We start from the raw sequence: 121,896 nt of genomic DNA, 5'->3' as shown, positions 1-121,896 counted from the left end.
ACACATAGACTAGTATACACCCATGGACCACTATGAACCTACTGGACACTGAGGGATTACACAGATATAAGACACATGAGAATATAGAAGACAGTACTACCATTTAATGTTGAAAATCACATTCTGTTGTCTAAAGAAAGAGTGTTTTTTATTATTATTGTTGTATTGGAATTAGAGTATCAAGTCTACTGTTTAGTATCGAAATCAAGTTTAAAGTTTTAGCTTCATACATACAGTAAATGTAAATGATCAGGTTTGAGATGTGTTACTATGTACCTTCTAAATTCAAAAATAACACTTCCTCAGTGGGTCACTCTGAAAACAAAAGGCCTTTCATTCTCAATACAAATTTTATTCAAACATATTTTTGATTTTGAACAAACGCCATATTCATTTGAACAGCATAAACAGTTCATATTTTCATTTAAAAACAGTACAAAAGATTATTCAGGAATGAAAAATACTGCATAGCCTTTTAATGCCTGCAACACTTTAGGCCCCAGACATAAATGTAGACCAACCATTGTTACCGAGACGTATTTAAAAATGCTACACTGTCAAAAATAAGTAACATCCAAATAAGATAATTGGCTTAAATTCAGGATTTGAAGTTAGTTTTGGCTGATTAAGATTTATTATTTATGTAAACAATTATTTTGTCCATCCATTTTTCTTCCACTTTTCCAGGGTCGAGTCACGGAGGCAGCAGTCTAAGCAGGGACTACCAGACTTCCCTCACCCCAGACAAACTAAAATATTACAGATAGATCGATATATATGAGCTGTTGGCCTTTAATCTACAAGAGGCCAATGTTTTATTTGGGTCGATCCGCTGCCTGAAGATTATAGCTTTACTTGAACACAAGACGCTACTGCACAAAATGTGACAACACTACTCTCATGTCCAGTTTGTATTAAAATAAAGAGCTGTGAATGACGTTAGTAAATTCAAAATGATATAATCTGGGGAAAACTATCTAAATTGGTCTTACATATTGCCCAAAAGGTTTCTCTGGATTCTAATTAACTGATATCAGCATCGGCCAGGAAACATTTAATATCAGTCGATATCTAAAAAATATACTATCCAGGGTCCCAGAATGATAAGACATTAGGATGTTGCCATAGCAATTAACAATCTGAAACAAAATATGTATATTTGAATGGGTGAAAACTACTCAAACTGTTACAGAAAACAGAAAACTGAAACCCATCAGTAATGGAAGAAGAAGTACTCAATTGTGTTACTTAAGTAAAAGTACAGATACCTGAGCAAAAAAAATACTCAAGTAAAAGTAAAAGAATCACATGGGAAAATCTACATAAGTAAAGTATTACAGTATCTGTTTAAAAATGTTCTTTTAGGTACATTTTTAGGTCTAATAAAGCTTCAAATGTAGTGATTTTGATAAAGGTTTGTGCTGAATTTTGTTCAGAACTCGTTGCATTTCTCTGTTTTTATTTGTATATTTTTGTTTTGCTCAAACTATGAACATGTAAAAAATAAACCCTCAGACTTTTCTGCAGGTCTCAATAATAAAAAATACTTTTACTTTTCAGTCCAGTTCAAAAATGTAGTCGTGCAGAAAATGCAGATACTTGCTCTCAAATGTAGTGAAGTAAAAAGTACAGATACCATTTTTTTTTTTTAGTCAAGTACAGTACTTTACTACTTTTACTTCGATAAGTTCCACCACTGAAACCCATGAAAAATTTGCTAGAAATGAGTGTGCTAGTGACTTTGATCCAGGTTAAACACATAAATAATAGATGTAGAAATACTTCTCGTGGATGGTATTTTTCCACAGTGTACCCCGTCATTACAGGAAAAATTGAAGAAATAGGTTCAAATTATTATTATATTTTTTTCTCCGTACCTTAAACCAACAGGCTTTACCGTTTATTGTCAGTCACAAAATGTACAACCAAACGTCAACATTAGAAAAATACAGTAGGCCGATACACTCCAGAAATCAAACTTGAACTGTCGTACTTTAAACTAGCAAAAATATGATCTCACCCATAAACGAACCAGAGGAAAGCATTGGTGACGGTGAAGCTGGAAATAAAATAAACTTTTGTGTGGAATAAATTATAAAATCATATTTACAAGAATAATAAAACAATTTGTATTTACAGTGTTTCAGGACTGTCCCTGCACTGCCCTCTACTGGTACCACTTGTATCTTGCACGCTTCCACAGCTACTATACTGCAAAACAATTCAATTTCAATTACTTGGATTCAGGATTTGATTGTTGATTTGAGCTGTTCTGACCAGCCTTGTTTACTTTAGTTACTTAGACATAGATTTGCAGACTTTCTATGTTTTCTTTAATAATCTAGTAATGAAAACCACGTATAAACTTTTAAGGACACATAATGCTACCATACTCACAGTTAGGTTTCAGGTACTTTTGTCCTTGTACATGTGCTCTCTACATTTGACCCATCCACCAGGAGCTTCTGGGGACCCATCTCCAGATCTTGTCGGGACTGTACCTCAGCTGGAGTATCTGACATATTGTGCACGTTTTGGGTTGATGGGCGTAACCAGAGTGCCCTGAGGAACCACACCCAGACACAGAGAGAGCACGCAAACCCCAGACAATTGGAGTTGTTGTTTTAGATCAGTGTTGTCAAATAATTATTCATGTGTGGTATGTCATAAACGCTCACTGAACACGTATCATGGTTTCTTACAGAAGCCTAAATAAATAAAAACCAGTCAGAACAGCTCAAGTCCAAATACCAAATTCAAATAATTAAAAATAAAATGCTTTTTCCTTGTTGCAGTGTCCATCTCCAGTGTATGACGACGCCCAAAGAAGCATTTAAAATAAAACAGCAACAATTATTATAGCCCAGACACAATTATTAATAAAATCATGATACAAACGACAGGATGTTTACGTGTTCCTGATTTAGCACCAGAAGCTGATGCCGATGAGCCAAAAGGAAGAACACAAAAGTGAGTTATATTTGTTAAAAGATTGTCTTAATGTTAATAAGTCGTACCAAAATACACTTTTAATTACACAGTGCACTGGCACAAAAGAGCAGGTTTCATTGGCACAAAAGTCCATGCAGCAGAAAGATGTCTCCTCCACCTGAGATCACTTTTACACGGCAAAAAACAATCAGAAAATCACTCCAATTATGAACAATTTACCCTGATTTTAGAAGCGTTGACTAGTTTAGGTTTATTTTTACCTACTAAGAGTTAAAGATACATTGTGTAATTTTCTGGAAGTGATACGTCACCTGCATGATTCCCTACTTAGGAACATTCACATAAGAGTCGGGTTTGTGGAGATGCAAGCCCGCTCAGAGCATGTTTTTGATTGCAATAAACACAACTCAAAATGAAAAAACAAAACAAAACATGCTTTCATTTTAGTATTTTTTTTCACTAAAATGTTACATACTGTGGCATTACGTTGTTTCAATACTTGGGTGATGCAACTTAGGCAAAGTTACCAGTCAGATCTGTGGAAAAGCAAACACAAATGCGTGTTTGCTTAGCCCCGAAAAAGCTTGAATCAATGCAAGAGTGCCAAGTTTAATGCCATATTGTGAAACATTCCAGGTAAAGCAATAACATCTCCATAGCAACAAGCAGGTGGCCGTTCCTCCAGCAGAAAAGTTACATATTGCACCTTTAAAAACTATAAATATAAGCAAATTAATCTTGACCTAATGAAATAAAAAACAAGCTTCTTAATGTTAGTTCAGATCATTTCAATGTTTCTGCAGTTTACTGATCAGTAGACATTAGCTTTATGTCAAAAATGCCACTTGTATCCTCTTCTTTCTTTTTGCGTCAAGTCCACAAATGAAAAAAAAAAAGTATAAAAACATTATTAGCCCAAAATACAGAGCCTGCCATTTAAAAGGAAGCAATATAGGGAAGTTGTACACGTCAAACGATCCAGTTAATCCCAAAATTCAAAAATAAAAACAAATTTGTAGCGATTTCCAAAACGTTGTTCATTGAGAAAAAATTGCATCAGTTATTAAGTTTGAAGTGAAGACATCCCAAGCTAATTTATTTACATTTTAGCAGAATCGTGATATTCCATCAACAATTCACCTGCTTTTGTTAAGTCCATTTTTTAAAATCTTTAGTTCGTTGTTGCCGTAGTTACAAAGCACATTTTCAACATGATAAAAATATATTATAATGATGTCTCCGTAGGAAGGTTGTTGGTTATTCTTGGACAACGTTCTTTTCCTTTACTTTTTTTTTTGCTTGTGGAAAGTATCGTAATTCCTGTAAAAATCGTGCAGTCGTCCTCGGTGCCACAGATGTCCATGTTAGTGATTCTACTCAACATTAGCATTTTAATCGTTATAATCAAGTCCTATTTGTGGCAGAAAAAGAAAGTTTAAGTTGAAATTAGTTGAATTCAGAATCTTGAGTTGTTCCAGTCGTTCTGACTAGTTTGTACCTTAGGTTTATTTTTGACTGGGTTATATATATATTTTTTCTAATGAGATATTCACATCATGTCACAACATTGTAGAACAGACTGTGCACTGTTAGCGTCACTACTTCCTGTCTGATTGTATGCGTATGGAGATTTTGCCGAGTTATGCTAAAATAAATAAATATTTGAAGATCAGGCAGTGGACATGGAGCTGGCAACATGTTAAAAACTACACAAATAAAACAAACACTTCACCGGAGCATTGTTGAGAGAGATGGTTGTGCCTCTAATGCCAACTTTGAAGTATAATAAATATTAAAACAACACCACAAACTGAAGTATTCAACATATAAAATTAATTGAGTCGTTTTTATTTTCATTAATTCGAATTTTAACAGGTTGTTTAGGCTATTTTATGTTTTCTGATTTTAATAAAAGCGACTGCTACATCTTCTCTGTTAGTATAAATAAACAAAAGTGTTATTTTTTTATTTTTTTGTTTTTTTTTACAATAGCTTCAAAAAGTGGTGCCATTATTCAACCCCAAAGACGAGATTGTTGTCAAACATTAAACCATAAGATTAATGTGGCGAATTTGTTGAGCCAAATCCCAAAAATGATCAGAAGGTTCAACATTTGTGGATCATAATTTTGAATATTTCTTCCAAAAACTCCCATATGAATCTCCCATAGAGTTATACAAGCCCCTGCCCTCCATCTGAAATTATGAAGTGTCATGAACGCACTAAAGCAAAAGAAAAATCAAATCTGTCAGTTGTAGGAGTGAAGATGCTTCGCTGCTGATCCAAGCCGCTTCTTCAGTTCTGCCTTATATCTGTCTGAAGGGACGATGCAACTACACTGAAATTTAAAACACCGATTGTTCGCAGTTTCTGTAATAAACACAATAGGTGTTTTGAGTTTCAGTGTCGTTAGCTTCTCTCTTCAAAAAGAAAGATATAAGGAAGTGTCCCCCAGTAAACTGACCAGAACTAAAGAAGTGACTTGGATGAGAAGCAAAACGTCTTCACTCCTACAACGATTTGTCCAGTTGACAGATTTTATTTTTCTTTTGCTCTGGATCAGACCTGGATGACAGAGGGATTACACACATATCAAAAAAGCTCTATATGACTTGAATCAAGGAGAAGAAACAGATCCCAGTAAATATATTTAAACTCGTCAGGACTAGTTTGACTCAAGATTCTGAATTTTTGTAATTTAACGTTCATATTTCCCTCTTTCTGCAGTGTACATGTGCATAGATCATGTGTGTTTTTAGAGGTTTTCTCCCGGCTGGTATTGGGGCTCTGTGGAGGTGAAGTAGTCCTCTAAGAAGCCCTGCAGGTACTCAAAAGTAGGCCGCTCCTCTGGCTCCTTCCTCCAGCAGGTTAGCATTAGCTCGTGCATAGATTCTGGGCACTCCGCGGGGCAGGGCATCCGGTACCCACGCTCTACTTGGTCCAAAACCTCACGATTTACCATCCCTGAAAAACAGAAATGTGAAATAATGATTAGAAAACTAGAGGGGAGTTATAGAGACTCCTGCAGTTTAAAACCAGGGACTAAACTAGATCTAAACAGGAACTAAACCTGGACTAAACTAGGTCTAAACAAGATTAAACAAGGACAAAATCAGGGAGTAAACCAGGACTGAACCGGGTCTAAATCAGGGACTAAACCAAGTCTAAACAGGATGAAACCAAACCTGAACCAGGACTGGACCAGGATTAAACCAGAACTAAACTAGGGCTAAACCAGGGACAAAACAAGGACAAATGGAGGACTAAACAATGGTTGAAGAAGAACTGAACCGGACTAAACCAATTTGGTCTAAATCAGGACTAAACCAGTAGTAATTTAGGATTATGCCTGAATTAACGTAGAACTGAACCAGGATTAAAGACCAAGACTAAACCAGGACTATCAGTGATTAGTGAGAATGGTTCCACTGGATCCAAAACTCTACATAAGACTGAAACATTCCCTTTTTCATGAAACAAGAAAATAAAACATCATTTGGAATACATCAAAACTATATGCAGCTATAATTTCAATGTTTTCTAAGACAATGACAATAAAATGCTGATTCTTGTAAATGTTTTTGTCAATGATAGTATGTTTTTGAGTGAAGTCAAATCTATACAAATCGACCATAAGAGCAAATGTATCAGTACTACTGACTGCACTCTTCTGCACGCGTCACTGTAATAACCATATGCACTGGTTGTTATGGTTACAGACTTTGCTCCTGACCTGGATACGGCACTCTCCCCTTGGTAGCAAGTTCAGTGAGGAGGATCCCGAAGCTCCACACGTCCGACTTTATGGTGAAACGCCCGTACAACGCCGCTTCAGGGGCCGTCCACTTTATAGGAAACTTTGCTCCTGAAACAAAACAGTGAGTTAATGTACGGAGCACTCAACAGAAAGAATAACACAGCACAGAGATTTATTATAATATATTTATTTTATAGGAGGTGTTTGTTTAATGACTGAAGGTCCTTTAGAGTAGAGATATTAAAGACAAAATCCTCCATTTTAGTTGTGAGAAGGAAAGAGCCTTGGCACGAGCATGCGCCAAAATAATATAAAGAGCCATGGAACGACTCCAACTCCTGTGTCATGACTGAGAAATACATTTATCACATTGTTTGAATAAACCCTGACTCCTGTAGTCAGTATCTTAAAATAAGTAATTAATGTTATATAGCACTTTTCCAGGCGCTCAAAGCTCCTTTACAGTTTTGTGCATTATTCATTCATTCCATGTTTGGTGGTGCTAAGATACTATTGTAGCCACAGCTGCCCTGGGGCAGACGTGAGTGACAGAGGAGAGGCTGCTAATCTGCCATTGGCCCCTTTGACTACAGCCAACACACATACCACTTTTATACAAGACATGGTGGAGTGTCATGCCTAGGAACACAACAACAGTTTTGCCATTGACGCCCCACTGTGGCACCTGGTATACAACGGTCTCCCATCCAAGTACTAACCAGGCCTGGCTGTGTTTAGTGTGTGAGATGAGACGAGATCAGACATTAACAGGGTTTAGCCACATCAACGCCTTTATACGTGACTAAATTAGAATTCATTGAGGAGTGAAGATACAATCTCGATCTCAGTGCTAAAATGCTATAAGAATAATATTGCTTTCACTGTAAAACTAAGCACCTTCCCTTCATTCTCCTGTAGTTAATAGCCTTATACTGACATGAAGTAAATCCCCTTTGTGTCTCTCACCTTGTCTTGCAGTGTACTCGTTGTCCTCTATGAGCCGAGCCAGGCCGAAGTCTGCCACTTTACAAACCAGGTTATCTCCCACCAGGATGTTAGCGGCTCGGAGGTCTCTGTGCACGTAGTTCATTCTCTCCACGTACGCCATCCCTGAAGCAATCTGCAGCAAACCAGTGGGTTTTACAATGCTTTTAAATATAAGGTCAGTTTGACAGTTAAAGTGATGCAGACCTGTGAAGCCATGTCCACCAGCTGAGGCAGACGCAGCATTTTACCCATGTCTCCTTTCAAGAAGTCCAGTAAGCTCCCTACAAAGATCAGAACAGAACAGCACATTAAAGGGCCAATATTACACTGTTTTATGATCTATGTTATAATGCTGTTTCCTCATCACAAACAGACCTGGAGTTGTTTCATTCACATGTTTAACACACAAACTCTGCATATTTAGGCTGAGTTCTTCTCTCAAACAGAAAACATTCTGTTCCACCTTGTGATGTGGTAATACAGGAAGTGCTCCACTGTGTTTTTAAACTCCATTTACCTTCATGAGAATCATTTGGATTTTTCAGCCCTGGAACTACCGAGCTTTACTGAACTAAAGGTAAAGGGAGCTGTTAATGTGAAAACTACCACTTTATGACATCACAAGGTGGAGCAGAGCATTTTCAGCTTTGGAGACAGACTAATAATAAAGTGTTACTCAAACATGTGTTGATGAAACAAAACACAACTCCAGGTCTGTTTTTGAGGAGGTAACAACGTTATAACATGGCTTAAAGTTCACAAGAGTCATTTACACGTAATATAGGACCTTTACAAACGGGAGGATTAGTTTAAATTTGATTTTTTTGCGCATATTTGTGTGTTTCAGCTGTTTTCTTGTTATATGTAACATTCCAATTTCTCATAATTTTAAAGCCCACTGAGTGACAGACATATTTTGGTTTTGATGTTTTTGCTCTTCTGTCAATTGGATTTAACCAAAGTTTGAGTTCTCCCCTTGTTCTGCTGTTGTGAAGCTTCGACCAATCAGATTCAAATATTCATCTGACCCCCGTCCTCCTGACCTTTAGTCATATACTCTGTGACGATGTAGATCGGCTCCTCTGACACCACTGCGTACAGCTGCACCAATTTCTCATGTCGGAGCTTCTTCATGACTTGCGCCTCCTGCAGAAAAGCCTCAGGAGACATGGTGCCCGGCTTCAGTGTCTTTATGGCCACCCGCGTTGTGCCGTTCCAAGTGCCTGGGATATAAAGACAGAAATCAGTATTACTATGGAATAACTTTAGAGGAGGGTAATTTACTATGAGTATGGCTCCCTCTTAACTAAACAACATTTATTCTCTCATTTGGCTCCTCTCTTTTTGTCACTAGTTGTAAAGCTGTACCATTAATCAAAATTAATCCATGGCCGGCTTGTTAATGCTTGATCTCGTCAGATCTCTAAAGCTAATCAAGGCCAGGCCTGGTCAGTACTTGGATAGGAGTCTACTGGGAATATCAGGTGCCAGAGTGAGGCAGCAATGGCTCTAGTGCAAAATGTTGTTGTGTCTTAAAGCAAGACACCCACATTGCCTAGTATGAAAGTGAGGTGTGCAAAGAATGTTAATGGTAGATGAAGGGACCAATGGCAGAGATTGGTAGTCCTGCTTCTGACAGTCTGTCCCAGGGCAGCTGTGGCTATACCATACTATACCATCGAGTATGAAGTGAGTGAATAATGCAATGTAAAGCTCTGCATGTGCAAAAAGATGCTATATGAATCAATAAATCGATTAAAAAGGGGCAATGGCAAAATCTCTCAAAACTATTTAGTATATCTTTGCATCTGAGCAAACTGCACTCACAACACTACACCTGCAGGGGGAGCTCATGCAAAAAAGTACCAGGAAACAATGGCCTATTTATTTATGTAAAAACACAAATTAAACTCATAATTCACAAATCGTTAGCCAAATTTACTCCATACCTTCATCCTATTGTTGCTGTCCTCTATAAATAATCGTAATCTAAAAACCTACTTCACACACTGAATGTGACTGTTGTTCTGTTGTGTTTGTGTGTTAAAGCAGTGATCAGGACTCACCCATCCAGACCTCCCCGAAGCAGCCCTGCCCCAGTTTGAGGTCCAGACGGAGGGACTCTCGGGGGATCTCCCAGGCGTCTTTGGACAAGCCCTGAGTCTGAGGCTTGAGTACAGGACAGATCTCTGTGAGACTGTGGCACAGGCCGTCTGCGTGCTCTGAGACGAGAGAGGGACGGAGAGAGAGGGAGGGAGAGGGAGAGAGGGGGAGAGAGAGAGAGGAGGGTGAATGGGAGAGAAGGAGGGAGAGGGAGAGAAAGAAAGAGAGGAGGGGTGAGTGGGAGAGAGGGAGGGAGAGAGAAAGAGGAGGAGAGAGAGGCAGTGAGAGAGAAAGAAAAGAGAGGAGTTAGGGAAGGAGGGAGAGAGGGGGAGGATGGAAGATAAGGAGGGAGAGAGAGGGTGAGAAGGAAAGAGGAAGAGGGAAAGAGTGGCAGAGAGAAAAAGGAGAGAGAGAGGGGGGGTAAAGAGGGGAGGGGGAGGGGGAGATGAGAGAGGGAGAGTTGAAGGGAGAGAGAGAGAAAGACAGAGGTTAGGAAAATGGTTTAGGCATTGAAATCAGGAGTGACAAACCTGAGGCTCGTGGGCCACATGCAGTTTCATATGATCAGATTTGATCCATGTTTTCCTCACTCAAAAACACTTGCAGCTGCATGGCCTTCTTCTTCTGCATCTACAAAACTGAAGCTTCTTATTTTATGGAAATTTGTCTGACTGAGGTGGATCTGAGATTTGGGACTTCAGACTTAGATCCCCAAAGGAGACCTGGTTCAAACTTTTGAATTTAGAAACACTTTTTTACAATTGGGGCATGTTTTAAAATTAATACAGTTTGGGACTTCGTATTTCTTCTTTTTCCTTTTTAAAAGTAAAATAATCTTACTCAGAAAAAAAAACATAAAATGGATTCAAGTTGTTACTGAAGGTAGCAATATTACATCTAAAATTCACCAGAATACAAATAGTTGAATTAGGATTTAAGGTATTTTTCCTGGGTGACACCACCAGAGCCTCCTTATGTACACAACCCCCATTTAATCAAAATGTAGGACTAACCCTGTGTTGCACATTAAATTAATCAAACGTCATTAAAAACACTTTCCCTAGCCCCTGGCGTTTCGGCTCTTGGTCTTTCACCAGTAAACCAGGCCTGTTTTAATCCAACAGACTATAGACTGTATAAAGTCTACGTGGACTAGGTGAGTGTGACGTCACCCACAGCGTTCAGCTCTAGTCAAATGGAGCTCATTGAGGCTAGAGCAGTTATAGGGGTGAATCTGGAGCCGACTTCTGACCGCAAGTATCATAGCAACCAAAGAGCCAATCCAGAGCAAGGCTGTTGAAGGTAATGCCCCTTCCCGCCAGGTCACACATTTTTATATAGCGCTTTTCCACCTTCAAGGCACTCAAAGCCAGCATCTCTGGTTTAGCAGGGAGTGGGCACTGAGCAACGCTGTCAATCAAACCTGTTGCTGACGCTAGAGGGAGCGACATCGGGGAAAGAAGGCGCCTGATTTGTCTGTTATTAATGTTCATATCTTGATTTACAGACAAAATGGTGAAAAATATCAGGACCATGTTGAGCGGGTTAATACGAACATGTTAAGGCCAAAATAACGAGGCTCACTGCAGCAGTTACAGAGAGACGGGCGACAATTTTCCAATGTAAAATGAATTGGAGCCGAGTCGATGAAGCTGGAAACATGGCCTATAATCACTTCCTATTCGGAATGTGGCAGCTTGCAGGTTAGTAATGTCAATTTACATATACAGTCTAGGCAACAGAGAGAAGAGGGACACACTCACTGCGGTAGTGGTTGACGAGCTGCTGCAGAGTAAGGAACTGTGTGCGAGAGGTGATGTAAAATCCTCCTGAGTCCAGTTTCCTGATTTTGTAATGCTTCACGTTTAGTCCTTTGGTGTTGTCATAGTCCAGCACAGACAGACAGTAGGCACCTGGACAGGGACAACATAGAGACAAAGAAGTTACATAGACTTTACGGCACCCAAAATCCTTTACATTTCCTTCAGTAGAGCTCAACTTCGGGTGAGAATCCCAATGTAAATTCCCAGATATCCTGAGCAGACATTTTAAAATACACTGCAAAATATATAAATGTAAATAAAGTTATGATGTAAATGAATGAAAAGGTGCTGTTGTTAAGCCTCATCTCCACCAGAGGGAGACATTCATTCATAAATCTGCTCCTCTTTTTAGGGGGCAGCCTGGGGTACACCTCCTCCTTCTCTTGCCCCCCTCCTCCTACCCCTCTGCTCTTCCCCCTTTCCTCCTCCTCTTACCCCACTCTTCTACCCCCCCCTCCTCTGCCCCCACATCTCCTTTCTTACTGTCCCCCTCCTTTTACCCCACTCCTCTACCCCCCTCCTCTTACCCCACTCCTCTGCCCCCCTCTCCTCGGTCTGAATGGGATGATGATGGCTGGATTCATGTACTATTCCCCCATTGACCTAATTCTGTCTCCCTCTGATACCTCTGCTCTTTGTCTCCTGTGCTCTTTCACTTTCACTTCTTCCTGTTTACAGATAATAGATACGGACAGGCCCGCAGCCAAAAATATAGTATTGCATCTGATTTAAAAAAAAAAATATATATATATATATATATATAGTTTAAATATATTTAGTAAAAGTGATGAGTTATGAATGTGACTCCAGTTCTACATAATAATTCTCACTAGTGCAGGTTTCGGTTATTGCCATGTACTGAACATAGTAATGTAACTAAAATTACAGTTTCAATACTCAATACCAAGTCGTCCAGGTAGGTTCCATAGTGGTCCATGGGTGTGTACTAGTCTATATGTCTTATACTTTCTTATACTTGTTCTGATACAGCTCAAGATCAGTCTAAATCTATTCTAAAGGTTCATTTCTGTCCTGTGAATGTGACTTGTTTAGTATCAATATCTGCCAGTTTCGGTTTTATTATCGATTAGTATCTGATTTTCAATACTTTTAATAACCACATATAAGGCTTTTGGTCATGACTTACCTTTGGTGGTCTCGCTCTCTCTCACTAAAAACGTCCCTCGTCTGTTCTCCAGATTGAGCAGCAGTCTTTCTGAATCGCGACGAGTTATTTTGCCAAAGTACCATCTATGGAAGCACACAGACACACAGAGTTATAATGAGCAGAGGTGGCAATAAATAAAGTATTTAATGAGGAAACAACATTAAAACTAAAAGCTATGATAGTGTATATATCTTTAGCATTAGCACACCACACAGCAGCTTACCTGGACTCTAGGATTAGTCTGAGGTGACTGAAGGCAAAGCAGAGGATAGAAAAGAAAAAAAGTGTGTTTTGGTTAGTTTGTGCAGTGAGAGAGAGTTAGCATCAGAGGAGGGTAGAATTGGAGTACTGTCACTTTAAAACAGGGTTGTCCAATCTATGGTCCAGGGCCCAAATGTGGACTTCAGATACATTTTTGTGGCCCTATTTGAAAGACACTTTATTAATGTGTAAAGGTCCTATATCACGCAAAACTGACTCTTTAAGCTATGTTAAAATGTTGTCACCTCCTGTAGTTGTGTTTTGTTTCATTCACACATGTTTGAGTAACTCTTTATTATTGGTCTGTTTACATCTCTGAAGCTTAAATGCTCTGTTCCACTTTGTGATGTCATGAAGTGGTAGTTTTCAAGTTAACAGCTCCTTTTACCTTTTGTTAACTGCAGATTCCAAATCATTCTAGTGAAGGTGTATACAATTTTTTCCTTTCTATTTCCTAAAAATAAGGCTGCTCTATACTGTCTGAATCTAATTAGAAAGCATGTTATTGTCCGATAATCAGAAAGTGCACATTAAACATGCTAGTTGTCGTTAGCTTTAAAGCCTCAGCGACTCTCTGCTCCGGTCTTAAGAGTTGTGAAAACCCCTTATAAACTCATCGTGGTGAATAATTACGATGCATAAGGTAAGTGAGGAATAACTTTGGACCGTTTAAAATGAACTAGTTCTGTTTTTCAGTTTAAAAAAAATCTGGGTTGAAAATGAATATATATTATATTGTATTAAAATCTATGCTTTTTATTATCATTGTGGTAGTAGCTCAGCTCTACCCTCCTCTGATTTGCATGAACACATTTGATACACTAACCCATTTGACAGAAACAAGGCTTTAGCATGCAAGATTTAAAAGAAAAGAAACACAACTCCCAGATGTGGAAAAGTGCTGTCCTTCATGAGTATTGGATGTTTTCAGATTTGAGATTTGTGATGATGTCATACTCCCAGATGGGGGCAAGAGACTGTTCTCTATTGATAACATCACCATGAAATAAGCTAAATCAAAAGGTAAATAAACAAAATGTTGAATCTGATCATTTCTATTAGTGACTCGACCCAAGAACTCACCAACAAAAATCTGCACTTAAGCAATATTCATGTTAACTGTCCCCATCTGTATTAAATAATAACGGCCTATAGAACGTTGTGACGTCATCTGAAACACAACAGTTTTCTTTGGGGTTGAAAAATGGCACCACTCTCTAAAACTATATGAAAAAAATAATGCCACTTTTGTTTCTTTATACTGTTAGAGAACACGTTGAACTTTGTGCCACATTTTGTTTCATGTGGATAATTAGAGATATTAACCATGAACCAGGTCGACACATCTGCTCGGCTCAGTTTAAACCATAGACTGTATATATAAATGGACATAGCTAACCTGCTAGCTGCTACGTTCCAAATAGTAAGTGCTCATGGGCGCACTTCCAGCTCCATCAACTCTGGCTCCAATTCATGTCTCCCCTCTCTCTGTAACTGCTGCTGTGAGCCTCGTCATTTTGATCTTAAAATGTTCGTATTAACCTGTTCTACATGATCCTGGTATTTTTATTTCGCTATTGTATCCGTTAGTTAAGCTATGAACATTAATAACAGACAAATCAGGCGGTGTCTTTCCCCGAGGTTGCTCCCACTAGATAGGTAGAAAGATAACTGTCTCTAGTTTAATAAACAAAAGGAACAAAAACAAAGCTAGAACCGGACCCGGAAGTGACATCATCACTTAACAAGTCTACAGGGAGTCTACAGTGTTTTGATGTCTCTTGAATCCAGTCCATTTAAAGTGTAAACTTCAATGTCACGTCATGTAATAATCTTTCACTATAGACTACGGAGTTTAGATTCAGATCCCGCTCTGGCTTATACACTGACAGAGACACAGACAAAGACAGGACAATAACAAAGATAGGATAATGAAGACAGAAACTTTACTCTTCTGCTTGGATGGAGTCCGATGGAGCCACATAATTACTGGGGATGTATCCGCTCTCTCCAGTGGTGAGGGACCGCGCCAGCCACCAGTCTCCCTCTCTGTGAACACAACACAACATCTGTCACATACAAGGAAAACGGGGAGAATATGGGGTTTACCAGCAGCAGTTTATCAAGTCAGAATACAGGGCAAACACGAGGGGGCATTTTAACTCTCTCACAAATGTCAACGCATCTTTTGTAGAGAGTTAAAGTGGGACTAAACGCCCAAACTTCACCCACAAATACATTTCAAATAGAGCTGCTAAACTGAAGGGCGAAAGGGGAAAGTGAGCGGGGGAGGGGCGGGGTCTGGAGGACTAAAGGGGAGACTGAGGGGGGAGGAGGGGTAGAGTATGGAGGGCTAAAGGGGAAAGTGAGGGGGAGGAGGGGCGGGGTCTCTGACTACAAAAAACAGTGTTTTTAATAGGTCTAAAAAGGTATCTACATCTCAGACACTGCCTCTTTTTTGTAATCTGAAACACTTGGCTGCAATCAGGGCAGTCTTGAGTTATGTCACCAACTACTTTTTTTGAAATTGCTACTAGAGGCAGCACATTCACAGATTTACAAGGTTTTTTTTTTTGTTTTGATTTGTTGTTGTTTTTTTTTTGTTTTTTTACCAAAAATCTGCAAATTTACCTAGTTTGCACCAAAAATTACCAAAAATGACTATGAACAGTAGATAACGCTATTAAAACATCAAATACACAGTTGGATTTAACGGATTTAGGGTTTAGTTTAATTGCATTTAAGGGCTATACACCAGGGACATGGGGTCATACACAGAGGTGGGTAGAGTATCCAAAAATGTTACTAAGAGTAAGAGTAACTTAAAGGGTAACTGTCAGGACAAAACATCTGATTTAAAAGTTCTGGTATACACTGTACAATATATTACAACTATATATTAATGTAGAATAATTAGAAGTAAAAGTATTATTACTCAGAAAAAGTGAAACATATATTTAAAGGGTTACTGAAGTGTATACCTCTTTGAGTACTACCCACCTCTGTATTATATTGCAAACTAAAATCACAACACTGAATAAATGATACAGGTATGAAATAAGGACCACAAACCTGCAGTTGACCTTCCTCCTGATTAAAAGTGAGGAAACCGAAAAGGGAAATGGACAGAGAAAGGAGAGAGTTAAACCAGGTTACAGATACAGAACAGAATGCCCAAAGAACAGCACAAGCACAGGACACTGAGAGGGCACCATGCATTTCATAAAACTCTGGAATATTTGGCGCTGCATTACACTATAGAAATTCTGGAGGGACTAAAGACACCGAGTCCTGCTGATCGATTAGCTGACTAAAAATCTGTAGGCTACGATACATGAGCACTCTCCCCTGAACATTTTTTACACAGCGTTCTGTTGACTTCTGTAGAGACGTACACCGGTTTAACTGGTTGTAAAAGCAGAGAAACAACCTGAAAACGAACGTGAAATACTTTTACTTTTTACTCTTTAAGTTTGTTTTTAAAGAGGTCCTTTAATACTTTTATTAAGTAGATTTTTTCATGTGATACTTTTACTTGAGTAGATAAATAACACAATTGAGTACTTCTTCAGCCACTGGTAGTATTGGATAAACTACACCCCTTTGAATCCAAAGGTCACTGGTTCAAGTCTCAACTCTGGCGCTTTTAAATAACTAACAGTTCAGACATTACTGTGTATCTAGTTTTATTGATTAAACTAAAAACGGGCATTTTTAGAGATGAAGTTGCATTTCTATACTGGTCCTCCCCATTTACATTAACATTAAGGACAAATTTTAAAGGTTTTATGTTACACAAAATTGACTCTTGTGAGCTTCAAACCATGTTATAATGTCACCACCCCAAAAACACACCCTGAGTTGTGTTTTGTTTCACTCACACATTTCACTAACAGTTTATTATTAGTCTGTCTACATCTCCAAAGTGAAAAATGTTCTGTTCCACCTTGTGATGTCATGTAGTGGTAGTTTTCAAGTTAACAGCTCCTTTCACCTTTTATTCAGTAGAGGTCGGCAATTCCAGGGCTGAAATCTTCCAAAATCCAAATGTGTATGAAATTTAAAAACACAGTGGAGCACTTCCTGTATTACCACATGACATCACAAGGTGGAACAGAGTTTTCTGTCTGAGAGAAGAACTCAGCCTAAATATGAAGTGTTTGTGTATGAAACACAAGTCTGGGTATGTTTTTGATGAGGAAACACAATTATAGCATAGATCAGAAAATAGTGTAATACGGGCCCTTTAAGAGAAACAAAAAAAATCTGTTAAGAAAATATATTTTAAGTGTAATTTTCAGAATAATATAATTTAAATGTTCAAATGGTCTTAAATATATTCAAAAATAAATATTCAAACTGAAATCAATATTAAACTTTAAAAACATTTACCAGTATATTTTGTCTTTTAACATTGACTCAGATAAAACACTGACTGCCCTGGGCTCTGGCTGGTGCCTTATTACTCGGTAAAGTTGGTTGTGTGAACAGGACTGACCCAGAAATGATCCTGCTCTGTGGCTCAGGGGCAGATGCTGTTATAATCCACTATTGTGCTGCTCTAGGCTCTGTTCTGGGCCTTCTAGGTCAGGGACTGGGGGGCAGGTCTGTAGTACACATGCTCCACTGCTCCCCCATAGACCCAGAGCAAAAACACGACTATGAAACAACCAAACTAACCTCTTACCCTCTACAGGAGACGTTTTCTGGGTGAAATTTTAAGGCGTTGTTGATATTTTTTATGGTCAAATTAGCCATTGGATTTTCATTTAACACAAGAGTTGAACTTTGCATTTAGTTTTGTATTTGTGGTGGTGGGGACTTGCAATATTATACAGTAGAGATGAATGAAATACAGGGAGAGCCCATGAGAGCACTTGGACTCTGTTTCATAGACACCCTGTTCAAAATGCAGAAAAAATATTAACAAAAATAACAAAAACAAGTCCATATAAAAACATTAAAAACAGGAGCAGGTGTGAGTTTAAAAGTTTGTTACCAGATTATTAAACTGTGATTCTGTCACCAAAGTCTCCAGTTTTGCTTTTTCTTGGAGTGTATTCCATTTTTGTGAAGTAAAACAGCTAAAAGCCTCTTTCCTGTCTCAGTTCTAGTGCGGCCAGCCCTTAGCCTATACAGTCATGTGATCTGGTATTAAATGTTCCCGTAACAATGATTAACAAGCAGGTGAGGTATTCCGGCAGTCTATGAAATATTCTCTCATAAATACATGTCAAACAGCGTTAATGACATATTGTAAGTAACTGACTATTAAAATAATTGTTCCCTGCACGAAACAGACCCTAAAACACAAAAGACATTTTAGAATAAACACAGCGCCATTGCCAAGCCAATTATAGTAATAATAATTGTGATTTTTTTGTCAATAGATATTTTATTTTGTAAATACTTTTCTTGAGCCAGCACATTTTCACTCAAAGAAAACCTACTGTGCTTGTGTCTGTTCTATAGTTATAATCTATGACACCCGCGGATAATTATGTTATAATTTACACATTTTAAATCGCAATATTCATAAAACAACTTAATATCTGCTGACTTTAAATGTTAGAAAACTGCGGTGCCCATTGGGAGCTGACGTCGCCGTAAACATCATCACAACAAAGAGCCGTGGAGCCGTCGGCGCCCCCTACGGAGAGCTGCACATCACACGAGCAAGCGGCGGATGTTTTTACATTTGTACTAAAATGACTATGCGATGTTGCTGAATCCTGTGTGTGCCATCAATTAAGAAAATAAAATAGAAGAACAAAGTAAGTACGTCACAGTGGGCGTGTACCAGTGGAGCTGAAAATGGGGATTGATCGTCTTGAAAATAAGCAAATAATGATTGCTCCAACATGAACGAATCACTCAAAAAACAACTTTCACAGTAAGTGAGAAGGAAACAACTACAACACAGTTAAAAGCTCTGAAAAGTCGATTTTGCAGTATAGGTCTGCTTTAAACAAGTGTCACATCAGGACTAAAAAGGACTATAGTCGGACTAAAGTCTGAGAAGACTGAAGAGGTAGAAGAAGTAGAAATAGATACTATAGTGTTTTTCTCACATGTTATTGACGATCTGCAGCCGCTCTCCTTTTCTGAAGGACAAGTCTGAGGCCGTCCTGGACTCATAATCGTACAGAGCCACGAACGTCGTCACTCCTCCTGAAATGAAGAAGTAAAAAAAAACAATTAAAAAACTCACAGTCAATCGGTGAATCACAATTTCATGTGTGGAGGTTACAAAAACACGTGTGGTTTGTAATAATTCTGATAAAAAATCATGATGAGAAATGTGGTCTTCAAATTAAAGATGCACTTTGTAACTTTTCTGGTGGGATTTGGTTCACCGTCTACCTGTCTCCATTGAGATACATTTTTTTTGCCTGGAAGGTTCTACAGTATGGGATAAATTGTTATATTGTTATGATGATACCAAAAAACAAGTAAGGTGCACTAGGTAACATTTCTGGTGGGTGTGCAGCTTATCTCCATGGAGATGTCATTTCTTTGCATGGCATGTCTCACAGTATGGCATTAAAACAATCTTGCATTTATTAAATTCCAGGTGTTTTTATTGCCAAAAAATAAAAATGAATGGAAAAGCATGCATTCTTAGTGTGAATGGACACACTTCTCCACAGATCTGACCTGTAACTTGGCCTAGAGGCATTTTCAGCTTGTCTCCGTGTAAATAGATCTGTTTAATAATCTACTGTGGAACATTCCAGAAAAAGCAATAAGATTTCCATGGCAACAAGCAGGTAGCAGACCCTCCACGAAAAAAGTTACATATTGCACCTTTAAACCTGCCTGTACAGCGCCCCCTCACCTGCTATAGTGCTCCGGTTGGGGGAGGTCATGTTGTTGGTGTCCACTCCTCCAAAGAGCTTGATTTCTGGGGTGCCGCTGTGGTGTTGTGAGCTCAGACCTCCGTCCATGGTGGGGCTGCGGTTCGGGACAGTGGAGGTTTGGGTGGAGCTCAGGGAGTGCCCGCCCGCCCCCACCCCAGAGCCGAGGGTTCCATCCAGGCTACGCGTCCTCGGGCCCACGTCCTTAGACTTACTCTTGGATCCCCCCATCTCCTAAACCTGCAACACGGAAAGAAAGAGAGAATTCAGATCTGTACCAACATGTTCTGAACTGTCATTGTGTCAGTCGGTTCATAAGCCTTTACACTGAACTGAAACTCAAATGTTAGATTATTGGAAGCAACAACAGTTTATTTCCAGATCTTGAACCAACTCCAATCCAACCCATTCCAGGAATCAAACAGCAATCATGCCGCAGTGTCTTGCTCAAGGGCACAGCGTGTTCTACGTGTGTGTTCTACAAAGACTTAAACCAGCTTTAATATAGCAAATGTATAAGATCATCCTCAAGTTAAAGTCATTAAAAACAAAACACAACATTTAAAAAAGAAGATAAAAGTACCACTGATAAATGAATGGAGTCACATGTAGGATTTAATTTTCAGGAATTAATCGTGTCCCCAGATACACGGTAACTCTACTCAACTTTATTTCTACAGCATTTTAAAAACAACATAGTGTGTACAACAAGTGCAGCACACAAACTAAACAGAACACAGAACACGCCTCAGTGAGTGAAATCTGGAGGCTCTGAGCTTTTACATGAGGCCCGTCCATGTACTGAGAATGAGACAAGTTGTCCTAAGGACACATACTCCGTACTCATGCACTAAGGACACATGGACAAACCGTGATGGATAATTAACCTGAAGATATAGCTGATCACATGTTAGAGACTCGGCTGCAACTTTACAACAAGACGATTTACAGAGTGGATTTGTTATGATGTGGAGGCTCCTGGAGTTCTGCCTTTCATTTAGTGGTGAGTGACACACTGGACGCACACACGCATACACACCCTGTGAGTGACACACTGCCATGCACACACACACATCCAGTGAGTGACACGCTGGACACACACACACACACGCATACACACGCTGTGAGTGACACACTAGACACACACACCCTTGAATGACACGCTAGACGCACACACGCATACATACCCTGTGAGTGAGACGCTGGGCACGGCACACAGACACATCCAGTGTGTGACACGCTGGACCAGACATGGGCAAACTATGACCCGGGGGCCACATACGGCCCTTTAGGCTTATTAATCCGGCCCGGCGACTGTGACCAAATTATATTACAATGGGTAATGGCAAACCTAGTTCAAAAAGTTTTTATGTGGTGTTTATTGAACTGATATTTAATAAATTAATTATTAATTTAATTATTGCATTTCAAAAACAGTTTGTACAATGAGCCTTGCATATTCAAATCTCTAATGTCATATATATACATATATATCTTGGGCCGGCCCCATTCTGGGTTACAGCCGGTGAGTGACACACTGGGCTCCGGGCACTTCCCTAGCGTTCTCCATCTGCAGGTTAAGGCACTGGCAACTCAGGTTCAGTTGTGATTGTAGTTCCTTTTTTAAACTGTAAAATTGTTCAAGATAACTGTGTAGTGAACTAGAGACCGAACGTTTGGGGTCACGTTTTTTTATGAATGTTTTTAAAACCAAGAATGTAACTACAGCCAAGTGTCATTGGATCAGTCTCAGTTTGTCACAGTGAAACATTCTTGTGTCGTGTCCAGATGGACCAGAGGAGCCCAGCCCTCTCCCCTCTATAAGCCCAGAGAGAGGCCTCGTCATCGGGCAACAAGAACCACAAGCCCCCTGGATCTGTGCAGCTGTCTCTCCATATTTCACAGGGATCATCCTTGTACCACCCGCGATCACACACAAATGCACACTGTAAAAATGGTCAAATTGCTTGAAATCACAGTGTTTTTTGATTTGAGTAGTTCTGATTTCAGATTAAAATTTTCTCAATAATTTTATGTTTTGTCCTTTCATTCACATCAACTTCAAAATCAAACTCAAATGTTATGTCCACACAGTTACTTTTACTCGTGTAGTATTTTGTCCATATATTTACATATTTACAGGTGTATACGTTTTCTTGTTTCAATCCAAAATTATCGGAACGCTCCACGATTTTGGAAAAAAAAAAATCTCATTCCATTGTTTCTGAAGTATTATGATTACAATTAGATTTGCAGTCCACGTTTAAAGCAGGACTCTGCTCAAAATGCACATTATAAATAGACCGCTTCATTAAAAGACATGAGCTGCAACAAATAATAGGCGGAACGTACCAATAATTAGCCATAAAAGGGGCTTATTGACCCCTCCATAGCTCAAATCTTATCATATTACAACAAAAATAACACAAATCTCCCCAATCTCAAGTCGCTATAGTGATTATAGTGACAAGCCTATTTCTACATCACTCCAGAAGAATTCATATTTGAGAGAACACTGAAATTTCAATGGCTAAACTAATACGAGAATCACATGAATTTCAGAGCGAGATTTTGTGCGTAATTTCAAGTCAAAAATCAAATCAATTTAAAGATTTACAGAAAGAAACTAGACAGAACGTGAAGTGATTTGAAAGGTTCTGTTTTTGCAGTGCACACGGGGGACACACACAGGGGGCAGACAGGGAGGCGGCCATGTTGGAGGCCTGTTGCACATGTGCTGTCACAGATGTGCTCAGACACGGAGGGAGCAGTGGGTCAGGGGGATTTAAACGGCACAACTCGCATGATTTACAAGGGCTGGCTCAAGAACCATGTCAACAGTGTTTTTTCTGCTTAAATTACATGTTTTTTCCTGCTTAAATTCACACTATGTAACATTTCTGGTTTGGGTTGGTTACGTGCTGTCTCCATAATGTTATTGCTTTGCCTGGGATGTTCCGCAGCATGGCATTAAACTCATATATATTACATTTATTTCGCTACATGTTTCCTTAGACCTGAAAATGCATTGATTTTAATGGGTGATGTGTCCTGCCCCATCACAGAACACGCTCCATAGGCTTAGAACACTTCACTTCAACTAGCATGCTAACACACACACCTCCATATTTCGACCTTTGCTTATACCATATGTCTGTACTGGAGCAAATCACTGGGTGCTCAAATGCATGGTGCTTTAATGCCATGCTGTGTAATATTACAAGCAAAGCCGTAACACAAACTATGGAGACAAGTAGCTAATGGACCCTCTATTAGTAAAAGTACATCGGGAAGCTTTAATATTTCACATTTATTTGACACATTGAGGACTGAAGGGGACAGTTTTGAATTGTTCTGGCTCCTCTCCACATCTCTTCATTTCCGAAGCGTCTCCGCCCACTCACATCCAGTATCTCTGTAATCGCAGCTTAGGACGGGGAAAAGCATTACGCTAAGAACAGGGTCATTTAAGAGGCTCGGCTCTGCAATCGCACACAGGAACCACAGGGGGCAGCGCAGAAATGCTAATTAACAGGAAAGCACCCGGGTCTGCTGGGCTTGCACATTTAACTAGAGTCAATATAAAGAGAACGTACTTATGCTAATATGGACACACTGCTAACGTCTTACTATGGGGACGTGCGGAACTTTGTGTTGGACTTTTGGAGACTTTCTTAACCCAAGAATCAACTAAGTACTGCAGGGATTCACAGACTAAACCAGGTCTAAACCAGGACTAAACCAGGTCTAAACGAGGACTAAACCAGGTCTGAACGAGGGCTAAACCAGGACTAAACCAGGTCTAAACCAGGACTAAACCAGGTCTAAACCAGGTCTAACCCAGGTCTAAACCAGGTCTAAGCCAGGTCTAAAACTAGGTCTAAAACTAGGTCTAAAACTAGGTCTAAACCAGGTCTAAACCAGGTCTAAACCAGGTCTAAACCAGGTCTAAACAAGGTCTAAACCAGGTCTACACTGGGGAGTGAACCAAGGGTAAAGCAGGACTAAAAGAAAGACTAAACCAGGACCGAACAGGGGACTAGACCAGGACTAAGGAAGTCATTATTAAAGCAGGGACTGAATGAGGACTAAACCAGGACTAAACCAGAACTAAACCAGGAATTTACCATGAAATTAATAAGGACTTATCTGTGGTGAAAACAGAAAGGTTTTTTTTTTGTTTTGTCTGTATTTATAACTAATTATTATAATCAAAAACAGTTTGAGACAATAGAATAAAGGCTGAAGAGGAAGTAGGGTCACTGGGGGCAGATAGTCGATGACCCCCCCCTCACTTCTGCCCCTCCCTCCTGCCCCTCCTTTCTGCCCTGGGGCATGTCTGCATTAAAGGGGGCATCAGTTGTGTAATAGAGCATAAAGTCACCACACACACGCCAAACACCACTGCTCCAGACACAAAGATGGACGACCTTTGTTTGGGAAATAACAGTAAAAATGGAGCAACGCAACTGTTGTTTTGGAACTATGCAAAAATACAGAATATTGTCTAAAGAACATTGAATATAATACTTAAAAATGCTGCAAAAAGAGCTGATAAAACATATTGTGGAGATTAGGCAAAAAATAAGTAAAATGATATTTATGCACTTTGATTGAACAAGGGACTAGGCTAGGACTAAACCAGGACTAAAAAAAGGACTAAACCAGGACTAAACCAGGACTAAACCAGGACTAAACCAGGACTAAACCAGGACTAAACCAGGACTAAACCAGGACTAAACCAGGACTAAACCAGGACTAAACCAGGACTAAACCAGGACTAAACCAGGACTTTTCTGGTTAATTTGTCTGATTGATGTACAAGTTGTCTGGCCAGACCACAATCAACACATTTAAATGCACATTTTCGAAAGATTACAAAATATAAATCTGAATAACATCATTTGGATAAAAAAAAAAAAAAAAAAAAAAAAAAACATAAACTAAAACAAAACCAAAAAAAAAAAAAAAAAAAAAAAAACTGATCATGTTGACATTTTGGGGAAACACTGTTATTTCTGCAATCCAAGAAATGTGCTCAAATGTGCCTCAAAATGTTGGATGGATGCAATATATGATTAAGGTTCATATATTGCATCCTCTTGTTTGGAAGAATACACAATACAGAACGCATTTTTTCAGGGTTAGTTCAATCTGCTTTGTAAAAAAAGGCCTTTCTATTTGGAGCTGTGGATTTTGTGAATGGCTAATCAGCTGTAGTCACTGATCCTTCTTATCCCCATGCAGTCCTAAGCCGTGTAATCGGAAGATGCTACGTCCAATTAAATGAAGACCATTTAAAAACAAATGTGAGCTGCTTAGACATGTCATAGGGATCAGTTTGTGTTTGTAAACAACAAGGGGAATGGAAAATTATCACATTAATGGATTTTTATTAGTAACTTAAAGAAGACATTGTGTTTGTGTCCGCTGTATAGTTATAATCTGACAACTATGGATCATTATGCTGTAATCTGCACATTTGTTCCACTGACTACCATGTTAGAAAACTACAGTGCCCAATGGGAGCTGACGTCACTATAAACATCAAAACAAAGAGCCATGGAGCTGTTGGCGCCCCCTATGGACAGCTGCACATCACACTAGTGAGCGGCGTTTTTTTTTTTTCATCTGTTCGAAAATGACTACATGATGCTGCCAAATCCAACGTGTATCACAGATTAAAAAAATAAAATGTAAGAACAATGTAAGTACGTCACAGTGGGCGTGTAAAAGTAGAGGTGAAAACGGGGATTGATCGGCAAAATGAGAGTCTTGAAAATAAGCAATTCAAAAACAACTTCAAGAGGGAAGTAAAGTAAAGGTAAAGTAGGAGAAGGAAACTGTAATATGGTTAAAAGTTCTGAAAAGTCCATTTTGCAGAATAAGTCTGATTTAACATAAGAATAACAAGGGCTTTATACATCCTAATTATTCACCATGATGAGTTTATAAGTGTTTTTTCACAACTTTCAGAGACCAGAGCGGAGTTTCGCCATCACGGTAAAGCCAACAACAACTAGCATGCACACTTGCTGATTCTCGGACAATAAAATGCATTATAAGTAGATGCAGACAGAACAGAGCTGAAGAGCTGCTTATACAATATATCTGTACTGAGACAATGGTAAATGGTAAATCATCATGTTTTTATATAGAACTCTTTTCCACCTTCAAGGCACTCAAAACACTTTACTGAATACAAGTCATTATTAACTCAAATAGTCTGGGTATTTTTTTTACAGTGCACTCAGTCGTTAGTGTATTGGGAAACAGCACTAGGTCTAATTGTTTATTTCTCACACTGTAGAACAGAGAAAGCTGCAAAAACACAGCCTAAGTTGCCATATTAACAAACCATTCCCATTCAGCCAAAGCCCAGGAGATGAGACGATCTGGAATTCATTGGCTGATCTTATGCATAATTAAACCAACTACACCCACACCTCCTCCCTCCAGACCCCCTCATTACTGCAGGGAAATCTCTCTCTCTCTTCATCTCCCTCCCCTTTTCTCTGTCTCCATCTCTCTCTCCCTTTCTCTTTCTCTCTCCCCCACTCTCTCCCTGTACCTTTCTGTATCTCCCTATAACCCCCTATTTTCTCTTTCTTTCTCTTTTACCTCTCCTTCCCTCCTCCCGCCGCTTTTCTCTTTTTCTCTCCATCTATATCTCTCCCTACCTCTCTCTCCCTTTCTCTTTCTCTCTTCGCCCATCTCTTCTTCACACTCTCCCTATGCCCCGTCTACCTTTCTGCAGCTCCCTATAACCCTTTCTTTCTCTCTTTTACCTCTCCTTCTCTCTCTCTCTCATGCTTCTCTCTTTCTATACCTCTCTCTCACCCTTGCTCTTTTTCTCTCCCCGTCTCTTGTCCACACTCTTCGTATGCCTCCCTCTATTTCTGCACCTCCCTATAACCCCCTTTTCTGTTCCTCCTTCTCTCCCTCCTTTCCTCTCATTGTCTTTCACTTCCTTTATCTCAAACTCTCTCTTATCTCTTTTCATCTCTCTCTCTCTCCCCTACACCTTCTCTGTCCCTCCTTCTTTCTGTATCTCTCCATCTCCCTGTACCCCCTTCCATTTCTCTCCCACCCTCTTCTCTTTCTTCATCCCTTTCACCCTCTCTATACCCCCTCCTTCTAACCCTCTGGCTCCTCCCTCCCCTTCTTTATTTCCATCTTCCTTCCTCCCTCCCTCTCTCTCCATCTTTCTCTCCCTCTCGTTCTCAGTCTCTGTTCTTGTTTCATTTCAGACCCAAAATTAGCCTTTAGATATGATTAAAGATCTTTTATTATGTGTGAACAGTCCATGCATTTATAAAGTGCTTTTTTGGGACACTTTTGGACATTAATTCACACAGTCCCTGCATTATTCATTCATTCTACTTGGTGGAAAATTACTACTGTAGCCACAGCTGCCCTGGGACAGGCTTGTCACGGTAACACATTTTGAAGCACAATATATTGCTACAGAGAAATATAACAAACGATGATACTGAAACAACTTAATGTCACTGACACAATAACAATAAAGCAGGATATTACCAGTAAACTGAGCTCCATATTCCAGCTGCGAGTATCATAGCAACCAAAGAACCAATCCAGAGCGAGGCTGTTGAAGGTACCCGCCCACACCGCTGGTTTAACAGGGAACAGGCACTTAGCAACGCTGTCAATCAAAACTGTTGCTAATGCTAGTGGGACTGTTATTAATATTCATATCCTGAGTCCAAGTCCATTTATCTATAAAACACAGTGAAGCACTTCCTGTATTACCACATGACATCACAAGGTGGAACACAGCCTTTTCTGTTTGAGAGAAGAACTCGTGAACTTGTGTGTTAAACATGTGAATGAAACAAAACACAACTCCAGGTCTGTTTGTGATGAGGAAACAACATTACAACATAGATAAAAAAATAGCACGATATGACCCCTTTAAACTGTGTCTGAGCTATTCATCATCTGACAATGACAAAACTGATAAACTTCCTCTCCAACGAGTGAAAAAAATCTGTGAGTCAAATCTATTTTTCTAAACGTGACCAGACGACAGAAATAAACGATGTTTGTGTGAGTGCATGCAAAACTCCACTCCGACCAGCTCGCTCACATTGGAACAACAGGTGCAGCCGCAGTTAGCCGTTAGCTGTTAGCATGCTGGATTTGCATAAGCTAACGTCAAAACAAGACAATGACGTACGATATCAGAGGCTAAAGAAATCAGTGCTTAAGGGGGGGAGATGTTGCTATAGCCGTAGTAAACATAGACAAACAGAGATAAGGAGGAAAAGAAAGTGTCCTAGTGGAAACTGGATTAAAAATACATCAATACCTCCAATTCAGCATATTTCTGAAGCCGGTAGTCTACCCTGTGTTTATCCTGCAGTACATTATGTATTGTTTAAATGTTGGTAGAAAGGAGTGTCACGATACTATGGAATAGACTTGATATGCAATACTGATTTTGATACCACAATATTAATAAAAAAAACTTCTGACTCTTAAACTTTCAACATAAAATCATAGTACTTTTTATGTGTCTTATATCTGTGTAATCCCTCAGTTGTCCAGTAGGTTCCATAGTGATCCATGGGTGTATATTAGTCTATGTTTCTTATACTTGATCTCAAAATCTGCATGAAATACTTTTACTTTTTGCTCTTTAAGTACATTTTCAAACTAGCTTCAATACTTTTTCATGTGTTGTATTGTTTTTGCTCCAGTATCTACACATTTATTTATGTAACAAAACCGAGCACTTCTTCCACCAGTGTTTTTTTTTGTTATATCATCTCCATAGCTCCATTACAAAATATATCGTCCACTAATCGTTGTAGTAAAAAACGTTTGCGATATCCTTTGTCACTATCACTCAAAGCTAATCCAAACCCCGTAATCCTCATGTTTAAACCAGTACTATATACTTTCTTTGAGACAGTTACACAGTCCAGCCCCTCATGATCTGATCAGTCTCATCTCTGCTCTTGTGTTTGTCATATATGGTTACAGAGTCTGGTGTTAGCGTCAGCAGAGCCGCAGCTTGGTTAGCTCTGGTACATCTCAGATACGTCTATGAAAACACATTAAAGCGGCGAAACAGAGCTGACCTGCAGAGCTTAAAGGGGCAGACGGAGAATACGCACGTGTCCAGGGAGACATGTGCGGTCATGTGGGTCAGCGGTCGCTTTTTACACTGCAAAAAAATCACATCTGTTATGACATGAAACCAGTGTGACCAGTGTATTAATGCTAAAGCAGGCCGACTCTGCAAAATAGATTTTTTTTTTAGAGTTTTTACCCATGTTATAGTCATTTCCCTTCACCACTTACTCACCCGAAACTGTATGTGGAGTGATTTGTGAATGTTTGAGCAATCTTTAATCACTTATTTTCAAGACGTCATACAATTCCCGTTCTCACCACCACCGGGACACGCCCACTGTGACGTAATTACTCTGTTCTCCAGTTTTATTTTCTTAATCAGTGATACTCGGCAGCGTCGCATAGTAATTTTGGTACAAATGAAAGAAAATCCGCTGCTCGCAAGTGTGATGTGCAGCTATCCAAAGGAGGCGCCGACTCTTTGTTGTGATGACGTTTACGCCGATGTCAGCTCCCATTGGGTGCCATGGTTTTCCAACACAGACGTCAGTAGATGTGTTTCTTTTATTAACTTGTTTCAGATGAATATTGTGATTTAAAATGTGCAAATTATAATCTATGGCACCCGCGAATCTCTCTGGAGGTAGCACATCACCTGCATGATTCCACAGAAATGCAAAGTTAACTTAAAGCCATACTACAGAACGCTCTTCATGGCAATAGTAAAGTTTTTAATGACATAACTACTACTAACTTCCTAATTTGTTGTTAATTGTTAATGTTATTAATGCACAAGACCAGGTCGGTAGTTAGTTTCTTGCCAAAGTCACATCAATCTTTAAAAAAGCTGCACTTAAAATGACAAAAATAAAACTGGTTAAACAATCTCTGCCTGGTAAATCCATAAATCTAACTATGGAAATTGATCTGGATTCAAGTCAGTTTAACTCATTTGCATATTTCCTTTTCTTTTTTTCTTTTTTTTTTAACAGTGTATGCTTCAATCTCTGTATAAACCAGGTCCTTGCTCTTCCTGTAGATTATCGTCATCTCGTCTGTGTAATCTCATTCACAAACCGCAGGATGACGCTCCATCTGGGATGCTCGTGAAACCACACCCACTGACCGAGGCTGGAGAACCGGTCTAACTACCGCTTCTGCTCCTGGGACTATCTGGACCTGCCTCAACACATCAACATGAGGCAAACGCACAAGTGACAGGAAGAATTCAGAAAGCATGGGTTAGTCCTGGTGTAGATCTGGTGTAGACCTGGTTTATAACTAGTTTAGATCTGGTTTAGGCTCATTAGAAGATGGTTTGGAAAAGTCTTGATACAGACCTTGTTAAGTCCTGGTTTAAAACTAGTTTGGACCTAGTTCATAGGCCGGTAACCTCATTTGGACCTATTTCAGGCCTAGTTTAGACCTGGTTTGGACCTACTTAAGACCTGGTTTAATCCTAAGACCTAGTTTTGGATGTGCTTCAGACCTAGCTGGTTCTGACCCAACAGTTGGTTTGCTCCTGGTTTAGTCCTGGTTTAGACCTGGTTTAGACCTGGTTTAGACCTGGTTTTAGACCTGGTTTTAGACCTGGTTTTAGACCTGGTTTTAGACCTGGTTTAGACCTGGTTTAGACCTGGTTTAGACCTGGTTTAGTCCTGGTTTAGTCCTGGTTTAGTCCTGGTTTAGTCCTGGTTTAGGCCTAGTTTAGACCTGGTTTCGTCCTGGTTTCGTCCTGGTTTAGTCCTGGTTTAGACCTGGTTTAGTCCTCGTTTAGACCTGGTTTAGACCTGGTTTAGTCCTGGTTTAGCCCTCGTTCAGACCTGGTTTAGACCTGGTTTAGTCCTGGTTTAGTCCTGGTTTAGACCTGGTTTAGTCCTGGTTTAGTCCTGGTTTAGACCTGGTTCAGACCTGGTTCAGACCTGGTTCAGACCTGGTTTAGACCTGGTTTAGACCTGGTTTAGTCCTGGTGTAGCTGACCTAGTTAACACATGGTTCAGACCTCATTTTGAGCCAGTATACAGATTTATAACACTTTTAGATTATAGACCTGCACATTTATAACACAATAGACCTCTGGCTCCTGACAGAGGGAGAACACGTTGCACTTTGGTTAGATTTTAGTTTCATTAAGCACGGTATTTATACTCAGCAGGCGTGTCCGACGTCACAGTGTAGGAGAGGTGCCGATTTCAAAACACAATTACTCACTATCGGATAAGTATATGTGTCAGCTCTTTGACATAATGAGCAAACATCACGGGTTCCCATGGGTTCATATTTAGAACAAGGCAAAATATGAAATTTAGTGAATAGAATTTTGTGGAGTTTGGAGTCTCATAGTGTAATGTTTTCAGCTTTCTAGTATATGAAAGGACCTATATTATGTAAAATTGACTATTGTGAACTTTAAGCCATTTTATAATCTCATCAAAAACAGACCTGCAGTTGCGTTTTGTTTCACTCACAGAGGTTGAAGTGACCCTTTATTATTAGTCTGTCTATGTCTCCAAACCTCAAAATGGTCTGTTCCACCTTGTGATGTCGTGAAGTGGTAGTTCTTAAGTTAACCGCTCCTTTTTCCAGTAGAGATGGGTAATTCCACAGCTGAAATCATCCAAGTGATTCTAGTGAAGGTGTATGGAGTTTAAAAACACAGTGGAGCACTTCCTGTATTACTGCATGACATCACAAGGTGGAACAGAGTGTTTTCTGTTTGAGAGAAGAACTGAGCTTAAATATGCAGGTTTGTGTGTTAAACGTGTGAATGAAACAAAACACAACTCCAGGTCTGTTTGTGACGAAGAAACAACATATAACATAGATCAGAAAATAGTGTAACTTTTAAATCAAACACGTAGGACTGTAATCAGATCAAAACTTTTCAGATTTTAGATGGTTTCCCCCAAAAAATCTCATTATTATCCCTCTAAAACACATTAAAAACAAAACATATATTGGATAATTATTAACTGTAAAATCAATTCTCAGTTTGAATAAAAACCACCAAAGAGGAACCAAAGCTCTGATCCTGGTGATGTATTGTGTAAACACGAGTTAGCTAAACCGTCAGTGTGTAAATGTCAGAGCAGTTTGTCTGTTTAAACATAAATAGAGGAAATGTGACTGAACGCCCACTCTCTCTGCAGACACACTTCCCATTCTCTCTACAGAGCTCCCAGGACCAGTGTACGGACCAGTGCTGTGGAGATGCTAAAACTTCAAACTTCTCTGATGTGATTCCTGGAAGATTACTGTCCTCCTGATATTTGCGTCTCATTGGTAAACACACTCCCCTCTCGCTGTTGGACTTTGCTGAGTCTCACTATGTTTACAGACCCTCCTCCACCCTGTGCGCCTGTGTTTTATAATGAAGCAGCCCATACAATGCAAATTAATCAATAAGTATATAGGAAAATACCATTAAAGATTTACATGAAACCAGTGGTGGAACATAACAAAGTAAAAGTAGTTAAGTATAAAGTATAAAGTATAGTCTGAGACCTGCTGAAAAGGCCAAAGGATTTATTTTTAACATGTTCATAATTTGAGTAAAGAAAATATACAAATAAAAGCGGCTATGAATGTTTCAATTGTTTCTGTAGAATAAAAGTCAGCAAAATCTTTATCAAAATCACTACACTTGAAGCTTTATTAGATCTCAAAATGTGCACAAAACACAGAGTGGTATCATGCAGAGGTGGTAGAGTAATGGACTGTACTTCTTGAGATACTTTTACTCCTACAAACTTCAGTAATATTTTAAAAGCAACTGGTCTCTTGAATTCAATTACTTTCTACCATTGCCACAGACCCCCCCACACACACAGAGAGGAGAAAAGGGTGAGGAGAAGAGAAAGAGAGGAGAAGGAGAAGTGAGACAGCAGCTCCAGTGAAGTCAATATTTACCACGTGCATACATCTGTGCACGAAAACATGCCTGTTACTATGGCGACGACTCTAGGCATCCCAAACAGACTGCAGAGCCCACGTGAACCTGACACTGAACTTTAGTCTGTCTATGAGAAACACATATGGACCGTTTTGCTGCTGTAGAGGAGGGTTGTCAAAAGTATCGAAACTAGATACTCATTTCGGCAGGTATCGATACTAAAAAAAGTCACATTCACAGATACGAGGGATTCTTGTGAGTTTGTGATCTGGGGCTGGGAGCTACGCTAAAAAAATCATATCACACTTTTAAAGCTACAGTATTTAAAGCTACCATCTGTACTTACACTGGCCGACCTGCCTCTGTTGTATTTTCACACTTCACCACTAGATGCAGTCTACGTTACTGCTGTCTGATAGTGCGCCAGCTTTGGCCTGACAGAAGAAGACCAAAGAGCACAGGAGATGAGGGTCGAGGGGACAGACGAGGGGGAGGGGCCAGGTGAGGGGGGAGGGGCCAGGTGAGGGGAGGGAGGAGAGAAGAGGCTTTACCGACATCCACTGGAAAAAAAAATAATCAATTAAACAGGTAGCTTTAAAAGAGAAATAAAGCTATGTGCTGTCTCTTAAATTACTCTTCACTGTGATTGGTTAAATCCAGCTGTCATTCACTCTGACCAGTCGGCTCTGTGCAAAACAGCGCCGGGCAACCTCACTGTTAGCGTCACTACTTTCTGTCTATTTTTTTCTCTATGGGATTTTTCCTGAGCCACGCTAAAATGACTAAATATTTAAAAATCAGGAAGTGGACAGGAAGCTGTGGGTGGATGTCACTGACAACATGTTTAACACGACACAAATAAAATTAATACTTCACTGAAAGACAAAGAAAGAGATGTTTGTGTCTCAATGCTAACGCTAATGCTAATTTTGATTAAAACAACAGCACAAACTGAAATATTCTACATTTATAACAACCGGTAGTCTTTATTTGAATTTAATAGGTTGTTTATTTTATTCTGTTTTTATTACCACATCACCCATCCCTATTGACCTCAGAAACATTATGAGAACAGGACTCTGCAGTACCAAGCTTTGCCCTCACCTTCTGTTTAGCTAACCCGACCATTCCTCCATCCCAACATCTGGCCCGTTCTGATGCTAACCGCTAACCCTGATGCTAACACGGAGCAATTTACATGTCCCAAAATCCAAAACAACACAGATCTGGCAACCGCTCCCGGGTGGAGGATTTTCTCTTATCCCTCGGGCCTAATCTGAGTTTGACATGCACCAAATAATTTTAGGATTGAAACTACAAAACTGGGCCATTTGGACGAGATAAACTAAAAGAGGAGAGGTGAAGGGAGGCAGGTTACAGCATGTTTTTATTTCACACTGAGAATGAGAACAGATGATGATAAATGCGCGAGTAAAACAAGGCCGTGTTGAGACTTGATGTTGAATTCTGGGTTGTAACTTTTGTTTTATAGATTAAACTTGAAACTGGTCTAAACTCACCGCCATGTGCACCTGGATCTGGGATTAAAAGTGAAACTAAAACGAAGGGTTGTCCACATTAACACATTCGGATTCGGAAAGTAAGGATACTTCTAAAGGGGACAAACATTTCAGATGTTTGTACAGATCTAAACTACAGGGTGAGCAGTTTTATGCAGAAGACCTTTACTTTACTACATTTGAGAGCAGGATCTGTACTTTCTACTCCACTACATTTTTCAACAGGACTGAGAAGTAAAAAGTACTTTTCAGATTATTTGAGAGGTTATTTTTACCAGGTTCGTGGTAACATCCTGACTTAAGTTTTGAGTTCAAGCTTCAGCGGAAAAAAAACAAAACAGAAAATTCATAAGAAAAATGACCAAAATATGTCCTTTTTCCCCCAATATCATTACACTTAACATTTTAACAGATTAACAACACCTTATACAAATCTGAAATACTTCTACTTTTTACTCTTAAAGTACATTTTTAAATGGGTACTTAAATACTTTTACTTAAGCAACAAAACCGAGTACTTCATCCACTACTGAAAACAGGTTTGTGGATGAATATGTTTAGAAACTTCAGAAACAAATTTAAATTAGTACAATCTCTAATTTTGTTTACACTCTTATCACTTTTTGTTGGGTCAAAAACTAAAACATATTTTAGACATCCCTGTACGGAGCAGCAGGTGACCGCAGTGTTCAGACTGGGTGTAGCTCCGGTGGCTTAAACAGGGAGACTCGAGACAGAAGCAATTTCCTCCTCTCCTCCTCTCCGCTCCTCTCCTCCTCTCTGCTCTGCTCAAATCTGTCTGTTTGTTGCAAAACATCCAATGAATTCCAGCTCCTAATCCAATAGACAGCATTACATAAGCATTATAAGATCACAGTGTATAGGGCTGAGAACACGGAAGAAGAAATGTGCAAAACTAAAAGTCTCAATATATGACCTTTCCATAACTGCATCTTTTTGTAACAATTTAATGCTGATAAAGGTGCACTGTGGACTTTTTGGGGGGTTTAGACACCTGCTTGCCTTGTTTCTACAGAAATGTTATAACTTTGACTAAAATGTTCAATAGTATCGCATTTAAAGGTCTTATATTACGCAAATTTAGGAGTTTAGGAGTTTTAATCCATGTTAGGATGTTGTTGCCTCATTTGATGTTTTATTAAAGATTACCGATTGAGATGCATCTTCTCTCTCGAGTGGATCCTCCTCAAAAACATCCCTGGACTTGTGTTTTGTTTCATTCACACACGTTTGAGTAACCTCTTGTGCAAATCTCCAAAGCTCAAAATGCCTTGTTCCACCTTGTGATGTCATGAAGTGGTAGTTTTCAAGTTAACAGCTCCTTTTACCTTTAGTGCAGTAGAGATAGGAAATTCCAGGGCTCAAATTCTCCAAATGGTTCTAGTGAAGGTGTATGGAGTTTAGAAACACTGTGGAGCACTTCCTGTTTGACTGCATGACATCACAAGGTGGAACAGAGTGTTTTCAGTTTGAGAAAAAGCATAAATATACAGACTTTGTGCTAAACATGTTTGAATGAAACAAAACACAACTCCAGGTATGTTTTTGACGAGAAAATATTATAACAGGAATCATAAAATAGCGTAAAATAGGCCCTTTACCTAATCTATCTCTATAAAGACAAGCAGGTGACACCACTAGTCCAAGTTACAGGTCAGATCTGTGGAGAGGCGACCTTACTCAGAACAGGAATGCATGTTTTTCAAGCTATTTTCTTAGCAATAAAAACAGGAGTAGCTGAATCAACGCAATATGATTAATGCCAAACAGTGGAGCATTTTACACTCCTCCATTGCATGATACTCAAAATTCAAACAGGAACATTTGTGACAGATTATCAAAATACTGCCTAAAAGTATCGGATATGTGATCATCCAAAAAAGAAAAAAAATGTATAAAGAATTTCACGAAAAGCCCAACAATGGAACCCTGGTCATTATCCTCGTTCTTGTGGGTCATATTTCAGAGACGCACACAACAACAGCTGTATGTTATCACCTGGGAGGTATTTGAGGCATGTACAAGAATCACTGGAGGAGTCACTGTAGCAGAGCACACGAAAGCAGCACAGTGTAAAACAGACTCGATATAAAACACAAGAAAAGAAGTAAGGCGATAAAACAACACTAAAGTCACAGCTCAACAAGGCCGTCACCATAATCACCACATCCACTTATCAACTTATAGTTTTGATTTGCTCAAAGTTCACATTTTAAAACACATCCAGGAGAATTCATAAAAAGACTGAAATATGAAATGAAAAACTAAGACAAGAGAGGAGACAGGAGAGAGGACAGGAGACAGAAGACAGGACAGGAGAGGAGACAGGAGACAGAAGACAGGAGAGAGGACAGGAGACAGAAGACAGGAGACAGGAGAGGGGACAGGAGACAAGACAAGAGAGGAGACAGGAGACAAGACAAGAGAGGAGACAGGAGACAGGACAGAAGACAGGAGAGGAGACAGGAGAGGAGACAGCAGACTAGACAGGACAGGAGGCAGGACAGGAGACAGGACAAGAGACAGGACAGGAGATAGGACAGGAGACAAGACAGGAGACAGGGCAGGAGACAAAAACGAAACAAAAAGAGAGACAAGACAAGAGAGGAGACAGGAGACAGGACAGAAGACAGGAGAGGAGACAGGAGGGGAGACAGGAGAGGAGACAGGAGAGGAGACAGGACAGGAGACAGGGCAGTAGGCAGTAGACAGGAGAGGAGACAGGAGAGTACACAGGACAGTAGACAGGACAAGAGACAGGACAGGAGATAGGACAGGAGACGAGACAGGACAGGAGACAGGGCAGGAGACAAAAACGAAACAAAAAGAATAAAAGACACTTATAACACTAGTGTCTGTCACATCTCTGTGTTTCCATGATGTGAACTGATGAGCAGAGGTCATGAGAAAGAGAGAGGGAGAGAGGGATGGAGGAGGGGCAGAAAAGGCTTAATCCTCACGGGCTCTGAATACACCCCAATCCCCCCTGCCTCATCTCTCTCTTTCTATCCCCTCTCTCTTCTCTCCACTCCCCTCTCACACTTCCCCCCCATCCACCTCTCTCCTCCCCCTCTCTTCCCCTGCACTCCTTCACCTTTCTCTCAACCCTCTTTCTCTTTCCTCACCATTCCACTCGCTCTGTCTCCTCATCCCTCTCTCCTCTCCTGCCCTCCTTCGTCTTTCTTTCTTCTCTCTCACCCCCTCTCGCTTTCACCCCCCCGCTTTCTTTCCTCCTCCCCCTCTCCTGCCCTTCCTCACCTCTCTCTCTTTCTCTCTCTCTCTTTCTGTTCAGTATATTCCCGATGGAGGGATGACTGCACAGTCCTATATGCATCTTCTATCTTCCCTGGTTGTATGACAGAAGTAAAGCTGCAGCTGCCTTCTCTCCTCCCTCCCCTCTAATCTCTCTCTCTCTCCCTCGCTTTCTAGTCCCCCTCTCTCTCCCTCTCTCCTGTAAGTATTCCTCCTCCCTCTCTTTCTTTCTCCCCCTCTCTGTCCCTCTGTCACAGGAGTGATACTGCAGCTGCTTTGGGGAGTTCTGAGGGACATTCTTTACACTGAAAAAAACCATAGACTACAATGACATGAGCTGCGGCCTCTCAAGAGTCATGTTCAAAGACACGATACGAGGAGAGGAAAACGTGTCTATCTGCAGGTTCAAGGGCTCATATTACGCCTTTTTCTGATCTTTATAATTCTGTTTCCTGATCAAAAATGTATCCAGAGTTGTGTTTTGTTTCATTGTCACATGTTTAATGCACAGGCCCTGGTTCTCCCTCTGTACATCATTACGATTTTACAGCGTTACACTTCAAACACACTGATCTGATCATGTCCAGAGAGACGTACTGCAGCAGGCCTCATTATGACCTCCTCAGGCCCGCACGTTTGACCTGTGATCTGCTGCTCCAAACCAGTGAAGTGGAAACTAATTAAAAACTCTACCCCTGGAGAACATGTACTAGAAACCCACCTCTTCTCCCTGGCATTTAACACGAGCTAAACAGGATGTATTGGTGTTTAAACGATTTGAAGCAGGTGTGCTCACTCCTAATCTCTCCCATCACAAACACAATCAGCACGCATTCCACTAACGAACATACTGCACGTCAGGTTTGTGAAGTTTTAGTGAATCGTTTTGTATCCTGTTTTTGTATAATAACGGGAAAAGGCGATGAAAGAGCATGGGTGATATAGACTTGTGGGTGGAGCCTTGGACAGAATCTTACAGCTCGCCATAAGGAGGAGGCCCGGGGGAGATCACTAGATGTGCATGCAAAGAACATGCAAAGATGACAGAAATATAAAACCACTTCAGGCATGTTTTGATGAGGGAACAAGGTTATGACATGGTAAAAAGCTCCAAAAAGTAGATTTTGCATAATACCTTCTCTTTAATGGAAAATGTATGAGTTATGGTACAGTACTTAAGTGTGTGTGTGTATGTGCTTGTGTATGTACAGTACTCAAGTATGTGTGTATGTGTGTATGTACAGTACTCAGGTGTGTGTCTGCAGTGACAGGACGATGGCTCATGGCTCAGGAATGTGTGAACACGACGAGGCAAGTTTAAACTGAACCCAGAGCAAAAGCAGGCTCAGGTACAGAGACGGAGACAGGTAAAGACACGGGACAAGATGACAAGTACTGTGAGAGAGAGGGAAGAGGGAGAAGGGATGGGAGGGGGGTGAGAGAGAGAGACAGAGGAGAAGGAGGAGGGGGGTGAAAGAGAGTTGTAGTACTCCTACTATTAAAACAACTACTTTAACTCCTCCTCCTCCTCCTACTACTACTATCATCCCAAGCATCTTCTTAGTATAGAGCCCACAGAGTATTATTGTGTTACCATCCTTTTGGCCGACTTGAACTTAACACTTAGCTTTAGATGGCGACGCAATAACAACACAGCAGGTGGCGTCCACTAGAAAAGTCACACAGTGCAGCTTAAAAAAAAAAAAAAAAAAAGAATACTGCCAACATATTATATGAACTGAAACATGACATCATTTCACTTTCCAACACTGACTGTGAAACTATAGTGTTTGTTGAGGAACTGGGTTAAACAGTAACGGCTCCATCTGCGATCGCTGATTCCATTCATGTTTTCTGGATCTTACAGCGGCTCTGCTCGTCACAAAGGCAGTGTCATAGTGTTATAGTATTATAGTGTCATAGTGTTATAGTGTTATAGTAGTATAGTATCATAATGTTATAGTATTATAGTGTCATAGTGTCATAGTATTATAGTATTACAGTGTTATAGTGTTATACTGTTATAGTAGTATAGTGTTATACTGTTATAGTAGTATAGTGTTATACTGTTATAGTAGTATAGTATCATAATGTTATAGTATCATAATGTGAAAGTATTATAGTGTTATGAATGAAGGAGAAGAAACATTTGAACATGGAACAGAATTAACCCTGAGCTTAGTCCAAACACATAGGGGTTAATTCATCAACATTACAGCTGCTACAGAGGCTTAACCGGAAAGAGAATAAATATAAAACATTACAACAATTTAGGGAGAAATATAATAAAACCTGTAATCTGAGAATTCCTCAGTAGACAGTAAAAATATTTGTTGTATAGCTTTAAAATGAATCTTCTGACAGTGCAGATCTTAAAAGACGTCAAGGAGCCTCTCATTCATTTCAGAATATGTTTGTAGTACGATTAGGGTTAAGTTGGTTTGTCACAAGTATCGAAATCCGATGCTAATTTATATTAAAACAAGTACTGAAACTATATACTCATTTGAGCTGGTATTGATACTAAAAAAAGTCACATCAGCAGGACAAAAATGAATAGGGATGCACTGATACCGGATCTCGTACTCGTCGATGCGCTGCCGATATCAAGACCTGGTACCACTATAACTGCATCTCATTCGACACTCGCAGCTCGCCTCTCAGCTCAGCGATTAACATATTTAGGTCTCGTAAAGGTTTTTAATAGCGCAGTGCTTGTGTTTAAATAGGAACAGGTAATGTGGCTAAGTAGCGCAGGCCATTCTTTACACGTGGGGTTTTACAGGTTCAGAGCTTTTAAAAGAGGCAGAGCGTGTACATAATGGTCAAGGTGTGGCCGTGGTCAAGGAAAAAAAACAAAAAAACAACACAAAACACAGTGTTATGCTAAAAGTGGCTCTTTAGCAGTTAGCACGGGGCGCAGTCTGCAATGGTGAAACAGCAGGAGCGTGAAGTGACTTTTATAAAGGCTGGCAGACTGGAGAAGGGCATCGATATTTAGACGGTAATAATTAATAACACCACTTTTATACAAAATACATGGCAAATTAGTAGATTTATTTTTCCTGACATATACTACTTCAGTATTATTGTGACATATGACAGCTCTACAGATGTGTAATCACTGCACAGGTCAGACAGGTGTTGAAAATATATCGTGACACTAACAGATGTGTTTATAAATGTTCAGATGAAGTCTTTGTTGAGCTCATCCTGATTTCAATATTCAAATGACCTCATGGAGTCCTGCACCTTTGTTCAGTCCATGTGCTTCAATGATATTCACCTGCTTATATCCACAGAGACGTTAATGTGTCGGGGGAAATGTTAGCTTTGAGACACTTTGAGCTAGCTAGCATGATGCTGTGCACAGAGATGATTATTTGTTTTTATTGCCAGAAAGAAATGCATTGAAAAACAGAATTCTTAAAGAGAGCAGTAACTTGGCCTGGCGGTGTCACAGACTAGTTGCCATGGAGAAAGACTGAAGTCAAGTTTAATGCCATACTGTGGAACAATCAAAGAAAAAAAATCTGTGTAATCCCTCGGTCGTCCAGGTGTGATCCATAGCAAAAAAAAAAAAAAAAAAAAAATCAATTCTACCAACTGGACAAAAATTTTAAAGTTTGAAGTTTGTAGGAAAACAATAACATCTCCACGGAGACAAGCAGATAGTGGACCTCAACGGAAAAGTCACATAGTGCATCTTTAATGTCTATTCAGATGATTTTAGTTGAAGTAATGTAAACTGTGGACTCATGCACGACAGGTGAAGTATGTTTTAATTACTGCACCAATGTTGTGAGACTAAAATACATTTTAGAGGGTGTTTAAAGTGAGAATTGTTTTTGCAAAAGAATATTCTGAGTCAGTCCAGTCGCCCACTGATCCTCAGAGCCTTAAATTAGAGCCAGAAAATGAGATGTTTTTCACAAATACATTTTCATTCAAACCTCAAATCGTGACTGTACGAATCTCGCTTCAGACAACTGCAGCAGTGCGGTAACAACAGAACAGACAAACCTGGACTTGATCGTTTCGTAAACAGCGCAGGTCAAAAGGTCAACACACCGTCTCATTTAATGGTTTTACATCTTTACACATTTAGATACAAACTGAAGACTTTAAATATATAAAGCGAGGATGGAATTATAGCAAAGAATAAACATGTTTCATACTTTACATTCAAATCCTCAAAGTATCCACCCTTTGCAAACCCTTGTCCTTCTCTCAGTGAGTTTCATGTTGAAGTCTCCTGAAACGGTTTTCACTTCGCCGCTGTGCCACGTCGGGTTTTAGCAGAGGAATGCCAAGTGTCCAACGCAGTGATCAAAGCAAAGGGTAAAGGCTTTGTCGAGGTATTTCACACGTCTTTGTTTAGTACCTCCCATGTGTGTTTATTCATAGTTTTGATGCTTTCGGTGAAGATTCGCAACGTAAATAGTCATGAAAATCAAGAAAAATGATACAAGAAGAATGATACAGTTCAAAAACAGTGAATTTCCCATAGCGTTATCTCAATTTCTAGGACGTGAACGCAACCTATTGATACTTAAAGTTCAGATTAAAAACTCAAGAGAAAAACACAAAATTGTACCAGTTACTTTTCAGCAATCCAAGCGTTCATGGTCCCATTAGGTGTTTCAACAAAAAGTATGACAATGACTAACTGAAAACTGTTGGCTAATGTTAGCTAGCTTGTGACTGTAAAGAGGGACATATTTAGCAGCACCAAATCAGCTCACCTCTTGTAGTTTCAGTCAAGTCAGTTCTTTGTGGTCAGATTGTGTTAAAACTAAAATCAGATTAAAGTAACATGAGTAACAGAGCTTCAGACAGAGCAGTGCCTCTGGTTAGCTTCACCCCTGTCAAAGAATTATGACATCAGCTGAAAATGTATCAATAAGTTATGACCAGAATGCATTTTTAACAATATTGCTCAGAGTTAGGGTTGTCAACGGTATCAAAAATTAGATGCTAATCGATACTAAAACAAATATCGAAACTAGATACTCATTTGAACATGTATTGATACTTCAAAAAAAAAAAAAATAAATAAATAAAAATCACATCAACAGAACAATTATAAGACCTCATGATAACAAAAATAAAGTTTATTTTGTTTTGAAATTTAGATTCTATTATAAGGAGCATTTTTTAATCTTCACTGTGGTATCGTAATCGGTATCGAGTACTGAGTCAACTGCTCAGCGTCGACATTGAGTTAATTCCATCCAAACTGATGAATAACTTCCTGTATCTTCTCCATAAAGCATTTTTTCCAGATCTGTACCCTGCCTCCCCTCTCTCTCCTCCCCCTCTCTCCTCCCTCTCATCCTCCCATCCACAGCTGCACCCACACAAAGCATCTCTCATTCAAAATACCACAGACTCTTTTCCTGTCACAAGGACCCAAGGGTGCTGGCGAGAAGGCACCCAGAGTCGCGGCCCTCTGCCCCGAACAGAGGGGGGATTCAGGGGGACATGGGTGCTCCGTGTCACCCGTGGACCCTCCCAGAGCTCGGAGACCGGAAGCACCCATGGGCCCTGCGTATCGAGACAAACGCTCCTCTGTTAGACTGTATCAAACCATCTGAAGCAGTATTCAAATGAACACAGCACAAAGAGACACACACAACTGATGCTTATTATTCACTCACTCCATTAAAAGTCCTGTATCTGCTTTTTCTCCGTGTATTTGAGAATGATTTGTCTTCCCCAGTACAGATATATTGTATAACCAGCTCTTGAGGTCAAAATAAGTCCACTGTGCGCCGTCTCCCTCCAATTAGAAAGCATTTTATTGTCCAATAATCAGGAAGTGTGTGTTACCATGCCAGTTGTTGTGAGCTTAACCGTCGCAGCAAACTCCACACTTGTCTCTGAGAGTTATTTTATTGTGTGATAAACAGGAAGTGTGCGTTAGCATGCTAGCTATTGTAAGCTTTACTGTCACAGCAAACTCCGCACCTGTGTCGGAGTTATTTTATTCTTCGATAATCAGGAAGTGTGTGTGTTAGCATGCCAGCTGTTGAGAGCTTTAACGTCGCAGCAAACTCCACACTTGTCTCAGAGTGATTTTACTGTGCGATAATCAGGAAGTGTGTGTTAGCATACTAGTTGTTGCGAATGTCACAGCAAATCCGCACTTGTCTCAGAGCATTATTTTACTGTCCGATAATCAGGAAGTGCGTGTTAGCGTGCTAGTTGTTGTAAGCTTCACCGTTACGGAAAACGCCGCACTTGTCTCTGAGTTATTTTATCCTTCGATAATGAGGAAGTGTGTGGTTAGCATGCCAGTTGTGAGCTTAACCATGGCAGCAAACTCCACACTTGTCTCAGAGTTATTTTATTGTGCGATAATCAGGAAGTGCACGTTAGCATGCTAGTTGTTGTAAGCTTTACCGTCGCAGCAAACTCTGCACTTGTCTCTGGGAGTTATTTTATTGTCTGATAATCACATTACACAGATAAGTACATGAGGAATAACTTTGGACGACTGCAAACCATTTAAAATGACCAGTTCTATTCTTCAAATGTCGAACGAGAGACAAAAACACAAACTGAATCTGAGACACAGAGCAGGTGGCAGACACATATGTCCTTCAACACAACAGAATCAGGAACTAATTGGCACCAAATGTGGGCCAAACGACACAAGTCCAGTATGACATGAAATATTAAGAGGCTGAGAGCACAAACGTCCGATCCCTCTTTACTGTATCACACGAGTCTGGATGAAAGAAGGAATGAGATGATGAGAAAGTGTTGGTGAAATGCTCCGAAGGCCAAAAGACGAGTGCGTTTAGACCAGGGGTGTCCAAACCTTTTTCACTGTTGGAGAGATGTCAAACCTTTAGACCTTTGGACCAGACCTATTCTGCAAAATGGACTTTTCAGAGCTTTTAACTATGTTATAGTTGTTTTCTTAGGTTTTCTTTTAGGCTTAGTTGTGAAGACGTTTACGCCGACGTCAGCTCCCACTGGGCACCTCAGTTTTCTAAAGTGGAAGTTAGCGGACTTGTTTCTTTCAGTACGTCATTTTAGATGAATATCGTGACTTAAAATGTACAAATTATAACATAATGATCCATGAGTGTCATAGATTATAACTATATGGCAGACACAAGCACAATATGTCTGCTTTAATAAAGCTTGGAACATTGATTTTAGGCCTTCATCATCATGGTATGTTTGATATTGAGGTTATAGTGGCAGAATTACTCACATTTGCAGTAAAAAGTACTGCCTTTGATCATTTGGGCCAATTCAGCAGGATGCCTGAGGGCCAGCAAAAATTGTTGTGAGGGCGGCATACAGCCCCCGGGCCACACTGCCTCCATTTCAGAATCAAAAAGTCTTTGCTGTCATTGCGATGCAAAACAAATATATGATGTGTTCATAAAAGAAGCAAAGAGTGAGGTGGCGTTTGAGGTAACGTCTTAGTCAGTTTGGTTTTACTCTATGGGGTAAATCAGACAGTGAGGAGGCACTTATAGTCTCGCTCCTTTACACCACACACACACGTTCTCATTCATCATTTGCGCTGACATAAATAACTCTCGAGTCAGCCTTGTTTCAAAAACAGAGTCTGTCTTTTCTCAGGCCAAAAACCTACGTCTTTACATGGAAACATCAGCGTTATAATATGCATCATTGTAGTAGAGCCAATTCATCCCGATCTGACCCAAAGAAAGTGGGACACAGGAGATCAAATGATGTCACCAAAGCCCTGGAAACAGCTGTTTAATGCACAGGAGAAATACAGGGTCATGTCCAAGCACAGGGCCGAACGGGGAACAGCATCCAAGTGTGATTTTTCTGCCAGGTTTTGCAATTGTGAGTTCAAATTTTTTTCAAAGTTCATATTTTAAACGTGCCTATGAGCGTTAACATTTGCAGCAGACTGAAATATGAACTATCCAATAATCTAAAGACAGTTCTGAACATGTTCGTGGAGGTCTCAAGTACAGAGCTGTCAGTCCAACGAGGCTCATCTGGTCTTCTGTTAATTCACTTTAATAGTAACAATAATCATGTAGAGCGGGTTAATACGAACATTTTAAGACCAACATGACGAGGCTCACAGCAGCAGTTACAGAGACAGGGGCGATGGTTTTTCAATAGAAAGTGAATTGGAGCCAGAGTCGATGGAGCTGGAAGCACAGCCACATCCTATGATCACTTCCTATTTGGAACATGGCAGCTAGCAGGTTAGCTATGTCCATTTATGTATACAGTCTATGGTTGTGACACTGGAATTTCCCCACTGTGGGACAAATAAAGTTATCTTTCATTACATTTTAGCATTTTATTTGATAGATTGCAAAAAATATTACACTAATTATTGATGTATAGAGAAAACCATACATACAAAAACATACAAAATCCCACCGTGTGTATGTTTTGTGCAACTATCTCATCTTAAAGTGATAATATGAAGCCTTGTGGGTGGCGACAGTAGCTCAGTTGGTAGCGTTTGTCCACTGATCCACAGGTTGGAGGTGCAATTCCAGCTCCCACAGATGAATACTGCCGTTGTGTCCTTGGGCAAGACACTTAACCCACTTCGCCCGCAGTGTCTGTGTACACTGGTGTACGAATGTGCGTGTGAATGAGTGAGTGGTTTCTTGATGTAAAGCGCTATATAAAAATGAGAGCGTTTACCATTTATTTTTAGGCAGCAGATTGACCAAAACAAAATATCGGCCTGTGCTAGAGATTTAAGGCCGATGTCTGATACGCTAAAAAGTCCAAATATCGGCTTTATGAATCGACCAACTGATATATCTATCTAGAAAAGTTTGGTTATTTTTTGTTCAAGCTGTAGAAGGTTGAACCCATTAACAGATGCAAACTAACTTCAACAATATGGTACATTAAGAATACTTTTTGTGAATAATTCTACTTTACGGTTTGGCTTCAACATGATCGTTTATCGTCTATATTTACTTCAGCAATATATCGCACTTCAGGCCTGGTCGTAAACATAAAACACTGAAGCAAAAGAGTCCAAAAACTGTTCAAAAATGCACAAAACATCCTCTTAAATGTCTCCATACTCTCCTAAACTCCCTCAGAGAGTTTGTGACGAAGTATACAAAGACTATTCTCAAAGTGGAAGTGGCTCATTTAAAGTCTCTCTCTCTCTCTAAAAGGACCTCTGCTCTGAAGGAAACAAGAGCTGCATTGATGTGAGTGGCAGACCACAAAGCACCAGCCCTCACAACACTTTGGGCCAATTAGGAGGAATTTGGGTCCTGAGAGCGTTCCTTAGCCGACGTAAACATGCAGGAGGCTTTAATGCAGCATTCACAACATTCCAGCCAGTATTAGGTCCCTCTGTGGGGTCGGGAGTATGGCCGAGTCCAAATGACCCCTGTATAGTGTCACGATATGAGCACTTCAAGCTTCATTTCGATACTGAGGAACAGACTTGATACTCGATACAGATTTATTTAGACAACAGAATATGATTTTCAACCTCCTTTCTTTTCTATTCCCATGTTTCCTTATATCTGTGTAATCTGTGTCCAGTAGGTTCACAGTGGTCCATGAGTGTGTACTAGTCCATGTGCAAAGTGTCATACCTTAAACTCACCGATAAAAACAATGTCACACGAACGAAACACGTAAAAACCCACTCTCGGTCATGTATTTGAACTTCACAGGGGAAATCTACACCAGGTACTAAACCACTTCTACTTCCTCATGATAACAAAAGATTTTTTTTTTCTAGTGTGGGTCTCGTCAAGGTTCTCGCTTTACCCGGAATGTTCCACAGTATGACATCAAACCTATGAAGACAAACGGGGGACGCAGCCAGGCCGAGTTACAGGTCAGATCTGTGGAGAAGCGACCCCACTCACAGTAAGAATGCGTGTTTGGTAAGGAATTTTAAGGATTAGAAACACCTGGAATTGAGGAAATGCAAAAGCTTTTTAATGGCACAATATGGAACATTCCAGGCAAAGCATCTGACCCACAACTGAACAATACAATAAAAAAACACACATTACAACTGTTATTATAAGGCTTTCATAAGAGATGGACTGACACGCGTAGAGAGGAGGAGCTACCTGCTGTAATAAGTCAGAATTAAACTCTTCATAAGCTGGTCACTGTAACACGTTTTGAAATTTGATATATCGCTTAAGTAAACATAGACGATAAACGATAATACTGAAACTAATTTATGCCACTGAACTAACCTGAGAGCAGATTTTAACCACAAAAACTATTCTAAATCTACAATACTGCTGAAAAACCATGAGCTGCAATAAATAAACAGCAGAATGAAACACTTCAGTCGTTAGTTTACATTTGTCATGAGTCATACAAGTTATTAATTCAAACTTTTTACAGCTTAAATCTTACCAAGCAGCCAAAAATAACCAAAGATTTTCCAGTAGTGCGAAGAAAAAGTGCACTTGACTAGGGATGGGACACTAAACAATGTGTATGCATGTAAAAAGGGTTGACAATAATCGTTTGTGGGAAATTTTATATAATCGTGATCATCGCCAATAAAGAATCGTCATTGTATCACCAGAATGTGCAAAAAAACCAAACAAAGACAAAGTAAAAGACTATAACAGTTCTTTAAACATGCAACTTATTCATAAGATTAAAATTATAACGTGCATATCCAGAACATTTTAAACTATCAGCAACTTTAATAATTATTGTGATATTATTGTTAATCGCAATTATTTTGGCCATGATAATCGCAACACTAAATTTCAATATCGCAAGTACTGACGCCAAAAGTATTTTACTCCATCTTCCATGTATTGAAGTGGATATAGTCTTTATCGTGACAGGTCTAACTCTTCAAATGTCACGTAACCAAGTACATTTTCTGAACAGTGAACTCCACAAGACATTCTCCAAAGAGCGAGCGAAGCCGAAATCTCACGGTAAAGCAAAATGCCCACCCTCAAATAATAACCACTTACTGAGTTACTTCTAATTCTACACACACTTACTTCTGTCTAATAATAGAACCGGTACAATATTGTGGTTTTGCCGAGTGGGAGAGGGACTAATCCTAAACATATGACAGTAGTGAGCAAGAGTGGGGAAATATGGGAGGAAAAATCTCAGGTATTTGACCCAAGCGAGTCAAAACATGTATTTACACCTCACCTGCTGGAAACTCAAAACTGTCAAGTGTCTTTGCCTCATTGACACTAGTACAGTAAGAAAAAAACTAAAACTCAACATAAAAATGAAAAGAACCTATTTAAAGAGGCACTATGCAGCTTTTCTATGGAGCGTCAACCAGCTGCTTGTCTCTACGGAGATGCTACTAGCCCATGTTACAGGTCAGATCTGTGGACAGGCGCTTATGCATGTTTTTCAAATCTTTTCTTTTGGCAATTAAAGCACTTGCAACTGGCCATGTGCAAGAGATAAGTTTAATGTCAGACTGTGTAACATTCCAGGTAAAGTGATAACATCTCCATGGAAACAAGCAGGTAATAATGTCGCTCTACCAGAAAAAGTTACATAGTGCACCTTTAAAGTAAGGGTGAAGATAGGGAAAACTTTTGTAATGCATTTGGGAGTTTTCAGCACCAATAAAAAATAAAAATAAAATTGATAGAGTAAATACAATAAATAAGTTACCCAATCCTCCCTTTAAACGCAGCAGTGCCAAAACGCAGCTAAAGTCACACTAAAACCACAAGAAAAACGCAAATCTATAGATCTAAAGCTAAACGAGGTGTTACGATGATCAGTTTGTCTCATTTCTAACCATTTTTCCTAAAACCAAATCTCAAACACGAGCAGGAGAGCCAAAAAATGACTGTACAGAATTGAAGTACTTACGCTGTAGTTCGCGCTATGGGAGATCTGCTGGCGTCGTGGTGGCTGTCTCCTCTTTTGCACCTCCTCAGACAGAAGAAGAAGGATTTTTTCGGGTTTAAACCATTAATAAAAGCGCTTACAAAGACCTCCACGGGATTTAAAAGTCCTGCGTGATAGTTCGGAGCAGTAGCAGCGACGAGCAGAGGCGACACTGTGCCAAAAGCGAGCGACGCAAGCGACGTAGGGTCCCATTCAACTAAAAAAGAAGGCGGTTTTGGGGAAAGTCATGACGCCGATTGACCAAGGAAGCGGCTATTTTTCGTTAACACAAAATCTCGTTTGAAGAAGACGGATTTAAAGTGGTAAAAATATATAAAAACGCCAGAATGTAACAGCGAGTTGGAGCGGGTACGTCCCTATGCGCAACGGTACATTCCCTGCTTGCCACGCTGCGCAAAAGAACCAGGAATCCAGACCAAAACATTGGGCTGTGATGTTGGAGGATTGGAGGGGAGAAAGGGGCGGGTCCCCGGGATAAATTCGTGATCTGATTGGTTGTTGGCTTAATAAATAATTGACCCAGGATTTGGTTGATTGGCGTTAAATTGAAGCCCCACCTCAAACCTACTGTAACATTTGTACAGGTCAGAACGTGCGCACTGGAGCTCGTGTTGATACTCATTTAGTCCTGATTTAGTCCTGGTTTAGTTCTTTTCATGTGGACTTGTTTTATTTCTTGGATTAGTCCTGGTTTAGACCCAATTTAGTCCTGGTTTTGGCCCATTTTAGACCTGGTTTACTCCTGATTTGGACTTTGTTTGCTCCTGTTTCCTAATATTAGGTCATAGTTTAGACCTGGTTTAGTTCTGGTGCAGTCCATTTGTAGTTCTATGCAATCAAATGTGTATGGAGAAGAGTAGGCAACAAAATCCCTTGAATGTTTAAATTTATTTTTGATTCAGTCTTGGTTTAGTCCTGGTTTAGTCTTGATTTAGTCATGGTTTAGTTTTTATTTAGTTCTGATTTGGTCTTGGTTTAGTCCTGCTTTAGTCCTGGTTTAGTCCTGCTTTAGTCCTGGTTTAGTCATACTTTAGTCCTGATTTAGTCCTGCTTTAGTCCTGGTGTAGTCCTACTTTAATCCTGGTTTAGTCCTGCTTTAGTCCTGGTTTAGTCCCGGTTTAGTCCTGCTTTAGTCCTGGTTTAGTCCCGGTTTAGTCCTGCTTTAGTCCTGGTTTAGTCCTTCTTTAATCCTGGTTTAGTCCTGCTTAATTCCTGCTTTAGTCCTGGTTTAGTCCTGCTTAATTCCTGCTTTAGTCCTGGTTTAGTCCTGGTTTAGTCCTGCTTTAGTCCTGGTTTAGTCCTGGTTTAGTCCTTCTTTAATCCTGGTTTAGTCCTGGTTTAGTCCTGCTTAATTCCTGCTTTAGTCCTGGTTTAGTCCTGGTTTAGTCCTGCTTTAGTCCTGGTTTAGTCCTGCTTAATTCCTGCTTTAGTCCTGCTTTAGTCCTGGTTTAGTCCTGGTTTAGTCCTGGTTTAGTCCTGCTTTAGTCCTGGTTTAGTCCTGCTTTAGTCCTGGTTTAGTCCTGGTTTAATCCTCATCTTTACACTAAACACATAAATGACACACTGCTCTGTGAGTTGTATTATTTACATATAAAACACAGGCAGATCTCACCCTGTGTTTAAGTGACACGATGCTGCCCCCTCGTGTTCATATAAGAGAAGACAACACAAAAAACACCAGATCAACATGTTCAGCTTAATCCACTTTAAATAAATCAAAACACGAAATAGAAACACAATTAGTATAACAATATAAACAAAACAGCTTGGACAGTTAAACAAAATTCAGCAATTTACAAAAAGAAACACATTTGAGGCTTGTAGACCAAGAGTGCAGGTCTGTGAATGCCTGAGTGAGCAAAAGATTCACTTTAGTTGAAATAAACCCAGAGGACAAAGGCAGAAGCAGGTTCCATTAAAGTCGGGCGAGTTGTAGGTTGTGTCCACAGATATATTTATGTCTGAGGAGGATTCAAAACATCAGCGTTTACTGACAAAAGATACATGCTTTTGTGTCAACAGGGTTAAAACAGATGGTGTTAAATATCATTGGCCTATAGAATACTGCGGTGTCATCTGAAATACAGTAATTACTTTGAGTTTTAAAATATTCTGAATATCACCAAATGGAAAGTAACTGTTCCAGAAGTATCACAATTCTGAATAAGTAGTATAGAAAATGTATTTTGTAGTCCACAGCCCTGTATGTTGGCTGTATGTAGGACCAGATCACTCATTATGTGACATTTTGAACTTGGTTTGTCTTTAAATTGGAACTAAACACTAAATCATCCTTTTTTTTTGCTACCAAACTGTGTACATAGTGTCGGTCTTACAGTATGTCCTTCTGTTTCGAGTTATTTTAATAGCAATGTTAGTGCACACTAGCTAAAGTTTGTGCTGCCGTCAGTGGTCTGTGCAATTTCCAGTAGTTGGTGACATCACTCAAGACTCCCCTGATTACAACCAGGTGTTTCTGATTACAAACACCTCCTCTTTTGTCCCCCCAGGCACCGCCCAGTTTAACAGAGCCATGTCCCAATTCGCTAAAGTGCCCTTAAATGCGCCGTTTGCGTTTATAAGGAACAGTGTGATTGGTCTAACAGGTAGACACACTTAAAACTCCGCCCCTGCAGCCAGGTGTTTGTAAACAGAAACACCTGGCTGTAATCCGAGCAGTTCTGGGTGATGTCACATAGTACTTGACTAGTTTTTTTTGACTCACAAAGCTGCAAATTCCTGGTTTTCACTAAAACTGCAAAAAAGGACTAGGAATAGTAGACAATATTACAAAAACATCACACAGTTTAGTCGCAAAATAGTAGATTCAGTGTTTAGTTCCACTTTCAAATGTGGATGGGCGGAGTTTAGGTGTTCAGTCCCACTTTAACTGATTCAGATTTGAACAATAACATTTTCATAAAGCTACACATCATGGCTTTATCCCTGGACATTTTAAACAGGTCCTTTCTGTGCCCTGTTTAAGTCCCTCCCTGTATAATCTCTTTTGTCGTCGTGTTTTGGTCACATGTGTTTACTCTCCGCGGGCCGCAGAGGAAACAACACGTCGCTCTCCAGAGACAAGTCACTCCCGAGTCCCGCCATGTGCCCACGCAAGAGGAACCGCGCCCGCCTCTGCAGCGCCCTCTGCTGTTCCTGCTTCAACTCCAGATACGAGCGCGAGAAGGTGTGGAAGATGGAGGTAACCGGGAACGCCATGAGAAGAATCCCACTGAGAATGCTACTGAGCGCCACCACCTGCCCCGGGATACTGCGCGGCACCATGTCCCCGTACCCCACCGTCGTCATGGTGATCACAGCCCACCAGTACGTAGCCGGAATGCTGCTGAATTCCTGCGTGGATGTCATTTCGTTTTCAATGAGGAACAGGAGAGGGGAGTAGAGAGCTATCGCCACGCACAGGAACAGGAGAAGTAAACCGAATTCCCTCGTACAACGGCGAGCGGTAAGTCCCAAAGTTTGAAGTCCGAGGGAGTGACGTGCCAAACGCATCACGTACAAGATCCGGAGAGCTCGGAGAACCCGGAGGACTAGACCGACCTTGTCCAGATACGAGTTCCCGGAGCTGCCCGCGCCCTGCGAGCTGTCGACCAGGAGGGAGATGTAGTACGGCAGGATGGCCACGAGGTCGATGAGGTTCAGGGGCTGTCGCAGGAAAGACAGTTTGTTCCGGTCCTGAATGAAACGCAGAGAGAATTCCAGGGAAAACCAGGCGACGCACACGGTCTCTATGATGAAGATGTTATAACAGCGACGTGAACATGTGCCCTGAGAAAGACAGAGAGAGAGTTGGACAGGATTAAAACACTTAAAGCCATAGTATGTAACTTTTTAGCCAAAGATTAGACCAAAAAACGTTTAAATGTTTTGTTTTTAGTTAATTTTAGTTGTTTTTATTGCGCTAAAAACGAGCGTCCTTACTCCGAGCAGACTTGCATCTCCACAAACCTGACTCTGCCTTGTTTGCATGGAAATGTTGTTCATATTGTATGTTTAAAGCAACACTGTGTAACTTTCTGGAGGTGGCTTGTCACTGCATGGTTCATGAGCAAAGAAATTTAAAACTAGAGATGGAGATACGTTTTATGACAAACTGTGGAATATTATAGCCAAAAGAGCAACGTTTCCATGGAGACAAGCAGGTGCAGGCCAATTGTTTGATATTATCTGTTCAGCATAAATCAAATGAAAATATAAATGATCACTATAAAATCAGAACGTGCAAAAAGATAATTCAAACTGTACTTGAAATTCTGGTATCATAACACATTTTCACTGAGACATTGGAAATAAATGTTAATGGTTTGAAGTGTAAACTAATAAACAAAATAAGCCATAATTTGGAATATTTGAGGTAGAAATGTCAGTTAGTTTGCTTCTCTGTTACGAAGGATTCAAAAATAGCCTTGTTTCTGTCCTCAGATTTGTGATTGAGCTTCATAAAACGTATAATCTGTGGCAAAGTGTGTAAATGTAATATGAATAACATCTAAAGCAAATTCATTATAAGTGATATTTAAGTAAACATAATAGCATAACCTGCTAATTCGCAACGTTAGTGATGTGAGTCGGCTCTTTGGAACGGTTCCTTAACGTGAACCGTTGGATCCAGGTCTCATCAAGAGCTCAAGAGCGTATCAGATTTTTCTAATCTGTATGCATTTTTACACTGAACGGACACAAGAAGCATCACAGAAGCAGAACAGGCAACACGAGTGAGAGCTCTGTGCACAGAAAAACAGGTCTGATAACATCATAATGGTTAGTTTTTAAAATTCTTACTATTGTAGTGCAACATTTCATTTAGAATTTCATCATTCCAAAGAATAATCTCACTCCCACTCTCAGTTTGAACCATTTTAAACACATCTGAGTCTTGGTTGATTCTCTGTGATTATTTTACAATGAATTAGTACAGAGTTCTCACATCAGTGTCTGTCATATGAAGAAATAGTAGCGATTCAAAAGAGTCGGATCCTGTGAAAGAGCCGAGAGTTCTATAACTTACAACTGCCGCAACTGATACTTTCTTTGAGTTATCAACGTTCCTTAATGAACATTGTTCCTAGAATTTACTTTTCACCAGCAGAGGGGGTGCACCGTTCCTGGAGGTACTGCAATACCAGGTCGATGCGTGGAGTGGACGGAGCAAGCCCCTATTCCATCTCCCTGTTCCAAAAATCAATTTAATATATGGTCCCCGGGTAGGGGACGTATCAGATATTAAACTGATAAGAACAGATACTACACTTGATCTTAGCCAAAAGGCCGAGAAGCGATAACTCTGACCACTCCGAGTGTCTGAAGCCTTTCTCCACCACACCGTGCTCAGCAACGGTGTCAAATAAGTACAAATTAAAATATTAAATCTAGTCGTTGCCGTAAAGGAATGAACATAACATTGCGGATGCGTCGCTTTAAAATCAATGAACTGACCGAAAAAAGCGCTATTTTTGAATTTTAAGGCAACTTTAATAGAGCGTGGTAGCATTTCCGGGTCACATGGTACTGCTTCGTCCAATCACATTCAAGAGCCTTAGATGAGACGGTAAAACTAAAGAATATTGGACAAAACTGCAAATTTTAGAGTATTCGCCGAGTTATTCTTAGGGTAGTGTTGTTGGTGTCGTTACTGGTTTATAAAATTAAGATAAAAGCGCGGTTTGAAACTTTTTAACGCGACCGTCTTTCTCCCCCGTGAACACCACATGCGCGACAAGACGAGCCCCTGCAGGTTTAATTGGAGCTTTTCAAGTCAGTTCGCCTTTTGTATTTAGACAGTTTCATTTCATTTGTCGATGTAAACACATTATAGACAGAAATTATATAATCTTTTAGCGCACAATGCCATTGTAATATGCCATAATGACTTATTTGTTCTTCGTACTTTTGAAATGCAAATTACATTCATGTTGGTTGAAAGGATCGTCCCACTCTTATTATAAGCAGACAGTTTGACACAACTTGCTGAACCACTGAATATAAAGAGATATGCTATGAATTAACAAAACAAAAATGTACTGTTGGCGTGTGTCAGACTGTTTTTGATAAGTTTAGAATGAATTGTCTCATTTCAAGTGACAAAAGAAAAGAAAACGTCTTAATCATGTAGTATCGTCGTCTAAAACATACCTGGACTTGTGTTTTCTTAATTGGCACGTGCTTCAGAAGGTCTAATTAGATGAATAATTAAGTTCCTTGTCTTTTTATAGTCGGTTCTTCTTACTGACCCAGGTCTCTCCGTGAATCAGCGCAGAAGTGGAGCGTTAATAAGATGTTTTTTAGCTCACTTTTGGATTTCAGTACTGAGGCCTAGTGTCGCCCTCTGGTGGTGATGTGCATAAACAGAACACTACATGTGATGGACAGAGGGCTGGAGGTATATTATTCTCTACATGTACATTTAAAGCTCCTGTATTACACTAAATCCTTGCGGACTCTTGTGAGCTTTCAGTCATGTTATAATGTTGTTACCTCCTTGAAAACAGACCTGGAATTGTGTTTTGTTTCATTCACACATGTTTGACTATTCCTGCAGTATTTATTATGTCTACATCTCCAAAGCTCTGTTCCACCTTGTGATGTCATGTAATGGTAGTTTTCAAGTTACCTTTAAATAATATGCAGGGTTTTTGTGTTAAACGTGTGAATGTTTATGTTTTTCACGAGGAAACAACATTAAAACAAAGATCAGAAAATAGTTTAACATGGGCCCTTTATGTTGTACTAAAGAAAATACCTAAAATTTGGTGTACAAAGTAATTTACAATGTCCAAACTAAATGTAGAAAGGTCTTTCAAGAATGCAATGTAACAAGAAATTAAAACCGCAAGCAGGGATGATGCCTTCAAACCCTCATTTTGGTATATGACCACTGTAATGTGTTCCTTATGTGTTCCACTAGTAGAAAATCTGATATCAAGAAAAATAATTGCTACAGCCCTTTTGTGTAACTGTTTGTAACCTTTCTGTAGGAGCGTCCACCATCTGTTTGTCTCTATGGAGATGTTGCTTTGCCTGGAATGTATCACAGTATGGCATTAAAGTTAACTATCTATGGAGAGGAGCATGTGACGCCACAGACCACGTTACAGGTTAGATCTGTAGAGAGGTGGACAGTAAGCACGTTTTCAAGGTTTATTTGATTTTGGTTCTGGTTTTAAGCAACAAAACACCTGAATTGAAGAAGTTTAATGCTATACCTCCAGGCAAAGAAAGAACATCTCCATGGAAACAAGCAGGTGGCAGACTGTCCACCTGAAATGTTTCATAGTGCACTTTCAGCTCATGAAGATGTTTGTTTTTCCCACTCTTCCTCTGCACTCACCTCCTCCTCTTCCTCCCTCAGTGCGGGCATGGTGCTAATGGACAGTGTTACCGCGGTGATCGTCACAAACAGCACCGACAAACAGGCGAAGATCTTCCCCGGCAGCCCCGAATGCGGCCGCTCCACCATGTCCCTCAGCTGTCCCATGCACCTGTTCACCCTCGTCTCCTTTGGAGCCTCTCTGCTGTCCGTGTCCAACATCTCCTCCAGCATCTCCTCCTCCTCCGCCCTCTCCAAAGCTTCAAACTCCTCCACCCGTTGCACCACTCTACGCCTACAGCACCACTCCAGGTTGTCTTCGGGAACGCCCCAGTACAGCAGCTCCTCCCTGAACGAGAGCGCGCACATGTCCCGTACCGCGCGCAGTTTTCCCGCCCGTAGGAACGCCAGGATGGTTCTGAAGGCACACGGGCTGCGGTCGAAGAAGAATTCGTTGTGAGTGACATCGTAGTCGTCGCAGATCTGCATGATGTCATCGAAGCTGCTGCAGAGACGGAGCTGGCCCAGGCGAGATAGGGGGAAGTCCTCCAGAGTGGTCCAGGGCAGCTGGTACCGCAGTCCGCCCACGTTTATGATGGCGTAGAGCCGGCGAGCACTGGAGAGAGGGAGGTCTGCGAGGAAAGAGAGGAGGATTGTAGTTTGTTATTAGTTTAAAAAGTATTTGACCACATCAGCGAGCAGATAGGTAAAGGATTATACAAAATCTGTTGTGTTAGCTTGGTCGACCTTAGCACTGAATGTAAAAGACGTATTCAACAAACCGCAAAGAAGGATCTGATCTGTGGAGTGGCACACTAGCTTAAAGTAAGAATTGGAGTGTTATGCTTTGTTATAGTTTAGGAACATTAAAAACACAGAGGAGGTTCACTGATAAGAACAAGACGGCACCGAGACAACCTGAAGAGTGAGTCTAAACATGCCCGTTTCCTCAGACTGTACCTGTGCAGAGCTGGGGAGCGAGCCGGGCCCGTCTGTAGTACACTCCCTTCTGAGGCTCGAGCTCATGGAGAGGGGGCGGGTCTGACGCACAGCTCACAGCACTGAAGTCATACTCAGAGCCCTCTCCAGCCAGCAGAGTCATCTTCACTGCATCTTCACTGGGCCATGTTCACTGGACTGTGGTCACTGCTCCATGTTCACTGCATCTTCTACGGATGGGACAATAAACAATAACGTCATTTATCGTGATATAAAGGGTTGACAATAATCGAATAACTTCACATAGACTTATTTACAGGGGAGTCAAGAGGGGGGGGACAAAGGGGTCTGTTGTCCAGGGCCCCAGGGTCTTAGGGGCCCAGACTCTCTCTCTCTCTTATCTCTTTTTCTATCTATCTACTCTATGAATCAGACTTTTCTTTTCAGTTTATTAACTCACAAAAATATCAAGACATTTAGACGTATTTTTAGTCTTAAACCATTGCTTTTATCTTGTACTCTATCTTTAGATTTGATCCAGGAAACTATTCATGTGTGACATTGAAAACTCAGGCTTAAGCTGTTACGTCGTCTTCTGTTGCTACAAATGTGAAATGTCTCTCATCGTCGCTGCATGTGGTGGAGTTCGTTATAACGCCCACATGTCCCCAGCCCTCTGCTCGCTCCCTCCACCAAAAACTACTCTCTCTTTCAATTTCACCATTTATGTTTCCTATAGGGTCATGCCTCTGCTTCTTGCTCTTTATCTCTCTCTTCTTATCTCTCTTCTCTTCTGATACCACGACGATAATCAAAAACACTCTTTTTTCAGACAATAGAATGTGGTTTTCAACATTAAATCGTAGTACTTTCATTTATATTCCCATGTGGCTAATGAATGTCTCTCTGTCTCTCTCCCTTTCTCTCTCTTTCTCTCTGTCTCTCTTCTTCCTGTGCAGAGAGAGTCTATCAGGAATCTGAATGGTGACATATGCTAGTGCCATCACAGTTCATCCCCCTCTCACCTCGTCCTCTCTCTCTCGCCATCCCTTTCTCATCACAGTCTTCCCCACAGTTTATCTCTCTCTCTTTCTATCTCTCCATTCTATTCTTTCTCTCTCATTCCTTCTCTCTTTTTGTTCAGAGTTTTGGCCACGGTATCCGATGTGCCCTCAGCTCAGACCCTTTGTTCCCTGTCTCTCCTCTGCCTCTTTCCTCCGTCCTTCTTTTTTCTTTTTTCTCTGTCCCTCCTTCCCTCTTTTTATCGCAGCTCATCCCTCTCTCTCCTCCCTCCGCTTCTCTCCCTCTCTCTCTTCCTTTCTCTCCTCTCTCCTCTGTCCTTCTCTTCTAACTTCCCTCTTTTTTGACCATGGTTTCTGGTGCAATCTCAGCTCCGCTCTTTGACCTCTCCTTCTTTCTTCTCTCTTTCTTCCTCCCCTCTCCTCCCTCTCTTTTTCGGCATGGTTGCAGGTGCGATCACAGCTCAGCCCACTCTCCTCCCTCTCTCTCCTCTCTCTCTCTCTCCCTCCCTCTCTTCTTCTTCCCTCTCTTTTTTGGCGTCCGTTGCTGGTGCCGTCTCAGCTCAGCCCCTTCTTCCTCCCTCTCTCTCCTCTCCCTCTCTCCTCCCTCCCTCTCTTTTTTGGCGTTGGTTGCTGGTGCCATCGCAGATCAGCCGTGGGGCATGTGTTGCAGATTGCCTCGTGACTCATGCTTCAGTCTGGAGCTGCTCTGGTTCAGTTCTGGAGTTGTGTGTTGTTTTTTTTTTCAACAGAACCAAGACTCCCATCGATCCGGGACAGATCTGTGCAAAGTGCGAGCTAAAAACAGCACTTTAAAAGCACGTTAAGAGACACTGTTGTTCGTGTTAGTCATAATGATGATGGATTCTCTTTCCTCAGTTCCATTATTCACCGTAGAGGTAAGATACTGTCGTCATTCTGCGACATCAGCCTCTACAAACATCAACATCACGTACAGAGAGGTGGGTTAAGTGAGTTGCCCAAGGACACTACAGCAGCAGGAACCTGGCCCCTCATACAGTAATTAGTGACATATTAGCATAGACTGTATGTATAAATGGACATAGCTAACCTGCCGACTCCATCGACTCCAATTCACTTTACATTTGAAAACTTGTGTAACTCAAGATATGAACATTAATAAGAGAAAAATCAGCTGCCTTCTTTCCCCGAGGTCACTCCTTCTAGCGTTAACAACAGGTTTTATTGACACAGTTGCTAAACGCCCGCCCCCTACCAAACCAGTCATGTGGGGAGGAACAGGCATTACCTTCAACAACCTTACTCCGGATTGGCTCTTTGGTTGCTATGATACTGTGAAGGAAATTAAAATATCGCGTGATTATTTTACTTTTTAGAAATCACTTGCAACTAAAAGTCATTTGGTTTGGTAGTCAAAGAGAGTGTTAGAAAACTTTTCATGTAAACCCTTTTGTTCCCTTTTGATTGCTAATCTTGTCAAGCTATCAGCACATATATTACTATTGATAATGTATGTGCTGATAGATGCAATCAAACCAAACAGTTGGCTTTGAGATCTCTCTCCTTTGAAATGTATCACACCTTGTATTGTTTTGACTCCACATGTTACATCCTGAGGTGATCCAGCTCATGAACGCCTCCAGGAGCTCGTCTGACCACACCTCAGTAGGAGTGTCACATCTTTACTTTGAAATGTATGTCCTCTGCTCATCTCAAACTATATAAACCTGGTGATTTCTAGCATTTGGTGTCTGACATTAGACATAAACTCTTGTCTTTGCTTCAACATTCATGAGAGCCTGCAAAAGGAGTCTTATTTTGACAACAATACTCGTGGTCAGAATTCCAAATATAGAACTCGGCTCCAAATTTGCCCCTGTAACTGTTAGCCTCGATGCTATGGGCGATGTCACTCTCCCTTAATCCACTTCTTTATACAGTCTATGCATAGTATACATATTATGTCTCGTGTCTCACAGCAAGAAGGTTCCAGGTTTGACTCCTGAGTTGCCTGGGCCTTTCTCTGTGGAGTTTGTATGTTCTCCTTGTGTCTGGGTGGGTTTCCTCAGGGCACTTTTGTCTCTCCCAAGAACCCAAAACATGCACAATAGGGCAAATGCTCCAGCTAAGGTAGTCCTCCTGACCAAGACAGGTTGCCCCAGGATGGGTCAAATCAAGGATAACCCAGCTTTTATCTTTTATATCAAGGCAAAAGAATTTTAAAATAAGACGCTTTATCTCTCATTCAAGAAGCTTCAGCCTTTCTGTTGACATAAAACAAAACGTGCAAAGAAACTGGTCCAATCTGAGATGTGAACGAGTCCCCCGAGAGCCAAAGAATCACAAACAGAACTGATGGGGAACTAAATGCCTTCACAGAACATTTTGCCTGCTTTTAATATTCTTTTTACCTGAAACCCTACAATAAAAACAACACATATGCCTGAAAATCCCACTGGTTTTCTGAATCTGGATGTCAGACTCAGACATATGAAAGAGGTGGGACTTTTACCACAAGACTTCACAATGCAAGACTGATCTGACAGCTCTATTTTTGCTGTTTTCTTCTGCTGGGATTAAGATGGCACCACAACATCCTATTGTATTTTATTATAGGAGCAGGTTCAAACACCACATTTGCAGTTAAATAATAGACATTTTTTTTACCTGTCCCCATCTAACTCAAAACACTATATATAATTTTGTGATTTTATCTAAAACCCAGCAAAGCCATAACAAAAACTGCAGCCCTGCCTTTGTTTTCAATGATTTATTCAGTGGATACAATGAACCTTACCCTCCTCCTCTCCCCCCCCCTTTCTCCTCTTTCCCTCCATCTCACCCTCCATCTCTCCATTGACTAAACACTTCTAAATGCACCATAAGAGGCGGTTTCCATGGATCGACACAAACCACAAAAGCTGTTAAAATCTCCAGCTCTGCTCCGTCTTAGCTCTGTTCTCCCTCAAAGCTGGTTCAATATTGAGACAGACAGACAGGGCTTAAGCAGTCCAAAGACGCCTTAAACTGTGAATATATATGTGTTTAAAGGTCTTATATTGCACAAAACTGACTCTTGTGAAAGTTTGTTTTAGTCCCAGATTAGACCTGGAATAGTCCTGTTATAGACCTGGTTTAGTCCTGTTATGGACCTGGTTTAGTCCTAGATTAGACCTGGAATAGCCCTGTTATAGACCTGGAATAGTCCTGTTACAGACCTAGTTTAGTCCCAGATTAGACCTGGAATAGCCTTGTTATAGACCTGGTGTAGTCCTGAATTAGACCTGGTTTAGTCCTGTTATAGACCTGGTTTAGCCCTAGATTAGACCTGGAATAGTCCTGTTATAGACCTGGTTTAGTCCTGAATTAAAACTGGTTTAGTCCTGTTATAGACCTGGTTTAGCCCTAGATTAGACCTGGAATAGTCCTGTTATAGACCTGGTTTAGTCCTGAATTAAACCTGGTTTAGTCCTGAATTAAACCTGGTTTAGTCCTGAATTAGACATGGTTTAGTCCTGAATTAGACATGGTTTAGTCCTGTTATAGACCTGGTTTAGTCCTGAATCAGACCTGGTTTAGTCCTGTTATAGACCTGGACTAGTCCTGTTATAGACCTGGTTTAGCCCTAGATTAGACCTGGAATAGTCCTGTTATAGACCTGGTTTAGTCCTGAATTAAACCTGGTTTAGTCCTGAATTAAACCTGGTTTAGTCCTGAATTAGACATGGTTTAGTCCTGAATTAGACATGGTTTAGTCCTGTTATAGACCTGGTTTAGTCCTGAATCAGACCTGGTTTAGTCCTGTTATAGACCTGGACTAGTCCTGTTATAGACCTGGTTTAGCCCTAGATTAGACCTGGAATAGTCCTGTTATAGACCTGGTTTAGTCCTGAATCAGACCTGGTTTAGTCCTGTTATAGACCTGGACTAGTCCTGTTATAGACCTGGTTTAGCCCTAGATTAGACCTGGAATAGTCCTGTTATAGACCTGGTTTAGTCCTGAATTAAACCTGGTTTAGTCCTGAATTAAACCTGGTTTAGTCCTGAATTAGACATGGTTTAGTCCTGAATTAGACATGGTTTAGTCCTGTTATAGACCTGGTTTAGTCCTGAATCAGACCTGGTTTAGTCCTGTTATAGACCTGGACTAGTCCTGTTATAGACCTGGTTTAGCCCTAGATTAGACCTGGAATAGTCCTGTTATAGACCTGGTTTAGTCCTGAATCAGACCTGGTTTAGTCCTGTTATAGACCTGGAATAGTCCTGTTAAAGACAAAAAAAAATTCTAAATTTTTTTATTAAAATTTTTTCTGTGGTTTATTTCTGCCCTTAAGACATATTTCAAATCTTTTTATTTTATTTATTTATTTATTTTTTATTAAAGTTAGAACTGCATTTGAAAACATGCTAGAGCTAGTGTAAATCAGTGGAAAATATACTGAAATAAATGTAATAATCTTTGAACTCATCATATCAAGGTTCAGATTTCAAAACTTTATGGCTCTAGATGTAGTTTTGCTGTGTGAGTTGTGCACTTAATATTTAAGACTTTCTGCGAGTACTTCATGGTTAAAACATGAACATGCGCTTTTGTCTGCTGTACCGTTATAATCAACACCCATGTGGATCATTATGTTATAATTTGGACATTTCAAATCGCAATATAGATTTAATATCTAATCCTGACTGACTGCCCCTCCTGTGGATAACTGCAGGTCAAACTAGCAAGGATTTTTTTTCATCTGTGCAAAAATAGAATAAATTGAGAATAAAGATTACTCTCTATGACCGCTCATAATTTGAACAATAAAATCACTCATAATCAAATAGTCACTCAAAACACATTATTATGAACAACTGTATGAATGGATTAAATGCTAAATGTGTGTGTCTTGCCCAACGACACAACATTGTTATTATAAAATCAATATGTCTGAGGCCATTTTGTAATTGTAATGCTATGACAAATAAAGAATAAACAAAACTAAGCTATTTGTGGAACATTCTAGACAGCAATAACATCGTCATGTAATCCGAAAAGTGACATAGTACACCTTTACATCAAAATAAATACTTCTTAACTCATGTAATGTTAACTTATATTAGATCGTGGTTTTTCCAGTGCATGTTCTATCAGTGGACCCAGTACCAAGGTTTGAGAATCCTCCGTTTTAAATCAGAACCTAATGTTCTGAGCAGGTCTCAGTGGGAAGAGGAGATGGAGGGAGTGAAATCAGGTGATGAAAAATAAGTGAAGAAAAAGAAATAATTAACTCTTTTCTTTCTGACACGATTTCACCTGCAGCGATTTGAGCTGACGAAGAGGAGAGGCAGCAGAGAACACAGCAAGGAAATACAAGGCTTCAGGGCTAAACCAGAACTAAACCAGGTCTAAACCAGAACTAAACCAGGACTAAAACAGATCTAAGGCTGGTCTGAACTGGGACTGAACCAGAACTAAACAAGGACTAAACCAGGACTTAACAAGAACTGCACAAGATCTGCATCATGACTAAACCACATCTAAACCAGGACTAACAAGGTCTAAACCAGGACTAAACCAGGACTGAACCAGAACTAAACCAGGACTGAACCAGCACTGAACCAGGACTAAAACTGGTCTAAATCAGGTCTAATCTGAGGTCCTTTCTTTGACTGTCTTAAATGTTGACATCATGGCTCCAGTCTGTGGCTGTATGTGTCAGTACAAAAACACTTCCATTGCTGTAGTGCTGTATATTATTCTGTTTGTTTTTTTTATATTTGTATCCAAACTGTACATAGTGTCAATATATTCAGCTGTGACAAACTACTAAACCACTTTAATAACATTAGTAAACACCTTTTATATTTGTCATCCATTGAATAATTGCAATTTTGTAACGTATTTCCTGTCACATGATTGGTCAGGTGTTCATCAGATGTACATGTCTTTACCTATCAGTTCTGAATCAGGTCGAAACTAGGACTAATCAAGAACTAAACCAGGTCTAAAACATGTATTGTCTTGCACTTGATGGAAATGTACCAATACAAAATGTGATATTAAAGTCACAGTGTGTAATTTTTTTTAGCCCCAAAAAAAACCTCACTAAAATAAAACCATATATTTCTGTTTTGTTTTGGAAGTTTGTTTTTTTGGGGTTGTTTTTATTGTATGGAAAAAACTTACCGTGAGTGGGCTTGCATTTAAGTATGAAATTATGAAGTGTGTCATTGTCCAATAATCAGGAAGTATGTGTTAGCATGGTAGTTGTTGCTTTGTGTTTTCATGATCGTAAAAATCAGGCACAGTGTATTTGAATATTGTCTGACACATATGGACACACACACACCTTACTTTACTCCAGCTGTTGCGTCTCCAAATCAGATCCTGTAGTCCAGTCCAGGTCTTCACACCTCCTCTTGGGTCTTGGGTCTAACTCGGGTCCATCAGAGACACCTGGGAATAGCAGCTTTAATGAGTTAGCACCTCCTCACAGACAGATACTATTATCAGAAAGGAAACTCATTAGAAAGTCTCATTACAGGAGGGAGAGGGCGGCTCCAGATGTATTACACGTAAGACTTTGACATAACTGTAGCCAACTATAGACAACGCTGGGACAAAGAAGAGGGAATTATGTCATTTTTACTTTTTTTGACACTTTTAATACATTTTTTGAGATATAATAAAGGAAAGATTATGTGTTTATTAGGAGAATGACACAGAAAAGACCAGATCCACACTGGGACGAGAGAAAAATACAAATGTAAAATGTCTTAACTCACAATTTAAATTTTTTAAACTCAAAATTGTCAACTTTTGTGAGATTTTTTAACTAAAATAAACACGTACTATATTAAAGATGAACTGCGAAACTTTTCTGTTTGGTATCCACCACTTGCTTTTCTTTATGTTGTTGTATTGCCTGAAATGTTCCACAGTATAGCATTTAAACATATCTTGTATTTACTCAGTTCCAGGTGTTTTAGTGCCAAAATAAAATAGTTTGAAAAACAGTCGAGTGGCCTCTCCACAGATCTGACCAGTAACTTGGCCTGACCATGTCGCCTGCTTGTCTACATGCTTGCTTTGTCTGTAATATTCCTCAGTATGGCATTAAACTTATTTATCTCCATGGAGACAAGTATATGGCGCATCCAGGCCAAGTTACAAGTCATATCTATGGAGAGCAGACACCTCTCAATGTAAGAATGCATGTTTTTAGCAATAAAACACCTGTAATTTTACACATTCAAGATATGTTTAATGCTACTGTGGAACATTTCAGCCAATACAATAACTTCTCCATGGAGATAAGCAAGTGACAAACTCCCAGCAGAAAAGTTAAGCAGTCCATCTTTAACACACTTAACTATTTGACTGGTGTGTAAAGACACGGCAAGATGAAAGATAATTAGTTTAATACCATACTGTGGAACATTCCAGTCAAAGCAAAAGCATCTCCATGGAGACATTTTATTTTAGTCCAGCCAGTGTATGATATCATGTTCTGTTGTATTATTGATGTGAGTCATAGTGGAGTCTAAATATCATTAGAACGCACTAGCATCACATTCAAACTGCATAAAAGTGCTCTCACATCCATCTCCATAATGTGCCCCATTAGACGCACTTTTTGAGGAAGTCACGCCGCTCGGCTCCGTTTAAAAGTTCAGAAAAATGTAAATTCAATTATGTGTCTGTGATTCTGACTCTAAAGTGCGAGATGGTGTTGACACAGAAATGCCACTGCAGCCTGTTTCCATGGAGGAGCCTCGAACCGGCAAACCACTACACACACCACTACACACGCACACGGACACGCACACAAACACACACACAGACACGCACACACACGACACGTACACACACACACACACCCCTACACACACACACCGACACGCACACAAACACACACACGCACACACACACACACACCCCTACACGCACACACACACCCCTACACACACAGAGATACACATGCACACACACACATCACTACACATACACAAACACACACACACCCCTACACACCACTACACGTACACACACAGACACACCCCGATACACACACACATACACACCCCTACACACCCCCACATACACACACACCTCTACACATACACACACACACACACACACCTACACGCACACACACACCCCTACACATACACAGACACCACTACACACACAGATACACATGCACGCAGACACACATATCACTACACATACACACACACCCCCACATGCACACACACACCCCCACACGCACACACACACACACACCCACGAGTTTTGCAGCATTTGAATAATTTAACACAGAACAAGTGTGAACAAATGAGGTCTTATAGCTTCAAAAGTCACTCAAAATGTATTACTATGAACTACTGTATGAATCGATTAAATGTCTTGCTCAAGGACACAACAGGAGCATTCATCTATGGGAGATGGAATCACACCATCAACCTGTGGGTCAGTGGATCAACCCGTGATGTTGAGAACAGGATTTGAACCTCCAACCTTTGGATCAGTGGACACACTCTACCAACTGAGCCACTGTCGCCCCGAACAACTGTCATACTGTTATACCGGTAATATATTATTAAAATATATTTTGGCAGTGATGGATCTAGTTAAACTACTTAACTAAAAAGGATTAAAATCTAAAAAAACAACAAACAAACAAACAAACAAAAAACTAGAACTAAAGAACTAATATTCAATGTGTGTGTGAAGTTATAAATAATCATTTGTGTACTCACAGATGGAGTGATGCCTGACCGTGGCTCCTGCAGAACGCTCCTCCTCTGTCCTCTGTCTCTGTCTCTGTCTCTGTCTCTGCTCCTGTCTCTGCTCCTGTCTCTGTCTCTGTTCTCCGTCTCTGTCTCTGCTCTTGTCTCTGTCTCTGCTCAGCCTCTGCTCAGACTGAAAACGTTCTATGAATTAACAAGAGCAACAGGCGGAATTCACTCTCCTCCTACTCCCTCTCTTATTTCTGCTCTTTCTCTCTCCCCTCTCTATCTCTCTCCTCTCTCCCTCCCCTTTTCTGTTCTCTCTCCTCTCTCCCTCTCCTTTTCTGCTCTCTCCTCCTCCTCCTTCTCCTCCTCTCTTTCCTTTCTCTCTCCCCTTTTCTACTCTCTTTCCCCTCTCCTTTTCTGCCCTCTCTCTTCTCTACCATCTTTCTCTCTCTTCTCTTGCTCCTCCTCCTTTTCTCTCCCCTTTTCCCCTCTCTCGTCTCTCTCTCTCTCCTCATAGTTCTTCCCTCTCCCCTTTTCTTTCTCTCTTCCTCTTTCTCTCTCCCCCTCTTAACTCTTTTTCTTTTCATTCTTTCACATACCTCCTTTCTTTCTCATTTATTTTCTCTCCTGTCTTTCTTTCTCTGTCTCTCTTTCTCTTCACACTCTTCCTCTCCTTTCCTCTCTCTTTTTTCATTCGTTCCTATACCTCCTCTCTATTTTTCTTACCTTTCTTCCCCCCTCCTGTTCTCTCTCTCCCTCTTTATTATTTTTCTTCCCCCTAGCCACTCTGTACCCTCCATATCCATTTCTCTCCTTCTCTCTCCCTTTACATATTCCCGTATTCGTTCGCTGGTTCCCTTGTTCATTTGCCCTCACCTCATCACTCCATCATCCCATTTCCTCCAAACACTGACATCACAAGGACTAAACCAGGACTGAACCAGGACTAAACCAGGACTAAATTACGATTAAATTAGGATTAAACCAGGACCAAACCAGGACCAAACCAGGACTGAACCAGGACTAAATCAGGACTAAACCGGGACTAAATCAGGACTAAATCAGGACTAAACCAGGACTAAACCAGGACTAAATCAGGACTAAACCAGGACTAAATCAGGATTAAATTAGGATTAAATCAGGACTAAACCGGGACTAAATCGGGACTAAACCAGGACTAAACCAGGACTAAACCAGGACTGAATCGGGACTAAATCAGGACTAAACCTGGACTAAACCAGGACTAAATTAGGACTAAACCAGGACTAAATCAGATGATATGGAGGAAACATGTCCTTTTCATTTCTCTTGATACAAAAACATATGGTGGAAATTATATTAATTTACAATGAGAAATCTCAACAACCTCCTCTCTCTCTCTCTCTCTCTCGTCTTTCACTCTCTGCTTTCTTCTCTTCCTCCCTCTCTCTATCCCCCTCTGCCCATGGACTTTTCTATCTATCTTTCTTTCATGCTTTTTCACCCTCCCTCCTTTTCTTTCACATATTCCCTCCTCTCTTTCCTCCTCTCCTCTCTCCCTCCCGTTTTTCCTTTCCTTCTCTCCTCTCTGTCTCTTTATATCACACTCTCTCCCTGTCTCCCCTTCTTTCTCCCTCCTTATCTTGCATATCTTTCCTTTTCTCACCCTTTCTCTTTCTCTCCCCCTCTTTTTCCTGTCCTCCCATTTCTTCTCTCTCTCCATCCCAATGTATCCTTTCCCCGAACTCCCTCTCCCTCCTCCCTTTCTTTCCCTTTCACTGCCCCCTTCCCTCTTCGTTCCCTCTATCTCTTTCCCTTTCCCCTCTCTCCATCTCTCTGTCTTTCAAACACCCCCTCTCTCCTCTCTCTCTTCTCTATTCCTCTCCCTCTTCTCTTTCCATTCCTTGATCCCTCGCTCTCTCCCTCCGCTGACATCACAAGTGGGATGTGTCAGTGTATCCGAAGCTTTTGAGTGAACGCCATGGCAACCGGCATTAGCCACGGAGCCTCCTTCTCTCTGTAAACGGGAAAAATCAAGAGTCTGCGATTATGGAGTAAACAAAAGATTTACAGTCCAAAGGGTCGACCGGTGAAAGAGGGAGGAGAGAGGGAGAGAGGTGGATAGGGAAGAGAATGGGGTCTAGAATGAGAGGGGTAGAGAGAAAGAATGAGAGGAGGAGAGAGAGAAGAGAGAGGGAGGAAAGAAAGAGGGAGGAGAACAAGAGAGGGACAGGAAGGAGAAAGAAGGAGAGAGGGAGAGTGAGAGAGGATGGAGAGAGCAAACAAGAGAGGGAAGAAGAAAGGGGGACAAGAAGAGAGAGAGAGAAGGAGAGGGAAGATGGAGAGAGGGGAGGTAAAGAGATAGACAGACAGAATGAGAGGAGTAGAGAGAGAGAGGAGGAGAGAGTGAGAGAGAAGGAAAGAAAGTAAGAAAGAAAGAGAGAGAGAGAGAGAGAGAGAGAGGGGGAAGAGGGAGGAGAGGAGAGGGGGGAAAGCCATTATGATGTTGTTATGAAGCAGGTGAACCAGATCTTAACATGGACTAAAATAGTCTTGCATTAGTGGACTAAACCAGGACTAAACCAGGATTAAACCAGGATTAAACCAGGATTAAGCAAGAACTAAACCAGGACCAAACCAGGACTAAAAAAGATATTCTTAATCTCTGCGGGACAATCAATCAACCTTGTTAAAACCAGGTCTGAACCGAGTTTAAACCCTAACATTGACTCAGGACCAGGCGCGTTGACAGAAATTTGGGGGCTCGGTGCAAAAACCTGGTCCCCCTTTTACTATGAATGAATAGGAAGAGGGTCCATTTCTGGGCCCCTAAACCCTGGAATCCGGGACAACAGACCCCTTTGCCCTCCCCGTGGACTCCCCTGCCCAGGAAGAAGACATTGCACTTGCTAATAATGACAAACTGCTGTCATCCTCCCGTCTGTAAACACAAACATATGAGAGGGATTAACTTACAATTTAAAATGACTGACGACCACATCAGCATCAGAGCACAGGACTTTTTAAACTTGTCCCGGAGTAAACACATTTGAAAAAAATACTGAAATCTGAAGTCCTACATTACACAAAATGGATTTTGTGAGCTTTAAGCCATGTTATAATGTTGTTTTGTTTCATTGACACATGTTTGAATAATCCTGTGTTATTAGTCTGTTACATCTCCAAAGCTCTAAATGCTTGGTTCCACCTTGTGATGTCATGGAATTATAGTTTTCAAGTTAACAGCTATGTTTTGTTCAGTATAGATGGAAATTCCAGGGCTGAAACGATTTAAATGACTCAGGTAGTACATGCATGGACTTTAAAAACACAGTGGAGCACTTCCTGTATTACCACATGACATCACTAGGTGTGTTTTCTGTTTGAGAGAAGAACTCAGCCTAAATATGCAGGGTTTGTGTGTTAAAAAAAATGTGAAAAACAGAACTGGTTCATTTTAAACAGTTTGCAGTGGTCCAAAGTTATTCCTCACTTACCTTATGCATTCTGAACATCGTAATTATTCACCGTGATGAGTTTATAAGGGCTTTTCACAACTTTCAGAGCTCACTGGAGAGTTTTACTGTCACTGTAAAGCTAACAATTTGCTTTAATTTCAGTTACTAAGCCTGAATCATTAACAGACTAAGTGCTCATTATGACTCAAGTCTTTGCTCATACTTTGTTCGGGCTGTTCAAAGTGTAGTACTATAAGTGTTACCTATTACCTTCATTATAGCAGCCTTAATGATTAGCTCATTGTGACCATTCAAAATGAACTGCACTGTTTCCATAGTGAGGCTTATCTAGATCTGCAGTATTGGCTCTGTATTATATACAGGTTCTATTATCCTTATATTGACTAAGCTGTGCGAATTGAAAGCACACAAGTAAACACAAAATAATTATAATCCAATGATTAATCCAAATTATTTCCTTAATGGGTTGAACACAATCTCATTTTTTTAAACAACCAAACTTAAAGAAAAAATCAGTCCTGTCAACTGCACAAAAGTTTTACAGTGAAGACATTTCTGTGCTCATCCAAGCGGCTTCTTCAGTTCTGGTCAGATTACTGCTGGACACTGTCTTATCTGAAGGGAGGAGCCAACTACACTGAAACTAACACACCTGTTTGTTTACAGTTTCTGCTTGTTGGCTGGGTCTACTGAGCTACACTAAGTGTGCACTGTCCCTGAGTCATGTTGTAATATAATGGGCGCTCTCACACCTATTAGCATTCTGGCTAACTGGCTGTTTTCCTTGTTTTGCTTTGGAGCTGAGGATGGAGTTATAGATAGGAGATAAATGATGTCTCAGGCCCCCATTCCTGTTGAAAGATGGATTGTCTTTCCTAACAAAAATTGCTTCTTTAACTCCTCTTTCAAACCATTTCTTTTCTCTGGCTAAGATCTGTACCTCATTATTTTCAAAGGAGTGGTTAGTGTCTTTGAGATGGACATGTATAGCGGACTGGGGTCCAGAGGAGCTCTCACGCCGGTGTTGGTACATTCTCTTTTGGAGTGGCTGTTTTGTTTTTCCAATATAACGCTCACTGCACTCTTCACTAGAGAGAATGGAGTAGACCACATTGTTTTGTTGTAAACCAAGCCTATAAACAGAAACTGTAAACCAATAGGTGTGTTAGTTTCAGTGGAGTTAGCTCCTCTCTTCAGACAGATATAAGGCAGTGTCCAGCAGTAATCTGACCAGAACTGAAGATGGATGATCAGCCAAATGTCCTCACTTATATAACCTTTTGTCCAGTTGACAGATTAGAGTTTTCTTTCTATGGATCAGACCTGGACGACTGAGGGACACAGACAACAGCATCTATTATAATTGTATGCAGTTTTAACTCTGATTTATATTGAACCAAAACAAAAGTGAGAGCTTTTTGATTATGCATTATTTCAACACTCCCACTTTCAGTTTGAACAATGTAATGAAATCTTAGCCATGGCCATTTCTCAGTCTGTAGATAAAATGAGTTCTCACTCTGGCTTCTGTCATATATATAAATATAAAAAGAGACAATCTTTTGAATGGCTCTTTGAATTGAACCTATACAAAAGATTCAGATCTCATAAAAGAACCAAACAGCAAACGGTAACAAAAAGCACAGCAATAGACTGCAGTCACGTTATAAGATTTGATGATGGGGCCAGGGGTTCATGTAACTCTATGGGAGATTGATTATTTTTTTGAAAGAAATATCCAAACACGATCCACAAATGTTGAACTACCACTTAAAAGGTGGAACCGAGTATATTGAGCTTTGAAGATGTAGACAGACTAATGATAAAGTGTTACTCAAACATGTGTGAATGAAAAAAAAAACACAACTCCAGGTCTGTTTTTGAAGTGGTAACAGCATTATAACATTCCTTAAAGCTCACAAGAGTCCATTTTGCATAACATAGAACCTTTAAAGATCAAATTCCACCATAGATTTCTGACCTGTCTCCAGCTCAGTTTAAACAAAAGAGAATATTGTAATGTGAACGCACGTATTGACTGATAAAAAACATTGTTGTTGTGGCTGTTTGGATGGAGTCTGGAACATGGAGGAGGAGAGAAAGGAAAAGTATAATTGAGTTTTAAAAATGTATGAGATTGTCCATTGCCATGGTCCTTATGCAGGGCAGACAGGGACAAGGCTTTGGTCCTGTTTAAACGACATAATTATAATGAAAGGGGATGTGAGGTCTCCACAAACCCCCCTTATGTCCTTTTCATTCATACTAAATATTTGTTTTGAATGTGTGGATTAAAAGAATACATAGTTTAAGCTACATTATGAAACTTTCTGGAGGTTGCTCGTCAGCTATGGTTCCATGGAAATAGATAGTTAAAACCATACTTTATTAGATTATGGTGAAAGGAACAACACTTACATGGAGACAGGAGGAGTCAGGTTTGTGGAGATGCAAGCCCGCTCAGGGTAAGGACGTATGTTTTTCAGGGCAATAAACACAACCAAAATGAAAAAAAAAAAAAAAAAAAAGAAGTGTCTATTTTAGCTAAAAAGTTACATACTGTGGCTTTAAATTTCAGCAACATTGGATGGACTATGTGTCTTTTCTTGTGGAGTGTCTATCACGTCTCCATGGAGATTACATTGCTGTGCCTGGAATGTTCCACAGCAAGGCATTAAACATATCTTTCTCCACTGAGATAGGCAGGTGATGCAATCAGACCAAGTTACAGGTCAGATCTGTGGAGAGGCGAGCCTATTTACAGTATTGCATGTTTTTCAATTTATTTTTGAGCAATGAACACACCTGAAATGTAATAAACTCTTAATGCCATACTGTGGATCATTCCAGGCAAAGCAATATCATCTCCATGGCGACAAACAGGCGTCAGATCCCCCTCCAGAGAAATTCCGCAGTGCACCTTTAAACAGGGAAGTTAAATTGTAGATTTGTTTGTTGGCGTCAGCAGCTCTGGGCCTGATGGCGTCCTCCTGTTGGACTGGGTGTTCTCTCACTGATTGCTGATTGCTGGGGCTGATATGATTTGCCTTGATTTTTCTCGTGAATAATACTTTCCCTCCTGCCCTGCCAGAAAAACAGTGAGTTAAAATTACTACAATTCAGAAAAATTAAGGTTCTGTGTTAAAATGCCTGATGTTAGACTCCTCATTTCAATCAAAAGCAGCTTAGATTATTATATTTAAGTTTTTGCTCAGAATCTGACAAAATGAACCCGTGTTGGAAACAATGACATCACACTGAATAATCTAAGATGCTACGGAACTTTATCACTGCACTATTGAAAGTGGTGACTATGCTTAAGTGTACACCAAAATCTGATTATGATCTGATTTCTGGGCCTTTAAAATAATATAAATGGCCTTCAAATAGCTAAATCTGATGTGAGTGATCAAAGGAACCATGATCTCAAAGAAACCAGACGATTTTGCTGTTTACATGACATTTTTTCAGCTTTAAACAAGGCGAACTGCTCAGCCAAACAAAGTAAACTGTGGCCTGCCTCTTTATAAATGTACACTTTTAAATAGAGATTTTTCTATTCCAATACCGTTTTCGATATGTCTTCTGCTGATACCCAATATCAACCGATGCTAGTGCTTCAACAACCTCGCTGCTGATTGGCTCTTTGGTTACAAACAGCAAAATAAAAATACCAAGATCATGTAGAGCGGGTTAATGCAAGACCAAAATGACGAGCCTGACAGCAGCAGTTACAAACATAGACATTTTTTTTTACGATTTTGATACTATGTCTTCAGCTGATGCCTGATATCAACCGATAACTGAAAACAGCACTTATTTCCTTTAAACCAAAATAAAATTCATCAAAACTGATCGAAATGTATTATGTAGCTGTTATCAATCTCAAGTAATGACAGAACAGCTTTGTATTAAAAAATCTAAACATTATGAGACTCTCTGGACTGAACCGGATATTTAGAAGCCGATATTTGATTCAGCTAATTTTTCAGTATGGGCGTAGATATCTGTTGCCAGTATTGGGTGTATCTCCACTTTTAAACGGAGCCCTTCAGATCATAAATGAGCCCTCTGGCCGTCCCGCAGACCAATGTTCGATATCGCTCCACTAAATGTAAGACTTCTTGTCATGCTAACAGCTTCTTCCCACAAGCTGCTATAAACTTGAACAATGCACTTTGAACGTTTTAGCTACATCCTCTTGTTCAGCCTGTTTATTTCAGTGTCAATATGTCATCCATAATAATGTCTATTGTCTATGTGGTTATTTTTACCGTCTCATGGAGCACTTTTGAGATTTTTGCACATATTTTTCCAATAGAGTTCCATTCATCTATTTTCTTCCACTTATCCAGGGTTGGAGCAGCAGGGGCAGCAGTATTAGCAGGAACTTCTGGACTTCCCCCACCCCAGACACTTCCTCCAGCTTCCCACACCAGCTGAGACAAGTCGTAGGTCTTCAAAGGGGTTTTCGATATAGTTTTTAATACAAGTGGCAAATAAACTAACCCAACCTAATCCCATAGCTGTTTCCACTTATACAGGACTACTCAAATATGCATGAATCAATCGAAACTCGGCTTTGAATAAGCAATAGAAGAAGGAATGATGTCTCCTTTAAAGTCATTGCCGATTGGTAGAATCTGACCTGTTTTTTTGGTTTTCCTGCACACATCACTTAATATTGCAGCTCGTATGGTATTAAATCCTTTTGTGTCTGAATCTTTTCTCTTATTTCCCAGTGGTTTAAACTTAAAAGGGCAAAACCTCCACCTTTCCTCAGCTCTTAGACTCCCCTGTGCCTGATATAATCCATCCAATTTCAGAAACGCCTTCATCGTCAAAGAAACCAGGTGAAAATGAGCTCCAAATGTCATCGTGTCTCTCACTCCAGTGTTCTTATATGGACTTCCAGGTCTACAGTCAGCGATTGTAAAGATTTAACATGGACTTTTGCTTCTTTTTCACTAATGGACTCATTTTAATTTTATAGATACACTATGTTAACCTGCAGCAGGCACTGGGGCGGTTTGCAGCCGAGTGTGAAGTGGCTGGGATGAGAATCAGCTCCTCCAAATCCGAGGCCATGGTTCTCGACCGGAAAAAGGTGGTTTGCTCTCTCCGGGTGGGTGGTGAGTCTCTGCCCCAAGTGGAGGAGTTCAAGTATCTCGGGGTCTTGTTCATGAGTGAGGGAAGGATGGAGCGTGAGATTGACAGGCGGATCGGTGCAGCGTCGGCAGTGATGCGGTCGCTGTATCGGTCCGTTGTGGTGAAGAAGGAGCTGAGCCCAAAGGCAAAGCTCTCGATTTACCGGTCAATCTACGTTCCTACCCTCACCTATGGTCATGAGCTCTGGGTAATGACCGAAAGGACAAGGTCGCGGATACAAGCGGCCGAAATGGGCTTCCTCCGCAGGGTGGCCGGGCGCACCCTTAGGGATAGGGTGAGGAGCTCGGTCACATGGGAGGAGCTCGGAGTAGAGCCTCTGCTCCTACACGTTGAGAGGAACCAGCTGAGGTGGCTCGGGCATCTGCTCAGGATGCCTCCTGGACGCCTCCCTAGGGAGGTGTTCTGGGCATGTCCCACCGGGAGGAGGCCCCGGGGAAGGACAGGACACGCTGGAGGGACTATGTCTCTCGGCTGGCCTGGGAACGCCTTGGGGTCCCACCGGAGGAGCTGGAGGACGTGTCTGGGGTGAGGGAAGTTTGGGAGTCCCTGCTTAGACTGCTGCCCCCGCGACCCGGCCCCGGATAAGTGGAAGAAAATGGATGGATGGATGGATGTTAACTTTTCACTATTACTTTTCTGATGGAGGACTGGCGAATTTGCCTTTAATGCCTCATGTATGTCAGTCTCATTGCTAAGCGCCCACCTCCTGCCACAAGAAACAGTGTGGACTAGAAGAGGCGTGTACCCTCAACAACCTCACTGCTGATTGGCTCTTTGATTATGCACCCAGATTTCCATATATGGTGCCTGGTTGTAAATTAACCGCTATAACAGCTAGCCTCGGTGGCTTCATTTGGTTACAACCGAATGCTACGGGCGACGCCACACTCCCTCAGTCCACTTCTACTACACAGTCTATGAAATAAACCCATGAATAGAGAAATGTACCCTTTGCATTTGACCCAACTTTGCAGCACAGTGGAGGATTAGCCTTTAGCAGTAAGGATTCCCGCTCAGACAAAGACAGAACATGCAAAGTCCACACAGACGTGACCTTTAACTTGGCCTGCTTGTTTTCATGGCTAAGTTTAATGCCATACCAACAGTAAAATCTCTGCCCAACACCAGTGCACCGTTGCCTTTTAATGTTTTTAAAAGCAAATAGGACATATGTGAAATGAGGATTGAGTGTCCTGGACACATCATGTTCATTATTCTGCTCGAAATAAATAAATGAAATGAACCCAGTAATGATGCTGTTTCATGGGAGATGATCTAATTATAATAATGCATTGGTTCAATAACAACATTATGTTTTTATATAATTTTTCCAGACATTCAAACTCACTTTAAAATTCCGTGCATTATTCATTCACTCCAGACTCGGTGGCAAACTACTATTGTAGCCACAGCTGTCCTGGGACTAATGGAAGTGAGGCTGACAATTGGTGTCATCGGCCCCTCCCACGACCGCCTACTCACACACACAGTATTCTGAAGTGCCCAAGGTCCGCTACCGTCTCCATGGAGATGCTATTGCTTTGCCTGAAATGTTCCGTCAAAAAGCTTTAAACTTATCTAGCCAGTGAGCAGGCTAAGTTACAGGTCAGATCTGTGAAGAGGCGACCCTGCTTACAGTGACAACACAAGGCATCATCAACCATAAAGTACTCCTATAATTGAATATAAGCATAATAGATAAGTTTAATGCTGTGAAACATTCAAGTAAAAGCAATTACATTTCCCTGAAAATGCTGGACAAGCAGAAAACTTCCAGAGTGCACCTTTAACGTAGCAGCCACAGGAGTGTGTTTTCTCCTCACCACATAACACTCACAGCCCAATGGAAACCAGCCTCCTGTCTGTTCTGCTGATTGATCTAATAGTGATAAAGTGTGTCAGTTTGTCCAATGAAATATTCATTAGATTCTGAAAGCACTCTGTATTATTGATTGGCATTTCTACATCTGTCGTGCCATTTCAAAAGATCATTTTACATGTCTTATAATACAGTGTGAAAGGAATAAACCAGAGCTAAAACTGGACTAAACAAGGGCTGAATGACAAACTTTATTATGAAACTGAACCATGGCAAACCAGAGCTAAGTGAGGACTAAATGCCTAAATCAATACAAAGGAAGAACTACAGTAAATGCCATACAGAAAGTGTATATAAGATAGCTTTTGAAAAAAATCTGATCTGACCTAAAACCAGGACTAAGCTAGGAAAATAAACCAGCACTTAACCAGGACTGAACCAGGAAAGAACGAGCAGATCTGACACATGCAGGGCTGAACCAGGAATAAATCCACAATATGCAAATTAAAAAACAATGGTGGACTTTACTAGAGTTCCCAGTCAAAAAGGGTGTTCAATTATCTTCATTAAAACTACTAAAATACTACATTTTACAATTTGTACTTTTGAATTCTTGCACCGATTTGTATTGTATTGTTTTTACATTGTACGTGTTAATTGTTGTTTCAATTGATGTTTAATTGTTGTTTTAGGACTGCAGGTGGAACGTAGCATTATGCTAAATCTGGTGCAGCCATCTTTTTAATGTAACTGCACATTGTCCTTTAAATAAATAAATAAATAAACATACTATTTACAAAACTATTTTTTATTTTGAGTGAGTTACTAATGCAGGGACTCAGATTACATCATGACATTCTATGGGCCAATAATATTTAATACAGATGAAAACAGCTAAAATGAATATTGTTATGAAATGAAATGAAAAACATGCAGACTGGAAGAGGTGTGTATCTTCAACAACCTCGCTCCTGATTGGCTCTTTGGTTACACACCCTGATTTTGAAATATACTCCATGTTTGCAAATTAGCCGCTATAACTGCTAGCTTCAATTGGCTTCGTTTGGAATTTCGCCAATAAGCATCATAGCAACCAAAGAGCCAATCAGTAGTGAGTAAGCAGACGCTTAGCAACGCTGTCAAACAAACTTGGTGAAAGAGGGCAGCTCATTGGTCTGTTATTAATGTTCATACCTTGATTCACAGACAAAACAGTAAAATAAAAACACCAGGATCAGGCAGAGCGGGTTAATATGAAAATTTTAAGACCAAAATGACCAGCCTGACAACAGCAGTTACAGAGAGAGGGGCGATGATTTTCAATAAAAAGTATCCAATAACTGTCAAGCGCGGCCATGCTGATTTCCCATTTGGAACGCAGTGGCTAGCGGGTTAACTGTGTCTATATATACATATGTCTATAAACCAAACGTTGCGGGTGACATCACACTTCCTCAATCCACTTCTATTATACAGTGTGATGAATAGTGAAATAATGTTCTTGGATTTAGTCACCAGTAGAAATCACGTTCAAGATTTATTTCCTTCTAAATATTTAAATTGAGACCTTTTCATGTAATAAACAGGAAAGAAAACTCGCTCTTACCCTCCCTCTGAGACTATGACATCATCACATCCCAATTTGGAAAAAAAAAAAAGTTTCTTCTATCAAAATCCACAATGTGTATCAAACCTGTTCCTTAGTAAATTAAGTTGCTAAAACTTTTGTTGCTGGTAGTTAGTTTCCTTTGGCTCCAGTGGGTCTGAGGAGGCAGTTCTTACCAGACCTTACTAGTCTTGCCAAAGGCTTGTTTGCAGTTGTCTTCATAAATCAGGACTGTAGCACAAGACTACACTTAAAAATTACATTCTGCTGTTTGCAAAAGTGTTTTATGTTAAAATCGAGTGTTAAGCCTTTTTCTTAGTAAATGGCTCTGTGCACAGTAACACGCTAGCTAGCTCGCTGTGTCTCAAAGCTTATGCTAACCTGTATTAAAAGCTTAAAATATAAAATAATCATCCTGTTAAAATTCAAGTGAATTAAAATAAAGTTTACTTGATTGTTTTGAATGTAGAATAATTCAGTTTATGATGTTGTTTTAATATACATTATGGCCCAAAATTAGCATTACCATTAGCATTGAGACATAAACATCTATCTTAAACACAAAAGTGTCCTCTGGTGAAGTATTCATGTTATTTGTGTAGTGTTTAACATGTTGTCAGTGCCATCCCCCCTGCAGCTCCCTGTCCTCTGCCTGGTCTTTAATTATTTATTCATTTTAGCAAAAACCTCATAGAGATAAAACTGGACAGGAAGTAGTGATGCTAACAGTGAGGCTGAGTTCAAACTGTTAGTGTCATAACAATACTACACATAAAATAAATGCTATTCATTGATTTCCTACATGCAACTCTTTGAGGACTTATTTCTATTAAAAAAGTGATATTTTGTTTTAAATTGTTAATTGCTATGGCAACGGTCCCATTTTCCCCCCCATATTTCCGAAACCCATGAAAACCTTTGATTAAACTCCCATAAGATGCTTTAGAAAGTTTAGGCTGTTGGTTGTTGGTTTCCTTTGGCTCCGGCTGGTCTCTGGAGGCAGTTCTGACCACATTCATTTGACTGATCTTAAACAAACCCATTTGTAATTAGATTTAATGTCCCAAGGTCATATCCCTGATCCACTTGTGCTGTGATGGATTCACCAAGTACAAGTGTGTAGGTGGACTAACCAAGAGTGATCATCGCAATGTTTCATTAGAGTAAAGGGACGACATCTCTCCACAGCTCATGATAAGTCAAGGTGATTTCTTTCTGTGCCGCTGTGCAGGTCTGTTCAGAGTGTAACAGCAGAGACTGAGCTGAAAAGAATAATGTGTTGTTTTTCATTTGTAAATCGATTTGTACACACTGGCTTACACAACAGGCGCCGCAGAGGAAATTTTTTAACAGTTCTATCCATCATCTGACTTTAGATCTAGAGTGAGGAAGCAAAGATAAAAGTAGAGATGCTAAAACTTCACTTTCCAGACGCATTTCCAAAACACTGAAGTTGTTGAGCGCGTGGTTAGCATCTCAAACAAAGAAGACTGTGTTTCAATAGAAATTTCCCCAGTGTGAGATGAGCAAAGGTTATCTACCCAATTTGTACTGTAGCCATGGCCATGAGCAATTCAAAATATAGTTTCTTTTGAATGGGAAAAAGTTTATGCAAACTAGCAGATAGCTACATAGATGGACATAGCTAGGTCACTATTCGCAGTGTTACACGTAGGAAGTGAGCAAAATGTGCGCAAAGTTTTACCTAATGTGATGCTGGTATTTCATCTGTAAATCAAGATATGGACATTAATAACTGACCAATCAGGTGTCGTCTTTCCCTGAGGTTGGTTCCCATTAGTAGTAGCAACAAGTTTGACTGACAGCCTTGTTGCTAAGCTCCTACCCACTGCCAAAAAAACAATGTGGATGAGAAGAGACGTGTACCTACAACAACCTCGCTCTTGATTGGCTCTTTGGTTACGCATGCAGATTTCCAAATATGGGCTCTGGTTGCAAATTAGCCGCTATATCGATTGGCTTCATTTGGTTGTAACCAAACGGTATGGGTGACATCGCACTCCCTCAGTCCATTTCTATTATACAGTCTGTGAGCTAAACCCTTGAATTGTGAAATGTGCCCTCTGCATTTGACCCATTTTTGTAGTGCACTGGAGGATTAGCCTTTAGCAGTAAAGATTCCCACACTCCATTCACACAGACTGGGAATCGAACCAGAGACCATACTTGACCTTAATGGCATGAGAGGTGTTCTATGCAATCTAAGGAAGGCAAAAGCCCTGAAGGTGAAGCCTGACTTTGCTCCTTGTGTCAAAGCTGAGATAAACAGACCCACTCCTGCCTGTGTTTGCTCAGCTCTCCTTTAAGAGTTGATTTAGCTGTGGCAGTGAGTCAATACTATAACTTTATTTGTGGAGAGCAGACTGCAAGAACAGAAGATCTAACACGGGTTAAAATGAGTTGAATTTAGGATAGTATCGGGATTTTAGTAGTTTTGACTAAGTAAGTAAGTTAATTTAGAATGAAAATTTGTCAATAGGTTGTGTTCACATGACATCACAACACTGTAACATCCCTTTAGTTTAAAGGTCCTATATTAGGCAAAACTGACTCTTTAAGCCATGACATAATGTTGTTACCTCCTCAAAACAGACCTGGAGTTGTGTTTTGTTTCATTCACACATGTTTGAGTAACACTTTATTATTAGTGTGTCTACATCTCCAAAGCTCAAAATGCTCTGTTTCACCTTGTGATGTGATTAAGCAGTAGTTTTCAAGTTAACAGCTACTTGTGTTCACTAGAGATTGCCAATTCCAAGGCTGTTTACCTGTCAGATTGCAGATTTGTTGTCCTGGTTTATGGTTATGGGGCCTGTACCCGATTTTTCCGTGTACCTGCGCAAAATGTGTCTTGTCAAAGTCCAGATATATTGTGTAAGCATCTCTTGAGGTCAACATAAGTCTGCTATGTACTGTCTGCATCTAATAATAAACTGTTTTATCCGATAATCAGGAATTACACGGTTAGCATGCTAGTTGTAGTTATCATAAGACAAAACACCGCTCAGGGCTCTGAAAGTTGTGAAAAGCGCTTATAAACTCATTGTGGTGGATAATTAGGATGCTCAGAATGCACAAGGTCAGTGAGGAATAACTTTGGACCACTGCAAACTGTTTAAAATGAACTAGTTCTGTTTTTCACGTTTTAAGTGGTAAATTGGCCTATCCATGAAACAAAAACCAGCTCAAAGTTCAACGTGGTCTCTGTCAGCTGTCAGCTTTTGTCAACCCAAAAGACATGATTGCTGTCAGTTAAAAGGACGTTAAACCATGAGATTAATAAAACAAGTTTTTGGAGCGAATCCCAAACAAATAATGATAAGGCTCAACATGTGTGGTTCATAGATTCTTTCTTTTGCAGCAGGAATACAGCGAGCCACTGGTTTAAAGACAATATAAGAAGCATGTAGGAGGAGAGTGACCTGAGCCTATTCCTGACAGAAGAGGCCAGCCTTTGTTCAAACAACTCATAATCCTCCAGACACCAAGAGGAAAGAAAATACAAGGGATTTTAGCATACACTTATGTACAGAACATGCGTCTATACTTAAACACAGACTCGTGTTTTGCTGCGGTGCCTCTTTCAGACTTGAGCCTTCTATTGATTGTATAGTATTTTATAAGATATGTAAATAAATATAAACTGACAAATTAAAGGGCCCATATTACACTATTTTCTGATCTATGTTGTTTCCTCATCACAAACACAAAACCTGGAGTTATGATTTGTTTCATTCACACATGTTCAACACACAAACACAACTACAACTACAACTCCATCTCAAAGCCACTAACACTCCTTTGTACTTAGTGAGGGTCAGATCTTAGCCAAAGAAAAGACATGGTTTGAGAGGGGAGTTAAAGAAGCAATTTTTGAGAGGAAAGGCAATCCTTGCTTGAACAGGAATGGGGCCTGAGACATAATTTATCTTCGATTTATAACTCCATCCTCAGACCCAGAGCAAACAAATGAAACAAAGAGAACAAAAGAGCTAGTAAGTAGGTTCGTTTAGGCTGAATGATTATGTTCAGTAGGTCTCAGACTCAGTTCACAGCTCAATAGACCCAACTTACATACAGATACTGTAAATAATAGCTGCTTACAGTTTCAGTGCTGTTAGCTCTTCCCTTCAGATAGATATAAGGCAGTGTCCACTAGTAATCTGACCAGAACTGAAGAAGCAGCAACTTTTTGTCCAGTTGAAAGATTTAACTTTGGCTTTTTGAACACAATGTAAGTTAACTTAAAAACTACCGCTCCATGACATCACAAGGTAGAACGGAGGAACAGAGCATTTTAAGCTTTGGAGATGTAGATAGACTAATAATAAAGATTTACTCAAACATAAAACAAAACACAACTCCAGGTATGTTTTTGGGGAGGCAACAACAGTATAACATGGCTTAAACCTCACAAGAGTCATTTAATGTTTTAAATGTAGTGCACAGTCCAGTGTCATTTATATAACTCTGAAGGTTGCAGATCTTGGGTTGAGATATTGAAAAAGCTGCTAGACAAAACGTGAATTGTAAGCTTTCAACCATTTTTTTGTCCCTCACCTGTTTCTGTTCATGAACTCTGCTACATGTGTCTAAAATAGCATTCAAAAGCACAGTGCTAACCTGATTAGTGCTCCGTGTTCTCCTCCTCCTCACCCTTTTCCCGTGTGCTTGGCAGGTGAATTGGCCCATCTGTGGTGAGAATGGTTTCTAAATGCGCCTGATTTTAACACTTGTCTTTATGTGATGATCTGAGAGGACTCCGACAGAAAGAAGCTACATAAGTGGAGCAAAGTGGAGCAAAGCAATTTCACAGTCCAAGAGTCACTTAAGTATAATAACTTAAATAGGGGGTAAGTTTGATCTTATTATCTCCTTCAAATACAAAGGCTCTGTCTGACATTTTTCTTCAGTTTTTTTAAAAATTGCTCCTGGGTACACAACGTCAAGTATTTTTTGGGGTGTGTGTGTGTATATATATATATATATATATATATATATATATATATATATATAAACTTGATCATTTGGTGCATTTTAAAAAAAGGGGGTAACAACTTCACAAACCTGATACGATGTGCAGTAGTTTCATGTAGAGTTGTAGGGAGTATTATATATTACATTAGAGTGAGTTGTTGTACAGTTGTAGGGAGTTTTATCTATGACATAAGGGTGCGTTGTCATGCAGTTGTAGGGAGTATTATCTATTAGGGAGTGTTATCTACTACATAAAGGTGAGTGGTACAGTTGTAGGGAGTATTATCTGCTACATAAAAGTAAGTGGCACAGTTGTAGGGAGTATTATCTACTACATAAAAGTGAGTGGTACAGTTGTAGGGAGTATTATCTGCTACATAAAAGTAAGTGGTACAGTTGTAGGGAGTATTATCTACTACATAAAGGTGAGTGGTACAGTTGTAGGGAGTATTATCTACTACATAAAGGTGAGTGGTACAGTTGTAGGGAGTATTATCTACTACATAAAGGTGAGTGGTACAGTTGTAGGGAGTATTATCTACTACATAAAGGTGAGTGGTACAGTTGTAGGGAGTATTATCTACTACATAAAGGTGAGTGGTACAGTTGTAGGGAGTATTATCTACTACATAAAGGTGAGTGGTACAGTTGTAGGGAGTATTATCTACTACATAAAAGTGAGTGGTACAGTTGTAGGGAGTATTATCTGCTACATAAAGGTGAGTGGTACAGTTGTATGGAGAGATGATTGCAGTCCTGTATCTGTCACTGAGCTGAGCTGTAGGAGTCTGTTGGAGAGTGAGCCCCTGTGTCCCTCTATAATTGGAGCAGAATCCAGGTTGAAAAAGCACACATATTTGAACTCTATCAGTGACAGAGACTAATTACCTTCTTTATAAATATCATAGGAAATTCCAGCTCATTCTGCAGCCCATGCATCAAATTGCTCTGATTCCATGTGTTTAATCTACATCAAGGTCAAAGTCCACACACTATAGACACATGATAATTATGAAACATAAGGCTGTAATGTTATGGGATTTGTTGACTATGTTGTATCATGATTGCAAATAAACCAGTGGCATAGTGATTGAATTGGAAAAAATTGAATTATGCCAGATGCCCTCCCTGTCTCATACTGTAGGCTAGGTTACCATGGACACAATGACAGAATGTGCATGAGTGAAGTTTGGTTAAAGGGCCCACATTACTCATTTTTCTGGTGCATGTTATGTTGTTTCCTCATCAGAAACAGACCTGGAGTTGTGTTTTGTTTCGTTCACACATGTTTAACACACAAACCTGCATATTTAGGCCAAATTCTTCTCTCATATTGAAAACACTCTATTCCTCCTTGTGATAGGTAGATGCTAACTTGAAAACTACCACTCCATGACATCACAAGGTGGAACAGAGTATTTTGAGCTTTGGAGATGTAGACAGAGTAATAATGCAGGGTTACGCAAATGTGTGAATGAAACAAAACACAACTCCAGGTATTTTTTTGAGAATGTAACAACATTCTAATATGGCTTACAAAAAGACACAATGACAGCATTCATCTGTGAGAGCTGGAATCTCTCCGGCAGCTTGTAGGTCAGTGGATCTGACTGCTCTACCAATGATATTCATGTCAAGAGCAGGATTCAAACCACCGACCAGTTGAGCAACTGCTATGAGCTCAAATGTAATAATTGTTAGTTGCAGGCAGCCATTGCATAGTGTTAGCTTAAACAGACAATTTTTCAAGGTTTTTTCACAGTTTGTGGTTGTTTTTTGTTTTTTTTTGGCCAAGGACAAACACCTATAGCTGCAGCAGGGTCTGGAGAGTAGAATGGAATTGAAAAACTCAATCTGGACAAGAAGCAACTTACACAGTTATGCTATTAGGCTGGTAATATCCAACAATAGTGTACCAACCTCAATGGAGAAATAAAATCTGTCAACTGGACAAAACATTATACGAGTGAAGATGTTTCACTGCTTATACAAGCCGCTTCTTCAGTTTCAGCCAGAGTACTGCTGGACACTGCCTTATATCTGTCTGAAGAGAGGAGCTAACTACACTGAAACTCAAAACATCTATTGTTTACAGTTTCTGTTTGTAGACTAGGTCTATTGTGGACTTACTTAGCGTAGTCATTCAAGCACTTAATGAGTGATTTTACACCTATTAACATCCTGGCTAGCCCTATTGTTCTCTTTGTTTTGCTTTGGGTCTGAGGATGGAGGTATAGATAGGGGATAAATGATGTCTGAGGCCCCCTTCCTGTTCAAAGAAGGATTGTCTTCTCTAACAAAAAATGATTCTTTAACTCCCCTCTCAACTAACCACCAAAAGAAATTATTTGAGTTGTAAAAATAAAGAACAAAATCATTGAATGAGAGGGTGTGTCCAAACTTTTGACTGGTACTGTAGGTGCACTTTCTTCATACAAACAGTGAAGAGAATGCACCCACATAGACACAGAGCACGTACTTTACAGATGGTCCTCGTATAGAGACTCCCACTCGGCCCGACTGTGGTCTCTCCCATGGCTCTGACTAACTCCCCTCTGGAGACTAAAGCCTGGTATACTCATGCACACTTCAAATAGACCTGGAAACGCAAGAAACATGGTGTTGCTACGGTGAAAACAATTGTTGAAATAAGAGGTTCACAGAATGACAGCAGCTCAGTTGGTAGAATGTTTGTCCAGTGATTTGAAGGTTGACAGCTCGAAACCCACTCTCAACATGAACATTATTGGTTGAGCGTTCAGATCCACTCACCCACAGGTTGATGGTGCGATTCCAGCACCCATTGATGAATGCTATTGTTGTGTTCTTGGGCGAGACACTTTACCCACCTTGCCCCCAGTGTGTTGTACACTGGTGTATGAATGTGTGTGAATGGGTGAGTGGTTACATGATGTGAAGTGCTTTGAAGGTGAAAAAACACCATTTAGAAATGCTGTGTCCCTTTTAGAATATGCTTTGAATGGGGAATTAGCCAGGTCAAGGATATCTCTTTTAGCAAACCACCCTTTTTATGTTAGTCCAGTGTTAAAGTTAAATGAGGCAAGATATTGAAAATATTTAGTCCTGGTTTAGTCCTGGTTTATACATGATTTAGTGGTTTAAACCTTTTTCAGTCTTGGTTTAGGCCCATTACAAGGGTTAGGCGTAGTCATGATTTAATCCTAGCTTAGTCCTGGTCTTGACATCATTTAGACTGCTTTGTGTCCATCTGCGCCAGTCTCTTTTTAGTCCTGTAATGACCTGATTTAGACTTGGGTTGTTCCTGGTATAGTCTTGGGTTAGGTTTAGTTGGGTTGTTCCTAGTTTAGTCTTGGGCATGATTTGAATCTGGTTTAATCCTGGTCTTGACCTCGGTTGGTCTTGGTTTAGGATGAATTTTGGCTGGGTTTAGTTCACCCGGGTCAGTCTTTGGTTAGTCTGTAATGACCTGGTTTAGTCTTGGGTTGGTTCTAGTTCTAGCCCTGATAATTAAAATAGCTGAAAAAAGAATAATTCCTTGTGTAATACAATATAGGCTATAGAAAATACTTTTGTGTATAATGCATTATGTTTGTGATTATTAAATAAAGACATGTAAATTCACTCTTCAAAATTCCAGACACAAGAATACTGTTTGAATGTGAAAGCCGTCCGTATGTGCTCTGAGCAGTCTAACTATAAACGCACAGATGAAAGACTGAATACATGTGATGCTAATGTTCTTGTCCACACAGGATCAGTCAGAAGATTGTGTTATTCATTCAGCATTTGAATGTACTGTTTAAGATTTGCATTATTGTCTTTGATATAAGAGGTCTCAGAGGGCAGTGTCTGAAGATTAAAACAGGACTAAACCAAGTCTAAACCAGGGCTAAACCAGGACTTAATCCCACATAAACCAGGACTAAATCAGGAAAATGCAAAACACACTTAAAGAACTTAACCACACTTAAACCAGGACTGACTAAACTAGAACTACACCAAAAAGAGTACACCAGTTCTTAACCAAGACCAGGTCTGAACAAAGCCTCAGCCATGCCCAAAAAGCTCTAAACCAGGTCTCGTATGTTACTGGGACTTGAATTGAAACCAGGACACAAGCTTGGACAAAAAATTGTCTAACCAAATCTGAACAAGGATTAAAATTGGCTAAAACAGGGCGAAACCCAAGTCCTAAAATGACCGGGGTGACTAAACCAGTTCTCGAGGAGTTACACCAGGTCTAGGACTGAAGCAGGACTAAACTAGATCCAAACTAACTACAGAACTACAGGACTACAACAATTCTGGTCTAAACCAGGACTAAATCTGGACTAAACCAGATCTGAAGAGTAAACCAGGACTTAAAAGTTTTGTGTACTCAATTTTCAATAAAGGAAACATGTTTTGCACAAGTACAGATATTTTGTAAAAGCAGCACTTGGGGTCAAATTGAGACCGCTGTGTGCTGTCTGCATCTAATCATAAAGCAATTTTATCATCCATGAACTAGGAAGTAATGCTGGTGCGCTGTTATCATGCTAGTTGTTGTTAGCAAAACTCTGCTCTGGCCTCTAAAAGCTGTGAAAAGTGCTTATAAACTCATTGTTGTCAATAATTGCTTGGATTGTGCTAGTGAAGTGAGGAATAACTTTGGACCACTGCAAACTGTTTAATGGCCACATTTTTAAGACAGTAAAAGTGAGTAGTAACTGTATAAAGAGGTGGACTAAGGGAGTAGAGCTTGTCAAGGCTAGCAGTTAAAGGGGGCAATTTGGAGACGAGTCCATATTTGGAATTCCAACGCAAGTATCATAGCAACCAAAGAGCCAGTCTTGAGCAAAGCTGCTGAAGGTAACACCTCTTCCCAACGGCCCTGCTGGTTTAGCAAAGTTTTAACATTCTTGGTTCCACTGCCTTGATTACTTTTCATTATAATTCCTAATATATCACTCACAGTCACATAGCTACCACAGCGTTGTCCCCTCTGGGCTGACTTGTACCTGCAGTTTTCTCCTTTGTTCCTGTTAAATCCTTGTTATTTTATTTTGCAGTGTGAGCTTTTGCACGTGCTCCATCACTTCACTCGTGAGGAAACACTGGTCTGAAATTACACGTTTGAAACAGAAGACTTAATGATGATGATCAGGAGCTGCAGCTGTGCGCCTCTCAGCCTCCACGCGAAAGCCACACATCAGATTATACATGACCAAAGTTTAACAAATTCAGAAGGGGGATGATTACAGAACTACACGTGCACTGTGGAGATTTTCTAGTAGGAGGTAAGCTATCACAGAGATGTCAGCTGTCCCCAGAATGTTTCAGGGTGTGGCATTAAAGTTATTCTTATCTTCTTTGTGTTTATTCAATTATAGGTGCTGATCACTGTATAAAGAAGTGGACTAAGTGATTGTGACGTCACCCGCAGCGTTCGGCTTCAGTCAAATGAAGCTCATTGAGGCTGTTTTAGAGCGTATTTAGAGCTGAGTTCCATATTTGGAATTCTGACCATGAATATCACAGCAACCAAAGAGCCAATCCGGAGCAAGGCTATTGAAGGTAATGAACCTTCCTGTCCGCAGTGCTTATTTTTAGCAGGGAGCGGGCACTTAGCAACTCTGTCAATCAGACCTGTTGCTGACGCTAGTGGGAGCGACCTCGGGGAAATAAGGTGTCTGATTTGTCTTATATTACTGTTCATATCTTGAGTTACGGACACAATAGCGAAATAACAATACAAGGATCATGTAGAGCAGGTTAATATGAACATTTTAAGACCAAAATGATGAGCCTGACAGCTGCAGTTACAGAGAGAGGGGACACAGTTTTTCAATAGAAAGTGAATTGGAGCCAGAGTCGATGGAGCCAGAAGCGCACCCATGCTCATTTCCTATCTGGAACGCGGCAGCCAGCAGGTTAGCTATGTCCATTTATGTATACAGTCTATTGTGCTGGTATTGCTTAAAATACCTGACCCATGCCTGTCTCTTCGGAGATAGCAACATATAATGCCAAACTATGGAACATTGCAGGCCGCGCAATTACAGTTCCATGGTCTGAGCATACTTGTAAAATCATAGCATAGTTACGTAACCCTATTTGTTATTTTTAGGTCTTTATTCATTTTCATATAAATATTTCCAGACTACTGCTCCAGACTAAAATTAAAGGTTCACCATGTAACTTTTCTCCACTATGCCAAGTTGCAAGTCAGATCTGCAGAGAGGCAAACCACTCAGAATGCATGTTTTTCAAAGTTTATTTGGGCAATGAAAACGCAATATACATTAGTTTAATGCCATAGTATGGGACTTTCCAAGCAAAGCAAAAATCTCCATGGAGACAAGATGTCAGCAGACCCTCCGCCAGATACAGTAAAATCCCACAGTTCACCTTTAAGTAGAATTAAACTATGTCTAAACAAGGAGGATCTAAACCAGGAATTAACTCAGATTACAAGAGAATTAAACCAGGACTGAACCAGGACTAAACCAGGACTGAACCAGGACTAAACCAGAACTGAACCAGGACTAAACCAGGACTGAACCAGGACTAAACCAGGACTGAACCAGGACTAAACCAGAACTGAACCAGGACTAAACCAGGACTGAACCAGAACTAAACCAGGACTGAACCAGGACTAAACCAGAACTGAACCAGGACTAAACCAGAACTGAACCAGGACTAAACCAGGACTGGACCAAGACAGAACCAGGACTAAACCAGGACTAAACCAGGACTAAACCAGGTCTAAACCAGGTCTAAACCAGGTCTAAACCAGGTCTAAACCAGGACTAACCTGACCCTTCTCACTTGTGGTTATATAAATAGCTCTTTTCTCCTCTCTGTCCAGGGCTCGTCTCTGTCACTTCCTTTGGACGCAGTGAGGCCATGTTAAAGCATTTTCCACACCTGAGCTCCAGATGACACATTCAAATACCAACCTTAAGGCTCGTAATCGTCGATTTTTGTGATATTTATGGAGACAATTTAAAGTACTGCGATATATATAATTTACAAGAGCATATTTAAAGTGTTATTTTGAAGACTGTTTTGAATCAGAATCAGAATCAGAAGACTTTTATTGCCATCGTCAGTGAACACAGCTCACAGACTACGAACCTACTGCGGTGATAAAGTGCAACATAAAAACACAATGAATAAATACAAATAAGGGTATGCACAAAGTTAAAAAAAAAAGATATGCTTAAAGATAAAATAAAATACGTAGAGGTAGAAAATATATACAACAGCAGCATCAGAACAACAGTGCAAATATGGCTTATTAAGTTGACCGGTATATAAAGTGTCCAGTTTAGTGCAGATCGAAGTAAGGCTGCCAGTGTGCACCATTGTCCCATCCAAGCACTATCACACCATATTAATTAATACTAGGCAAGGTGGGTGAAGTGTCTTGCCTAAGGACACAACAACAGTATAGAGCACCACAGAGGCCCCACCTGGTATTCCCAGTGGTCGTCCATCCAAGTACTAACCAGGCCAAACACTTCATCAGATCAGTCTGACTTTTTCAGCATGGTATGGCCTTTGCTGTTAGCATGTCTATTAGATCTTATGTATTGGTCCATATTGTTAGAAAGTGTTAGGACTGTTACCATAGCAACTAACAATTCAAAACAACATTATCCTGTCTTTTGAATGATGAGTCCTCAGCTTTTGAGTGATGAGTCCTCAGCTTCTTGCCAATAACAGGAAGCTGAAACCCAGGAATAGTGTTTCCTGTCAGTATTGATACTTTGCAGCTGACGTCAACAACATTCCTTGAGGTTGTGATGCTAACTGGATGCACTGCGCCATCTGAATCTCTGTTACTCAGTTAGACGTTAATCTGAGCTTTGTTTTAACACAGTCTGACCATAAAGAACTGACTTAGGTGGAACTACACCAGGTGAGCTGATTTGTGCTGTTAAACACATCTCTCTCGAATAACATTACAGTCACAAGCTAGCTAGCATTAGCCAACAGTTTTTCACTTAGTCATTCTCACCTTTTTGTTTAAAATCGAACAGCTAAACAGGACCATTGATTGTACTGATTGTACAAGCTCCTGAAAATGTGCTGTTTAAATCCAGTTTGTGTTTGTATCTAAAACTTTTTTTGGGGGGTTAGAGTGGTCATCCTCTGATCCAGAGGTTACCAGTTCGAATCCCACTGTCAACGTAAACATCATTGGTAGATCGGTCAGATCCACTGACCCACAAGTTGGCGGTGCGATTCCAGCTCTCACAGATGAATACTGCCGTTGTGTCCTTGGGCAAGACACTTAACCCATGTCGTGCAGTGTCTGCGTACACAGGTGTGTGAATGCAGAACCCCCCCAGTCTCTGTTTGTTTACATAGAGAAAACTGCTATGTATCTGTGTGTATGTGAATATGTGTGCTTATCTTTGTGTATGTGTGTGTATCTGTGTGCATGTGTGTGTATCTGTGTGCAAGTGTGTGTATCTGTGTGTATGTGTGTGTAACTGTGTGTATGTACGTATGTAGGGGTGCATGCGTGTGTGTATGTGTGTGTATGTGTGTGTATGTGTTTGAGGGATCATTAAAGAGAGGAGCAGCTGATGACCTTTACTCATCCCTGTGGAGAAACACGTCATTGTGTGTGGATGTGTGAACGCTCGGGTCACAGCAGGAGGGAGTCCAGCAAGTTGATAATGTTTAAAATTTGGACCTGAGCTGTGTGTGTCTTCTCACAGGAAGTTACTCAGAGGGCTGAAGAAACATTCTTGATCTAGAGCTTGGGATCACACGTCCAAGAACTTATTGGCAACGTGTAATCTCCATAGAGACGCATCAGCAAAACCAATGTGGTCACATTTTTATATAGCGCGATTCCACCTTTAAGGCACTCAATGCACTTTACATTTGAACCACCAACATTCGGATCGGCAGACAGTCTCTCTACCAAATAACATGATAAACTGCTGCTATATCTATCTATCAAACTATAGTCAGGATACTTTTGAATGAACACCAAGTTTAGCATTTAGCATCTCAAAATGTCCATTGAACATTCTATGAAGGGTGATGACATAATCCCCAGTACGATCTTTACTTGGGCATCACATTATTGAGTTTTTTATTGGATTTATACATGCAGAAGATCAACCCGTTTCACCTTTACTCCAGCTAATTACACATACAGCACATGGATACAAAAGATATAATTATTCATTTAAAAGGCCAGACTGTCTCTTGTTATTCGCCCTGGAACAACTGACCTTTACAACACTTTTTATGGGTGGTTTTCAGATTCTATAATGATTTCCCTGATTACATTTTACTTTACCATGAAATGTTCAGGTAAATTCATAAATATTGAACCTGAATGCTGGGCAGTTATCAAACAGGAAATACTCACCACAAACTTTTAAACTATCTCTACAATGGGATGAAGATACAATGTATATGACAGGTTAGACTAGTTCAGTAAAACATGGTGAACACAATTAAATGGAAGATTTTGCTTTTAACTTTGCCTTATGTTCGATTGTGCGATTTGACAATGTTGGTGAAGTATAATTTTATTTTCCGGTTGGACATGGGCTGGGCAGAAGAAAAAGTACATTCTATTGTATTTTTTTATTTTTTTATTTATTTTTAATTATCATTGTGGTATCAGAATCAGTGTTGAGTATCACGTCTATTCCTTACAATTGAAATCTGTATTGTAAAATGCTGTAATGTCATCTGTAACCCATAACAACCACATCACATTGATTAAAATATTATACGAACGAGGACTGTCAAAATAATCAATGCCCAGATACTGATACTAAAACTAGTATGGACTTAAAGATATGAAAAAACATGATCAGTTGGACTTTTCTTCAACAGTTCAAAATGGTGTAATGGTCAAACCACATCACAACATTAAACCTGCACTATGTAACTTTTTTCTGGTAGAGCATCCATCTCCTGCTATATGCTATTGCTCCACACAGTATGGCATTAAACCTATCTATAATGGCTTTATTTAATTACAAATGTTTTTATTGCTTAAAAATATACTTTGAAAAACATGTATTCCTACTGTGAGCGGGGTTGCCTCTTCACAGATCTGACCTGTAACATGACCTGGTGACATCATCTGATTGTCCCCAAGGGAGTCCTGGCCAAGACAGCAGCTCAGTTACACTACAATACACACATATTTCAACACGTCACAAAATGGATTCTTAAAAGCAATTATAAATCATAGACTTAATTTCCAAACCTTTCAACATAGGTTTAAACTGAACTATTGAAGTCAGTTCTTGTAATTTCAAGTTTGATGCCATAGTGTTGGAACCTTCCAAGCAAAGCAAGAACATTTCCATAGATCCCTGCCTGAAAAGTTACACAGTTCTTCTTTAAAATCTATATTTTCTAGTGTTGAAGTTTGCCTTCTATTGTCTAACACACAGGACTTTGTATAATCTTGTTTTGAACTGACCAGAGGCTTCGCAGATGAAGCACTTGTCTATTTAAAGTCTCCAGAACAGAAAAGATATAAATATGAACAGTTTAAAGTTTATTTCAGTTTCCATGGCAACAGGAGTGTCGCTTCCATGGCGACGCAGCGAGGGGAAAGTGTCGGTGGCGTGTGGAGACATGTAACAGGAGGACCCTATATTTGTGTATGATAAACGGACAGCTGCTCCATAACACAGGTTTTTTTTTAAGGGTGGACTAGACAAGATTAATGCAGATTAAGATTAGTTGACTAGAATGTTCCACAGTATGGCATTAAATGTATCTATCACCTGCCATATTGAACATTTTAGGAAAACCGGCTTGACAGAAAAGGTTTAGTGCACTAAGGTAAGCCTTCATTGTCCCTGTAAGAATATTTGTCCTCTGCATTTGACCCATCTTCATCCTGTCAGCAGCAGAGACCCATCTCCAGATCTTCAACCAAGATATTCAGAAAAGGTTCATTTCTGTCCTGTGAATGTGACTTTTTTACCTTCAATATCTGTTCAAATGAGAATCTGGTTTCAATACTAGTTTTAGTATCAATTACTGTCTGAGTTTTGATACTTTTGACAACCATGACCACTTCAGATGGAGAATTTTACCTGTTCATGTTCAGGGTTAATGGGATAAACTGGAGAACCCAAAGGAAACTTGCCCAAACCAGAGAGAACATGCAAAGTCCACACAGAAAGGCCCAGGCGACGGGGAAGATTAATTCTGAACCTTTAGCGTTTGGTCAAAAACAATTTAGACAATAAATGTTATAAAGTACATGTTAGTTTGAAATAAATCCAATGCATTTTCTATGATGTTTAAAGAGGGGGTATTATGCAGAGTATTTTTTTTTTGAGCTACCATGTTATGACATTGTTCTCTCTTCAAAAACATGCCTGAAGAGGTTTTAGACATCATCCGTGTGCGTTTGAATAATTTAGCAATCTCTCCCCCTATTCAGACCCTCCTTATGGTTAGCTGTAAGATGCAGCACAAGGCTCCGCCCACAAGCCTACGTCACCCATGCTCCAGCACGACAATTCTCCAGAAATATACAAAAACATGATGCAAAACTGTACACTACAACTTCACAAACCTGACGCGATGTGCAGTAGTTTCATGAGATGCACGCTGATTGTGTTGTGATCGCGCTCTAAAAGGAAACATGGTAATCTAAATATGTTATATGTTAGCAATTAATGCCCTGTGGAAGTAAAATAAAGTAAACATACATGGAGTGAAACTACAGCCTTAATCATATTTTTCAGTACTGGATTCTAGTTTGATCCAGTCTTTTGCCTAAACACTGGTTAGAAGCCATGTCTGAGGGGGGCTGTGGTTTAAACCGTGTGTTTGTCAAAGGCTTCCATGCATAATTACTCTGCCTCATTAACCCCCCACATCCTGCTGTCCTTTGTTTGCAACGTGCTTCTCTTTCAGCTCATCATTTTATTTTAATTATCTGCTCGCAACAGATGTCACAACATTAAACCAACGAGAAAGAATTCAGATGTGTGAGCGTTTGTGCGATTGTTCTGTTATTCCCTTTATAATAAGATATGTGCATTTATGAATGAGAAAGGCTGGATTTAAAGCGAACATATTGTGCTCTATGACACCTGTGGATCATTATGTTATAATTTGAACATTTTAAATTGCAATATTCATCTAAAACAACTGAATTAAAGAAACAAGGCCAGGTTGGAAAATGGCAGAGTCTAATGGGAGCTCTCGTTGCTATAAACATCATCACAACAAAGAGACGCTCTGCAGGACCACGCTCTGCAGATCGTGTTTGTGAGCAGCAGATTTTTATTTTTTTTTTATGCCAAGTGACTAAACGAGGCTGCCGAATCCTACGTGTATCACCCATTAAGAAAATAAAATTGGAGATTGAAGTAAGAGCAGTGGGCGTGCACCAGTGGCGGTAAAAACAGGAGTAGGTCATCTTGAATGTGGACAAGGCAAGACAAGGGATTTATATTTATAGCATTTCATACACAAGGAAACTCAAGGTACCTACAGGAAGATCAAAATGACAGAAACATGCATGAATCACTGTAAATGCAACTTTTTCAGAGCGGAAAAGAAGGAAACAACTATAACACTGGTAAAAGCTCTAAAGTCCATTTTTCTCCGCAACATTTATATGGACTGTCCTAATTCCAATATATAAATAAATACAATAAAATTAGCAAAATGAACTCCAACTAGTTAAAAACCACTGGACATCTTTTTGCCGTCCAGCCCCAGTGACTTGTGCTCTTACGTAGGTCATTTCTCTTGTGTGTTTCAGCAGCTTGAGTCTCCAGACGTGCTCTCTGCTGGAGCTGTGTCTGTGTAAAGAGCCTTCTGTCTGCGCTCAGATGGAGATGGGGCTCCAATATGGCCGACCATGAACAGACTGAGGACTGTGGGGCTGCAGAATGATATGGGGAGATGTTATATATGATACGGTTAAACATTATCATAATCACATAAACATCTCCTTTCATTTATACTTTTATATAAGTGGATTTTAAGTTTATATCATACTGTGGAACATTTCAGGAAGCCAACACCTCTCCGAGTCAAGCAGGTGTTCCTCCAGCAGAAAAGTTACATGGTGCAGCTTTAATGAAACAGACAAAACAAGGTATATTTTGGTGAGAAAAGCACATTAACACATACTCTCAGCTACTGTCTCCATGGAGATGTTATCAAGCCTTGCCTCAAATCAATCATGGCCAGTACCAGTGATGTTTGCATTTGATGTCATAGTACTTGTGTATTGCAGTAGTGATCTAATACTAATAACAAAGTATTTTGTATAAACTAGTTTTCGTTTTTGCACCGCAGGTTAAAGCTACCATCTGGACGTTTATTTGATTGTTTTTTTGTCACCAGTAGAACAATTTTCCCCTCACCTGTCCCCTCCCCTTTCCCTAACCTGGCCCATTCAATCACCTGGGTCCTCCCCTCTCCTCATCTGACTCCTCCTCCTCCCCTCACCTGGCCCCTCCCCTTCCAATTCACCTGGCCCCTCTCCCTCTTCTCACTTGGCCTTTCCTCCTCTCTTCACCTGGCCCCTCCTCTTGTTCTCACCTAGCCCCTCCTCTTGTTCTCACCTAGCCCCTCCTCTTGTTCTCACCTAGCCCCTCCTCCTCCTCTCACCTGCCCCCTTCCCTCACTTGGCCTTTGTTCAGACTCTTCTGTCGAGAGAGTTGGAGAGAAGAGGAAGAGAGAAGGAGAGAGGAGGACAGAGGAGGAGGAGGAGGGGGAAGGGAGAGGGAGAGGAGAGAGGAGGAGGGTGAGGAGGAGAGAGGAGGAAGAGAGGAGGCGAGAGAAGGATGGGCAAGAAGGGGAGGAGGAAATTAGTTTGCAAATAGATGTAGAGATAAAGCCACTCTGGTTTCACTCTGGAGTTCTTATGGAGGGAAGAGGAAGAGAGGAGGAGAAGAGAGGGGGAGAGAGGGGGAGAGGAGGAGGAAGAGGAGAGGAGAGAGAGGGGGGGGGATTCATTTATAAATGGATCGTCATAGAGATAAAGATAATGTCACTCTGGTTCTGCTCTGGAGTTCTTAGGAAGAGGAGAAGACAGGAGGAGAGGAAGAGGATGAAATTTGTTTGTAAATAGATAAAGATGAAGTGTAGAGATAAAGATGAAGTGACTCTGGTTTCACTCTGGAGAGGAGGAGGACTGACCATCAGCTGTAACAGAGAGTGCAGTGTCCACCATCGTCTATATGAAAGTGTTCATTAAGTATTCAGTTTTCAGTTTCTGTTATATGCCACATTTTAAGGACTTTTTTCCTTTTCCAAAGATATAATATTTTGTTTTTTCTACCTGTTTTTGTTTGTATATTTTGGTTTGCTCAAACTAGATAAACCCTCAGCCTTTTCAGCAGGTCTTAGTCAATGATAAAAATAAATACTTTACTTTTCAAAAATGTAGTGAAGTAGAAGTAAAAAGTATCCACTGTAAAATGTACTTAAGTTAAGTACAGATACCTAAAATGTATATTTAAGTACAGTACTTTACTGCTTTTATTTTGTTACATTCCACCTCTGGTTATTTTAAAATTCATTGTGCTTTGTTTGGAAATGTAAAAATCACATCACTTCACACATAGTAATAATTGTAACTCTGTTTTGTCTGAAAACATTGGCTGAAAATTTCACATCACACATCACTGACTAACCCAGTTCAGCTTTTATAGATGAAAAACACAATCAAACAATATGCCAACTAGATTTGTTCAGAAAAGCTAAATTTGTACCTTTCAGACTCTAGAAAGTGATGATGCCATAGTCTCAGATGGAGGCAACAGACAGTACTTGTACTTTGCCATGAAATATCCAAAAGGTAAATTCATAAATATTCAACCTGATCATTCCTATTAATGATGAGACTCAAGAACTCAACATATTACCACAAAAAGCTGCATTTTTAACAATATTCAGATGTGTATTCTATATGCCTGACCTATACAATGTTATGATGTCATTTAAAACCTGCAGTATAAAGATTATTAAGTCAGGAGTGATCAGCCCGAGGTAGAACTGTAGTCTTTCAGTTCAATCAAATCAGATTTTTGAGTTGAGTGAATTTTAACAACTTTCCAAAGAACATTGTGTGAATATAATGGGCACTTTCACAGAGCCACTTTAGAGGCATTATTACAGCGAGAGCATTGGACCTACTCTAACAGATCAAACCCATCACTCAAATATCTCAAATATCTCAAATATCTCATCACTCCAATGCAAATGCACACTGAGTACTTTGTTTCTATAGCATCACTGTCTCTATATGTACAAAAGGATTACACGTTATAGTCTTCACACGACCAAGAACTGCACCAGGTCTCGATAACAGTTATTCTCTAAAAGTACCCTTTACCCCCCCCACCACCAGTCTGACGCCCCTAGTAATTAAATTTTTTCTTGGAGTTATATTTTGTTTCATTCACAGAAGTTTTAACGCATAAATCCTGCATATTTAGGGTGAGTTCTTCTCTCAAACTTAAACACTCTGTTCCACTTTGTGATGTCATGGTAATACAGGAAGTGATTTTAAACTCCACACACCTTCCCTCCACATTTAGAGAATTTCAACCCTGGACTTGCCAATCTCTTCTGAACTAAAGGTAAAAGAAGTTTTTAACTTGAAAAATACTGCTTCATGACATCACAAGGTGGAACAGAGCATTTTGCACTTTGGAGATGGAGACAGACTAATAATGCAGGATTACTCAAACATATGAGAATAAAACAAAACACAACTCCAGGTATGTTTTTGATGAGGTAACAACGTTATAACATGGTTTAAAGCTCACAAGAGTCAATTTTGCATAATATTGAACCTTTAAAAATGCACTTGTCTGGTGGGAGGTATGCTACTTGTCTCCATGGAGATGTTACTTGTTACACAGTATGTCCTTCAAGTGCTCTATCTCACATTTATTCTACAAGTATCTTCATTGCAAAAAGGAGACAAAGAAAAATGGAAAAATTGGAGGATGTCTCCACAGATCTGACCAGTCCTTTTGTCCTGTGGCGTCACCTGCTTGTCTGTCATTTTAATGCTGTACTGTGGAACAAGCAGGTGACAGACTTTTTTAGAAAAGTTACATTCAATTCAAATCAATTCAAGCTTATTTATACTGTAGAGCACATTTTAAAACAACTTCACCTAACCAAAGTGCTTCACATAAAACCTTTTCAGCCTTGATGTCGATGGCCTCAACAAAACAGCTGAAGTGCTCCATGTACAAGCTCCACTAATCCACATTTTCATCAAAGGAGACGACTGAGCCGAGATGGGAGAACAGTATTATAACATAGATCAGAAAATGGCATAAAATGGGCCCTTTAAGCAAAACTGATCAGATCCATATTTTTAGATGCTCTTGCCTTTAAAAAATACAAAAAACCTTTAAATCAGTTGAAGAATACTGGCCTCTGCCTCCATCTGTGAGTCTATTTTAAGCATGTTAACTCTCTCTACTGGCAGACTGTGGAGTTACATCCTTACATACAGTCAGAGGTGGAGAGTACTCAGTTGTGTTTACTTGAGTAACTTCTTAAAGAAATTGAACAAGCAGCATATTTTTACTCCTACTTGAGTAATATTTTTATTGAAGTAACAGTACTCTCACTTTGGTTCCTCTGCTTTATGCTGACAATATGAAATCATTTGAGCATCTGTGTTTCTTGCAGCGCTCCTTCAGATATGATTTAGTTTGTCAAATTTCTGTGTCTGTCTTTTGAAAATACCAGATTTTGTTCTTCCAATTACATTCACTTTAAATTATAAATCAGATGTTTCGCCCTGATAGTCACTCTTGAACTCAGTCTACTTTGTACTTCTACTTGAGTAGTATTATTTTGCATGCAGTTCCCTAGTTTCGTCACTAGTTGGCAGTATAACACAAGCTATATTGGTCTGGAAGTGTAGCTCACAGACAGATTACATGTGTTTATTTTGACTCACAAGTTTTGAGTTCAAACAAGATTACACATCCTTTGGTTTAACAGAACCTCCATTCAATTTGAGCTGTGACACATTTAAACATATTTACATGACAAATAAGACTTCAACTCTTCCACCAGTCCGTCTAGTCTAATATATTTGCAGTTAAAAAATAAATTTGAACCTGAAAGAACCAGGAACTGACTCATGTCTCCCAAGTGTCTGCAGTTATTCACAAATACACAGCTAAACACGTTTCAGTCACTGGCCAGGTTTACAAATCTGATCATAATCGGATTTTTGGAGTTATCGGATCATTGAAATGTCATGATGTAAACAGTGGCTTTGTTTACGTGCACACCAAAGTTGGATTATGATCTGATTTCTGAATCTTTAACATTATTTAAATGACTAACCTCAAAATCTGATGTGAAAATCAGAGGGATTTTCATATGAGACAAAGCAGATGTTTTAGCTGTTTGCAAAGTCTTACAACTCAATAAACCTGCTCATAATCTGATTTTGTGCGTGCATGTAACCACAAGTAAGTAATCTGATTTCTTCCTGATTTTACACACCTGCAGGTTTACAAACAAACCAAAACAAACATGGCAACGCCGACAAACAAACTTCAGCTGATTTTAGCAGAAATAGAGAATTTTTAGCTTGTGAAAAGGGAGGTAAACGCAGGGAAATGCATGTAAATGCAGGTACATAAAGGGACGTAAAAGCAGGCAAACACAGGTAGGGAAATGCAGGTACATAAAGGGACGTAAAAGCAGGCAAACACAGGTAGGGAAATGCAGGTAAATGCAGGTACATAAAGGGACGTAAAAGCAGGCAAACACAGGTAGGGAAATGCAGGTAAATGCAGGTACATAAAGGGAGGTAAACGCGGGTAGGTAAATGAAGATAAACCATATAAGACCAGTGTATTACTTGTCCAGACTGATCTCTCTCTGTATTTTTATTCAGATTTATATCAGTCTGGTCCCCACATCCTTCATCACGTCTCAAAACGTGATAGTCCAATCAGATCTGTTTTTTTCAGTGACATGCGAAACGAAGGAACTCGTTGGTCACCTATGATTTACAAATAAAATCTAATTCCTCTCATGTCAGATTAGTTTAGTGCTTTGTTCACTGATCCACAATGTTTTTCAGCCCCCGGGATATTTATTTCCTTTGTTATTTCTCATACAAACGAATCATACATGTCCCTGATTGGCTAATCTGGCTGTCAATCATGCTCATTTGACAACGGGCTCACAACTTCATAAAGTATTGAAGTAGTGTGTATTCTGGATCCCAGGTATATGTCTATATAACTGTAAAATCTTCATATTTGCAACCAACATACCCTGGCTCTATCGGTTGAACTCTACACAAGCCTATGTGCGGTGATGTCATCATAAACAACATAATCGCTCCATTCAAAGTGATGAGCTCAGTGAAATCTACACAAAAGAGCGGAGAAATGTCACTCTGCTCATGTCTTTGTGTAACTGTCAAACTCTGAGGGACTCAAAGACCCCGTGAGTCATGGCAGATCTCTGTCTCTGCTCTGGGCCGTGTGCACCGTCCTCAGAGGTCAGCATGAGATCACCGCTGCTTCAGATGACTTCACAACATTCTGTAGGTCAATAATATTTCACTGATGCATTGCGGTGACATCATGCTGGAGGGGTTCTGCATGTGTGTCTTTGGTGGAATGTTCAGTGGTTTCCATGGCGACACAATGCACACACACACACACACACACACGCACACACACACACCCCCACACACACTGCCAAGTTGCTAGAAAATGCAAGAAAAAAATGATTTAAACAACACATTTCCAGGAGGCTGTGATCACCACGAGTCATATGGGCACAGACTCTGTTTATTTGTGTTATTTGAGAGGGACCAGCCCAGATCAGCTCACCTGTTAATAATCAGTACTCAGTCGAATAGATGCTCTGATTTATATCAAAAGTAGATACTCATTTGAGCAGGTATTGATACTAAAAAGTCACAGTCACAGGACAGAAATCAATCCTTCCCAAATATCTTTATAATGATCTTGAGCTGTATCTTTCACAAGTATAAGACACATAGACTAGTTTACACCCATGGACCACTATGAACCTACTGGACACTGAGGGATTACACAGATATAAGACACATGGGAATAGAAGAGAAAGTACTATCATTTAATGTGGAAAATCCCATTCTATTGTCTAAATAAACATCGTACCGAGCCTATTCCTCAGTATCAAAATCGAGTTTGAAATATTAGTATCATGACAACACTAGTACAAACATCTACAAATACATTCTTATTCAATCCCAAAATAAACCATTTGAATGACAGCTTTGTGCTAATTAAAAGTTGAATGAGTTTGAGTCCACGTGCCTCTGCTGTACGAGCTGCGCAGACGTCAGACCCAAACACAAGCCTCATTCACTCACACAGGAAGTACTGATAAACAAGGCGTTACCGTGGAGACCAAGGCGCCGGACATGCAAAATCTCCCCTCTCTCTCCCCTCTTTCTCTCTCTCTCTGCCCCATCTGCCCCCCATCCTCTCGCTCTCTTTTTTTATCTGTCACTCTTGTTCCCCCCTCCCTTCACTTCCACTCTCTCCCTCCCTCCTTTCTGTCATCTCTCCCTGATCTAGCCCCATTCCCCTTTACGCTCTCTCTCTCTTTAGCTCTCCTTCTATGTATCTCCCCTTCCTCTCCCAACATCTGTCTCCCTTTCTCCCTCCTTACCTCTCCTTATCTCTCCATCGTTCTCTCTGCTTCCCCTCCCACTCTCTCTGCATTCCTGCTTCTTTCACCACCCTCTTCCTCTCTTCTTATCTCTTCCCCTCTCCCTCAGCTCTCTCCCCCTCCTAATCCCTCACTCTCTTCTCTCCCTTTCTCTCCTCTATCCCCTTCTTTCTCCCTCTCTCCCTCCCTTCCTCCTCCCTCTCTTTCTCACTTCCCTCTCTTTCTCTCCTCCCTCTCCCCCTCCTCACCCCTCCCTCTCTCTCTTCTATCCCTTTACCTCCCTCTCCCTCTCTTCCTTCTCTCGCTCTCTCCTCCTCTTTGACCCTCTCTCCCTCCCTTCCTTCTCCCTCTCCCTCCCCCTCCATCTCTCTCCCTTCTATCCCTCCCCCTCTCTCTCCTCTCTCCTCCTCTCCCACCCCTCTCTCCCCCTCTATCCCTTCTCTCTCTCTCCCTCTCTTCCTTCTCTCTTTCTCCCTCCTAACTCCTCTCTCCCCTCCATCCCCCCCTCTCCTCTCCTCTCCCCCTTCTTTCTCCCTCTCTCCCTCCCTTACTGCTCCATTTTTCTCTCCCCGTCTCTTCTATCCCTCTCCCTCTCTCCCCTCTATCAACCTACCTCCCTCTCCTTCTCTCCCTCCCCTCTCCCCCCCTCTATCCCTCTCTTTCTTTCTACCTTGTAACTCTTCTTTCCCCTCTACCCACTCTCTCTCTCCTCTCTCTCTCTCCTCTCCCTCTCTCTTTCTCTCTCTTGGGATAAATTTGGCCTCACACATAAGAACCCTTTTCATTTGAACATGGGGCTATTTGTTTGTATCTATGGAGCAAACATGCGGCTGCAGACTGGACTGACGGAGGGGGAGGAAGAGGAGAAGCGGGAGGAGGGGAAGGAGGCGGTGGTGACTCACTACTTTAATATTTTGGAATATTTTTGTGGAACAACAACTAATAATTTGTTCTCAAAAGTCCAGTGAGGTTCATTTGGGCTTCTTTTAATTCATTTTAATAGATTCTTTTTTCAGACCAAGGTTTAGTTTGTTTTCACACTTTGGACGGCTCACTTACGCTCTTCCTCAGAGTGGTCACGTGGTGTTGCTGGGACATGTCTGGTCAGCAGATTTAGACAGGTTTTGGTGTGTGAGAGTATAAAGGTCCCCTCGTCCTGGTTTAAAGTCCCATGAGCATGTATTTTGTTTCCCTCCTTAATCCCGCGACGATGTTTGTTGTCTTCTGGCCCAATTATGTCTGCAGGTGGCGCTGTTGTCCTGCCTCCACTGGTATGAAGAGTGTCTAGACCTGTAAAAGTCCATACCATTAGACAGTACAAACTTCACTGCACAAAGAATGCTTGGGTTAGAGCATTAGATTATTTCTCGGTTGTCCATATGAGCTGTGAAAAGGCCTTGAATCTAATGTAACTTCTGCATTTGACCCGTCTCCCATGTAACTTCTTTATTTGATCCATATTTAACATATCGTCTGTATTTAATCCATCTTTCATGTATGGTCTGTATTTGACCTGTTTTTCCTAGAATAGCTCTTTTTGGGTGGTGTTGGCCATATTGCTGGGGTGATGGAGACGACAGACGCTTCAAACCGCCCAAAAATACATATTTGACCATGACATGGACTTACAGAGATGTATAATGAGGTAAAAATGTTACTTAGTTCTGTTTTAATAAATAATTCTATGAATAAATCATTGATATGTTGGCATTCATGTGTATATATAATGAACTCTGTAAGTGCAGCACAAACCAAAGTTCACTTCAACTCAGTACTCGAACGAGCACACAGCAAACGAACTCAGAGAAGCAAACATGTTCAAAAACTGGTGTGACTATACTTCTGAAGACGACGAACTCCTCTTTAGTGAGGAATTCCCCTTCATGGATGACCTGGAGATGTCTTCCTCCGATCCAGACCAGACCTCTGGACCATCTGAAGAGGTGGTCCAAACCTCTGTAACTCTTGAGGAGTTGGTGAGGGAGCAGTTAGGACCTCAAACTCAACAGAGGTCTGAGGAGGAAGATGAGACGAGCATGGCCTCAATCATGTTAGAATTCGAACAGGCCTCTACAGCTGCTCGGGATTTAGATGCCAGAGAGGAACGTGTGCTCCAAGAACTGGAAGACCTCAGGAAGCTTCGGGAAAGAGATAGAGAACAGCACTAGGAGGAGAAGCTCAAGTTAAAGAACGAAACTGAGCTGATCATTGGAGCTCAAAAGAGGGAACTGAAAAACCTCACATCTGAACATCACACAGTGAAAAAGGAAAACAGACTTTTAGTGAGAGAGTCTGAGGAGCTGAACAGGATACAAGCTCAAGAAACTCAAATGGAGAGAAAGGACAGAACAACCCAAAAACTTCAAGCTGAACTAGACAAAATGAAAGAGGAGAGAGGAGCACTCATAGACCAGTCAGAGGAACTGAAACACCAACTTCAATCCAAAGATGGCGCTATTGAGTCGTTGCAGAAACAGGTCGCAGAAATGAAATAGATGTTAGAGCAAGTTTGAAAAGATTCCCGCCAAAAATCAAAACAGTGGGAAAAAGAAAAGCGGAATCTCTGGAAGGACGCTGCCGATCTGAAATCCAAACTGCGGGAGAAATCTTCGGAGAATGCAACGCTGACGGAGCAGAACTCTAAACTGGAGCGTGCCCTGGTGAAACGTAAAACGGACATGTCTGCTCTGGAACATAAACTGGAGGCCAAACAACAAGAGACGGCCCAGATCTTCCAGCAAATGAAAAACAAAGAGACACAGATCCAAAAAGATGGAGGAGGAGAAGGATGCCATTTTGAGGACCTGTGAGGAGACCAAGAGGAGCTGAGCAAGTCACAGGTAGAGCGCTCCCAGCTGGAAGAAAGATGCAATACCTGCTGCAATACTCTAGAGCAGCAACTGAGGAGGTCAGCAGGAGAGCGCTCCCTGCTGGTCGAAAGGAACAGTGCACTACAGCAGGAGGTGGAACGGGAGAAAAATGGCAGAGCTGTACTACACGAAGTATCATTATTATTTGAACCAACTTATCCATGGTTTAGCGATTTTAGATGTGATTAGAGCTGAAATTTTGGTGCAGATCTGGTGGCACTCAGAGCACTGAATATTATCTTGGTGGTATCTGTTGTGAAAAGTGAAATCACACAGGACGTCAGCCATACTGGGTCAAACTGAGTCGTCTAAAATCTAGCTAACGTACTTTAACGAACTTGACCTAGGTTTTTTTTCGGATGGACTTCAAACTGAGGCCGCGTGATCAGGACATATCTGGGTTGTTAAAAGAATTGACATAAGTCTCAAAGTGCAGCCATTTTGAAAAATTAAAAATCCATGTGACTTTTGCAAAAATTGTCAGATCTGGACGGACCCACTGTAGCATTTGTGTGTTTTGATGACCTGGACTTAACGATCTGTGAATTAAACTTGTATCTTCAAAAGTGGCTCTGTAGCGCCCCCTGCAATGTTAAAATAGGCTCTAAAAACATAATTAGACATAGGCTAATGAAATTTGGTACACACAATCTTTCACTGATTATGAACAATAAAGGCAGTGAAGACAACAAATGATCTACATCCACATTTACAAGGCCACGCCTCAAAAAAGTAAACGGGAAGTGAAAAAAATGTGTTTGTCATAATCCAATGAAGTTTGAGATGCTCAAAAATCTGACCTGGATGCAAAAGTTTAATATATAGTGGAACATTAACAAGTCGATAGTGCAGTGCAGACAATTTGCATAAAGCACCTTTCATTTTTTTTTAATACAGTGTCTGTCCCGGGGAGAGACAGGCACCCTCACCTGCACCCAGTCTTTAAAAAGTCAATGGGAAGTGAATAATTGAACAAAAGCCCTTCCATTGAAGCGTGCCCTTCTGCTGTGGCAAGGGTTGCAAGGAACCTTTATCACTGCTTGCAGTTTTAATTGGGATTCGAGTCTTGCAAGTCTGGCAAAACGGCTCTCCAGCACCCCCTGCATAGTCAAAATGGGACGGATACATTTATTTTCACTGTGGCAGAGGCCATTTTAAATCAAATGTCAAGCCAGTGTTGATAGGCAGCCCTCCCATAGAGTCGTGCCCTTCTGCGGTTGTGAGGGCCCTGCTTGCAGTTTTAATTCAAATTGTGATTATGAAGTAATTGCAGCCGTCCTGTTGCACTACTGACAGACATATATTAACATAGTAATGGTATTTAGCATTAATGACACATTTAATTGATGGAATTACCTTAAGAAAAATGAATGAAAACTCCAGTATGTTGGCTGAACGTGGTTATTTATTGCTACTGTCAGAATACAAAAATAGCTTTAGAGCAAAGAGCAGAAGGTAGTACAAAGTCTATAGGCACAGGGAATGATAACACATTCAAATCTACAATATTTTATAACATAAAGTCAAATAAAAACACAAAATTAAATATTTAAGAGATGACACTTTCAGATTTTCTTTATCGACAAAAATAAAACGACAATTCTCCTATTTTAGTATGACAAATTGGAGCCGTAAAACACATTATTTACAAAAGGAATAAGGCTACAGTTTAGATTTACATTCAAGACATAAGCGAGTGCACTGGCTCATAGAAAACGTCTCTTAAAGAAAAAAAAAAAAAATCATATTAGTCTTATAAATATATAACGTTTTTCCCTTTAAAATGATGAAAAATGGCTTTTATTTGGTCAAGATTCACTGAGATGAAGGTGATTCTGATTTTCACCTTTGCTTTGGCTGATTTCAATATAAAACTAGTTCCTATAAGACGTAGTTTAATCTAATGCAGCTTTGGTCTGAAAGTCAAACTTGTTTAATCCAATTTGCGTATTTAAAAGGCCTACACATTTATAACATTATTTGGGGTTTTTTTAGCGTTGGAGATGTTATTTATAGCTTTGCCCTGTAATGTTCCACAGCATGGCATTCAAGTTATCTATCTCCATGGAAACTTAACGCTGACGCCATCATGCCAAGATACAGGTCAGATTTGTGGAGAAGCGAGCACACTTCCAGTAAGAATGCATTTTCTTCAATGTATTTTGGATCATTAAAACCAGATAAGATACATTGATTTAATTTAAAGCATACTGTGGAACATTCCAGACAAAGCAATAACATCTCCATGGAGACAAGCAGGCAGTGGAGCCCTCATACCAGAAAAGTTACATAATGCTTCTATAAATTTACAGGCCTTTAAAATTACAAATCTGATTAGACAAATTATTTTTAACATTTGGAGAGTTTTGTGATGTAAAACTTGTAACTACTTTTTTAAATCTCTGTTTGCATAAAAAATGAAATTATTCTCACAAATCAGATTAGAATGAGAACGATTTGGCTCATGTTTCCTTATAGACACTTTGGCACATCTCCTGAATAATATGCAATATATAGGCTATTCATATATTTTCACTATGTACAAAACTTAAGAAATTAATAATAAAAAACTTTAATTTTTCCCCTGTTTTCGAGCAGTGCATTATCGAGTCACAAAAGGCAGTGTGCGTCTGACCTACTCTTTGAAAATGAGATGAGCCACATGAAATCTCGATGAAAATACAAAAATGTCCCTTGTCGTCCATCTTTTGAAATTTGAAATAAATATTGTCGTGACAATGGTTGAAGCTGCGGTTTGGTTGACACTGCTGTAAAATCTGAGTGCGATGATGTTGTCATGGCACTCACGGGGCTATGGATGTGTTTAAATTCAAAGTTGACAAAGATAATAGTCTGGTCTTATGCTAGGTCCTGGTTTAGACCTGGTGTAGTCCTGGTTTAGATCTTGTTTTGCTTTGCTTTAGACTCTAGTACTGACCTAGTTCCAGTCCTGGTTTAGACCTTGTTTAGTTTTGGTTTAGTCCTGGTTTAGTCTCGGTCTAATTCTAGTTTAGACCCTGGTTTAGACCTAGTATAGACCTTTGTTTCTACCCTGTTTCGTACTGGTTTAGTTCCTGGTTTAGGCCCTGGTTTTGACCCCAATGTATATCCTGGTTCAGTCTTTGTTTAGACCTGGCATAGTCCTGGTTTAGACCTGGTTCCAATCCTGGTTAAGGCTTAGTTTGGACATGGTTTAGCCCTGGTGCAGTCCTGGATTAATCCAGGTTCAGTCCTGGTTTAGATCTGGTTTATATTTATGGAGCTTGGAATGACTGGACCCATAATGTCCTTACATAAACATATTTTTTACAATGTTGTTTACAATCTCTTGTTTCTTCAGAGATCTAAAGCACTTTGGTGGTTGTATCTGGATGCTATTTTGGTTTTATGCTAACTTGAAATTCCAGGAAGTGAGATGCTGAGTTGCCGTGGTGATGCGTCTGCAGGTTATGATGTCACTTCCTCTATGAGTGCCCTCTGGCGTGAACTCCAGTCAGGTCCTTTCTGATGATTTCATTCACTGTAAACAAAAGAAAATAAAGAATATAATGGTTAAATACATTGAACACATATTTTGAAATGTCTCTGAACTGCTACGTGAAACTACATCAAAACGATGAGATGTTAAATGTAATAGAGACAGATACAGGTGTGTCTCATTCTCAGTTTATGGACGGGCCTCATGTGAAAGAACCTCAGAATTCACAGGTGCTGGGGTTTAGACAGTGACCATTCAGATCAGAGAGAGGACTTTTACGTTTAAACCAACTCATTCCACTTTCTGATTGAACCTAAAACACCCAATTAAAACATAAACAACTTGGTCATGATGCTTTTGTAATTAAGAATGAAACCAGCATTACAACTGTTCAGTAAAACATATATTTGATTTGAACATGTTTACCTACTGTCTGGGGAATTTAAAATCAAAATCTTACAGTTGTTTTAATGCAGGAGGTTAAACTGCTGTATTATTTCAGCTTTTTCTGTAAATGAAGTTTTATAGTTTTGCCACTAGGAGGACTCCCAGCTCTCTCCACGCTCTATGCACTGCTCTCTCCCTCTGTCTGATCCTTCTCTCTTTCCCACCCTATCTCTCTTTCACTCTCTGTTTCCCCATCTCTCTCCCTCCATCTCTCTGCCCCAGCCCCCCCAACCCCCCCATCTCTCTCCCTCTTTCTGTCTTCCTCTTTCTCTCTTTCTGTTTCCCCCTCTCTCCCTCCATCACTCTGCCCCAAGCACCCCTGTCTCTCTCTCTCCCCGCTTCTCTCTCTCCCTCTTTCTGTCTTCTTCTTTCTCTCTCTCTGTTTCCTCCTCTCCCTGCATCTCTCTGCCTCAGGTCTACCCCTCTCTTTTCTCCACCCCCCTGTCCCTCCATCTCTCTGCCCCATGCCTCTCTCTCTCTTCTTCCTCCCCCTCTTTTCTCTCCATCTCTCCTATGTGAATATGTAAGTGAACGCTGTTTCACACTAATTCCACTGCGCCTCAGGGATCTCATTATGTGCCCATGAGTAATGCGAGTATTTCAGAAGAGGCCAAAAAAGCTCTCTGCCTCCAGCCATGCCATTATCCGCCATATTACCGCTGTGTGTGAGTTTCCATGGCAATGGTACACATGGTAAAAAGAGCCAATAAAATGTAAAGAGGAATTGTGTTAGCTCCACGTTATAATAGAGCAGATTGGGCAACACTTTATAAAGACTACACCTCATCATCCTCTGTTATATAGTTATAATCTATGACATCCGTGGATCATTATGTTACAATTTGCACATTGTAAATCACAATATTCATCTAAAAAAGTAAAAACGTCTGCTGACTTTCACATTAGAAAACTGCGGTGCCCAATGGGAGCTGACGTCACTGTAAACGTCATCACGACAAAGAGCCGTGCAGCTGTCCATTGGTGCCTCCGATGGACAGCTGCACATCACACTTTTTTTTTCATTTATACCAAAATGACTGTGCATCTACTGAATCCTACGAGTATCACCGGTTATAAAAATATATTTGGAGAATGAAGTAAGTACATTCTAGTGTGCAGGTACCGTGGCAGAGAAAACAGGGCCAGATTGCAAATATGGCGTCTTGAAAATAGTGATTAAAGATTGCTCAAACAATCACTAAAAATACAACTTTGTGTGAGGGGAAATTATGTAAGTTTAACATTGTTAAAAGCTCTAAAAAGTCAATTTTGTAGAATAGGTCTGCCTTAATAAACAATGAAGAAAGACATAAGACATAATGAACAAAGCATCAATTCATCAATAATATTTGCTCATTATGGGTTAAGTCTTTGTTCGTGTTTGATTAAATCTATTTAAAACATAGTTACTATAAAGAGAAGTGTTTTGAGTGATTTGAAGGTGGAAAAGCATTATAGAAAAATCTGACCAGAACGTTTCATTCACAAAATACAGCATGCAAAAATGTTTAAGGAAGTCAATATTACAGCGGTACCCTTTCCCTTTCTACCTTCTTCTCCCTCTTTCTCACTCTCTCTCCCCCCCTCTGCCCCCCTCTCCCTCGTTCTGTCTTCCTCTTTGTCTCTCTCTCTGTCCCTCTCTCCCCCTCTCTCTTTCTCGCTCTCTGTTCCCCCCCTCGCTTCCCTTCTCCCTCTCTCACTCTCTCCCCCTTTCTCTCTGTCCCTAAAATTCCCAAAATACAGTGTGCAGAAATATTACAGTAGTACTCTATCTCTCTCTCTTTGTGTCCGTCCGTCTCTCTCCCTCTTTCTCACTCCCTCTTCCCCCTCTCTCTTCCTCTTTGTCTTCTTCCTTCTCGCTGTTTCACCCTTTCCTCTCTCTCTCTCTTTCTCTGCCTTCCTCTCTCTCCCCCTCTCTCTCTATCCACCTCCTTCTCTCCCCCACCCCCCTCTCTTCCCCTCTCCCCTTCTCTCTCTCCTTTCTTTCCCTCCATCCCATTCACAAAGCTGGCTGTCCTGAAACAAACCAGAAAATCATCCGAGCTCATAACTTTTCCCCCACGACTATTTTCAATTGAACCATTTTCTATAAACGATATTACCCCGAGGAAATCTTTAAAAACATTCTTACAGTTTTAAAATTGTTCTCCTAATTGAATTGAAAATATAACGTTATGAGAGTTCGGACAGGGTGATATCACATTCCCGAGTGTGTCCCAAATGAAAACGCTCTTTGGGATGACGTAGCAGTGAGATGAGTGTTATCCCTGTGCTTCTCTGAGTCCTGCTGTTTTAACGGAGAGTCTGGAGCTGCTGCTGTAAAGAGACAAAACTGTGGAGGGACCTTTATCATTACAGCCGTGTTATTTTCAGTGGAATGTAACAAAGTAAACGCAGTAAAGTACTATACTATAACTGTACTTTAGTTTTTGAGTGGATACGTTTAACTTTGACTTCACTACGTTTGAGCAGTATCTGTACTTTCTACTCTGCTACATTTTTGAACAGGACTGAAACGTACAAGTATTTTTCATTATAGTTTGAGACCTGCTGAAAAGTCTGAGGGTTTATTTTTAACACGTTCATAGTTTGAGCAAATCAAAATACGCAAATAAAAACATTTTGATTCAGTTGTTTCTCTGTATCAAAATCGCTACATTTGAAGTTTCATAAGACCTAAAATATGTGCGAAATACTTTTACTGTACATTTTTAAACGGGTACTTTAATATTTTTACTTAAGTCGATTTTTTTTCATGTGATACTTTTACCAAAGCATTTCTTTGCTACAGTACCTACACTTTTTCTTGAGTGACAAAACAAGTACCGCATTTTCCAGGCTATACTTTGGTCTGGAGTATAAGTTGCATCAGATAAAAATACATAATGAAGAAAAAAACATATATAAGTCGCACTGTTGGGGGAAATGTATGTTACAAAATCCGAGACCAAGAACAGACATTTTATCTTTAAAGGCAAGTTACAATAAGAACAATAAAATAGAGAACAACAGGCTGAATATCAGTACAGCACGTTAACGTAACACATTTATATTTATTCAGCTACAGGAAGTATGAACAGAATTGAATACGTGTCTGGTTTGTTAACGTAAGATATTAACAGTTCAGATAATCAGATAACTAAAGCATAAAAAACAAGTTATATATTTATTCACATATAAGTCGCATCTGAGTATAAGTCACACCCCTGGACAAACTATGAAAAAAGTGACTTATAGTTCAGAAAATACAGCACTTCTCTCAGCACTGATTACTTTATATGACGCTTCCAATCTTAACGGTAAATAAGTTTAATACAAAGACATTTTAACCCACTCAGAGAAACAGAGCAGTACTGAAAATTTTCCATTGAAATGAATGTGACTCCTGCTTAACTAAAAGTGTGAGTCTGTAACATTGAGAAGTGAAAGTGACATTACTCCACGGTATGGCATTAAACCTGTATATCTTACATTTATTCGATTACAGGTGCTTATGGTGCTACCTTGAAAAGTATATATTTTCACTCTGAAGCCTCTCCACAAAAGTTACACAGCGCACCTTTAATGAACAGCTCATTCACTCTCTACGCAGACACTGGAGATGAGGCGGATTAAGTGTCTTGCTGAAGGACACAGCAACAGCCAATGGAGTTACTACTGCCGTCCGAATACTGAGGTTTTCTGAGTATGAAATGGGGCGAGCGACCTTGGACTAAACAGGCCTCGTCTCTCTCTCTCTCTCTCTGTGATCACTTACAGATGTGAAACTGCTCCAGCCAAAGCTCTGCACACGTCACACTCAGACTCCTGTTTATTTTACAGCCGAGGAATTCCCTCTGACACCCAATGCCTTAAAGGGCACAGATTATGCTTTATACTGGGCTTTTACTCACGTGCACACTTTGCTTTTAATTTGTATGAACATAATATTAAAACAATATTTACATAAGGAACACATGATCTTATGTAGGACTCTCTCTCACGAGTCACATCTCCCTGTTACCAGCAGAGGGCATCAGACTTTTTACAGTGTGGAAAAACGTGCAGAGAGAAAGAAGCGCTCGTGAAGTGCGCTTTCTTTGATTTTTCGTCTCGTTCTGCCGTTGCGACGCTTCGACCAATCAGATTCAAATATTCGTTCGGCTGTTTCGCCTTTTCCCGATCCCTTTCTGCGAGAGATTCATTAACGTGTCGATTTTGTGCAATCCGACAAATATCAATATCACATTCATACATACATAGGCTAGGAGTAAAAAAAGTGTCTTGCCCAAGGACACAACAACAGCCATTGAACAGATTCCCAAAATGAACCTGCTTTAGTTAATGTGTGTCCAAGGAGCTGCTGTTCTGTGCTCTATCTCCTCCACCTGCTCCACCGCCCCAAGTCTTATTCCACTGCGTCCTGACTCTGTATTCACCAGTGCGCCACCAAATACACAGGGAATCGAAAGACAATACATCTATCTAATCAACAAATACACAAAATATAACAAAATATTATAAATAAATAGGCATAACAAAAAGAGATGGTGTTTAAAGTGACGTTATGTGCAGTGGGGCTGAACGATTTGGAGAAAAAAAAAAAAAGTCTTTATCTGATTTTTATAACAAGCATTGCGATTGTGTCTCAGAGCTAACAGTCACTTTTATTAAAATCAGAAAACATAAAATAAACAGAGTGTTAAAATTCAAATTCATTAAAATAAAGACCACCTGATTATTTATATATGTACAATACTTCAGTTTGTGGAGTTATTTTGATGTTTATTAGGCCTTAAAGTTAGCATTAGCATTAGCATTGAGACACAAACAAATGTCTTTTTCTAAACACAGAAGTGTCCTCCGCTGAACTATTTGTTTTATTTGTGTAGTGTTTAAGCCCGTCTTTAAATATTTAGCCTTATCTTAAACGATTTATTGATTTTAGCATGACTCGGCAAAAAACTTACGAGGAAATAACTGCACAGGAAGTAGTGACGCTAACAGTTCACATTTTAAACAAGTCCAGGAGAATTGGCAAAGGAAACGATGAACTGATGAACTAAAACAAGACATTACATTTCAGAACATGTTTGCATGTGCAGAATAAGACCCCATGGAGACACAGGGAGGGCATCTGACAAAAGCAAAAACAAAAACTCAGGAGATTCTGTTGTTTGTGGAGGGAAAAAAATATGGTACTTCGAATTAATAACAACCTAGAACTAGACACTATGTCCCAGCCTCCTCTCATTATATTGAACTGAAGTTAAACAGTGGCCTTGTTATCACCGAAGCAACAATGAACCTACTCACCTCTGACACTTTACAACACAAAACAGGGACTTCCCATAGTTCACAAACATATTCAACACTTTACTGTAGGTGTGAGGACTGCGAAGGTAAAACTCCCCCTGCGCATGTAGACCAGAGACTGAAAAGTGAGCCTAAACTCGAAAAACAAAAGTGAGCTTCTATTCATTTCAATATTTCTCTTCGTCATGAAAACCAGAGGGAGCTGCCACATCCTGGTATCTCTGCTCTGTTGTGGTCTAAAACTGTGACATACAAACTATCTTTATGATGCATTTTTAAAGCTGAGACTCACTCGTTAGCTTAGCATTTAGCTTTCAGTTTCCGCCGCACTGACGAGGTGTTGCTAATGCTAACCCCTCATTTCCCACGTCAAACTCCAGTCTCATTAAAAAGTTCATTATGTAACTTTTCAAGTGCAGCGTATGCCGTCTGCTTGTCTCCATAGAGATTGCACTGACTGGAATGTTCCAAAGTGTGGCATTAAACTAAAAAGGTGACAAGGGGTTAACGCCACGCGAGGTTAAGTTACAGGTTAGATCTGAGAAAAGGCGAGTCTGCTCATAGTAAGAATTCAAAAGAGCTGTATTTTAATAAAGGCAAAGTTGATAAGTTTCATGCCATACTGTGGAACATTAATATCGCCATGGAGACAAGCAGGTGGTAGACGCTTCCCCAAAACGGTTAGACAGTGCACCTGAACTTTGAGTGTTCTTATTAGCTGTTAAAAATATAAAAAAAAACATCTTCAATTGTTCAAACGTGGATCAGTGAGCGGCTGCAGTGCTACAGTCAAAGACCCTTCACCAGATCTGGGTCAGGAATAATCATAAAAACTCTGGGAATCAAACTCAAAACCTTGTTGTGAGCCAAGAGTGTTAACTAACAACTTTCCCCAGGCAACACATTTGAATTACCACTACAAGGACTAAAACTGGAACAAAAAGAGTAAGTAGAATAGTGGGTAAGATCAATCGCAATCTAATCGAAAACACAGTTTGAACGGACAATATTAGCAAATTATAATTTCCTTCACAAGCAACAAAATCTCCTGCACAAAAAACTAACAACACTGTAGTTCAGATCTACACAAACTTGCGAGTTAATAATGTTTTAATAATAGGATTTGAAATGCGTCCAATTTTATCGCAACGCTCGTCAGGAGAATCATAATTAGACAGTGGGGGAACATAACAAATTAAAAGTAGTAAAGTACTATAGTTAAGTAAAAAAAAGTATTTCTCCTTTACTTAAAGACATTTTATTGTAGATACTTACTTTTACTTCACTACATTTGAGAGCAGTATCTGTACTTTCTACTCCACTACATTTTTAAACTGAACTGAAAAGTAAAAGTATTTTTTATTATTGTTTGAGACCTGCTGAAAAGGCTGAGGCTTTATTTTCAACACGTTCGTAGTTTGAGTAAACAAAAATATACAGATAAAAACAGCTGGAAAAAAACGAAAATCGATTCAATTGTTTCTGTTCAACAAAATTCAGCACAAATCTTTACCAAAATCACTACATTTGAAGATTTATTACGTTACAAAAATCTTTAAGTACATTTTTAAACAAGTACTTAAGTAGATTTGTTCATGTGATAGTTTTACTTGAGTATTTTTTGCAGCGGTATTCGTACTTTTAACAAAACTGTGTACTTCTTCCACCACTGCAATTAGATATAGTCCCCAAACGGTTCAGATCTAACCAGCAGCACTAGCTAAACTAAAACTGTAGTAGTAACACAGAAAAGCCAAAACAGGCAACTAAATTTACATCCCAACTAATGTGATTTTGAGGAGTTGTTTACATCTTATTTTTGCCAGAATCCCAGAGACACATTTGAAGTTGGCTGCGTGTTGGTCCATGTCTGCTCAGCTCCTGTCCATTCATAGACTCAAACACTGTTTCTGTTTACTGCACAGGGAAGCCCGACGCTTCGGCCAAAACACACAAATTCCGACTTTTTTTTTTTCCTCTGCGCTTTTTTCGCTGTTTCAACTTTTCCATTGACACAAACACATGCACCGGCCCCTTCCTTTTCCTCTGCTCTCCTCCCAAAAACTGCACTGCAAAACACAAGTACACAAAACACAAGCACGTTCAAGTAACTAAAGGTGCACGATGGCGCTTTTCCGGTGGATGGGTCACCTCTTGTTTGTCTCCATGGAGATGATATTGTTTTCAAAGCTGTAGATTTAAATGTACAGCATCTCTCCCCCTCTCTCAATAAAATAAAAAAATGTTTCACAGTACACAGTTTAAACATGTCCAAGGAGCAGTAAAAGGCCATGATTTTTTCCCATGTATTTGAAACATGAGTTCGCCGTGTACTGTCTGCATTTAATTATAAAACAGGAATCAGGAAGTGCGCATTAGCATGTTAGTTGTTGTTAGCATTACCGTCACTGGTCTCCGAGTTATGAAAAAGTTATGAAAAAGACTTTTAAACTCATTGTGGTGCTAGTCTAGTTCTGTTTTCACATTCAGGTACAGTGTATTTAAGAGTGAATCTCATACATAATTGATACTTTGCACTCGGGGAGTCCTACATGTATGTTTATGGCAGAATGTTCATCAGTTACCATGGTAACACAATGCACACATTAGCAAACGTTCCCAAAAAAGACTGAAAACTTAAGAAAAAATACAAAATGGATTTAAACAGCAACTTTCAGGAGCCTGCGATCAATCCGAATGTTCATGGTCCTGTTTAAGTGTTTGATTTTCAACCAAAAGGCGAGAGTGACTAACTGAAAAAGCTGTTGGCTAATGCTAGCTAGCTTGTGACTGTGATATTTGAGAGGGACTTGTTCAACAGCACAAAATCAGATCAGAATTATAGTTCCAACTAAGTCAATTCTTTCTGGTCAGATTGTGTTAAAATAAAACTCAGATTAAAGTCTAATGCCTAAGCCTAAAGTCTAAGCCTCAGACAGAGTAGTGCCTACAGTTAGCATCACACCCCCAGGGAATGTTGACGACATCAGCTGTAAAGTATCAATAGAACACCATGGAGACACAATATTTGTCTATATGGTTATTACGATGATTCAAACTGCAGTCACGTTTTAAATTCATTTTTTACAGTGCGTGGCGTCTTACAAGGATCAGGAGCGGAGCAGCTGCGAATAGGCTCCTCGGTTGCCAGATACAGTACACTGGCAGGATTCTGTGGTTGGAAAAAAGCCTTATCCTCCGGTGGGTTCCCCTGGAGAAGTGAGGGGCTAAGGCCAAGGAGCAGCCCAGCCAACCATAACAAACCCAGGCTTCCCCGCGCACACGCAGCCAGCCTCTAAAGCTCGGGACAATGGTCGCCATGGAGACTGTTTTTCACTTCACAACACGTCAACATGTCCGCTGCTCGGGACAGTGACAGTTTAGCTCTTGCATTTTAAAAATAATTTCCTAAACAAATAAACAGGAGGTCTAACGCTAAAGGATATGCAAAACAAGGCTGCATTATGGGAAATATCCAAATAAAGATTTTTGACATCATAAATGAAATTATTTTTTAGTCTAGTACGTCTATTTATGTCCTGTGAAGTTAAACTGAAGAGAAGGCTTACACTTTCATGCATGTTTTCACTCACTCACACAGGATAAGTGGGTAAAGTGTCTTGCCAAAGGACCCAACAGCAGTATGAAGTGGCCAAAGTGGGATTTGAACTATTTTATTTTAAAGATGGACCATGTTACTTTTTTGTTGGAGGGTTTGACACCTTCTTGTGTCCATGGCAATGTAATTCCTTCACTTGTAATGTACCACAGTATGCCATTAAATGTTATATATCTCCTTGGGGACAAGCAGTTGACGCTACCAGTGACGCCACAAAACCCGAGCCTGAGTGCAGAGCAAACTGACCGTGTGCATTTGAGCTTCAGAGGTGTGCAAACGTAATAAATGGTCCAAACATTTTTAAGTTAAGCTACAATGCACCTTTTGGACCCCTATAGACCTGGGCCTGCTGCTAGACCAAGTCACAGGTCAGATCTGTGGAGAGGTGACCCCACTCAGTATAACAATGCACAATGTTTTTCAAGATATTTTAGAGCAAGTTTAATGCCATACTGTGAAACATTCCAGGCAAGCAATAACATCTCTATGGACACATGGGCCCAAGATGGGGTTTTGTATAGTTTCATACTTAACCTAACGCCAACAGCTCCACGGCTCTTTGTTGTGATGACATTTACGCGGTGTCAGCTCCCATTGGGCACCGCAGTTTTGTAACATGGAAGTCAGCGGATTTGTTTCTTTTATTACCGTAAATTTCGGACTACAGAGCGCACCTTGATATAAGCCGCACCAGCTAAATTTGAAGAGAAAATCAATTTTGTACATATATAAGCCGCACCTGAATAAAAGCCGCAGGTTTTCATATTGTAACATGAGATATTTACACAGAAAGACGGTGCATCGACACGCTTTTTTTAAACTGTGCCTGAAAATTGGAACCAACACGACAACAACACGGGATGAACACATCTGCAGGTTTAGAAAATAAAGCTGCACCAACACGGAAAATCTGCTTTTATTTCCTCTGAAAACTTTTGTCGTCTTTTTACATTGACCAAGTTGGATTCATTGATGTCGAGCTCACGTGCAGTGGCTCTATTTCAGGGGTCGGCAACTCGCGGCTCCGGAGCCGTATGCGCCTCTTTCAGCCTTATACTGCAGCTCTGCGTGGCTTGGGAACTGACAGACACAGCTCACAGTCCTGCGTAAAGAGCCCTGATTTTCAGACGCTGTGCGCACAGGGGTCAGGAGCAACTTTGGCCCGTCCCTAATGACACACTAATAAGCTCGTCCGTAGATGTATCATGAAAATCCTGCTGGAAATCGCCACAGAAATCTATTTGATGTAGTAGCAAGTATATTATCTGCTCTTGTCTCCGCGGTGACGTATCACGTATAACACATCAGACACGACGCACAAAAGTAGAGCCACAAGCGAGTGAAAATGAGCCAAAACAAAAGTCTTTGGAGATCTTTTTAACAAAGGGGAAAAGGACAACTGAGGAGCCAGAAGAGGAGACTACGACCTCCAAGAAAAAGAAAGATAAATTTAACAGACAATGCCTACTTAAAATCTGGGTTTGTCGCTACAGGTGACTCTCACGCACAGAGTCCGCTCTACGTAACATACGGGAAAAGCAAATAAGGCAATGAAACCTTCAAAACTGCTTTGGCACATGGAGAATAAGCACCTGGGATTAAACGATACGCTACGAGTTTTTTTGTTGTTGTTTTTTTAAAGAAACTGCGGAGTAGAGTAGACATAATCACATAATCAGCGCGATGCATGATGCAGCGGTTTGGTGAGTTGTATTTTTTTAATGCACTTAAGTTGTTTTTGCCATATTTATCTGCCACGTGTAGAAGGCTTGTCCGTGAAAGTAAAACCTACATTATTCCGTTACATTATTGTTATTATACAGTGTTATCTTCATTTTAGATGTCAAAAAGTATTTGCGGCTCCCAGTGTTTTATTTTATGTGGAAAGTGGGTCCAAATGGCTCTTTGCGTGTTA

General features: G+C 40.2%; 3 protein-coding genes and 1 non-coding gene across 6 annotated transcripts in view; all 4 read right to left on the bottom strand.

The window, feature by feature from the left end:
* Positions 1 to 338: 338 nt before the first annotated feature.
* On the bottom strand, positions 339 to 49,959 carry src (v-src avian sarcoma (Schmidt-Ruppin A-2) viral oncogene homolog). The gene is made up of 12 exons (XM_033969822.2): positions 49,531 to 49,959; positions 19,890 to 20,148; positions 19,123 to 19,222; positions 15,002 to 15,100; positions 12,770 to 12,873; positions 11,563 to 11,712; positions 9,763 to 9,918; positions 8,740 to 8,919; positions 7,901 to 7,977; positions 7,676 to 7,829; positions 6,686 to 6,817; positions 339 to 5,916 (listed from the first exon to the last, which is right to left on the bottom strand). The coding sequence occupies exons 2-12, from the start codon at positions 20,137 to 20,139 to the stop codon at positions 5,708 to 5,710; spliced, it is 1,611 nt and encodes a 536-aa protein (XP_033825713.1). The 5' UTR covers positions 20,140 to 20,148; positions 49,531 to 49,959; the 3' UTR covers positions 339 to 5,707.
* Positions 49,960 to 51,365: 1,406 nt separating this feature from the next.
* kcng1 (potassium voltage-gated channel, subfamily G, member 1) lies at positions 51,366 to 57,998 on the bottom strand. Its single transcript, XM_033970169.2, has 3 exons — positions 57,857 to 57,998; positions 56,918 to 57,528; positions 51,366 to 53,358 (listed from the first exon to the last, which is right to left on the bottom strand). Exons 1-3 carry the CDS (start codon positions 57,996 to 57,998, stop codon positions 52,594 to 52,596), a joined length of 1,518 nt encoding a protein of 505 aa, XP_033826060.1. The 3' UTR covers positions 51,366 to 52,593.
* On the bottom strand, positions 54,680 to 54,870 carry LOC117374202 (U2 spliceosomal RNA). The gene has a single exon (XR_004541629.1). It is a non-coding gene; the product is annotated as a U2 spliceosomal RNA (small nuclear RNA).
* Positions 57,999 to 108,537: 50,539 nt separating the features above from the next.
* Positions 108,538 to 121,896, bottom strand: part of nfatc2a (nuclear factor of activated T cells 2a) — a 46,608-nt gene continuing 33,249 nt past the window's right edge. The window contains exon 15 of one of the 3 annotated variants that reach the window (XM_055223085.1): positions 108,538 to 110,662. In XM_055223085.1, coding sequence (XP_055079060.1) covers positions 110,607 to 110,662 — 56 coding nt within the window. In that variant the 3' untranslated portion in view covers positions 108,538 to 110,606. The remainder of the gene's footprint in view (positions 110,663 to 121,896) is intronic. The other 2 variants (XM_033970185.2, XM_033970186.2) reach the window with 2 other exon arrangements.

This window comes from Periophthalmus magnuspinnatus, chromosome 7 (genome assembly GCF_009829125.3).
Source record: "Periophthalmus magnuspinnatus isolate fPerMag1 chromosome 7, fPerMag1.2.pri, whole genome shotgun sequence".
NCBI classification, from domain to species: domain Eukaryota; kingdom Metazoa; phylum Chordata; class Actinopteri; order Gobiiformes; family Gobiidae; genus Periophthalmus; species Periophthalmus magnuspinnatus.
The sequence above is the reverse complement of the archived record's forward strand: the minus strand, read 5'-3'. Positions and strand labels throughout refer to the sequence as shown.

What these genes read in the sequence shown, in the direction of transcription:
- src (XM_033969822.2), bottom strand. Translation starts at nt 20,139, where the DNA reads ATGGGGGGATCCAAGAGTAAGTCTAAGGACGTGGGCCCGAGGACGCGT. An exon ending in GACTCCATCCAAGCAGAAGA is followed by an intron (nt 12,874 to 15,001) that starts GTAAAGTTTCTG and finishes GTGCTTCCATAG; the next exon opens with ATGGTACTTTGGCAAAATAA. An exon ending in GGGGAGAGTGCCGTATCCAG is followed by an intron (nt 5,917 to 6,685) that starts GTCAGGAGCAAA and finishes TCTGTTTTTCAG; the next exon opens with GGATGGTAAATCGTGAGGTT.
- kcng1 (XM_033970169.2), bottom strand. Translation starts at nt 57,998, where the DNA reads ATGACTCTGCTGGCTGGAGAGGGCTCTGAGTATGACTTCAGTGCTGTG. An exon ending in CGCTCCCCAGCTCTGCACAG is followed by an intron (nt 57,529 to 57,856) that starts GTACAGTCTGAG and finishes CTTTCCTCGCAG; the next exon opens with ACCTCCCTCTCTCCAGTGCT. An exon ending in TGAGGGAGGAAGAGGAGGAG is followed by an intron (nt 53,359 to 56,917) that starts GTGAGTGCAGAG and finishes TGTCTTTCTCAG; the next exon opens with GGCACATGTTCACGTCGCTG.